Here is a 144,179-nt window from a genome sequence, read left to right on the forward strand (position 1 = left end):
TATCAGCATGGGGTTGGATTTGTTGGTGTTTTCCCTCTTTTCCTAGCTTTCCTTCACTTTAAATAGCTTGTAAGTGCCAGTGCACAGTTTACTTTCACTTTCAAATTAGCAGTAATACGGCATCAATTGCTTGAATGGACAACAACAAAATGGTACAACAACAAACTCCCATATATTAAACATAGAACTTTTATTAAAACCAAATAAATATACACCATGCTATAGGCCTTATATAAAATAAATAACTTAAATAACTCAGTTTAAATAAAGTAAAAATCTGCAAACATGGTGGAATCAAATAAGAAATGAATAAAAAAAAATAAAGGCACCTTAGATAAATGGTAAAAGCCAGCAGGCTTTTCAAAAACACACACTTTTGCATTTTGTTTCAAAACTAAATCTTCCGCTGTCATCTTGTCTTTCTCACCTCACTCTTCTTGTCAGTCAGCTCGACTCACTTGTGATAAGTGAAATCTGACTCCAGCTGCTGATCTGTGATCCTTCGGCAAGCTGCATTGAGCAGCCGTGTTCAGTCTTTAATTGTAGTGTCTGTTCTCTAACTCAAATGATTTTCTTAATATTTTTTTTAAACAAGGTTGGGGGTGATGCCACGGTGGGCAAGTGACGTAACCAGTGTTGTGGCTTAACACCGGTAACACCATCAGCACAGAGTATGGAAGCAAGCTTACTTAGTGGCAACACTTGTAGCTATTGCTTTTGTTGTTGCAAATTGTGTACTGGTGAATACAATTTGGTATAATAATACAATAATGGTATACTAATAATAAATTATTATTATACTATTCCGTTTAAATGACTTACAATTAAACCACCCCCCCAAAAAAATTAAAGGGGTGATAGGATGGCCATTTTTCACAAGTCTGGAACATAGTTTGGTTAAAATTTCTCAATGGTAGTGTAATAAACACCTTTTTACCGTCAAAAACATCTCAGGATTTTCCTTTAAATGTTAATGAGCTATGATGCTCCGCCTCTCTCTTCCTTAAAATTTCTCTAAGGGACTGTTTACTTTAGCCACATTCATTGTGAAACTTCTTTAATTGGCACATTATTAGGAATGGCGATTTGCAAAGATTAATAAAAAACACAAATCCTTACACTGACTTCTTCTGTAGGTGAATCTGGATCATGAATGTTTAACACGAAAATGGATGCATTTATTTAGATTGGGGCGCATTCTCTAATCCGCAGTGTCTTCAGCAGCTCCGATGTTGTGAGTAAATGATGACTGCTGTGTTCATAGTTCTAGGGAAGGGTTCATAGTTCATAGTTCTATGTTCATTGCTAGGGAAGTCGTGGCCTAATGGTTATAGAGTCGGACTGGCAATCGAATGGTTTTGAGTTCGAGTCTCGGGCCGGCAGGAATTGTAGTTGGGGTGGAGTGCATGTACAGTTCTCTCTCCACCTTCAATACCACGACTTATGTGCCCTTGAGCAAGGCACCGAACCCCCAACTGCTCCCCGGGCGCCGCAGCATAAATGGCTGCCCTCTGCTCTGGGTGTGTATTCACAGTGTGTGTGTGTTCACTGCTCTGTGTGTGTGTGTGTGTGCACTTCGGATGGGTTAAATGCAGAGCACGAATTCTGAGTATGGGTCACCATACTTGGCTGAATGTCACGTCACTTTCACTTTCATTATTACTTCCAACTACAGAACACCTCAATCTGTTAGGAGACATTCTTGTCTGCATCTGCTCCGGCGATGAAACAATGGTGGACTGATGACAGCTCAGGGCAGGTCTTTGGTAAGACACCAGTCCAGTCTGTGCTGAAACGCGACAGTCAATCAAACTATTGTAGGAAGGGCCTGTTTTTGTGATGTCACACAGACTGAAATCAGCTTAATTTAAGAAAGTGGTAAAGATTTAAGCAGATAAATAAAATAAAAACACTAGTGGTTGTGTACACGCTGCCAACACACATATCAGTTCAAACAACTTGTAAATGTGCATGTTGCATCATATGACCCCTTTAAATGCTAAATGCTGATGTTTATAATGTTCTTCTGATGTTTGCTACTGTAATGTGTATATGCATGTAACTTTTTGATATATTGGTTTGGTCTTTTATAGCATCTAGTCCATTTAGATGGACACTCTCTAATTAACTTGTTACATCAGCGTGAGGTGAGGGATGAATGTTTCGTCACTTCCTGGCTCAAGCTGCCTGTTGCGTTGTTAGCCCGCATATCTCCCTCGGTTACCCATAAACCATTTCTTCTGGGACTCTGAACTTTTTTTTTTTTTATCTTCTCTCTGTCTCATCCATGTGAGCTCAACGTCTCTGTTGAAAAATGCATCAGGATGGGAGTAACCATGTTGCCAGTCAGACAGGGTGGCTCGAGAGTGTATGGCCCAGTAGGAAAGCGCATTAAAAATTAAACCTCTGCCATCAGTCGTAATGTACAGCTGTGATCAGCTTCAGTGAGCCTCATAGAAGAACGCAGCTCAAAATAACTCAAGGAATATATATATATATAATTTATTTTTTTCGAGGACCCTCACTTGTTTTGATTGTAATGACTGGATTGAAAGCTGTATGAATTCTTAAAAGTCACTTGCTGCCAATGATTTATGTAATTGCATTGCTCCTGTGGATTCAGTTACTGTTATTGACCGCAGGTTAACAATAGCAACCCTGTCATAGTAAGGTGGCTCTTTAGGTCACAGTACTGGCGAAATAAACGCTGAACTGTCACGCAGAAATGTCAGTTAGACAATAAATATGAGAAATAGATTGCTGTCATTAGGCCAAACTGTGTTCAGTCAATCATCTGCCACTTAGAAAAGACATGACTGAGAAGAGTTGATCATATATTATAATTTAGAAGGGAATGAGTTCAGTCTTCTCAATTTGCTAAACTGAAAGGTGATATACCTCTTTTCTGTTATGTTGGATGCATGTACAATGAAATATGTGTCATTAGCTTGAACCAAAATATCAAAACAAACCTGGAACGCATAGAACAAAGTTCAAAAGATAGCCATTTATTTGAAGTAGAAATGTTATAAATGTCTTTACACTTTTAAACAATGTAATGTGTACTTGTTAAATAAGTGTTTATTTAAAAAGGGGGGAAAATCTCATTGATGCTAAACTTTGAACAGTTCTAGCCTATATGCTTCAAATGCCCTGATCAGGTGTGATGCAGTAAAGCAACTAAAACAATTAAATAAAAACATACAAATCTGAGTCATAACTTTTTTTTTTTTTTTGGTTAATTTGTTTATATTTTCAGTGAGTCCAAAATCTCCACAAAACCACTACTATATAATAATAAACATCAAGTCAGTTTATCTGCATGGTTGTTTTTGCTGCATTTTTGCTTTCTGCGTGGACAGACCACGATTTTTGTTGTCAGGCTGCATTATCATCATGCAAGATTACATATTTAGGACCATATGAGATATATATATATATATATATATATATATATATATATATATATATATATATATATATATATATATATATATATATATATATATATATATATATATATATATATATATATATATATATATATATATATATATATAATATACAGTTTTATTTTTTACCAAATTCCATTTTTTTTTTTCATTTAAATTTCTCTTGACTCCTTTTTAATAGTTAAATTAAATTGTATTAATCAAAAAGCTTGTCTAAATGATTACAATCATGAAACGTATAAATTTCACATCAATTTATTAAGTTTATAAAAAAATTACATAATTAGGGCCTTATGAAATGTTTTATTTTTTTCTCAATATTTTTTGGGTTGCTGTGAATACTTTTACTGTCCTGTGTATGTGATGTGACGCTAGTTTTACTAAAATCAAACGGTCAAATGCTCATGAAATGATTCTCAGAGCAGTTCTGGAGATGTTGTTCATGTGTTTACGTCCTCATTTAGTGATTCAGCAGATGCTGAAATAACTGTGAGTGTCACGCACGCTTCAGTATGTGTGTAGTAAATGAAACCATGCATCTGTGTCATTCTTTAACAAAAGGCGTGTTTCCATTACCCTTCAAATAATGCAAAAATGAAATTGAAAATTGAAAATACGGCTAATGGAAATGCGTCAATTTCACAAAAACGCCCAACGCTCGCATGAGGTGGTTTTTCAGGCAATACAAAAAAGGAATAATTAGCAAAACTGCAATGGAAACTCTAGTCAATGCCTGTGTTTATTCCAGCTAAACCACGCGCGTTTCTGAAGCAGCTCTCTGTGCTGCTTCCGTGAAGATACACGTATACGCCTCCTTTGAGTAAATCTAGCCAAAATCTGTTTCCATGACATTTTAGTCGAATAACATTGGATAATGGAAATGCCATCATTTTGCAATATTTTTTTTTAAATTGACATTTATAAAATACGCGCCTATTGACATGCAGAATATGCAGGATTTTTAAAAATAATTTATTGACTTTTGCGGCTTAATAGTTACAGATACAAGTCCATATCGCAATTTGATTTGAGTGTAATGATCTAATGTAATGACGATTAATTAGTTCAGAATTTGACAAATTCCGAGACATTCCGCTTTAAGCTGTGAGTTCCAATTCCAATCCAGTTTTTATGACTGGATTCCACCATTCTCTCTGTGGTTTCTGCATCGCGGAAATCATAGGGCCCTGCATATTTAATGGTGAGTGAAACAGATTTTTGTTTTAATGTATAACTGTTTTTCTCATATGCATGTGTGTGCACATACAGTGGAGAAACATTACCCAAAGGCCTCATTCAGGTCCTTCTCCCCATCTTTCTGTCTGTGTTGCACACTCTTTGTTCACGTGCATCTGTAGTTCAATCATTGTAGCTCATTGATAGCTTTTCTGTTACCCCGTTTACACCACAAATGACCATCCATCTCTTATCCCCAGCGGATAGTGCCGGTGTAAATGGGGTACAAAATGTTTGGCGATCCAATCAATGAAACCACATTCAGAGGTAGTCTAAAACACATTAAGACTAAAAGCTTCCTCTGTTGATATGTACGATCTAAAAATAAATATGTAAATATTTTGTGTGCATGTACGCAAGCATGATTTGGAACAGCCCTGTTTCTCTCTGTTTGACGGGCAGCTCTGTTGATGTGAAGAGAGCGTGAGGTAATGAGTAGTGTTCTATAAATAGTCCCCACGCCCCCATCCTAAAGCCCTCTGTTTCACCCATCTGATGTGCTGCCACACAGCAAATGGTGCTAATATGCAGTTTATAGCATCATTGAGGATTTTAGGTTATAGAGATTTTATTTTAGATGATTTTAACCATTGTTTTATGATTAAATGACTTAATGCTTTTATGAAACCACACAACAGCAATATTATAAAAGACTTGACATATCAAAGTGTGTATATATAAATTAATAAATAAATAAATAATAATCCAAACACCTTTAGGCTGGTTTTATATATATTTTTTATTATTTTAGTAAACAATTGTGCGGCTGTCTATGTATTTTGCAGACAATGGTCAGCTTATTAATAACGTTATTAATTTTTCTTTAAAAATTGTTTTAATTCTGTAGTTCATTGTCGATTTGTTTGATTTGAATTTCACCATATTGCTATATTATTAAAATCAGTAATAATGGTTTTATTATAAATGTATTTTATAATATAAAAATATAATAAACATTTCTATATAATTTTATATTGCTTATTATATTCTACATAAATATTTGACAAAGTATTTGACACTTTATGTAATCTATTTATTTATGTACACACACGCGCACACACACAGTTACAGGGTATGTACATTCTTACAAGTTTAGTATTCAAAATGAAATCGTTTTATAAACCTCTTAACAATTGCTCTTTTCAGACATGCAGGATTAGGGCTGCATGATTAATTGAAATGGAATCGAACTCGTGATTCGACAGAAGCAGCGATTTTCTTGCGTATCTTTCAGCGAAGCGCGCTTCTGTGATCAGCAGTAAATCTCCATCCGTAGACCAGAGGGGGCTCTTGCGCTGAAAATCCAAATATGCCCTGAATAAGAAATCCAGGAAATGCCTATAGCGTTAGCTGAACAAAAATAAGTTTTAACTGCATTCATTTATTCAACGTGACCGATAAACCATATTGTTGATGTTGTGTGTTTTAACTGCATTCATTTATTCAACGTGACCGATAAACCATATTGTTGATGTTGTGTGTTTATTCAAGTTTTTCTTATTCTTCTTATTTTATAATAAAATAAAGTATATTTATAATGCAATGCCATTATTACCGCTTGGACTACTATGAAATATGTTGCGTGCCTTATTCTTTGTAAAAAGCCACTCTTCTTACAAAACTCTCAACATTCGACTGACGTTATGAAGTGAGTTTGGAGTAAAAACGTGTTAATAAATGTGGTATTTCCATGTGCTCTCAGATGGGGTAGCATTTTGCTACACAGAACCGTAGTTCACCCAGAAGCTATGCAAACAGCTGTCATTATCGCTAACGATTTCTTCGATTTCATAATCATTCAGTAAAATTGTCTAAAGAAATGTGCGTAGGTTGTCGGTGAACTACAGCTCTGTGTAGTAAATGCTGCTCCATCTGAAAGCACATGATAATGATATACTGCTGATTACAGAACCGGCTTTACTAACAAAATGTGCATGAAAATCGCATTCGATTAATCGTGCAGCCCTATGCAGGATATTGAGTTTATAAATCTCTAACTTGATTTTGGTCCTTTTTGCAATTACTCTCTCGAGGTTGTGAATTGCTGTTTTGCATCATTGTAGGTCTGTTGAAGTTCAGCTCCGTTTAGCAGACACATGTTCCCATGGGGATGTGATGTGATGTAGTCCAGGCCAGCTTTCTCACTGGGTCACTGACGGCTCTCACCATCTTAAATGATCATATCCCATAATGCCTTATCTGTGCGTTTTCCAGTGTCATGCTCTGCCCTGTTCACATCACTGCGATCTGATGCTTTTGTGTGACTGACACTCGTAAGGAGGAGGTCTTTCTCTCTTTTTCACATTTACATTTTCCAGTTTACTCATTGTCAGGGGAATGTCTCTCTCTCTCTCTCTCTCTCTCTCTCCTCTCTCTATCTCTCAGCATCTGAAATTCCTCCCCTCATGTGTCATTCATCTCTCTTGCATAAAAGACCTCAAACTCAACACATAAATGGAGCTTTAACCCTTTTCAGTTAAGAAGACGGAGTACTGCTAACTCAGTTTTTCAGTACTTCTTTTTGTCGACCAAGACGTTTGATTAATCTCTTCTCCCTGTACATTTGACACACAATCTCGCCCTTGTTTCTAGTAACATTTGACACTGAACAAATCCAGCTAGAGATGAAGCATTTAAAAAAATGATACTGGCTGGTTTTAAGACATTTTCATTGAATTTTAATGATCATGTCATGTGATTTTGACGTGGAGCTGCATCAGTCTAGTTAAAACCTTGTGGACACTGGAGACAGATTACTGAATTTACAAGGTGCCCCTGAATACATCGTGAAGGTGCTCGCACCTTTAGGATATAATACCACGCAATACCACGTCTTTTAGATTTTTCTCATCTGATATAGTAAGGGTTTTTTTTTGTTTTTTTTCAAATATCAATACCCCTAAAGCTGTCAAAGTACCAGCACAAAAACATGCATTGATTAATCTATTTTTTTAGCAAATCCAATGATGGTTTCTTTAGAAGTTATTTTACCAATCTGGTAACTTGTAAGCACCATTTTGTTTCCAGGCAGAATGGTAGAAACCATTCACACCCTGACTCTATCCAGTTGCATCAGATTCGCCAACCAGATTACAGTTTGCCAGATCAAGAAAGTGATTGCCATTTAAATATGCAGTTTGCATCAGACAGTCCGTGAATGAACTGTGGGCGGCCCATGGTGGTTCCTTTTGAGACTAGCCTGCTGAACAGGAAGGGGATATTTTAAAGGTGAAAAGATAAATGATGGTTTGAATTTTTTTTTTCTATGCTGTGAAAGTAAATGGGGATCAGTGTTTTTTGGATGCCCACATTCTTTAAATATCTTCTTTGGTGTTCCACAGAACAAAGTTATACAGTTAAACAGGATTAGGCATAAGGATGAGCACGTTGATACATCAGACTCTTTATGTCACATCTGTCTATTTTGGATTTATTGGGGGCTCTGATGTCCCCTGTGCAGTGAGGTCCTGTTAACACGCACTGCAGCACACTCTCAGGGGAACGATGAGTCAGGAACAGTGGATGACAGCACTGCCTGGTCCAGACCATAATTGCCATTGCATGCTGGGCCTAAAGGGCTCTTCTAGATGCAGCAAGGACTTGTGGGAATGACATTCCACTTACCTTTGCAAATGTTAACAGAACCTGACAAAGAGTGCTGGAGGAGAGACGGAGGTTATTTTAATTTCTTTTAATTTTTTACATTTCCTTGTATTGATGACATTGGTTTGACCAGGGGTTTTTGAACCAGGGTCTGGGAACCACCGGTATTTTTCTAAAGGGGTAAAAATAAATGCATGAAAATACAATAAAAGATAAATACATTTTCAATAAGATCATCATATTTGACGGTCTGTGGCATCAAAAGTTGAAGCCTCCCCAGTTTCTTTTGTTTTAAAAAAGAATTGCCTTTTGTGTCTGCTGGAAGAAAACAAGTATTCCCAAAGAAGTTTTGTTTTTCTATCTTTTGTTGGATGCCTTGGGTCTTTGATATCGGTTTGTATACCTGTGAACTTTCTCTACTCTTACTTTGATTTTAGGATATGGAAGTCTGTTACAGAGATGCAGGAAGTCACTAAATGTGAGCAGTTCATTAGTTTCATAGATGTTCTAATCCAGAATGTAGCATTCATTGTATTATGTCTGGTCACTGCTCATGATGCTTCCTACCCTGAAGCAAATAAATAAGAAACTGGCAAGTCCCAACAAAATAATTTAACTTAAAGTGTACTTGATTAAACACAGGATTAGTCAGACTTTTTCTTGTATAGTTTATTCATTTATTTTCAAATGAAAGATTTGGCTCCATGCACTCTGGGAAATGAATAGATTGACAGCGGGTGTAAGAAATCAAAAAAGATCCGAAGAATGCAATTTCATTCCCAAATTAATTCCATCCTTGGATAAAAGAGAAAGTTAAACTTTGAGCATTTTTCTGTGACTATGTACATAATTCATACTGTCAGTGTGTGTTTTGTGAAAACAAACCCAAAACACAAGTGATGAATCAGTGGCCTAGATGTGCGTTGTTACCCTTCTAAGCTTTTACTTTTTAACTTTTACTTCAATTTGCAATCTACTTCATGAACAGTTTAATGTGCCCCACTTATGCAATAAAAATTTGCAACATCCTTATTTGTTACCCCTCCATCCTAGTACATCCCTGCATCTTACTCAATCCTATTCCATTATCATTTTTAGCAAAATTGTTTATACACCTATTTATTTGCGAGGTGTGTGTGTGTTGTCTCTGTGTACTGGAAGCTTATGTCACTAAAACAAATTCGTTGTATGCGAAAGCATACTTGGCAATAAAGCTCTTTCTGATTGTGTGCGCAGCAGTGCTGACGCACACCTGATAAACACAGCTCATTTGAGCAGCTCAAGAAAGATCGAAAGGATGGCGACGTGTGAAGTGATTATTTAAAGCGCACTTACTGTCCAGTAATCACAAAAAAACCTTTATTTTCGTTATGAATTTTGAATAATTTTAAAGCTGATACTTTATTAAAAAGTTACAAACAATAAATGCAGTTTTTTCTGTGCTCTTTAATGCGGCAATGCCTCAGTTCAAGCGGCAGGTGAACCCATTATATCTTTCTCTTTACTACTGTAGTACATAATGAACATCAAAAGGTAGGCTGTTTTAAAAGAGAGCATACAGTATAACTTAAATGTCTTGTGTAAAAGCTCATTCAGTGTTTCAAACTGCGGAAAACATGTAAAGCTTGTAAACATTGCAACAATGTACATTTTCCTAAGAATAACCATTCAGTGTCCATAAGCTCATCAGTCAGCTAGAAAAATAACTATAGAGGTGCATTTTGCTATATGCGCTATTGCATTTTAATATTTTTACTTAACAATGGCCAATGGCTCCTTACTCAGTTTTTGTTTTTGTTTGGAGCCCTGTTCTCTTTGCCTGAACAGTTGAATTTCGTTCATAATCACCATCGGCAGGTGCTCTCTGCAATATTGCCAACATCAAAAGAAGCATTTCATGCTACATTTACTACATGACTTGAACAGAAAGGTTTTTAAGGCCACTATGGCCTCTTTATATCATAATTATGAGGCCGACTGTGAGTGTGCGACAAGTTATTAAAAAGTCTTATATGGGTGGTGTGTGTGAGTGAATATAGTAGCCCTATTTTAGGTCAGCTACTCTTAAAGGCTTGTGTGCAAATTTATGCATATGAGTCCCAAATCCCCAGAGACTTCCAGATCCTGATGACATCATCATCCCCAGCTGATGAGACGCCAGATAGCCGACTCTGCTCCTACAGTCCCTCGCCTATTATACATGCACGCACACACAAGATAATACTCATTTGTAAGTTTTATAGTGTGTGTTTGTGTGTGTGTGTGTGTGTGTGAATGGGGAAAATGAAGACCGTGGAACTCATAAAAGGACATTAAAGGATCGCTAATGTTTTTAGCTTTATGACTGTGTGGTCCCTCGGAGCGCTCGCTCTGTGCAGCTTTAATTCAGATTCTTTAGGGTCTAAATATTTGATGGTGTAAAAAGCCGGTGGTTTGAGTTTTGTGCCAGGGAAGCGGCAGCACGTGTGTGTGTGTGTGTGTGAGACTTTAGCATTAATCTCTCTGCTCTCTCTGATTGGAAAATCCTGTTGGGTTTAGAGCAGCTCTTCTTTGAATCTAGAGCATCGCTGGCTGTGTGTGTGTGTGTGTGTGTGTGTGCGCACATATGTGCATATGTTTCCAGAGGGTTTGTGTGTGTGTGTGTGTGTGTTTAAAAGTATAGAGTTATAATATTAGTATTTTGAGGTGTGTGGTTAAAGGGTGAGGGGCAGGGAGGGAAGTGAGCATTATTCTAGCTGATTTCCTGTTTGAGCTTGAAATACAGAAACCGTTGTGCTCATATGTAGGTGGAGGAGTGTATTGGGGTAAATTCCTGTCTGTGTGTGTGTGTGTGTGAGAACAGATGCATTTGGCTTCACAGAACAGAGTTGATTCACCTCCTGTGGTGATCAAATCACTCAAATCCACACGCAGAAGTACAGTATGTGACCGGGTGCTTGTCTCAAATCATACTTTACTCTGTCATCAGCTGTTTCGACTAAAACAGAAGTATAAATAAAGCCTTAGTATCAGGTCAGTGTCAGGAAACAATTCAATTATTTGACATTACTTATAGTGTACTGTAGTGCTAGATAGTTAGGCTAGTTAGTTCCCTTCTGAGAAATCGTGGTGCACATTTATTTTTTTATTTTATTGTTGGGGACATTATGTAGCTACAGTAGTGCCTGTCTCTAAAATGTATAGTTGGTTAATTGTGTCCTTGCGTGGAATTGTTGGTTGGTTGTAGTTTAGTTTGTTAGTTTTGTCATTGTAGTCTTCCTGTTGAAATGTTTGTTGTCGTCTTGTAGGAAGTTACTCTGCTGATGTTACTTAATTGGTTAGTTGCTCCATTGTTGGAAATTGAGGTGCTTATTTAGTTGGAAAGTTAAGGGATTAATTGTGATGCCACTGTAGTCCTGATGTTAAAATGTTTGGTTAGTTCTTGTTATTCAGTTATACTGTCTTATAGGGTTGGGTGTTATGGCAGAAATAAAATCTCTTTTTTTCGTAATGTTTGACATTCTCGATTCCTTTTTCTTTATCTTCTTTTTTTTTTTTGCATTTGCATTGAATTAGTCAACTTAAAAAATACTACATGAAGTGGTCAACGTGATGTAAATGTAAACAAATCACTTAAATATCTTTGCGGAATAGAGGCATGAAATATCAGACGTACAGTAGTAGTTCTTAACAGGGTTTTTATTTCCGCTGTGATGCATTTCCATAGTTTTGTCTATTCAAACGTGCTTGACGGACACGTTTGACTGTTGCGTTCTTGTTTCTTGCAGCGTCTTGTGCACAAAATGGAGTTCTAAAAATGCAGTGCTCAATTTAAAAGTTCAACTCTTGTCTCCTTATGTTTTTTCCTATTCCACTGCCTGTATCACACATTTAATGCAAAAGTGCATTCAAGCACGTAGTATTTCATTTAAAAATTGTGATTAATTGATTTATTTACAATGATATCATGGCAAAATCTAGAGCCTGTGCATGAATTACATGTCAAGAGACCCGTCTCATGCTCTGTCCTGCCTAACAGGTTCTTGCAGGCCGCTGTGAGTGACACATTGTAGTTTGCACTCAATGCCAGTCGTGATGTGTGTGTTTGAGTAAGCATGAGCTGTGTTCGGGTGAGCGTGTATGACTGAAATCAATGTGCTGTGAAATTGATAACTCTGTAGCTGCAGGGCGATAGAACCATCAGAGAAAATAAAGATCAGTCCCGAGATGAACTGAGATTACAGTGAACGTCAATGTTATAAAAAAGATTCTCTCCTGTCCCTAAACCAATAATAAATGCAATGTTTATTGAAGCAGCACGCAACCATACAAAACACTTTTTCCTGAAAACATCATGTACTTATTATAGTAATTACAATAACTATGTAATAATTAGGTACTAACCCTGAACCTACCCCTAAACCTAACCCTACCCCATGTAGTTACCTTGTATTACCAGAACTTTTTTAAATAAATACACTAGTAAACTAGAAGTACATGTTAGTAGACGTACTGTAAAATAAAGTGCAACCATAATCTTTTTATTATTATTATTATTATTATTTTTTTTTTTTTTATATATATATATATTTTCATGCCACAATAGACATTTTCAGCTTTACAGGCCATGTGAGTTTTTTTTTATTTAGCAGTGTAGTTGTGATTGTAGCCTGGCTGTACTGGGTTCAAGCACACACATGTGTGACTTTAAGTGTTACAGAGATCTTCTTTCGTGTCATTTAATTCCATAATGCTTCATGCTTGCTGTCCCTTCCCGTTGAAAGTATTATATGCTTTCGGTGATGGGCTAAAGGACATGTAGCCAAGTAACAAACTATGTCCTAATACACATTCAAAGGTTTTATGTGTCAGACAAATGGGCTTTGGTGATTCACTATTTTATTGTCTATGTGCTATTTTAACAACCATTTGCAAGGTCACACAATAAATGCAGTGCAATAAACGCAGGAGAACTCTTTGTGCTTTACTAATGAAATTTGCAATGTATGTAACGCATACACACCTTAACAGTTTAAGAGTTTCCTTGAAGTTTCTCTCCAAATTGTAAGTGAAAATCGTTTTCCATTTTTAAGATGTAATGGATTCTTCAAGGTATTTAAAAGGGGAAGTTTGGTTGATTTGAAACTGATTGGGGTTAAGGTCTGGTTCCAGTTTTTCAAATGTTTTTAATGTTTGGATTTGTTAACAGTCCTTAAAAGTCTGCATTCTTCCACCGATGCATTCAGAACTAAATGCTAAACTCTGACAGAGTTGCTATAAGAAATGTAAAATTAATTCAGAATTGTTTATTCCTTTAAATTACCATCCATAGTTGTTATGCTTTACTGTTTTGTGTTCTTCTTTTATAAAAGCAAAGTTGTATAAAGTGTACAGGGCATTCCTGTGATTTGGTTGAATGAAGTTTTAATGTCCAACCATTGCTGTTGACACTGGAATTTCACTGCAGATATAAAAATTATTTAATCTTCCTCGGTCTACTCTTTCTGACACCCTTGCCGAAAGTGTTTAACAGGAACGTGAACCACCAGAATATCAGATTTGATATCAGCTGACACCTTAAGGAAGGCCAGAGGCAGAGCGAGGTGGCTGTGTTTTGGGCTTGTTAGCTCTAGTGTGCAGGAACAGAGCTACAAAAATGCTCTTATTTACGGCAGACAGATCGCGCGCTGGCCGTTTCTACACGGTCAATGTCACGACTGTGAGTGTAATATGAAATTTGAAAAAGGGCTTGTCCTTATCTTTTATAATTTCTCACTCATTTGTCTCTCCTTGATGCTTGTCTACTATTTTTATTTATTTTTTTCAAGTGTAAACATGCTTCTGATTGGAATATTATGCGATCCGTATGTCCTGCTGCAGAGGTAGTCGAGGATGCATTGTGATTGGATCTCAGTGTAATGTAAACGAATCCAGCCATCATGTCTGCATTCGCAGGTCGACATCACCAAACCGCTTTGGGGTGTTTTCTGCTAAGGGCAAAGGAAGACTTTGAGGGGCAAATAAACGGAGCCATGTACTGTAAAATTTTGGACGAGAATCTCCTTACCTCAGCCAAATCACTGAAGATGGGTCATGAATGGGTCCAGCATGAAAATGACCCGAGACATACTGCCAAGGCAACAATTGAATGGCTCAGGAGTAGCACATTAAGGTCATAGAGTGGCCTAGCCAGTCTCAGAATCTGCTCTCATTGGTTTTTTTTTTTTTTTTTTTTTTTTTCTATTTATCTTAGTTTTTTTAATCACTTTTTTTCAAATATTTGTTATTTCCATATTTTAACTTTTTAAGGTTAAGCTGTTTTTTTTTTCATGTATTGTGTATTTTTATTTTAGCTTTTTTCACAAAAATGATTTTTTTTATGGTTTAACAATAACCAATCCAGTGGAGATTATATTGAATAAGACTAAATTTAGCAATCAATTAAGACATTATGTATACACGCTTATTATAGTACTTTTTGGTTTTGATCATGCCAGTAAAAAGTCCCATACAACATTTAATGAGGAAAAAAATGATAACACAGGGACAACATGAGGGTGTGCAAATAATAACATTTTTAATTTCTGGGTGAATGATTGTCTTGGAGTTCACACACATCAGAAATGTCATACTGGAGTGAAAATAGATACTAAAACTTGTTAATCTGATCCACACAAAAGTCATTACAGCCAGCTAACTTGTAATGACTTTAGCACAGGTGAGTGAAGGGACACTGTAAACTCATCTCTTTTCTGTTTTGGCATATGCAGATTACGAGTCTGTGTTGATCAGGAGTGGAAATCTGGGCTAGCGTTAGCCTCAGGCTAAGTTTCCCCCCTCATGAGGCGAGTGTAGTCATGCTGTTTAACAAAAACAGAAACCTTAAATACTATCCATCAAATCAGCTCTCGCTCACTGGTCTTGCTGAGATGGGACATCCAAATTTTCAGGCACTCTTTTTGTTTTCATTAGAACTAAATGCTGAGCTTTAAATGGCTGGGGAAGGAATGTTTGATTGAATGCTTTTGATTTTGTAACCCCCAGTCCACTAAAAAAACTCCTGTTTGGCCTCTATTAGCCACAGCAACACTATTGGCACTGCTCTTCCTTACCCATGTTCCTCATCAGCTCAAGCGTACTGAATGACTGGCAGGCACCTCATTCTGCTGCGGCCCAGTGCCTTTGACCTATATTACATTAAGGGAATTAATTCTCTCTCTCCTCATCTGTTTGGGTTTGTGCGGTTGTGTTATGCAGATGCTGCTCAGCCTTTTTTCAGTGTGACTCTAAATGAAAAGGCTGCTTTTGGCAGCATTAAATGCTGTTTAATGATGGCTTTCTGGTGAAACGAGATGAAAGTGGGGCAGGAAGGAAGAGCATGTGCACTTGGTGTTTGTGCAGTTTTTGTGTGTGGGAGCAGTGTAGTAGACTGGCAAGGAAATCGTAAAATCCGTTGTCGAATTCCCTTCGCTGGGAATTCCTAACTGGTTCATTCTGAAGCCGCTGGGGTAATGGAAACTGAAACTCTATCAGCTATCTGCTCTGTCATGTACAGGCCCAGCTCAGTTCTCCAAGACCCATTCCCACTGCTTCTGTAGGTTTACTTCATTTAGCTTTCAGTTCCCATGGTCATGGAAAAAATTTATAAATGTTGGTTTTATATATTTGCTTAATAAATAAGCTTTACATTGATGTACGGTTTCTTAGGATCTAACAATATTTGACCGAGATACAACTATTTGAAAATCTGGAATCTGAGGGTGCAAAAAAAAAAAAAAAAAAAAGATGAGAAAATCGCCTTTGAAATTGTCCAAATGAATTATTAGCAGTGAATATTATTAATAAAAAATTACGTTTTTATACATTTACGGTAGGAAATGTACAAAATATATTAATGGAACATGATGTTTACTTTATATCATAATGATTATTCTAATAAAAGGAAAATCCATAAAACCATACAGTGTTTTTTTTTTTTTTTTTGGGGCTATTGCTAAAAATATACCTTAATAATATATTATTATAGTTTAAACAACTGTTTTGTTTTGTTACTATATTTTTAAATGTTATTTAATCCAGTGCTGCAAAACTGAATTTTCAACGGCTGTTACTTCATTCTTCAGTGTCAAAAGATGATTCAGAAATCATTCTAAAATACTGATTTGGTTTCAAAGGAACATCAAGTCTTATTAAAAAAGAAAAGAAAAAGTATACTACTATGTGGAAATCATGATGCCATGATCCATTCTTTTTTTCAGCATTCTTTGATAAATAAAGTTCCATAGAACAGTGTTTATTTTAAATATAAATATTTTGTTACATTTTTAAATGTCTTTACTGTCTCTTTTGATCAATTTAATTCATCCTTGTTTAATATCGTATTAATTTCTTAAAAGAAACCGTTAATTGAAATTACTTTAATTGTACAAGATCTGTGTTTAACATTCTAACATCCCATTTTGTGTTCAACTGAAGAAATTAGTACAAGTTTGATGCTTGATGATTTTTAATTAAATTTTTTATTATAATTTAGGACTATTAATAAAAGCTTGATCCTGTCTCAATCATTTATTTACATTTATTAATGTTGTACATGGTCATTGGTTTACTTTAAAGGAACTGCAACCCATGCCTATTATATGTATTTTCAATTAAAAAATGAAAGGATTCTCCTCTGGTTAGTCGAGCATAACTCCCTTTATTTTCTCTTGCATTTTGCTGAAATGATTTTATCTCTCAGGGCATGAAGCAGTGACCCGGGGGCCCAAACTACAGCTGTAAACAGACTCACAGATGCCCGTTTAAACCAGAGGAGATAACCATAGTACATCTTAATACAGATACACTGGCTGCCTGCACGCACATAATTACTCGTGATCATGACTTTTGGGTCAAAATAAATTGAGCTTTATTATTATTATTATTATTGTTATTATTATTATTATTATTAGCAGTACAAGTCAGTTTTATAGTATGACATGTTTAAACTGGTGTTATTGTAGTCTCGTATGATGTAAATAATATAGTAATTGCAGAGGAGAACACTAAAGTTTTAAATCGTATCATAGGAATTGGCCTGTGTGATGCATCCTGGGAACTCAGCCAGACTCTTATCCTCAGGTTCCTCCAGAGACCAATCCTTTCCAATTATTGGTCACCTGGAATTTGACACATGCTTTTATTTAAAGTGATTTACAGTACACTTATCGCAGGAAGACTTGTGTGTGTGTGTGTGTGTGTGTGTGTGTGTGTGTGTGTGTGTGTGTGTGTGTGAAGGCCACAATCTTGGATTTTTTTTATTTTTTTATAGGGTTAGATCCCAAAATACTACTGTTTTGAACTATTTAAAGAGGTCATAAAATGGGGAATAAAAATGTTTTTGATATTTCCACGTGTAAGAAGTTACTCTACAATGACATTGTACTGCAAGTTTCAGAACTCAAACCAACTCTCCAGTTTAAAATATGAAGAAGTCTCTTATGCAAAATGTAATAAAGTATAAAATAATTGTTTCTATTTTAATATCCTTTAAAATACAATTTATTTTTGTGATGCAAAGCTGAATTTCCATCAGCCATTACTCCGGCAGAAAGTGTCATATGATCCTTCAGAAATCATTCTAATATTAATCACTATTAATCACTCTATTATTTCCCGTTTCCCGTTTAGAACACTGTATCGGTCTGAAGGGAAATATTCTAAAATGGTTTATATCTTATTTGACTAATTGTTCTTTTTCAGTTAACATTGATAATTTTGCTTCTTCCATGGCGCATCTTGCTTGCGGAGTTCCACAGGGATCCATTTTAGCTCCAACTTTATTCTCTTTATATATGATACCTTTATGCGATATTCTTGCGAAACATGGAATAGCGATTAATTGCTGCACTGATGACACACACAATATACATGCCAATTAGAAAAAGGTCCTGTCTTCAAAACTTCACAAAGTGGATGTCCTCAAATTTTCTTCATCTTAATGAATCGAAGATGGATTTGGGTCAGCATCTGCTATGGCAGTCCTTCAAACAGAATTAAAAAAAGTTTAAACCAAATATAAGATTGTGTTAAAAGTCTGGGCATCCAAAATGACAATGAGCTTAAAATGGATAGATTAGTTCTGTGGTTCGGTCTGCCTTTTATGTCAAATTGCAAAAATTAAGCTGTTTTTAAATTTTTCAGATGCTCAGTTATTCACGCGCTGATATTTTTCCTGCCTAGACTATTGCAAGTGGCTTTTTTGGGGTATTAAGTCCTCTCTAGATCAGCTGCAACTAGCCAAGAACACTGCCCACCCCACACTTTTGAACTGTAGTGTATTTTTTTTAGAACAAATTTTTATTTTAAATAAATGCTCTTCTTTTTCTCTTTATTCATCAAAGAATCCTGAAAAAAAGTATCACAGGTTCCAAAAAAATATTAAGCAGCACAACCGTTTCCAGCATTTATAAAAAATCAGCATAGAATTTCTGAAGGATCATGTGACACTTAAGACTGGAGTGATACAGCTTTGCATCACAGGAATAAATTATGTTTTAATGTATTAAAATAGAAAAACGTTATTTTGCATCATAAAATTTAATATTGTGAAAAAAAAAAGTTTGTATTTTTGATTGAATAAATGCTGCCTTGATGAGTATAAGAATCTCCTGTAAAAAAAAAAAACAACAACAACAAAAAAACGCATAAATTACTCAAACTTTTACCCGGTAGTTTTGAGTGTGTGTGTGTAGTATGGAGTCAGATTTATTTATTTATTTTCCAAAGAAACTAATACTTTTTGTGTGCAAACCATTGCTCTTCACCATTAAGTGTCCTCTGCGCATACGAGGCGCTTAAGATCATTGCTGTGCCATGCTTTCAAGTCTGTTTAGTGCAAGACAGTTTACAGTTTGCTCTGCATTCGTTGCTCTTAGCAATAAATGCTGGTTATTATTACATGAGTATACAAAGTTATTAACATTCCACACTAATCACAGTGACTGTGTTGTATGAAGTCTGTGAACACAACATTCACACACTTAAACAGCGGTGTTCAGTAGGGTCACACCTCTAGATCTGTTGTTCAACGTTTGTATTAAACATTGATTAAAAGTTTGCAGACCGCTGCTCTAATACCATAGTGTATTGTACTGTTCATTTTTTTTTTTTTTACATAATACATCTGTACTTCAAGTCTCTTTGGACAAAAATCTTGCTTTAAATGTTAAGTAACTCTCCGGCTCATGTTTAGACCCTCTGTAACATCTCTCCCTGGAGTTTTAGTTGGACTCTGCTGCTGTCTTTGACCTTAAATACTTTCCCAGGTACAGTCTGTACGGTGCTTGAATTCTGCGCTGCAAACAGCCTCCTACATAGAGACTCCTTTTTATGATTATTCTTTAAAGCTTTTCATAGTAAAGAGGGAATCATTCTGTGAGCTTTCAAACATTCCTCCACATGTAGTAACCTAAGGATAAATGAACTAATTCACACCAGCGGTATCAACATTTATGAGAGGAAAAAGAAGAGTGAAGTGTTTGATGGTGACGAGATGAAAAGGATTATGGGCAGGGCTGGGTGAATGTTGAATATTTATGATATGCTCCCTTATTTTGTTGGCAATATATTGAAGATTTATAATATGCATTATTATTTTGTTGGAAAGATAAATTTAACAAGTATCATGAATATCACAATGATTTGATGTGCTTTTGATTTGTGCTCCTTTTGTATTTAATTTTTTTTTTATTAATCACCGTAACATTTCATTGTGTGTGTGTTTATTTAAATCCCTCTGCATGAATCTCACCGTGACATTCAAATTTAGCTTGTCTTTGATTTATTCATTCTTTCACCGTGTATTTATTCATGCTGTCCAGTATTTTTGTTATTGTGATCTGGAGGACTAAGCAGCAGAGGACGAACTTTTGGCCCAGACCAGCTACATCTGCCGCTTTGTTTAAAGGTCTCTCTCTTTTTTTTCTCCATCTTTCATCCTCTCGCAGTTTCTGCAAATGTGCGTTTGGAATGAACGGCCCGGCCCGGCCCTGTGTGCTACATGAAGGAGAAATGTTACAGCGTTTGGGGATGTTACTCTAAATAGAGTCGTCTATGTGGAGAAGCAGCGATCATACTGAATTAAAGCCGTCAGGCAGGAGAAGCCAGCTTTTTCTAGTCTTGGCCTGCCCCACATCTCTCACTCTCTTTCTCCCCTTGGCCCTTTTCTCTCTCTTTCTTTCTCTTCATCTCTCTCATTCTATCTCTTCCCCCCCACCCTTGGTCAGCTATGAGCAACACTGTCTGCTGAGTCACACAAACAGAGAGAAAAAGCAGCAGAGAGAGAGAGGGCGAGTGAGGATGTGAACATGAGGGGTGCCCTGGGAAATGTAGAGGAGGTTGTTTTTGACCCTCTTTTTTTCTTTCTCTCTGTCTCTCTCTCTCTCTCTCTCTCCCTCCACTTCCTCTTTTCCTCCTCTCAGCTCATGTTTTGCACCTCTGTTGGTATGTTTTCTTGTTTCCTAATTATGAGCTGCCCGAGGAGCCAAACTGCACTGTTGGTAATCAATTGAACATTTTCTACGTCTTATTTCATTTACGTTTAAAAAAAACATAATTATGGTCTAGCATTTTATTTTACCCCCCAGAAGTCCTCTTATAATGTACAAAATCTGTAATGTAGTTAATTTTACATCCTTTCTCTAATTTCTTACAATAAATTTACATTTAGTCATTTAGTCTCTTTTATCCAAAGTGACTTACAAATGAGGACAATGATAAATATAAATGATAGTTTTCTGAGTAAACAATTACATTTTATTTCATCATTTCAGCCTCTAGATTAGTGGATTAAAAAAAAAAATGTAATAATAGTTTGCACATCCCTGCAGTTAATTGGGGGATTTTGTTTTGCTGAATACTAAAAATGTGGACCATGGACCACAAAACCAGTCTTGAGTGTACACTTTTCAAAATTGAGATTTATTCATTTTCTGAAAACTTAATAAATAAGCTTTCCATTGATGTATGGTTTATTCAGACAATATTTGGCCGAGATACAACTATTTGAAAATCTGGAATCTGAGGGGGCAAAAAAATAAAATACTGAGACAATCTCCTTTTGAAGTTGTCCAAATGAATTCTTAGCAAACCATATTACTAACCAGAAATTAATTGTTGATATATTTATGGTAGGACTTCATTGATGAAGTACTACTCTGTTTTGAATTTAGCACATAGGTTATTCTTTTATCGATGTTTGTAGCATTAGGAAATGTTGATTTCTGGCACTAATGATGTGACTGTGTCATTTATTCATCTGTGGTGATGAATGGGCGACACTAATGACTGCACAGCTCATGTTAGTGCTGATTAGAGACTTTGACTTAAGAACTGATCTGTGTGCTGCTTACAACTCATATCAAAGACCTCCGTCTCCTGACACGCAGTCAGCAGAGAAATGAATAAAACATTGTCCTCGCTCTCATACGCCATATACATGCAGTGCCACACACACACACACACACACACACACACACATATACACAGCATCACAACTTTTGACTTTTCGTGTCACTGTTCTATCATTATATTGCATCAGCTTTTCATTATTTTGTTTGTTTATTTCTGAATTGGTGATCAAATTCCTCTACCCGCTATGAAGTGTTCTACTTTCAGTCCAGATGTGGTCAATTTGTAGAAGCTTGATTGAGTTTTTCCATTGGCCATACAAGTTGTATTACTTGTTTAAAGGACATCCCTGTTCATGTATCTGGAGTAAATTGCTTAAATTATTTGTGTATATAATACAGTTTAGGTTTTTGTTTGTTTTTATTAGTTATAACCAATGACTTGAATATTATGCTTATTTTGTACCTTAAATACATTGGAGTGCTTCATCACCTTGCTTCAAATCAAAGTTTGTAACGTAATTAATTTTAATGTTGATGTTATGGCCTTTGCAATCTTGAGACTTTAATTCATAATATGCATGTTTATTACTAACTAATTTTACACTGACAACAATTGTCATGGGAGAAAAAAACATTTGTTTGATGTTGTAGTAGTAGTAGTAGTAGTAGCTTCTGAATATTTGTAACTAGTCTTTGTGACTATCAAGTTATAAATGCAAAGAGAAAATATTTAAATATTTAATTCGATTGAATATTTTAAATGGGCAGTACCACACATCTTATGTAATATATAAACCATTCCCCCTATATTTTCCAATTTCCTACAAAAACAACTAGCGTCATATATACAGTTTTACTCCATACTCCAATGTAAAATTTGACTCCCACCACCCACCCCTAGTGCCTGGGTGTCCTGGCGTGTGTGCACGTGTGGTGGTGTGATTTCACATGTTCGTGGAGGTTCTTCCATATGTGGGAGGCCTGTGGTTTAGAAGCACAGGACGTATGTGGACACTTGGGTCTAGAGTGCTTCTCTCACCCACATGTCAAACATATGTTTTATTCAGAGGTTTGATGCACACACATGCGCGTACACATTCACAGATAAATTAGTAATGCAGATAGCTTTCCACTGGGACCTGACAGCACATGAAGGAGCATTATATAGAGGAAAAGTCAGTCTAATGAAGTCTCTCTCTCTCCCCGTTTCACCCCTCCACTAATCTGGCTCAGCCTGCTCACTAATCTCTAAACCTCAGCACAATGCAGCCATAGATTTACAGTTATTCCTACAAACGTTCTAAATGGATGCTGTTATTAGACTGACTCTCGCTATTGGGCTCTTACAACCAGTTGGTTATACGTTGCATCATTTCACCTCCTCGGCCCCCCTCCGGTGTCGTCCTGAAGCGGGACTCTGGCTCTGGTTGCTGGAATCTCATTGGAAGCAGATTATCTGGATCTCGGCCTATGAGGGGCGAGGGAAATGCTGTCGTATTGGGAGTCACCGTTTGAAGCACAGGTAGAAGGCGGCAACTCGATGCGTGAGTTGAAAAGTGACAGAAACCGAAAAGGGAGAGAGACAGACAGATAGGCAGACAGACATGATGCAACTAGAAGACATTGTTCTGCCTGTTGCTGGTTGAACAGGTCAACCAATCACTTTTGGCCTTGGCTAGATGAGAGATGTTCATGTGGGGAATGTTTTGCGCAAGTGAAGCTTTATAAACAACATCTAAAACATGCTGCCTTTTACCTCTGGAAATAAGTTAGAATCATCCCTCGGTTTATAAAATATGTTTACTATCATGAGATGAGGGTTCTGGAGGGTTTAAAACAGAAGCTTGTATTTTTTTTAAATCACTTACATCAGTACACATTTGTTATTTGAGCTGTCTATATCTTTCCTTTATAGACAAGGCTACTTATTTTGGTGGATGAACTTGTACGTGTACTTTATGCATAGTTGCGTCATGTCACTACCTGGCAGTCTTGTGTGTATGTGCAAAGAATTACAAGGATTGCCAGCATTACATGGTATATAAGAGGATATAATTTTGCACAGGCAATGTTTAAGCCATTCTGTCACATTTATGTCATGTCTTATGTTAAAGTCACAACTTGGTTTGTTTGGTGGATGTTTGAATTTTGAGAAGCGAGTTGCACATGAAAATGAATGCGAGCTTGCAGTTGAGGGGCAGTGTTTGAGTCCAGCTTAAGTCAACAGAAAGAAGTCATTTTCACAGTTCTCACATGTTCATTAAGCATTGTGAAATCAAAAAAAAAAAAAAGAAAGAAACCGGCGTTCAAACTATGGGTTGAGTCAGAGTCAGAGTTGAGTATGGGTTTTTTTTGGTTATTGACAGCATGTCACCAATGTTTTTCTTGAACCCAGCACAGGTATAGTTCACCCCGAATTGACCATACTGTCATAATTTACTTACCTCCACATTTTTCCAAACCTGTGGGACTGTTTATTATGTGGAACACAAAATCTATTTTAAAGAATGTTGGGAACCAAGCAACATTAGAGCTCACTGACTAATATTATATGGACAAAAAACATTGAGGCATTTCCCAAATCTTATTTAATAACACAAGGGTGAGTACGACAGGTAATGACAGAATTTTTATTTTCCAACCATCCCTTTAAATGTTGCTTTAAATGTCCATTATGCAAGTGTTCAATGAAGCCACATCCACTGTAGCTAAACTGTAATCTCTTGTACTGGTCATGAAAGAAGACCGAATGACTTGTGTGGCACAGTGGTGGTTTTCTCCTTTATGCAACTTTAAGCTGTCTCACGTCAACTCCTGTTACTGTAAAACCTAAACAACCTCTGTACAGTAACGTCTTCACTCAGTAACTCTAAACGAGCAGCTAGAAAAGACTTTGAGTCGAAACACTGGTTCATCTTAGGCTCTTTAAAAAAAAAACTATTAATAAATAAACGTATACCTTGTTCTTTTGAACCGGATCTTGAGGAAAATTCACAATATTGAAAATCATTAACTCACCAGTGATAAACAAACTAAACCATAGCAGGCGTTAAGCAATAGTGGACACAGGAAGAGTGCAGTGTGGGTAAAAGCCTGCAAGATGATTGTCTTTCCTCCATTCAACGGAGTATGAAATGTCATGTCCTTTTGTAGTTTAAGTCTTTTTCTCCATAAGCCAATTAATGATCCGGAACAAATGAGTTTTGTGATTGCATTGTGCAGAAATATGTATATTTTTGTTCAATGCCTGTGAACTCGGATTAACCCTTATGCCATTTGAAAGCTTTAACCATCGCAATCAGAAGTAGGTTTACATGTCCAGTTGAGTCTTGAATCTAACTGATTTCTGCAGTATTCATTCAGTAATTGGATAGTTCAGGGCATGAATTAGTAAGATTTCACACACTTGGTCAGTGGACTAAAAGGACATCACTTTTGGTTATGAAATTGAATTGTGGGTAAGACTATTCTTCTGTTATTTTAGGGTCCAGTGTTTTTGTGGTTTTAGATCCGAGCTAATAACAAAAAGGTTGTAGGTTTGAAGCTTAGAATTGCACACTGGACATGTTTTCAATCTCATTTTGATTTGCATGGTGTGAACCAGAGTTTCATTTAAAGTATACTCCCCTCCCAGGCCTGAGGAAGGCTGAGGAAAAGAGGACACTAAAAACCAAAAGCGTTGTGTAACAATTTATAAACTTCATAATCACGGAAAGAAGGATGCGGGAACCTGCAGACATTTAAATCAAAACTTTAATGATAAAATAAACGCATAGCAGCGCGACAACCCCTCACAGACGACTGCTGCGCACAAATAAAACCAAACACAAAATAAAACCCAGGCCTGGTTGTACCTCCTTTTTTTTTTTATTTCTTTCAATCTCCTCCGTGGGACTCGAGACCGGTGAGTGGAGTAGTTGTCGCTCATTTTACAAATCACTCCACCTGCCCATTCCCACAGCTCTTGGCCCCGCCCCACTCATCAAACGTTGCAGTTTAAAGCGTGTTAAATCAAAAATTAACTTTATAAATTTTTATAAAAATGCTTCTAGACCCATTACCAGTGCACCTTATTCTTAAAGAAAGAAAAAAGTGTTCGTTTCATAATCTTTCTTCAGTCGTCATTTTATCTTGATTTGTCCCTCAAATATCTTTTCTTTTCACCTGATTTCACCTGTGTGTTTATTTATTTATTGGGATGCACAAGACAAAAAGAACAAGACAAAAATAACTTCCAACCACCTGACACTGTTTTATTAATTGTGTAGTTACAGCATTGTGGGGTTATTTATTTATATGTTTGTTAGTTTACTTTCTACTAAATGACTTTAGGGGCACTACTATACTTTTAGAGGCAATTATAGGGTTGTTTTTTGGTAATAGTAGATGTGCTGGCCTGGGTAATAATGCTGATCATATTCATAATGAATGTACAGATGGATATGTATTCAGCCTCCCTGTATTGGATACACGCTACTTTCAGCACCTTTTGTTCCTGGGTCAATGGCCGCGTGTGTGTCAGATGTCTGATGACTCAGTAGGCAGTGTTACATGCAGGTGGCCGCTGTGTGTGTGTTTTGTGTGTGTTTACATGCTAGCATGATGAGCAATGCTGCCAGACGTTGAGCTGTCTTCCCATGATGCCTAACCAAGCTACCCCCAGTGCTAACACATTTGTGTCACATTAGTTTACCATCGCAAACACGTGTGCATGTTCAAGCATGCAGGGAACAGCATACAGTATAGCCTAAGTGGATGGGAAAGGCCTATATTTAGCATAACAGTATATAATCATTTTACACTCACTAGCATCTGTTGGTATGTGATCCAATATAAGCATGAGAAAATGTATGATTACTGGAGTAACAACATTGCGGGGTTATTTTTGTGTTTGTGTGTTTTTGAAATGTTTGTTTATTTTTATATTTTGTTTTTATTATTATTTATTTATTTTACGTGCATTTATTTTTGTATTTGGTTATTATTTATATATATTTTTTATTTTATATTTACTACTTTTTGCTCAAATTAATTAATTTATTTATTTTGCATTTTGAGTAGTGTTTTTTTTTTTTTATTTGTTGAGCTTGCTTTGTTATTAAAATTCTTTGTTATATCCAAGTTTTGATATTCAACAACAACTTAATTTTGATCCCACTGGTTGGTAAATGGATCATGGAGGTGAGAGGCTGTGTTTTTTATAGCCTAATAGTTGAAGATTGAGTCAGATTAGTTAAAGATTGTGGGTTCAAACTGTAAGGATAGATGGGATCACAATATGTAGTTTCGTTGTCATTTACAAAAGGAAAATTCTAATGAATAAGCTGGTCAGTGGTCACTCAATATTCTGCCAGTAGATGAGGGCAGCTCCATCATGAATAAAACAACACACACTATAAAAGCATCAAAACTAGTCCGCTAGAATTTAGAAGACTTGGGATGTGGTTCGTTAAGTCATTACATATGATTAAACATCTATTCAAAAATGTCGTATTTTTTCTTCCAAATAAGAAAAGTTGTGTTCGTTTGAATGACATGAGACTGAGTAAATGATGAAAGAATTTGCACTTTTGGTTTGACTAAACTTTAAAGTCACTTTTGTCTGCTGATGACCCTCACTTGACCTGGACAAGCGGTCAGTCTTTAACCCACTCCTTTCTGTCCACAGGCAAAGCAGGTAAATGCCGGGCCTGCTGAATGAAGGCGAGCAGAAGCACGTGGACATCAGAGGTTCTGTCTAACTCATGATGCCGTCGTCCACGCGGAAAGGAGGTCTGAAAGACCCGGAGTCGACCAACCTCTTTTTCAAAGATGACCCGGAAGAAGTCTTCTGTGACCTTCACGAGATCGGCCATGGGAGTTTCGGAGCAGTGTACTTTGTGAGTATTGAAATGTTGAGGAAATTGTGGTGATGTCACTGATGATGTCATTGTGCTATTTGCATCTCGATCAACCTCTGTTCATCTATACTTTTCAAGCTTTCATTTTTATCAACTATTTTTAAATACTGAATTCTTTGTTCTAAGCTCGAGTAATATTTTTTTTTTCCTTTCAAGTTCTATAGAGGACGAAAGGCGCATAGTTTGAGACGTCAGAGACCAGAATAGTTTTTAATACCTAAGCTCGATGAAGCTTCCCCTCCCCCCCCATTCTCTCCGTCAGTCAGTTTTTAACTGTAGTTAAACTTGGAGCTTGTCATTTCATTTTTGAAAAGGCACTACAGTGCAACGGTTCTGTCAAATGCAAGAACTGCAGCCTCATGACATGTTCTTGTGCATTTCTTAATCTGAGAACTAATAGCATAAAGCCTTTGATTCCAAATCTGTGGCAAGACTGGAATCCGCTGTGCAAATCCCTCGTTTTCTCTCTTCTTTTTCTCAAATACACGCGCATGCACACACGCGCACTTACTCACATACAGACTGCCCATCCAGATGTAGGGCTCGTCTCAAGGGGAAAGAATAACTAGGAGACGCTGCTCTTAAGACAGCTGTTCACTCCGTTTAAATGCGTGGGCCAACTGGCCCCTTGATGCAGAACAACTGACATTACTGATGTCTGCAACACACACTTCTGTCAAGGAATACAGTCACAACTGTTTTCAACACTATAAATACTAATAAATGCTTCTTGAGCAGCAAATCAGCATATTGGAATGATTTCTGAATGATCATGTGTAGTGATCGACCGATATTGATTTTTTATAACCGATACCGATACCGATTATTTGCATGTTTATGTACCCGATAACCGATATGCAGAACCGATATTTATTTACTGTTATACTTCTGTTTCTGACAATTATTACAACACAAATGAGCTGAAAAAAAACATTTTATTTATAACAATCACTCCTTCCTTGCATACAAAAAAAACTTTATATTTATACACAAATAAATAGAGGGGTCTGAGTCCAAAAAATTTAAGTGCACTGTGCAAGTGCAAGTGTCTTTGTTTTAAAATAAAAGCTTTGATGAGGTAAAAAAATAAAGCACAAAAATGATTCTAACATATTGGTGGGGGCGGGAGGGCTATTTAGGAGTGCATAGCTATTTAGTAGTGTAACTTAATACTCCCAGTTAAGCAGAACTAGGTTTTAGTGAAGAAAACAGAGTCTTTCAGCATTCTGCCCTGTAAGCCTGCTTCCTTCAAACATTTCATGCAGTGGCCGTGCTTGAGGCTTCCTGATCATCAACCCAGCCAGGTGCTGAGCAATATGAACGAACTTTTATCCCGAGACTATATAAAATTAAACAGCACTTGTCAGTTGGCATTTTATGATCTAGATTCAATCTAACGTTAGATCATGAAATGCCAACTGACAAAGTGCTGTTTGACTATAATTTAATCAACCGCGATCGCGCATGGAGATAATAAATAATTAATTTCCACAAAGCGGTATATGTATATGTATATGTGTATTAGCGAAATAATTGTTATGTAGTAAATGATAATATAATCTAGTGTGTTTAAACAAGATAATCTTGTCAAAAGTTTCATTCAGTGGCATTGCTTGAGGCTTCCTGATCATCCACACATTCAGGTGCTGAGCAATATGAACGAACTTTTATCCCGAGACTATATAAAATTAAACAGCACTTGTCAGTTGGCATTTTATGATCTAAATTTAATCTAATGTTTAATCATGAAATGCCAACTGACAAAGTGCTGTTTGATTATAACTTAATCAACCGCGATCGCGCATGGAGATAATAAATAATTAATTTCCACAAAGCGGTAGGCTATATTTATATGTGTATTAGCGAAATAATTGTTATGTAGTAAATTAAAATATAATCTAGGGTGTTTAAACAAGATAATCTTGTCAAAAGTTTCATTCAGTGGCCGTGCTTAAGCCTCCAGATCATCCGTCAGTTGCTAAGCAATATGAACGAACTTTCTCTTCTAGACTAATGGTGAGCAAATACAACAGATAGAGAATTAAATTCAACGCTTTTCAGAATCAGAATCAGAATGAGCTTTATTGCCAGGTATGTTTACACATAGCGTACGAGGAATTTGTTTTCGTGACAGAAGCTCCGCAGTGTTAAATAAAGTTGATTAATTAAAGCAAACCAAGTAGAACATATACTTTACCTGTGCACTGAGTTGTTGACTGATCACCTCAGACGCCCGGGCTGCAATGGCGGAAATCTCAAAACGGCCACAAGATGGCGCCGTAAATCGGCGAATCCGATATTACAAAACCGATACCCGATTATGGAAAAATGCTTAAATATCGGGAAAAATATCGGTAAACCGATACATCGGTCGATCACTAATCATGTGACACTGAAGCCTAGAGGAATGATGCTGAAAATTCAGCTTTTCCATCACAGGAATAAATTACTTTTAAAAAATTGTTTTATTTTTTTACTTATTTTAATTTGTGGTTACATTCCACAATATATATATATATATATATATATATATATATATATATATATTTTTTTTTTTTTACGGTCATTTTTTTAAAGATGCACAATATGTATGTGAACATATCAGTAATGACAATATTGTCTTTAAGTATTAGTGTAATTACAGGCAATAATGGAAATCGATGAGGCTTATTTTTATGAAGTACCTTTTGAATACAAAAGCCAGAAATAGTATAAATTAAATCGGTTTTGCTTCCCTCCAGGCCCGAAACTCCTATTCCAACGAGGTGGTGGCCATTAAGAAGATGTCCTACAATGGCAAGCAGACCACTGAGGTGAGTGATAAACTTTGTTGTCTTTAAACTCTAATAGTTTGAGTAAGTATTTGAGTGTGTTAATATTTTTGTCTCCATATAAAGCACTTTTGTATTAAGTAGTGGTCAACCGATATATTGCCAAGGCCGGTATATTGACCGATATTTGTCATTTTTAACCCCTTTGCGTGCAAACATCGCTGACGGCCCCAGTTTATTATTGTTTCACTTTCACAGCACATTAAACATCACTGTCTTACTTGATCTGGACAAACTGTGCATCAATGGAAAGTTTAAAGACTCAAGCTTCGATATTTGACCAATATTTTGATAAAACATTGTTGCAGTGACAGATATTTAGTGATTTATGTCAGGAGTGCAAAATAATAAATCCGTATTATGCCACATTTTGAATAGAAATTCACAACTCACTCATATTCAGTCACGTCAAGAGCGGTTTATTTGTGTTCACATAGACTCACTGAACAGCGTCAATAAGGATTTACAGACCAAAGATGCATATCTGCGGAGATATATGGATATATTTACTGATGTTTACTTCATATTTCTTCAGACAGAATCGTCATTTCTATTCATTTTCCACGGATTTACGCGATCAGATGATAAACAGCCTCTCCCAGCGATCTCTGTGTGCGTGCAGTAGTCACAGCTCGTGCGGTGTGTGACTCAGACTCTGATTGGGTCTTTCAAACGTCAGTCTTAGAGTTTCATATCTGGACACCGCCCCATCGTGTCACATGCTTCCTGCAAACTTCCTGGTAGTTATCTGGCCAAAACAACACTGAAACACCTCTGTACACACAAAATATCCGAATAATAAACCCGCGATTATGATAGTAAAGCTTGGTATGAGAATTTCTTGAGATCTGGGGCGTTTTTATAAAAAAAATCGAAAATGTACATCGGAAATGCTAACTTGTGCAGCGATGAAAAAGGCTACAAATAACATATTTTTACAACAGTAAACGACCAAATTCCACCCCTGATCGCTAAAGGAAGTTATTATAAACACTCGATCGGGGTTTAAAGTGAGTTTTGAGTAAAAGTGTACTAATAATTTCATAAATTGTCAGATGTAGCTTGATGCTAACGTTAGCACCAATGCTACTAATAGCAGGTGCTTTTCTTCTTCATAATGCATTTTTGTCTCAATAATTCACGTAAGGTCGTAAGAAAATGTTTTGTTGTATTTTTATAGTAAGACTTTTGATAAATAAGGGCTAAATGCAAAGAGAGACTGAAGTGAGATCGCTGCTTTGTTGCTTTGTAAAGCCTGAAAAACCACAATCAAGGCTAATAAAGGTGGAATAAAAACAAAAGAATAATGATAAAAGAATAATGCGGATAATGTGTCATACCTGGCGGAGGTGTGAAAGACTCGTTTGGTGAGAACAATACAATCATGAAACGGGCAGTTTTCACAGCCAAACACACATATAAAACACACATCAGTGTTTACATGTGAGATCTTACAGAGATGACAAGGGCCATAAATCAATCTGATTAGCCTTCTCTAAAAACACACATGACATGGCCTTAGAAAATATTTCATAAAATTCACAGTTTTACAGATTCGATTATGAAATTTTTTATGAAGTCTTGGAAGACTTGTGTCCTTAGCTACACTGTGTTTTCAAACTCATTTCCTACATCAACATTTTTTTAAATACATTTAAAACATATGTTTTTAATATTTTTATTTTTGTTTTTATGTTTGAGCTTATATATCTCTATTATCATAACAGTCTGAGTGATTCTGATTCCTGAACAGTAAACTTTAAAGTGTCAGCTTTGTGAACAAAGGTTGATTATGTATCTAGTCAGAAAGAATCATGAGCAGAAACCTTTTTATTTTGGGTATGTAATTTCGGTCTCCATGCCAAAAAAGGGGGGTTACTAGTAAGGGGTTAAAATATCTGCATTGGCTGATGGGTTTTTTTGCTTGGCTGATGTGGTCGAGCTGGGACTTTTATTTTGACTGCCGTTGAGCGTGGCAGTGCCTGAGCGCGCACAGTCCTCACACTCGTTCGTCATCATTGTTAACAGTTCTGTCTAATATGGATGGAAGTCATTCATGTATACAGAAAGTATTATAAGTATTGCTTTTATATTAGGCTTTTAGTAATAGAAAGGCAAACATTATAATACTTTCTTGTTTGCCATCTAAGCAAATACGCATTTATATAATTTAAACAAATCTTTGAATGACTAATGAACATTTAATTTCACAAACATTACAATCTTAGTCGAATCCAGCTGTGAGATCTTGTGAAGTGTGTTTGTGTATCCAGCATGATCACGTGTTCTCTGCATGATGGTCAGGCTGTGTGAAGTGAATGCTTTAAACATTTAAATCCTAATTTCAAATTATGCTGCGGTTTATGCATTTGTCCACTGTCATATTCATGTCATTTTCTCTGTGTGCTGTGTGTAAAATGAGTGTTAGCCTGGCTTTATTTGAAAAATATGATTCCCAGTGCACACAAACTTGCCAGAATACACTGTTGATTACAGTGTTTACTTCCTTTTTATTATGTTTTTATTAAATATTTATTTATTTGTGATTTAAAAACCTTGTCATCTAAAGTATAAGTATGTTTAGTTTACACTTATTTTTTAATCCATTGTCAAATAATTTCAAATTTCTTAATAATAATAATAATAATAATAATAATAATCATCATCATATCAGCTTTATATTGGCTATCTGCCCCCCTGCTTTTCAAGATATAGGCATCGGCTGTCAAAAAACGCATGTCGGGCGACCACTAGTATTAAGCAAACCTTCTTCTAATACATATATGTATATATGTAAATCTCTATGTTATAAACTGTGTATGTTTTTTCAGAAATGGCAGGACATCATTAAAGAGGTGAAATTTTTGGAACAGCTACGACATCCAAACACCATTGAATACAAAGGCTGCTACTTGAAGGACAACACAGCATGGGTTAGTGCTGCCATTAAGAGGAATATAAATACAGTAATGTATTTGTGAACCGTGGAAACTGCTGTAAGAACTACCTGGTTTAGGCTGAGTTCATTCCCAGAATTCCCTGGGGCAACTATGCCTCATTTTCACAATATTCTCGTCTGCCTTTTGTCATTCAGCTTGTGATGGAGTATTGTCTCGGCTCTGCTTCAGACTTATTAGAGGGTGAGTTCACACTTGAAGTGCACACACGGGCACACTACGCAAACTCTCAAGTATGCAAGTACATTGCAGACACACACCCACTGTAAGCACTGTATGCATTCACATAGAGGAACAGTAATTGTTGGATCCGTCATGTCAGCACTGAAGGCTTTTATTAGCCCCATCTTAGATGCATTATAAAGCCCATTGTGTTTTATTCCAGTGTCACTACCAAACTGCCATTGCGTTCATGTTTTTGTTTCCTTCAGATGTTGTCATGGCAACATGCACCGCTTTAATGATAGACTGTTGGTTTCAGTTATTGCTCCTTGTATGGGTGTGTGTGTGTGTGTGTGTGTGTGTGTGTAAAAGAGGAATTTAGACATTCTGGTTTAACTTTGCCATAATGTCATTGTATGAGTAATTTAGTCTGCATTTGTTTAATTCAAGGCCATGTTCTAATCCAGTTCTCTATCTTTGTTGTCTGTGAAAGGATCCGGTATCTAAAAGGAGTAGCGTCAGTCTGCTAAGCATCGAATTACTCTTTTTGACCGTTTTTTTTTTTTTTTAGCACCATTATAACAACAACATCAAATGTCGCAGTTCTGTTTTACTCAATAAGATGTCATCAAGCGTGCTGTATTTAGTTTTTTTGTTTGTTTTTTTGGTCCAGTTCACAAGAAACCCCTCCAAGAGGTTGAAATTGCTGCCATTACCCATGGTGCCTTGCTAGGACTGGCTTACCTACATTCCCATAACATGATCCACAGGTTAGTCACCCTCTGACTGATATCCGTTCATACATTATCGGTTTCCTCAATGTGCATAAATGACAGATAAACCTTATCTGATGATTGTTTAAGCAAATTGCTTTACAACTTGGGTTTTTATGTTTACAGCATATGCTTACCATAAAGCAATGCTATTTTTGTGTCTATAAAAAATGTTGGAATGTACTGCTTTAGGTCCACTAAGAGATGTTTTTATTCAGAAATTAAAAATAAAAAGATTTTTCAAATCATTTTGGTCAAGTGCCGTTACATACTGTGCATACATACATATATAAATTATTTTTATTGTTGGTCAGTTTTAAGCAAAATCTTATTTGTTAGAACTAATAAATGTTATTTTTATTTTTTTAATGAGAATACATTGAAAGCTTTGTAATTAACTGTTATAAAATCAGTCTTTTTAATGGGGGGTTTTTTGACATGCAGATGAAACTTTAACACTTTTATTTGGATTTAACATTAATAGATGGTCTAAAAGCAGACGAGCTGTACAATTCCTAAAACTCTTTTAAAGCTCCTCATATTTTTTTTTTTTTATAATCCATTTGGGAAAAAATTGCTTATTAATGAATAAATATATATATATATATATATATATATATATATATATATATATATATATATATATATATATATATATATATATATATATATATATATATATATATATATATATATATATATATATATATATATATTCAATTGTTTAATTTACAAGTGGCACGTTTTTTTTTTTTTTTAATTCATTTAAACTATAGCTTCTGACCTTTTAAATCAAAACAGACTCATGATTTTAGAACATCAATTACTATTTATTTAATTTATTTAAATAGAAACACAAGTATCTTAATGTAATTTGTGTATTCTCCTTGTCATTTTATTACAAGTAAGCCAACAGAACCCCTTAGATAAGTAAAACGCCTTACCAGATGGGCATCAGGACCCAGAAGCCTGCTTTAATTTTTTTTATATTATTTTCAGATTCAGAGTATGCACTCTTTGGTTTCAGTGTTCGAAGTACTAAACAATTATAATTAGAGTACCAGTCCATGACATACTGTATATATCAGCAAGATAGCATATGTCATCATACCATTTATTGTCCATATGTTATTTAACTTTTTTACAACATGTGAGGTCATGTGTTTTATTAGCTTCCAGTAACACTGTACAATTTTTTTACTGTCATTTTCACTCTGCGACGTTATTTCATTTTATTTTCATACTCTGAATGAGCTTTATTTGCTAAGTGTATGCAAACACAAGAAATATATATATATATATATATATATATATTAGTAGTTCTTGATTACATAAATACAGATATGACATGAGAACATTTAAATAAGACTAAGAAAAAAAAGAAATGAGTAATGTGTATAAGTCTGGAACAAATGTTCAAATGTCATGATCATTTCTCATTTTATGTAATTTTATTTTTATTTCATTAAATTTTCACCCTGCCATTGCATAATGTGGAATTGTGATGCTTCTGTCTGACTTCAACTTTCTCTGTATCTGTGATTGTGTTTAGAGACGTGAAGGCTGGTAATATCCTCCTGACTGAGCCTGGTCAGGTCAAACTGGCTGATTTTGGCTCCGCTTCCATTGCCTCTCCTGCCAACTCCTTCGTGGGAACCCCATACTGGTCAGTACCACAGATACTGATGTTCAGGAAGATAATGTGTCCTGATACACCGATGTTAATTAGACAATTGTGTGTGTGTTTTTAACACAGGATGGCTCCAGAAGTGATTTTAGCCATGGATGAGGGTCAGTATGAGGGGAAGGTGGACGTCTGGTCTCTGGGGATCACATGCATAGAGCTGGGTGAGTGTCTACATATTGTTGAACTTAATATTTCATCCGTGTTCCTTTTTATTATTTTTTTCTAGTGTTCTGAGGCATTGTGTCCACTCCAATAAGCCATTATTTTGTCTACACTTTACTCATTCTATATGACTGCTGTCTTTATCATTTGTATCTTGTATTTATTGCAACATTAATTAAACATAGTGGAGGAAAGTGGTGTAATAATTATCATTATCTACTATTGTAGTAGATAGATGTTATCACTCTTCTATTATTTTATTGTTTTGATGTGGAAAAAAATAATAATTTCAAGTGTGCACTGCATTGGAAAAGTGTGCACATTGCAGCAAACTAACATCCCAGTACTGAAACATCACAGTTTTAAAAATAAAGGTTACAATAGGGAGTTTGCATGGAGAAGAACCATTTTTAGTTACCCAATGAATGTTTCAGTGAACTGTTCTTGAAAGAACCATTTTTCTTATTTATTTTTATTTTAATTATCTGTGAAATCTTTTTTTTTTTTCATTATAAAGACCCTTTGGTGCAATACAAATGTTCCATGGATGTTAAAGTTTGCTCACAGAACCATCAGTCAATAAAGTATCTTTATTTTTAAGCGCTGCTCCTTATATTGCATGCTGCGATTTACTGCGATTTACTCTATACTGTATATTGACATGTTTGAAATAACTCTGCTGCTGATTTGCATATGTTCTTATGCATGTATTTACAATCTATGTAATATGTCACAAATTTTCGGTTTGAAAATTTCGGCACATTTGATGATTTATTTATTTTTTAACACCTCTGCTGTTTTCTAGCTGAACGCAAGCCTCCTCTCTTCAACATGAATGCTATGAGTGCCTTATACCACATCGCCCAAAACGACTCTCCCTCCTTACAGTCCAATGATTGGTGAGTGTCCTTCTACACAATCATAAAACAGAAGTTGACTCACTTGTATAGATGTGTATATATATATACTCCTACTTGTCAAACATATGTACTCTCTCAACCACGCACTCTTCTCACACTTTAAATGTGTAATGCTATTAACTCGGACCCCAAATGCCAGTTCTTTACAATTCCTGATCCTTGTGCATTATTGCACAAGCAAACTTTCAGTGCCCCTCAACTCTTTGACCTGCAGCAAAATGAAAGTCTGCTGGTCTTTCAAACAGTATAACCTTTAGTCAATAGATCTGGAAATTGAAAGGCTGTCTGAATGGGCCAGCATATGGTTGAGGGCGTCTCACATTTACTCACAGATTTTATATGGAGGAAGTATGTTCACATTTACACATGCAATACTTTTGCAGTGTACTTCATAGTGCAAGGACTCTTTTCTGAAATTGAGAAAGATAAAGACTTCTAATGTTTTTCAAATAAGTCTCTTAGGTTGATTTAAGGCTGTTTTTTAGTTATTAAAATACAGGAAAACAGTAATATTGTGATAATTTATTCAAATTAAAAATAACCGTTTTCTATTTTAATAGATTTTAAAATGCAATTTATTGCTGTGACGCAAAACTGAATTTTATATATATATATGCATTAAATTGATCAAAGTGACAGTAAAATAATTAATATATAATTTTTTTGTAACCTTATAAATGTCTTTTACTGTCACTTTGATCAATTTAATGCACCATTACTCAGTAAAAGTATTAATTTCTTTAACAACAACAACAGCAAAAAATCTTTACTTGCCAAACCTTTTTAATGGTAGTGTGTAAGAATGGTTTATGCTTTGTTTTAAAAGCATTTATTTACATGTAACACACTCAGTGTTTACTGTAAATATTGCTTCAAGCGTGTTTGTAATTTATTTGAACATTACAGAAGTGCCTAATACTGTAACTGTTGTTTGTATTTTGTGAAGGTCGGATGCATTCCGGAGTTTCGTTGACTACTGCCTACTAAAAATTCCTCAGGATAGACCCTCCTCAGCAGAACTCCTGCGGGTGAGTAATCCCATGCACACAGTGTTGACACATACAGTATAAAGTCACTCAGAAGAATTGCTCATCGAAGTTGAAGCACGACTTCTGAGTGCCCACACAATACTGTTAATTCATTCCCACTCTGAGTCACGTTCTCAAACACACTCTGTAAACACACTTGCTGGGGGAAGGTGAAATACTCATGTGATACTCACACATGGATCGTTACCTTTAGGTTCAGAAATCTAAACTTCTTATGCAGCTTGATCTCACATATGGCATAGGGTCAGGTCTGCATTTGAGCTGATTGTGACAAAGAATAACAGAATTACACAGGAAGAGACTGTCTGCAAAGTGTTAAACCAGAGTTTGTGTTTATGTGTCATTTATGAGCAGGTTTATCAGAAATGGATACAGTCACAATAATAGACCGACTTAGCAGTCTTCAAGAGTTGTTTTTTTGTAAAGCATAAATTAGCGGTGTGTGTAAGCTAAACAAGCTTCATTTCATTTCAACATTCAAGTGTTGTATTTCTGGAATTTGTCATTCGTAAATTGTGCATTTCATTACATAATTTTTAAAGAAATTATTAGTTTAAATCCGAAAGGAGACATTAAAATCAAAGACGAGAGTTTTACTTTAAATTACCAATAAATAAAATAAATTAAAATACATTTAAATGCTGTTCTTTTGATCTTTCTTTCTATTAATCAAAGAAAAATATTATTCATTGTTTCCACAAAAATAATAAGCAGCACAACATTGTTTTCAACATCGTAATAATAATAAAAGTTTGAGCATTAAATCCACATATAAATGTGACCCTTGTCCACAAAACCAGTCTTAAGTCGCTGGGGTATATTTTTAGCAATAAACAACAACAACAACAAAAAACATTGTATGGGTCAAAATTATTGATTTATCTTTTATGCCAAAAATCACTAGGATATTAAGTAAAGATCATATTCCATGACGTTATTTTGTAAATTTCCTACACTAAATATATCACAACTTAATTTTCCATTAGTAATATGTATTGCTAAGAACCTCATTTGGACAACTTCAAAGGTGATTTTCTCCGTATTTAGAATTTTTTTTTTTTTTTTTTACCCTCAGATTCCACATATTAAAATAGTTGTATCTTGGCCAAATATTGTCCTATCTTAATTAACCATAAATCAATCGAAAGCTTATTTATTCAGCTTTCAGATGTATAAATCTCAATATCGAAATTGACACTTAAGACTGGTTTTGTGGTCCAGGCTCACAAATCAACTTTGCCACCACAAGAATAAATGACATTTTAAAATATTAAAAAATAAAAATTATTTAACATAGTTATGATTTAACAATATTGCTGCTTTTACTGTGTTTTTATCAAATGTATGCAGCCTCAAAAACATTTCAAAAATCTTACCGACTCCATGCTTTTGACCTGTAGTGTACATTCTCAGTGTTTCTGTAACTGGCTGTATAGCAGTCATTAGTGTATATTGCTCTGTTTTATTTGTTGTTGTTTTTTTAAGTTAGTTAAACTGTAGTGATATGTTTGTAGCACAGGAAACTCTGCTGTCCATTTGATTACAGAGTAACCGCCTTAGTAACGTTTGCCCACACATTCCCAAACCCATGTGTAATTTGTAAAAACGTCAATATCTGCACTTTCGCAGAGATAAAGACGCCCCTGTGCAGTTGGTTAGTGCACTTCCTCTTCACCATATCTGTCAATACTTCCTGCCCTCATTGCTTCCTTACTCATCCATGCCTGCTGACTCACACACATACACGTTTTCTTGTGCACAGCCAAGCGCTCAACCCACAGACTATGTCATTCTGCTTTTTGTTTTTTCATTTGCTCACTTCCTGTGCCAACTACATCCTTGGAGGGTTAATAAAAGCAGGAGGAATTTTTGATTGTGTGTGTCTAACGTAACTAATATAACCATGACTTTCTCTCAACCGAATCACTGTGGCTGTAGGTGGACATATTGCTGCGCGGTGACTAATGTTCGTGATATCGTGCTGTGGTGGGAGGCTTATGGATTTAAATCATCACCAAAATAAATGTGTGAGAGAATGTAGCAGTGCAGTTGGGATATGGTTGATTATTGGCTTCAGGGAAGCTCTGGATACATGATCATTAAGGGATAGTGCTACCAATGTGATTTGTTTGTTTGTTTGTTTGTTTGTTTGTGCATTGTTTGTGTTTGTTTGTGTGGGTGCATGTTACAGGTTATGGTTGATCTGAATGGTGGTCAAAGGTAATCCCATTTAGCCCTGAGAGCTTAGTGTCGATTCTAGACATGCACTTCAGGCACAACCTCACAATGGGGGGCGGCCAGGGGTGGAATGGGATCCTGCCGTCTTTTCCATGGGTGCCTTGAGGATTTCATCTGATTTTTTTTGGAACGACACACAAAAAATAAAATGCCACTTTTTTTATTCCATATATGCTTATGTTAAAAAATCAATGTTAAAATTCAGAAGTTGTAGTATAATAGCTCAAAAATGAAAATTTGCCGAAAATGTACAGTACTCGCCCTTAGGCCGTCCAAGATGTAGATGAGATGGTTCTTAATGGGAACCGATTTGGAGAAATTTAGCATATCATCACTTGCTCACCAATGGATCCTCTGTGGTGAATGGGTGCCGTCAGAATGAGAGTCCAAACAGCTGATAAAAACATCACAATAATCCACTATGACACTTCAGTCCATTAATTAACATCTTGTGAAGTGAAAATCTGTGTTTGTATGAAACGCATCCATCAGTAAGACATTTTTGGCCAAAATACAAGTCCATAAATCATAAAAGCTTTAAATCATAAAAGCTGTTTGATGAAGAAACACACTCATGTATATCACAGACAGCCAGAGATCGAGTACATTTTCATCAAATTTACATTTTGGGTTGAAAAATTCTTCTAATTTTCTTGAGTATTTCTAGTATTCATGTATCTATTGTGCACTTATATAAGATTTGAGACTGTACATTTGTAAACATTTTTAAACCGAGAGCATCAAAATGCTACAAAATGACCACAGACATCCATCTAATGCATGTTCAACATGAAAACAACTGAAAAACAGCATAGATGGACCCACATTCGACATGAATGGCTGCTTATTCACATGACATAGCAGTGGCTGAATTTTCTCAAAAATACCTCTCAAAAACTAGCCTTTTGTTTCAGTTTTGTAGGTGAATATCCACTTCTTCCAGTGACATTAGCTCTCTGTGTATCTCAAAATTGTTTTACTGACTGAAAAACCACTTCAGATGATTCAGTGAGCGAGTGGTCTGAACGAATGTGAATTGTTTTGCAAACTCGTTTTGGCAATTCGCCTAAAAAGAAAAAACTGAATCAAACTAATAATTACTGAATCGGTCATCCAAAATTTGGGTCATGCATGATCACTGATAATTTCACGGAAAACCTTTTTCAGATCAGTCTGAGAGCTCATGGTTCATACAGCTGCAGGCGCCATTGGTCTTTTCTGCAGCCTAGTCCATGCAGAGGTTGAAACTGGGGGAAAGAAATTAATTTTGACCCAGTTTTGGTCTAATACCCCAAGACTGTCCTTCCAAGCTCCTTAAAACCATAAAGAGGTCATTAATCTAAGTCTAGCATTCATTTATTCTGTTCCCACCATTTGCTGCGTCCCAACTGCTGTCTTAATCTCATATGGGGTCTAAATCCACCTCAATTCTTGACCTATAGAGGTCTCCTCGATTGAGAACGAGCAGTGGATATCACTCACGATCTGACAGTTAGAGCTGGCTCTCTGCAAGACTTCAGATTATGTAATTTCCTCCATTTAAATGGGATAATCCTGTAGATTAGTTTCCTCCCATGCTGGTCAGTCACAGATGCCCGTTTAGAGTGGTGAATGCTTATCTATGTTATCATCGGGAAGCCTAACTGTTAGCCGTTACTGTCTTTGCCGAGCTTAACGGTTGAGCCGTTTGCTTTGCAGTGTTTTACCCGCTCGCAGCACAGCCGTGATCTGCTTAAACTAAATGTGTTGTCAACTAAATTAGTGATTCCATTTCAAATCACTCTCCATGGATGTTGACCGAGTGGTTAACATTTATCAACATTGTTCAAACCCTTTGATTGCTTTCAATGTTGATTAGGCTTCCAAGATGGGTTTATTTGATCAAAAATACAGCAAAAACAGGAATATTTTGAAATATTATTACAATTTAAAAGAACCGATTTCTATTTTGATTATGTTTTAAAATATTATTTATTCTTGTGATGCCAAGAAATAATTTTGTCAGTGTTTTTTGATGAATAGAAAAATAAAATGAATAGCATTTTTAAAGTGGAATTTAGATCAGTCGGTTTTATTTTTACAGTTAATGCATGTTAAGAATGAACTAGTCCACCTCAAACAGTCCAATAACAAAGCTTTATTCTTTAGAGTAAAAGAGATATGGTCAAATTAATAACATTTATTAACTTAACAAAACCAAGCAAAAACAGGGAACCAGTCTACTTTAAACTAATTTATGAGAATAGTTTATGACTGGAAATACAAAAAATGACCAAGAGGGAGTGTTTTAGAGTAGGTGCATAAAAGAAGATCTTCATGATGCATGTTTTAGAGGAAAAGTTGCTGTCAAAGGGTCTCAGAACGAGGATTTACCGTAAATATTCAAGAGTGGCTGTTTGGAGGAATCGGACGGGGATTGATTTGGATTTTGGTCCTTCTAACAGTTTTCTTCCAAATGAATAAATGGTTCCCAGTTGGCCCAGTTGAGTAATGGAAAGAACCGCAGCATGACCAATTAGTTTTTCAAACACTCTTGGTTTGTGGTTTACAGAGCACGGTTTTGTGAACCCAGTTAACATATGCAGCCACTTGAACCCGAGTCCGTTGTCTTTTTATTTCCATTGAGGAGGTGAGATCAAGTCCCCATTTAGCCAGCCATGTCAGAAACCCTCCTCCATATGGCATATGTCCACTCAAGGCCACATTACACATGAGCACCCTCTAGTGAGCAGAGGACAAACACGAAATGACGTAATTCAGGAGTAATCTGGCATGCTGAGAGGATTGAGACTGTGGGTTTATTTCATGCCAGTTGAATAACCCCCTTAATTTTACTCCTGAAGTATTTGCTTTTATGAAATTAATGCAATTTGTGCGGTTTTCAGGTGAACACAGGGCCAAATAAAAACACATTTTCCTCTTAGCGAGCCATAAATTGCTATAAAAAAACAGAATCTGAGGGTGAATTGTCAGTTCGTTTACACACAGAAGCTGTGTTTGTACATTTGATCACTACATATTCCACTTTTCATTTGCCTTAGCATGGTTAAAAATTGCAAAAACTATTAATTTCACAAATGCACCCTCTGTCCTCTTTGTCCGTTCCAGCATGAGTTTGTGAGGAGAGAGCGTCCTTTACGGGTCCTCATCGATCTGATCCAGAGGACGAAGGATGCGGTCAGAGAGCTGGACAACCTGCAGTACCGTAAAATGAAAAAAATCCTCTACCAAGAGAAACACAACGGCCCAATGGGGGAGTCTCAGGAAGAGGAGGAGGTGGGTACAGGAAATACTCTGAGAAATGAAAGGCCCCCTTGAGTGTCATACACACATGTTGACTTCATACTTGCCCGTGTGAGTTTCATAGTGGTCAAAGTGCTTCCTGTTGTTGCATCAGGCTACATGTTCTACACAACAGGTTTGCAATTGAGGCAGCCACTGGTTTCTCATGCTCAAAAATGTCCTTTACATGTTTGCCGCATGGTAACATCAGTTTTGAGTCATCATAGAAATAATTGTGATTACAGATGGATTTAGAGTCAGTCTGTTCATTATAATGGATGGATAGACAAAAAAGGGCCACAACTAGACTGAAGAGATAATTAAACTCGACTACATTTTAAATAATTAATGTAAAAATATATTGTCAAATACAGTACTAGACTTCAATTTTAACTAAACTGAAGGTACTTTATAGTTCAGTAAGGATGCATTACATTTATCAGAAGTGAAAGTAAAGATGCTTGCATTTCTAAATAATAATCATAATAATCATAATAAATACATTAAAATCTATCTCAAATTTTAGATTCCTGGAACAACATGTATATTGGTTTCCAGTGACTGGAGTAAAGGCTGCTGAAAATTAAACTTTGCCTTCACAGGAATAAATTACATTTTAAAATTTACTAAAATCCAACCAAAACATTATTTTAAATTGTTACAATATTTCATAAAATGCAGCCTTGGGTGGAGAATAAGAGAAAAAATTAATGGTAAAAATAAAAATCTTACAGACCCCAAATTGAAATAAACTTGAGATATAACAATATATACTATAATAAACTGTCTTAGCTGCTTAGGATTAAAAAACATCTGCTAAATGCAGAAATGTAGTAACTTAATGAACTATAGTGAAGATATAATAAACTTAAGTGTAGATATGCAAAATTTGATTTTATACTGAACTATATACTATACAGAACAATTTTACGAAAGATGTAATGCAGACTACTGAATTACAACGAAAGTACATGGAACTATGTTTTCTTTTAAACTATTAAAGGTACAATTTGTAAGATATTTGAAGTAAAATATCCAAAAACCACTAGGCTAGTGTTATATATTTTGTCCAGCTGATTACTAACAATATCTCTAATGTTTTCAACTACTTGTAAATCATGAGAAAATTCCCATTCTGAACTGTGACACTGGGCAGTGCAGTCGCCTGTCAATGACATCAGGTACCCTTTGTTACCTCCTTTACTGACGTAGAAACCACTCGACAATAGTGTCGTGGACAAATGCGGAAGTAGCGTTGCGACAAACTTCAACTAGAAAGAGATGCCGATCTCACTTGTTTTACTACACAGGTGAGTTGTTTTGATTCATATCGTTACAGAAAAAGAATGCTATTATAACGATCAACAAGCATACACGCCAAACACGGGGCATCGCATCTCTTGACCCGTGCGTGGACACGTTTGATCCATAGTCTGTTCGCTCCTTTGTATTGACTTTGTAAGTGATCTACTCGCGCATATTGTTGAACTCGCGTTAAATCCATGATTTATCTTTCCGTCTGATCGATGGCCGTCAGCGGTTGGGTAGAAGACAACAAATCCCATCATTCCACGCTCCTCCTTAGCGTCATCAAACCACGCGATTATTTTGTTATTGTTTTGGTAGTGCGCCCTCTAGTGGCAGTCCTACAACCTGTACCTTTAAGGCAGGAGGGCTTTCAGTAATGATGTGAATGTGTTTCTGATTAACAAATAAATTGCTATTAAAGGCCTGTTGTAAAGTGTTCTTAGTAATTGAAATAAATCTGGGTTTTTTTGTGTCTTTTAAACAGGATGGAGATCAGGCAGGCTGTAAGATGAACAGTTTGGGCAGTAATCATTCCATCCCCAGCACCTCTGTTAGCACCGGCAGTCAGAGCAGCAGCGTCAACAGCCTGCAGGAGGTGCCAGATGACTCCTGCTCCGAGCTGCACCACGACTACGACAGCACCCTCGAGTCTTCCACGCACCACAAAAAGGTCCCAGACATGCACACTGTCCAGAACTTTTAAAATGCAGTGCAGTCCTTTTTTATTTTTAGGTTTTAAATACTTACTTACCATACTTTCATGGATGCTGACAAACAAAAATAGAACATATGCTTTCCAGACCGTTCCTGGAAATCATTTCCTATGTTTTTCTCTCTCAGTCAAGCTATTTAATTCTCCAGAAGACTGGCTTGTTACAATTTTAATTGTACACACAGTCTTTCAGGGCACAGGGAAGTTATACTTAAAGTTAATATTAGATTTAATGTTCTCTTAAAATATAAAGTTCACCAAATGTGCTTGAGACCGCAATATACTGTATAGTAAGTAAGTGTTATAGGAACTAAAATAGTTGTTTCTTGTGGTTAAATTGTCTAACAAGACTCGGGGCGAATTATTTTAGCAGTTGTTGCAAGTATTTCATAGTCAAAGAACATAAGGGTCAAAAGTCAATGACAACATGTTTTTACTATGGCTTCACAATTAATAAAAAAAAAAAAAAACGAAACCGTTATAGATAGAGAAGCGCAAATAGCAAATCACAGAGGCTGCAATTTAATTAAATAAATATATGAAAATCCATGAACATTAATATTATAATTTTACAGTTATACTTTAAAATATGATTTTTCTTATTTTTCAATGAAATATTACATTATTTGATTTTATTATATTAAATATTTTATTTGGCAACATTAATAATAATAATTGTTGTTGTTGTTTTTTATAGTCATATTGACATAAAAAATAATTGCTTTTAAAATAGATACGACACATTTTGTTTTGCTTTTTTTCCTCTAGCACTTTCTCTGAAAGTGTGTGATTTTGGAAGTTCACATTCACTTGCACACACATGATGGACTGATTGGCACTTCCTGTCCTCAAGGAAATTACATCAGCATGCAGGAAAAAAATGTATTGACTTTAGGGGAACTGAGCAGCTCTTCAACATGTTGTACTTCATTGTATTCACTGAGAGAAGACAAAGTCCTCAGGAATATGAATGCTTTAGTTGGACTAAACTTGTGGGTCAATTAATGAAGATATTTTAGGGTAGTGAGTCTGTTGGTATTGAATATCCTCATGCTGAAACGTCTCCGCTGATCCTACAGCAACAGCAAATAAAACTCCTGCTGCGGCTCTGATAGGGAAGATGCATAGCTTGAATGGACCGCAAGTCGCTTCGGATAAATCCTCAAGAGATTATGTTGTGACACCAAATCCTTGACTGGTTTTATGTGCTTTTTGTCCTCAGGATCATCAGTATATCCCTGATGACCTTCCTCACCGGGACCACCGGTCGGACCTGCACCCGTCCTCATCGGAAAGAGCTCCGGCTCATAACTATAAAAACCGTGAGCGCTTCGCCACCATCAAGTCAGCCTCACTGGTGAGGAAAAAGAATGACATCATCCTTACTGTCATCCTCTCATCCCCCCTCCTGTCCTGCTTTACTCTTTCTTTCATGCTTTTGCTTTAATACACTGCGGTCATTTCTGTCTCTCGGAGGTCTTTGCCTCTTTCTTTTCCTGTTTAACCCTCTCTTTATTTGACACAACGGTTCAAGACAAAAACGGTCCTACTTTTCTCCTTCACTCTCACGTCTGTTGTCAAGGCAACGTGATTCAGTCAATAGCCAGCTGCACTCCTCGCACGAGTCATTAGTGTTGTTGTCTACTATTAGTTAATACGTTATGATCCAACACAAAAGGATATTCTCATTCCTGAAGGGTTTTGGGGAATAAAATCGACCCTTTTTTGTCAATGTCAGACGTTTACGACAAATAAAGAATTCATTATGCTATTAAGCATGCAAAATAATCTATTGTGATACAACCACTTCCACCCTAATTGATGAATAAATGGAGATCACGGGCAGGCAGTGTAGTTGATCGCAGTATGCTTGGTTTAAAGGATGATGTCACCTGTTTCGGCCCCGTTTCTCTGGAGCGTGAGCACCCTCTAGGGGCAGACAACCGCTGTGGACTTTGTCTGATACTACAGACACTCATCTATCATTTCAGATGATCACAAAGGAGTGTGGCTTTAGTGGGTTTATGGGCATGGTGCACAGTTTTATGTATTTTTTTTTCCATCGACTTGGTGGTGGAATCAAGTGTGCACTTTTTATTTACTGATACGGGTTTAACTGTTGTGTGTAGTATGAGACTCAAGAATCTGGGCTATGCAGGGAAAGAGAATCTCTTTGTGTTTCATATTGAAAGCCGTAGAGGAGGGGTTGAGATGTAGAAAGAAAGTGAGAAAGGAGGGAAGACAAAAGGCAGAAGGTGAGGCTGAAGACATATTGAATAAATGAATTAAATTGATATATGGATGTATTGGCTAAACTATAGAGATGAAAAAGGCAACTTGAGAATGTCTTGGATGCATCAGAAAAGAGGTTTGTTACCAGTTGAAAATTTAGTATTTCGTGATATCCAACGTTTTGTTTCTTTAGTTTTTTGCTTTCAAGCAGTTTTCATTTTGTTGTTTTCCGCTCACAGTTTACATTGGATCCTTGGCTTTCTTTTAAAGCCTAGTGAACTACCATACGGTCTGCTCCCTACATAAACTGTCACGTTCACGTCCTAACAGTCATGTAATCTCATTAAACTCTCAGATAAGTCATATTTCTGCAGAATAGGTACGATCATCATTCACAAAGTTCCACGGGTATGCTTTTGTGACTGATTTCATAATGACTGTTACTAATAAGAATGTAGTACTCTAAGTCAAATTGTAATTTTTTTTTAAACCTGTGACAAAGCCATTATTTGTACCCAGCAAATGTGATTTTCTGTCAGGGCCAGCACATAAGTGGCAGATTTACTCTAGTGTTCACATTAGGAGAATTGTTTGTGTGGTCCTCATCATTGATTCCAATAGAGTTATACATTAGCTGTTGCCAAACTGAATCATGTTTCCCTAATAAATGTATAGTTATGCAACAGTTCAGTAGTTTGGGATAATTTTTTTAAGTTTTTTTTTTTTTCAGGCTGCATTTATTTGATCTTTTAGAAAAACGTTAATATTGTTAAATGTTTTCAGCAGACATTACTCTAGTCTTCAGTGCCACATAATCTTTCAGAAATCATTTAAATACGCTGATTTGTTGCTCAAGAATAACAACATAACAGTCTTTACTCTTTTGCACAGTGTAATGCGTCCTTGCTGAATGATAGTATCAGTTTCTTAAAAAGAAAAAAAGCCTAACCTTAAATTACATAGTACCTAAATTATTTTATTATTAAAATATAGTTCATTTATATGATTTCTCTTAACTCATCTGCAACCTTAGGTTATGTATTTTTCCCTTTGTTGCAGTGCACTCTTTGTGTGAGGGATGTAGCCGATGCTGCTTTAGAAGGCAGCTTCTACATATTGTAGAAGGATTTTTTTGCATAATTATCCTTAAAACAAAATCAAGTCACACTGATGCAGTTATGCTGATTATACATACTACATAGTACTATTAGTAAATAGTACCAAAAAGTACCAAAACATATCAATAAAAAAAAGCCTTCTAAAGTCTTGTTTCCATCAAACTTTTATTAAAAAAAAAAAAGAAAAAATGTAAGCATGTATTTAGATTTGACTTGGTCAGAAGTTAAATGTGAACCCAGTTAAGGTGCCCATCTGTGTCACCTTTAACCTGAAAGTGTTTGTCACTGCATCCCATTCTTCCTGTGCCACCAGGGCTTAGTGTTATCACATGTCCCTTTGGTGTGGCCGATAGGGACATTTGGGCTGCGAGCGATTGGATTGGTGACTGCGGTTACAGTGGGGCTACTGATTCAGGGTGATTAGGAAATCTACAGGCGTCTCATGTGACTGGCCTACTAAACGCTGCTTAGCCCGTGCGCAGGGCCAGGCCTCTCTGAGAACCTCATTCATTCCCGGCGCACCTGCGAGGAGAGAGGAGAAGCAGTGTTCACCCTCTCTCTTTATCCCCATCCCTCTCTTGCTCTCCCTTTCTCTCCCGGTGGGTTTTGAGCGAGTGCTTTTGGGGGGATGTAATGCAGGCGACTCTCAATGTTCTCACGGGTGGTTTATTTCGCCAACATGTTTGGCTTGAGGAATTCAGGTGGGAGTTACGAGAAACTCAACGAACAGTTTGATCTGGACACGCCCTTTTTCCAGGTTTGTCTTCCGGGGATTTGCAGAAATCAAGGGAACGGTGGGGTTTTTCTGATTTAATTTCTATATTTAGTGGATTCGATGACCTTCTAGATATAGAAAATGCACATAGGCAATGTTTAGATGCGTAACATTCACAATTGCAACTTTTTTCTCTTATTTAATTATCCTTTGTTTTGATGGACTAGATGGTCAATTTTCCAACATGCTCTATTTTAATTGGTCAGTATAATTATATAGTACCGGTACTTGCTATTTTCATGTTACTTTGATATCACAAGAACTTTAAGTCTTATCAGTTGCTTTGCTGTAGATTTCACGGCTTTTTCTGGTTATTCTGCTCTCATAAAGTGAGAAGATGACACTGATCATCTTATGATCTGGTTACACAGTTCAATGGACATTACCTAATGAATTATTCCACTGGACTATTTCTTGTTTTTCTTTCCAGTTATTCACAATCCTGAGATATTTTCATGGGCATGCTTTAGAAACATTCCCACAGGTTACAATTTAAAAGGTGCTAATAGGGATTCAAAGTTTTCAAGTAGGGAAATGCATGTGACCTGATATCTAATTTTGAATGATTTGACAATGTCTTAAGATTTCCGCCATTTACCAAATTTGAGTTAATGCAACCTTTGATCACCATCATTCAAATGTCAGTTCTTCCCAAGATCTGAAATGACAGAATCTCATCATAATCATCTCAAAAGTTCACCTTCACTGACCAAATTCTTTTCCATCTAGGTAACGCGACAGATCCACGAACATGAGCAGGAAAATGAGCTCCGAGAGCAGATGTCAGGGTACAAACGCATGCGACGGCAGCACCAGAAGCAGCTGATTGCTCTGGAGAACAAGCTGAAGGCAGAGATGGATGAGCACAGGCTGAAGCTCCAAAAAGAACTGGAAACCCACGCCAACAATGCCTTCATTGAGCTGGAGAAACTTGCCAAGAAGCACGCCATCCAAACTGACAAAGAAGTGGGTGATCGTTCTTTATTCTTATGCTGAGACCCAAAGAGTTTATAGTTTCTAGCCAATCAAATATTGGTCAATTAAAATCGACATTATGTTTGCTGAAAACAATGATTGACCAAAATATCCTCTATAATGGTTATTTTGAGACTTGCATTACAATAACCTCTTAAACGATAAATACTGTACAATTAGTTCAAAAGTTCATGTAGATCATGTGAAATATGCCCCAGTTTATATTATTATTTTCCATATTGCATGTTAAACATGTAAATAGCCAAGAGATGCATGCTAATTATTCATGTAGCAAATGTTGATTAGTATGTTAATGAAGCCAGAGAAGAAAAAGGAACTGTGTGGTTTTAGTTCATTTTCAGTTGCTTTAACATTTAATAAAAATCTGTCACATACTGAAGTTGCAATGAAATTTACAATGATATTAATGATAAATCTGTTTTATGTCCCTCAGATGAAAACACTGGGAGCTGATGAGAAGAAGTTCCAGCAGCAAATCATGGCCCAGCAGAAGAAAGAGCTCACCAACTTCCTTGATAACCAGAAGAAACAGTATAAGCTGTGCAAGGAGAAGATCAAAGAGGTTCTTGTTTAGTTCCTACAAATTGAGACTAAAATTAACCCCATTTTCTAGAAAATTCATATTTCAAAGAAAATTTTCAAAATGACTTTCCTATTCTATTCTTAACTTATCAAACTATTTTTTTTTATTATTCCTAAATGCGTCATATAGAAAAAGCTTTGATCCAATTAATTAAATAAAGTCCTGCCATACATTTGACTTTTTTACTAAATATTTGGCATAGAAAAACCACATTACTGGAGTAAAATGGGTTGCAATTGCCTTTTCATATTTATTAAATATGATTGTTCTTTGGCAATAAAAATAAGTTTTAGTCTAAAATCCCCCCTTTTAATTCCTGTGTCTCTTTTCATGGTGCTTATGATTCTGTGTTCAGGAAATGAGTGAAGACCATAGCACGCCTAAGAAAGAGAAGCAGGAGAGGCTCTCCAAGCACAAGGAGAACATTCAGCACTCTCAGGCTGAAGAAGAGGCTCAGCTGTTGGGTCAGCAGAGGGCTTTCTACGATAGAAACTGCAGGGCCTTCAAACGCAAGATCATGGTCAAGAGACACGAGTTTGAGCAGGAGCAGTTACGAGAGGTGGGGATGAAATGCTTCACAAGTCAGAAAAAGAGACAAAAGACTGCTTAGCACTCTGAAATTTGTTTTGGGGTCAGTAAGATTGTTGAAAACTTAATAGAATATTTCTCTTATTTCAAGATGGATAATACTAAATGTATCTTGAGCACCAAATTTCACAATATTACGATTTTTACTGCGTTTAAAATAAATGCAGCCTTGGTGGGAAAATGTACAAAAATTAGAAAAAAAAAACATCTTACTGATCCTACACTTTTGAATAGTAGTGTGTATGTATATGTACAAGATAATGAAGGCTTTTTTCAGGGTTCCTGTACATTTTGAACCGTTTCTCTGGGTTGGTGACTGTTTTCAATTAATCTGATTTAAAAATAAGTAATGCAGCAATGTGCAAATCTCTTAATCTAGTGGTTTAATCTGCTGGAAACCTTGGACAATTTTACAGTGTCTATAAAACAACAAATATGATGCATAATGGTCCAGTGGTTTGCAAACCTAGTCCAAATATTCGATGTCTTCACTTTTTTTTTTTTATGGTTTCATTCGTGTGATCATTCCTTTAACTGTTGTAACATTTGCTTACTAAGGCAAACTATTAGTATTATTGTTGTTGTGCTTACTTTTGATTAGGGGTTTGTTTTAAACCACAAACCTTGTTCTGTAACTCGTCCCACAGAAGAATCACTTGATGAAGAGGTGTTGCTATTACTTGGATTAAAAAAAAAAAAAAACAAACAAAAAAAAACATTATATTTATATTGAAGGAGGTTTCCCTGCAATATCTAGTGACCAGAATATCATCATTTAAGAAACTACATAGAGACCAGCCCTTTTGGGCAACTAAACGATCACCTGTTGACCAAAATGAACACCCTAATTACCTAGTTGTGCCACAGCAAGTGTCCACATAGGATTTGGCTAGAAAACATCAGAATACCTCAACAATCACAGCAGATACCCTGGCATTTTGTACAGAAAACACCACTTATTTTCTTAAGGATATGTAAAGATCCAGTTATTAACATTAGTAGATTTAAAAGAGACCTTATTATTTAATTAACTTGATCTTGTCATATTAATTTATGTCTTTCTGTCTGTCAGGAGTTGAATAAGAAGAAGACCCAGAAGGAAATGGAGCATGCTATGTTGATCAGACAAGACGAGTCGACTCAAGAACTTGAGCACAGACAGCTGAAGACGCTACAGAAACTTCGCATGGATCTGATCCGCCTGCAGCACCAAACAGAGCTGGAGAACCAGATCGAATACAACAACCGGAGAGAGAGAGAACTGCACAGGAAACATGTGCTCGAACTACGGCAGCAGCCCAAGAACCTCAAGGTACCACCAACTGTGGCAAAAAAAGCATTTCTTATTACTTAGCTATATATAGTGAGAATTTAACCTACAAAATCTATGTAGGTCTCATTGTTTCTATGAGTGTGATTGCAAAATTAACCTTGTTTTTTAGAAACTGGGTAGATATTATGAACATAAGCAGGTCAGTCAAGACTGATGATTCTTTGATGTCTTTATCTGAGAAACATTTAACATTTAATATAAACAAAAGCACTTTACACTAAGGTTCCATTCGTTAACATTAGTAAAAAAAATCAAAACAATGAGCATTAATTAACCTGTGATTTTGGGTTTATTCAACTTTGAGTCTTGTCTCTTGCAGGCTATGGAGCTTCAGATAAAGAAACAGTTCCAGGATACTTGTAAAGTCCAGACAAAACAGTACAAGGCCCTGCGGCACCATCAGCTAGAGGTGACCCCCAAAAGCGAGCACAAGACGGTGTTGAAAGCCCTGAAGGATGAGCAAACGCGCAAACTGGCCATCCTGGCCGAGCAGTACGAGCAGAGCATCAACGAGATGATGGCAACACAGGCAGTGAGTGAAGAAATAACTCCATTAACAGGCCAATGAGTTCACATCAACCATGTATTCTAATATCTATGTGATATAATTATAGGAGTAGAGCATTTAAGCATTTAATGTCCATAATGTGAATTTTTTTTAAGAGACAACGAATAAGTAGTGGATAATAATTTGTAATATTTGTAATGGTGTTTATAGAGTATATAGAGTGCAGCAGTTGGGTTCTAGAAGTAAAAACTCAGTTTATTTTCTCCATAGGGATTTGATTTTTAATGACTACTTGTAAATCTGTAAAGAAATACTGTTCCAAGTTTGTTCATCAATGGTGTATGCTTTTCTAGAAGCCATCCATTTGCACTAATGCAACTTGTTTAATTTATTTTTTTTAACAGCTGAATTTTTGGTGGAAAACTACATTACCCATAATGCTACTTTATAGAAAATTCCACCAATCAGATTTGTTGAGGGCAAATTGCACCAAAAGAGCTCTTTGAGGAAAGACCTCTCCTATGATTTGATACTACATTTTTTTGCTTCAGATAAACATTTGTAATGTTATAATACACCTTAATAGTTGGTTGGCTTGGTTCATAGCTTACAACACTTTAATAAAGACTTTTTTTTTCAAATCCTTTTGGAAAATGGATGGAGAAAAATACTTTGTGTAGATTTAAATTTAACATAAAAAAACAGAGGCCTGCTGTTTGAAATTCCAGTCTCGGACTGTTGCCCCTACAAGAAGGCCATTGATGGTGGACCCATGCAAACCTTCTGAAGCTCACATGCGCGCACGTGTGTGTTTTTGTGTAGCTCCGTCTGGATGAGGCTCAGGAGGCGGAGTGCCAGGCACTGAGGCAGCAGCTGCAGCAGGAGATGGAGTTACTCAGTGCGTACCAGAGCAAGATCAAGATTCAGACCGAGGCTCAGCACGAGCGCGAGCAACAGAAACTGGAGCAGAAAGTCTCACTGCGCCGAGCGCACCTTGAACAGAAGGTCTAGTTCTGTTATTAACCTCTAATGCACCCACACTCTCTCAGCATCAATAGTGCTCTGCCAATATAGCTTTTTCAATGGCCAAACTAGACAGGATATTTAGCATTTAATGTCACATTTAATAAAATGCACTTCTTCTTTCTTTGCGCATCTAATATAAAATCTGCATTTTATTAAGTATTGTATATTCACATATTCAATGCTAACATCTAGGGTCAGTAAGAAATGAATACTTTTATTCAGCAAGGACACATGAAATCTAAACTGATAGTAAAGACTTTGTTACGAAATATTTTTATTTCAAATATATGAACTTTCTATTGTTCCGTGTCCAAAAAATATAATACCAGTTTAATCTCATAAAATGTAGAATAATAAAATAGTATCAGTTTCCACAAAAAATATTAAGCAGCACAACTGTTTTCAGTATTGATAAATGTTTATTGGGCTGCAAATCATTATATTAGAATGATTTCTGAAGGATCAATCCACACTGAAGACACCTTTTTTTTTTTTTTTTTTTTGAATATTTAAGTATTGCTGTTTTTACTGAAACTTTAAATATTTAATAAAGTAATAGATTTTATGCAGTATGTTATTAATATAATATACTCAATCTTTAATTGTATACATTGTATTTAGTATTTGTTTTACAGCCTATTTGAATTGTATTCACTCAAATATATTAGATGCTAATTGAAATATATAGAATTGTAAATATATATGATATACAAATTTTGGTTTGATAACCTCCAGCCATTATTATATTACGGCACAAAAACAGTTGTACCCTTGTGATATTACTTCCATACAACAATTAGGTTAAGAAGGTAATATCCAATTTTTTTTTGACTATATCCAGTGATATTAGACTGTTCAAAATCCTTAGACATTAACATAAGTGGCATCGGTCCATCAAAGTCCTTGATTTCAGTAAAGATTATAGCTCCTTCTTCACCTCTGTTGGGATTCTGTTTTGTTTGAGCTTCTGTCCTGTGTTTTCAGATTGAGGAGGAGCTGGCTTCTCTTCAGAAAGAGCGCACTGACCGAATCAAACACCTGCTGGACCGTCAGGAGAGAGAAATCGACGCCTTCGATATGGAGAGCCTTCGTATGGGTTTCAATAACTTGGGTGCTTTGGACTACCCTAAAGATGACTACAGATGAGACTATAACACTCCGCCCCATCCTCCCTCTTTCCTGCTCGTCCACTTATCCTTTTTTTTTTGTTTGTTTTTTGGAACAAATCTGTTGTTTTTGCTACTGACCGTCCTATCAATCCTCTGGGCTGGTGCCTGCACAGGCCTTACACATTTCTAGACACATCATGGGAGAACATGCTGGATAACATCCTTTAGTTGTCTCTTTTTATATATAAATATTCTATACGAGACGATTAAATCTGTCAGTGTTGATGTCAATGTTTTCTCGTGCAATGGTAACACTTTCAGTGTAATTACAATTAAATAGAGATTTCAAGACAAAAGCAATATGAACGGGGTTTGTATTGCCAATTTTAATCCAGATGCACTTTTTTTTTTTTTTTTGACAGGTTGTGATTTAAGAATTTTTTTAAAGCTTTTTTTTTTTTTTTTTTGCTGCAGCCTTTGCCTCTTGCTGCTTGAATCTCTATTTGGTATTTATTCACCCAGAGAAAATGACAAACACCTTTTAAGTATTGGCGAAATTTGATAAAGTTTGCATATTAAACCAGTGTACATATTTGATAGTTGCATCTGTGACTCTGAGATTCTTATGGTAATTGAATATTTTATTTTTTTGAGAACCCACTGCATTCATATGTACGTTACCATAATTCACCTCAGCTGAGGTGCACAATGTGATTAATACATATGTGAATCTTAACTCATGGTACCCGCACAAAGGGCTGAAGGGGAAGGGACATGTATTTTGTGTATAGAAGGCTTTATGGAGAACTTTTACTTATTTTCCTATTACATTTTAACTGAATTGCAATTTCTTTTTATATATATATACACATATATACACACACACATCTATATATAATAAATGTTTCACCACCCTTTCCCTCCTGCAGTCACTGGTGAAATTTTCAAAAGCCTCTCGTTTCATGATCTTCTCCAGCTGTGTATTTTCGACAAAGTCCCATTAGTGAATAAAAACGCTTTACTGTCGCATGCACTTTACATTTGTTTTCAAGGTGAGGAGGCATGATTCTGTCAGAGCTTTTAATTATATTTGTAAATAAAGTGCTCATCACACAAGCGACGTCTTTCCATAGTCTGGTTTCATTTTCCAGGAATTTTATTCCAACTGTTAATTTCCAGTATATAGCAATGAAAGTTGAGAAATTAAAGGTGCAGCCATAAATACAACACACATTCGCCTTGAATTGTATTCAATGGTGCAAAGTGTTTTTTGTTTTTTTTTAAACCGAAAGCGAAGTGACATAAATGAAGGCATTGACTGAAATTGCTTGAATAGTTCCCTTTCAATTCAACTTGAACAAAATAAATTCATCATTCCTACAAGGCTTTTAAAGCAAAGGACATTTTAGTTTAATTGTTTCTTTTTTTTTTTTTTTTTATAGCTGAAGTGAAAATGTACTGAGTCGAGCTCTGTTCAACAATGAGAGAAATTCGCAATTATTTCCTTATTTGCCAGCAAGCTGTTCGTAAAGTTTGGGCACATAGTTGTCCCACTCTGCCTGGAAGCAAGACCCTGCGATTGGAGCCCCGAGGCCGTATTTCTTCCGGAAACCCTGGATCTTGAATTTGCCACGATTATCTCCAGAACGATTGGAGAGCACACGTTCGGTGCAGCTGATGCTGCCTGGTTGTTCATAAACCAGCCACACGTAACGATGGAGACCTGAAGAGATTCATACACAAGTGTTACATTCAAATTCTGTAATCATTTACTCAGAGTCATATAACAGAAGGCTGGTTAAAAAAAAATCTTCAAAATATAATCTTTTGTCTTCCACAGATCAAAGTTATGCAGGTGGACTAGCCATTTAATTGCGTAATTTTATGCCAGTCAGTCTAAAAACTCTCGCCTGTTCCCTTGGGGGGTCCTGCACCAACATAGTCCGACATGACACATCCACTGGAGATGTCATTTCCTTTCATGTTGACGACAAGGAAGTGGTGCCATTCCCTAAGATAAAACGGATAGATTAAGTTGCCTTCTAACCAGTTCAAACATGTTCACACTCACTAGGGAATCCCTTTGTTTACTACTGCAGTTTGTGCTCATCTTTATTTCAGTTCTGATATGATGAATATGGTTGAATTATCTGAAACCATACCGAAATTTGGGGTCTTTTCGGCTGGGTGCGTCTGGATCGGTCATGGCCAATGTGTACAGCTTACCAGGGTCACATCCCTCCCACTCAATGGATGTGGGCGGATTTTGCACCTACAAAATGAAAAAAAAAAAACTTAAAGATACAAATTTTGAATAAAATTTTATATATATATATATATATATATATATATATATATATATATATATATATATGTGGATATATATATTATTTAGTATACATTTTTGAACATAACTGTGTACAAGGCAAACCTTTTGTTCCCCACAGTTTTTACATGCACTTAAACTGTAATTACGATTTTTAAATAAGATTTTTATGTGGTCTTTCAATTAATATCGGGTAAAAACTGCATGCAGCATAATTAGAAAAATGCTGTTTAAAACACCTTTGGTAATAGATGTCCTATTTGACCATGAATTCACTTCTTAACATGGCAAAACCAATTTATTTGTAGAATATGTATTTATATATTTAAATAACGCAACTTATAATATAAATTACAATGCAAGACGATTAAAATAATTATTATTACTAGCACAACAGCTAACAGTTAAAATTGTATCTATAGTATATCTATATTTATAATACAATATGACTTGTCAGTTCAGAAGACCTGCATTCATTTGACCTAATTTCTGTATTGCTATGAAGGCCTTTATTCTAATTAAGGTGGTGGCCAATTCATTTGTAGCTCACAATTTTTGCAGTGATGCAGTGTCCACATTACATCACTTGATCGTGAAATGTCAAGGGAGATGCAACTTTAGCGGAGTACAAACCTTGTGTTATTACATAACAAACAGACCAAATGCGTTCACTTTTAACCCTCTTAAGTAAATGCAAATGCAAATGAAAGCTAATTTCTACTCATTCTGGCAACCTTCATTAAAAACGCATATCAGCAAGTCAGAAGTGCTGCAGAACCGTTAGCTACAGGCACTGGCCTAAATTCCTGCATGCGCGTGCTCTGGACTCTGACCTGAGTAGGAGTGAACACTTTCCCCAGCGAGTCAATTTCCAAAGATCCATATTTGACAGTTAGAGGCTTGGCTGGTTGTTCCTCCACCTCTGTAAGCGCTAGAGAACCTGTCCATTCAGTAATATCCACAGGCATGATGACTCAATGCTCTCTCTTGCGAGATATCACTGACCGCAGTAGAAAAGCAGAGCTTCTGTCTCCCCCTACAGATATTATATTGTGATTGTTCATTGGACTGTGTGGCCAGCGGCATAGCCAATCAAATTGCCGCAGCTGACCAAGCTTTTCATTTTGATTGGTCTGACGGTCTGTCGATATTCTTTGGCCCGCCTTCTATTCTGAGTGTGATGGAAAGAAAGTTCTATTCGTTTCCACCATAGACGAATCGGTTGTTTCAAACACTCTAAAGAACTTGGTTTATTTTCGTTTTAATGAAGAACATTAGTTACTACCCTTTAAATAACAACCAAGAAAAAAGGGAGAACTAAGGAAAAAGAACAAACATATTCAAATAGGTTATTTGGAAATTCTTTGAAGCTCGCGAATATTTAATAAGCCTTGATGGCTTTTTAAATCTAAGTGTCTATACTGTTGCAATGTAAATATGATTAGCATTTTAAAAAATATGTAGAAGTAAATAATCATTTGCATAATTCTTTTGATGATTCTATTATTATTATTATTCGTGTTAAAAATAATCGATAAGTACGATTCGTATACGTTTGATTCCTTTACAAGATTCGACTCAAATTAATCAGACGTACAGTAAACTGAAAGCGATCAAGTTAATAAGTAAAAGTAAAATAAATAAATAAATTATGGCAAAAATTCAACCAGGCATCTTTTAAGGCACCTATAACGACTGACAGGGGTCTTGCCTGCTGACAGTATGGCTGCCTTCAGCAGAGGCAGGCAGAGGATAAAAGTTCTCTGCCGCTTTAGGACTTTAATATTTACAAGAAACTTTACAGGTAATGCTTATTTAATAATAAAACATATTGTCGTTAAAATATTTTGACAAATTATTTTACAAAATATGTCAATATCGGTAATTAACCTTCAGCAAATTCACTGTTTTTAGCTTGCTTGTACCGTTATAGTTTGTTTGCACTTTTTATTATTGTTGTTATTATTAATATCAGCAAACTATTGAAGTCTCTGTCGTTAAATGACCTAGAGATGTCCTTCTGATTGCAGCATGTACATTTGATTATGATCTGGTGGTGATTGGTGGAGGCTCTGGAGGTTTGGCATGTTCAAAAGAAGGTAATGTAGGTGTCATCCAGAGCTGGGTAGTCATCTATTACGTATAATCTGGATTACGTAATCAGATTCCAAAAACTTAATTCTTGTAATTAGATTAAATTACATTTTTTAAATACTTGTAATCTGACCATAGTTATTTTTTTTATTTATTACATGATTACACATTACTCACACAATAGCAATACATTTACATTTATTTACATTTATTCATTTAGCTGATGCTTTTATCCAAAGCGACTTACAATTGCTATATATGTCAGAGGTCGCACGCCTCTGGAGCAACTAGAGGAACTAGAGGTCCCCTGCTCAGGGACACATTGGTGTCAACCAGTGGATTCGAACCCAGGTCTCTCCGACCAATGGCATGCGTCTTATCCACTGCGCCATCACCACCTCAATAAATTATTCAGAACTGATTGATTCTCCCTAATTCCTCTTTTTCATATTTTAAATGTACCTTAGTTTCTAAAATAGTCTACCACTTATCTACATTCGGAAAGTCTTCCAGTTTTGTGGATTTTTACTCAAAGACCAGTCACGGTATCTGGTCAGGGGGCTTACTACAGACATTTGAAAGACCATATGATCACTGGATTTATAAAATTATTTTGTGTTTTCTCAACGTACTCAACATATCAACCACTGATGAACACATTCATTTTTATTAGAATTTTCACTCATTATGTTATTAAACCATATATTAACTGATGTTTCTGGAAGGATTTATTTTTTTTACTAGTAAGAAAAAGTAGGCTAATCAAAAAGTAATATGATTACATAAAGTGTGTAATTTAATGCATTACGTTATTTACTGCATTTTATTGTCATGTAATTTAGAATCAGTAATGGATTATAATTTAAGTAATCTACCCAGTCTTCCATACTATAGTTTTGAACTGTTTTTCCTCTTCTTTTACAGTTATTAGCAATGACATTTCAGTGCATCTCATTAAATTATTTCTAAGCTAAGATGTCATTTAGTGTTTTTGATGCTTGACCATATTGTTTTATTTTGTTTCTTACAGCTGCCCAATTAGGGCAGAGAGTTGCCGTCTTGGACTACGTCGAACCTTCACTGAAAGGTACATACCAACTCATTTATAGTTGTCATCATCTATCTTTTTGTTGGTAATGTGTTTTTATTTAGATAAAAACCTAATCAGCTTATGCTGCATTTAGGCACAAAGTGGGGTCTTGGTGGCACGTGTGTGAATGTCGGCTGTATTCCAAAGAAGCTTATGCATCAGGCGGCACTGCTTGGCACTGCTGTCAAAGATGCTAGGAAGTATGGCTGGCAAATCCCAGAATCCCTGTCACATGACTGGTGAGTTTCATGAATCTGTATCAGAGACGCATGGCCTGACTGTATGTAGAGACATTGCTTATAGACAGAGCTGTTTTATTGCGGTAATCATCCTGAACAGTGCATGTTATAGTATGAATTTAATATTGAGTGGTAAAGTAGGTTTTGGTTCAAATACTACTTTTACTAGTACTTTATGAGGCACAGCACCATCTTGTGGTAAAAACAGATGTCTGACTGGTCAAATGCAAAGCACAACAGTCTTTGCACTAGAGGGCACTCCAGGTTTGATTAAGAGGGTTAGGCTTTTTCATGTGTTTTACAAATAATGGCCTTAAATACAACTTTCCATACATTTGCAGTAACATTGTTGAGCTTAATTAGGTGTCTTCCCTGAAAATATTAAAATAATCTCTTTTTGAAAATGGATAAGATAACACTTTCTACATTGTTAGGTAGACAACTTCAGTGGGTGTCTGACCTCGGATTTTCCCTCAAACTTGAAAAAAGTGTCTGTGTGTACACACACATATTATAAAAACCCTATACCTCCATGTATAGATACAGTAATGGTCTCTTTAATTGTTTACTCTCTCAGTCATATTTTATAGTTATAATTAGAGTATTGCTCGAAACCACATCTTGAGATGTTTATTTATTTTCACCAAAAGGCATTAGTATGAAGAAAAAAAAAATAATAATCATGTGCATGTATGTATTTCAGTGTAGCAGTTGATAGATAAAAAAATTAAATGTTAAATGCATGTGAGGTATCTATAGTGATTTGCATTATTGTGGCCAGGTAAGTTCCAGTAGAACTGTAGTTTTGTGAAATATGTTTCAGGTCTACAATGGCTGAGGCTGTCCAGAACCATGTGAAGTCTCTAAACTGGGGTCACAGAGTTCAACTACAAGACAAGTAAGTTATACTATTAAAGTGTCATTACCTGTAAGTACTTTTTTCATTTGTGACCCTGGACCATAAACCCATTCATAAGGGTCAGTTTTTTTTCGAAATTGAGTTTTATACATCATCTGAAAGCAGAATAAATAAGCTTTTTTGGGATATGACATTATTTGGCTGAGGTACAGTACAACTATTGAAAATCTGGAAGCTGAAGTTGCAAAAAAAATCTAAATATTGAGAAAATCGCCTTTAAAGTGCAAATGAAGTTCTTAGCAATGCATATTACTAATCAAAAACTAAGTTCTAATATATTTACAGTAGGAAATTTACAAATAATCGCCATGGAACTTGATCTTTACGTAACATCCTGATGATTTTTGGCATAAAAGAAAAATCTATAATTTTGACCTGTACAAGGTATTTTTGCCTATTGCTACAAACATACCCCAGCGACTTAAGACTGGTTTTGTGGTCCAGGGACACATTTGTCAGTCAAGAGAAACTTAAAGGTTAATGATAACTATTTCTGTGCAGGTCAAAGCAAGCTTTCTAAAATTATCCATATGATGCTGAATTTGGCTGTTGGAAATATGTCAATTATGTCAGTAGACTAATCTATCAGAATATTGGTTGTAGTACTACAAGCTGAGGGTTCAAAAAAACGTATTCACCATTTTACTGTTGACTATGACCGATGGAGAACCAGTGTATTCCAGAAGGGCTTCTTTCAGGGTACAAATGATCTATTCACTAATTACTAAAAAAAGAAAAATAAAAAATATAGAGATGTTTTAGAGCGGAGTCTTTATTTCCCAGTAGATCTCATTAGCTGTCCATCTCTTTCACCATTTCATCAGGTAATTACAGTCTGAGGCTATATGAATGAACACAGAGAATGTGCCATCATGATAAATTGTACTAAATTTCAGCCGTCTTGCTGTATGGCTGTGAGGCAAACAGGTGTGGTGATATCATTTCCCAGAATGCACAAAAAATATGTCTCCACATTACAAGAGAAGTGTCAGGTTGGGTTTGAACATCAAAATTGTTAATGATCAAATTTTGTTATTGCTGTTGAGTTTTCCTACATCACCGTGAATTTGTAGAAACTATGTGGGTGGACACGGACAATTATGATGATCTTCGGTTCATGTGTTGGTATTTTAATATGATATAACAATCTCTCTGTCCGATGTAAAAGGAAGGTGAAATATTTGAATATGAAGGGCAGTCTGGTGGATAAACACACTATCAGAGCTGTAAATGCCAAAGGGAAAGAGGTATGCTTTTGAGTTTAAAACCACTTAATTCTCTGAAATATTAATTTACTAGCAATATGATGTGCTGTATTCTTGTTTACCTGCATCTTTGTATTCACAGATGACAGTGACCGCTAAAAACATTGTGTTAGCTACTGGTGGACGGCCGAAGTACCCTACACATGTAAGTGTGCTTGCCAGTGCCGGCAGGCATGTGTGGGTGTTGTCTTTCCACTCTGTGACCTTGTTCTGCTGATAAGCGAGCAGCAGAGATCATTTTGTCTTGTCTAACTTGCCAGATATGGGACATTTGGTATTATTCTTCCTCAGACTTGTCAGCCTGCTATTTTTCTTTGCTTTCATTTAGATACTGGTAAAAGTAAACCATATTCTAAATGATCAAGAGACCAGTAAAGATGGAACGAACATTTTTATTTTCCTAGCTCTGGGTTAAATGGGTTAATTATTGTGCAGTTAAAGAAATAGATGCCTCTTCTTAGAATGATTTCTGTTTTTTCATTGTGACATAGTTTTCATAAAAAATATTATTTTTTTTGGAAGCAATTATTTTTTTCATTATTAGTATTATTATTTACAACAGTATTTGTTAATAATAATAAAAATATATACATATAAAGAAAGTGGTGTCTCAGGGCAATTAATGTTTTGAGGAGTTTTCATGAAAAATAATAATTGAGGGATTATTTTACATTCATATTAGAGTAATCAAATTAACCTAATCAAAATTTGTATTTAATATAACATTGTTTACTATACATATATACATATATAGTTAGAAATATGTTAAATTTGGATAATGTTATAGAAGAATATTGGAAGCATTTTATTTTAATTGTTATTTTTTAATTTTAAGTAATTTTAAAATAATATCAATATTTTTGTACATGGAATTGTACATTTAGTATTAGTGTTGATAATATTAATGGTTTTATTTAGATTTGAAAGTTTCTATAGCTTTTAAATTATATATATATATATTATTATTATTATTATTTTATATATATATATATATATATATATATATATATATATATATATATATATATATATATATATATATATATATATATATATATATATATATATATATTTTTTTTTTTTTTTTTTTTTTTTTTTATTATTATTATTATTATTTTAATTATCTATTAAATTGATTGCTGCTTGTGCTGAAAATGTCCTCTTTAAAATGACTCTGATCTGTGTGGTTCATCCTTCAGGTCCCAGGAGCCATGGAGTTCGGTATCACAAGTGATGATGTCTTCTGGCTCAAAGAGTCTCCCAAAAAAACGTAAGTGACTTTTATATTGTGGACCAGACCACAGAGCAAACATGTGAGAAAACATTTTCACCCATCAAGTCTGATTAAAGGAAGTTTACTTCCAGATTTGAGAGGTCAAGAAACTTGCTTCACCTGTTGCTTTGCTCTTTGCTCTGGTCACTTTCAGCCAGCTGCATTTGTTTGCAAGTTCGTTATTATTATATTACTCATTAATTATATTATTTTTTCAGAAGACACTGAGCAAAATACAGATTTTATTTAGAGATGAACTTGCATTTTTAGTTCCTTACCCTCAATTCAAGTCACGCTAGGTACTGTCACGGCCACATCCTCTCAGACAGGTGATGTTGTTTTGCTGTTGAGCTGTCAGCTGTGCAGGTGTGATTTCAGACTGTTGCCAGTAACACGGCTCATCCTGTGGAAGTGGCAAGTCCTTGGTGACTGACGGGCATGAGCAACACCACTGGCACGCATGCCCGAGAGGGCGAAGGAAAAGCTTTTACATTGACTTGTGGAGTCATATTCACCAAAACAGCAGAGCATCTGTCAGGACTGATGATATACTGGACGCTTTGCATTCTCAAGACTACCAAATGATGCATTCGGCATGATATCAACCCTTGGGCTCATTACACAAACGTCAGTGTTGAAAATAACTTGTTTTGAAGGAACCAGGTAACTATTTTGCCTGTGCTTCAGGTGTCCAATAGGCCTCAGGACCCACAGATGCTCATGCAGTAAATAGTCCTGTTATCTCTCTCTGCTCTGCTGGAATGAAAGGAGGCTCAGTCTGGGCAGATGTAAGGGAGGGCACAGCATGAACTTGCTGATCGTATCATGGTCAGGGTTATTATAGACGTGCTGCTCAAGGTTGACTGAGTCTACAGTAACCACAGTTCCCACACACTGCCCAGGATGATCTCTCCCTCCTGCTTTTCAGGCATGGATGTAGAAAATAGTGGGGCTTTGACCGAAGCTAATGTTATGCTAGGCCTAACAGTAAATGGATGAGGTTATTTAACGACATGTTCAAATATGATCTGTTCTTTCCCCTCCTGTTATATTGGGGCTTTTGAGTGAAAATACATTTATGTTAATGTGATTGGGAAACATGATAGTGGATTCAAACTTGGGTGAGAATCAGCAGAGACATGGTGATGTGATATTATATCTGGGTCTTAAGATGATTATGATGATTATGCAATTATTTTTGTTTTATGTGTAGTTATTTTAAATTGTGATATTGCATACTTTCATGCACTTTTTCATTCATCTGAATTGGATTATCCATAGCTATGTTCTCTTGCTCACTCTAAGATTGTATTATGATTAAATAGAACAAATAATGTTATTACAAAAAGTAATTGTTTAAACTGTGAAAGACCATATGACATTATACACCATACTTCTATATAACATATATATATATATATATATATATATATATATATATATATATATATATATATATATATATATATATATATATATATAAATTATTATTATTATTCTCTAATAGAGTTTTAAGTCACTTATGCTCACCAATGCTGCATTTATTCAAATATTGTTAAATGTTATTGCAATTTTTCTTTTTTTATATATTTCAAGGGGTATTTATTATTTAAAAAATTGTTTGTTTTTCATGTGATGGTAAAGCTGAATCTTCATTTTAATGAAGGAATCAGAATCATTAATTTCTTTAAACGAATAATATTTCGCAATTTTGCTGTTTTTACTTAGTTTTGATCAAATCATTGCAGCATCAGTGACCATAAATGACTTCAAATACATTACAAATATCTATTAACTTAAAAAATAAGAATTAATAAATAAAAAATAATTAAACATTAAAAAATAATTAATGAACAGTAGTTTATATAAAATCCATTACAATTTTATAAGAATGTGTGTGAGCATGCAGATTGGCTCAACATTTGAAGATGTTAATTTTAAGGTTTTACATTTTTAAATGTGTTATTATTAAATGTATTTAATTAAGTAATAAATTACTAATTTCAGTAATGGAAATGAATTCCGCTGAATTACCCTAAGGCATTGGTTGTCAATAGATCACATGTGAAGGGAGAAGAAGTGTTACGTGTTATACAAATGCAAATCAATGCAATTCATTTAGGTTTCATTTATCCTGTATTAGTCATTCTATTTTAACTGAAATTTCCCTTATACTAATCCAGGTTTTTAAAGGTTTTCAGCCCAGGTCATTCCTGATCATCAGACTTTTTGCACTGTGGCAGGTAGGAGCTCAGGGATGTGTTTTGTTGATAAAACAGCAGAAAAGAGGTCTGAGATTTTGCTCCTAATCCTTCCCTAAGCTGCCTCACAAAAGAGCAGTAAGTGCAGATGTGCATTAGCAGTGTTGTACACCGAATGCGTGTGATGTTACATTGGCATAAGTGGCTATCACTCAGCAGTGACGTGTAGGAACATCCTCGAGGATTAGACCTTGTGTTAACAATTAGCCTTCACCATGACCATGAATCTCCGGGTGGATTAAAGCTGATATTGGACGTCGACCACACACACAGTCATCTTTCTACAATCGCACACACATACAGTCGCTTTATTGTGTTAAAGTGGTGTGCAACATTTTACTCTCATTTATTTTTACATAATGTTCCAACGACTGATTTACTGACTCTTTGTCATTGTAATGTGACATCATTGCTCATGTTGCTCATCTGTGATCTCATAATTGCTGTTTTCTGTGTGTTTCAGGTTGGTTGTTGGTGCCAGTTGTATCCTTCAAAGCCCACTTATTGTAAAGGCAGAATGTCTACTTACCAAGATGACTCCATTAGAAACACAATGATTAATCATGGAGTGCATTTACATGTTCAGCCAATTGCTGATAAATCGGCTGAAGATGAAAACCTTAAGATGAGATTTAGTTTTTAGCCTGTTTTTCTTTACCATAATGCGTGTGAAGGTTTATATGCAGAGCAAACTGGTGCAGTGAGCAACAGTCTTTATGTTGGTCTTTCTAAAAAGTTTTTTGTCTTCAGAGATTTACAATAAGGCGTTTACATGTTCTTTCATGTTGTCAGGTTATTAGTGTATGATTGTGCATGTAAACACACTTAAGTTTTTCCTCATAGGCTCATTTTGAAAAGTGAATAAATTAGCAATGCAATCATAAAAAGCTTCAGTAAGACTATTTAAACTGTATTTTCTCTTTTATTTAATTATTCTACTATAAAGTTAGTAAATCATTACTGTTTTCCTTTACTGTGTGTGTGTAAAGATGTAGCATTGGAATGTGCCGGCTTTCTTACAGGCATTGGACTGGACACCACAGTGATGGTGCGCAGTATCGCCCTCCGGGGGTTTGATCAGGTACTGCATCTCGGTTTTAGTCCCGTGACAACATGTCCTCTCTGATGTATTTATCAACAACAACAACAAATCTCTCCTCTTTTTTTTTATTAACCTGATTTAATTTGTTTTAGAGTTGTGAAATATGCTCGTAAGAATAGTTATTATCAGTCTCAATGAAATTGCTTTTGGTTTGGGCTTTCTTTAATGTGACTCACTCTGGTAGAACCGTCAGGCTGTATGGCAAAAACAGGATGAGAGACCTGGCCAGACTTGTTTTATGACCCTGTTTTTTCAGCATTCATCTTTAATTAATGGTTCTAGTGTTCTGACAGGAGGTTTGTCATGTTGTTATTAAGCATTACACCCGCAGTATGGTCTGACGGGAGTCACAGAATGACAACAAAGAGCAAATTGCTCAGTTGAAGTAAAATCTGTGTTTAAGAAAACAAACGATAAGGAAAAGCTCTTAAGTCTATTTGAAAGCATAATTTTATTTTTTGAAGTTACTCTTTGTACTCTTGTAGATAAAATCTGCTCTCCTTCGAATGTTATGCATCTGATTATATAATCGATAAATATCTGTTATTATTTGGGGTTATAGTGTTCTTATTTGATGTGTCTATATGATGCTTTAAAGTATTTTACATTTTTAGTTACGTTAGTTATTAAAAAGTTTTGTTATGAGGTGTTTAAAAATGTATTATGTGTTATTTTCTCTTGTTGATTGATTTGAAGGCGAATGACAGCATTTACAGATATCGATGTCTCTGAGATTAAGATCTAAAATATGCTTTCTGAAACTAACTCGCTTGCATGACTGTAAAGAATAGATATAGTATATGTTTTATTCTTTCTGCTTGTCTCCCAGCAAATGTCTGGTTTAGTGACAGACTACATGGAGGCCTATGGCACCAAGTTCTCCTGGAAGTGTACACCAAAAAGCATAGAAAAGCTCTCATCTGGGCTTCTGCGGGTGACATGGATGGATCTAAACACTAAAGAGGAACATCAAGACACCTTCAACTCAGTGCTTTGGGCTGTAGGTGAGGTCTCAATGAATCTCAAATACATATGGAGCATGATTTAATTTATTAGGCATTTTTCTTTTAGGAGAGTTCCACAAAATTTCATTTTAGCAAATTTAATATTATTAATATTTAAATATATATATATATATATATATATATATATATATATATATATATATATATATATTTTTTTTTTTTTTTTTTTGCTTATACAGTATTACTGTGGCCTATTTGTTGCAATGTTAGAAATTCATAACTCGCTGCACAGTCTCTTTTTCTCTCACATGATAAAATACCTCCTTTAGTTTCAAATCAATATTGCCCGTTTATCTATTTATTTTCTAAGGAGCCATGTAATAAGCAGGATACAGTCATTAAAAGTCATTTTATTAAAGTAAAAAAAACAACACCTTCCGATTCTTTGATCAAGCTGTCTGGGTTTATTTAGCGATAATTGACTGTCTCACTGTACATTATCTCTTATCGCTCTTAACGGAGATTAATGCTGCAGGAAAACATGCTGAACAGTTGAGTCATCTGCTGTGATCAGTTATGCTTTCAACGCATTTCAAAATCATAAATCCTCAATACATATATCTGTTGTTTGTGCTTATATTATACCACTGTGCTGCGTTATCAGCAAAAACTAGACTATCAGCCTGAAAACAGGGTAATAAAGAGAGAGGGATGGAATCATCTAGGGAAGAGTTAATCACTGAACCGAGGTCTGCTCTTTAGGACCAGGATGCACCAGGGGCCCTGGGGTCACCCCATTCCCTGCTTTGTTCTCTCGCTCTGGGTTTTCCTGCCAGAGTTGTGTGTCTCTCTGTACGGAAACCCACCCAGAGCTTCCACGGTTTTTCCCTTTTCTCGTCCCTCAGCATCTCCGTCCACAGATGCCATCCTCTTTTCTGAGTTTCTGTCTTTCACTCGTCTGGTTTCTCTCATTCCGGTTACAGGGACAATGAGAGGAATATAGGAATATCCGTCTGGCTGGTGCTGCTTGATTTATTGCTGGTGTGAAAAGAGGGTGTGTAGCAGTGCTGCTTTGTGTGTTTACAGTGAGGATGAGACTTCAGCTTCCTGTCTGGATGTGTGTGTGTGTGAGATGTAGTTATCTGAAGTGACTCCTATTGCAATGTATGGCAGCCTTGGCTTTGGGTGTTTGATGAGTTGAGTGGTTTTCTCGGGCCTTTCTGTTCCTGAGACTTCGGTCCAGACTGGTTTGCGGTCGAGGGATTCTAGTGGACTCAGGTTTGCAGTCCTAAAAGTGCGTTTTGACTTTTACCACAGATATGTGTATTTAGTCAAGGTATGAACTTGAGTGCATAAAAACCTAGTGCGTACAATGTAGTGGTCAGCTGATATCTAAGAAATAAGGGTGACACATGGCCGATACAGGTGATAATAGGCTGAATAACTATGTCTCTGGTTCACCCATACAAGTATTACATTTACTAATTGCAATATTGTACAAATGTGAACAGTTCTACCATCAAGTACTATCAACTGTAGGTGGTTCATGGCTGCCAGGCAAATTTGAGAATTAATAATCTGTTTTCATAGTCAAATAGTGTTAGTTTTGACTGTTGGCATAGTGGAAAGAGCTTTCAGAGGCTGATATTCTTTATCAGACCCCTGAGAGGATGCTGCGTTTCCCTGCTGTGGTCTGTCTGTTTCTCCGTCCTGCTCTCTTTCTCACAGTGAAAGCATAAAAATTGGCATTTTTTGATCTCCCTCGTGGCAGCTCATAGAGCAGCCCCATCCCTCCTCTTGTCCTTTACTCCCAGCGGAGCTCTTCCACCCTTCCGCTCCTCCATCCTTCCTCTGGCCTGCACCCTTCTGCAGGTGGCTGCACTAAACGCCAGGAAAGAGAACATTTCCTCCATACTGTACTGTAGCTTTACAATCCTCTTAAGAGGATTGTAGAAGGGAAGTAATATACTTACACGTAAATAGGCTTTCCGATTGGTTCACAATTGTGTCCTTCTGATGTATTTAGATGAATTCTCGCTTTATTTTTATACCCTTACAAAAAATTACAATGATTATTAAAGTAAAACCATGATAATTTAAGTAAAAATGTAATGCAAAATGCAAAACTGTTGTTAACAGGCTGTTATTGTCCCGAAAAAATATAAATAAATGTGACGTGTAATATTTGGATCCTAAAATTTGTGTTAGACTCTTGTGTGTTGGTCAATATATTGCCATTTTTTGATTATCTGCAAATTATCACACGCATTTAAATTATTAACATTTGATAGCTCCAGATTATGTCTTTCCACAATATCGTCATTTGTACTGTTTTTATTTTTATTTTTTTTAAGTTAAAATTGTGATCATTTTCAACAGTATTGTTTGCTACCATTAAAATGTATTATGTATATATTGGCGTTACAGAGCTTGGAGTGGGAAATCATTATTTTTCCCTGACCACTGGTAGAAGAAACCTGTTTGAAAACAACCATTATTTTTTACAGCTTTGTTTGGTTTTGTCTAGTTGCAAAGAAATTATACATTTCATCTTTAAAGAAAATTGAAATACAATTTAAAATTCCTTCTAAATATATATGTATGTGTATATATATATATATATATATATATATATATATATATATATATATATATATATATATATATATATATATATATTATATTATATTATATTATATTCTTTCAGTTTAATTTAAGGGCATATGTTTTAGTCATATTATATTTGCAAGGAGCTGTTCTTCTGCTACTGTGCAGTAACATTTAATTAAATCACTGTGAAGGATTACAGATCTCACACTGATGTGTGACTGGAATGGAAGGCAGCTTAATCCTCTCTTATTGTTTCATCAATTTTTCTCTCCGGCCTGTTGAGTCGATAAGGCTCATTTAAAGTCCTGCCGGGCAGATTGTTGTGGCTAATTAACATGTTGGCCTTGAGATTTCGGTCTTGTATAACTCCAGGCTTTGTTCTTGTGCATTATCAGAGCCAGCTGTTTGTCTGTGTGTGTGTGTGTGTGTGTGTGTGTGTGTGTGTGTGAGGAGGTGTGGGTTTGAATTCTCAGGCGTAGTCCTTATCAGTGGTCCTGTGTTGTTGTGTCCAGCCTTCACAATGCCCAGCAAGGTTCCAGGAGTCCAAATCAGACAGAAAAAGAGACAGGAAGTGCAGTGCAGGAATTGCTCACTCCAGTTTGACGCAGATACTGGTACTTTTCCCACTTTACTGTAATCATCGTTTCGGGTCCTTTTTTCAGACAAACCAATAAAATCTGCATTCTTACTGTTATCGAGCTGGCTTTGCCCACACAAAGTCAAGGACGTTTTTTTTCCACAGGCCGTGAAGGATATCTTGAGGGTTTTGTTGCTGGTGGAATGTGGTGTAAAACAAAGGATGTCTTTCATGTAAATTGCACCGGCAGAGCTTGTAGTTTGTGGACGTGTGTCAGCAACATTCTTTAACGCAGTCATAGAAATAAGTGTAAAATCTCTTCAGTATTATTTTATCGCCAAAATAAAATCATACAACCCCCTTATAATGGGTGATTTATACTGCATTTTATTTTACCTTGTAGTTTTCTCAGTGCCAGTTGCTCTGTATTCATATATACACAGTACAGACCAAAAGTTTGGACACACTTTCTCATTCAAAGAGTTTTCTTTATTTTCATGACTATGAACACTGTCACACTGAAGGCATCAAGGGCTATTTGAGCAAGAAGGAGAGTGATGGGGTGCTGTGCCAGATGACCTGGCCTCCACAGTCACCGGACCTGAACCCAATTAAGATGGTTTAGGGGTGAGCTGGACCGCAGACAGAAGGCAAAAGGGCCAACAAGTGCTAAGCATCTCTCGGGGAACTCTTTCAAGACTGTTGGAAGACCATTTCAGGTGACTAGCTCTTGAAGCTCATCAAGAGAATGCCAAGAGTGTGCAAAGCAGTAATCAAAGCAAAAGGTGGATACTTTGAAGAACCTACAATATGACATTTTCAGTTGTTTCACACTTTTTTTGTTATGTGTTTAATTCCATATATAATTCCACATGTTTTAATTCATAGTTTTGATGCCTTCAGTGTGAATCTACAATTTTCATAGTCATGAAAATAAAGAAAACTCTTTGAATGAGAAGGTGTCCAAACTTTTGGTCTGTACTGTGTATATATATATATATATATATACACACACATAACATGTCATTATATATATATATATATATATATATATATATATATATATATATATATATATATATATATATATATATATATATATATATATATATATATATATATATACATATATACATAACATGTCATTTTATATATATATATATATATATATATATATATATATATATATATAAATGTTTTTTTTTTTAATTTATTTATGTGATGTCTTTTATTTAACATGTTGAATCTAATTTTATTGCGTTTTTGCATTTTTTTGTTGCGTTTTATTGCGTGTATGCAACAAAGTAGTCATAAGTACCGTTTTACTTAGCCAATAAATAGCAGCTTTAAACTTATAATAAGAAACAAAAATGTGATTTATTGACATTTTGTGCATTTGTCTATATAACGCTTCAACATCTCTACCTCTTTCTTTGAGTAATCGATGAATACATACTCAGGCCGTATCTGTGGCTCAGGTCTCATTGTAGTGGAGCAGAAGGAAGTTGTTTCTGAGCTTGAGACAGGAAAAGGGGGCTTAAGGTTTGTTGTTCTTGCTGGCTGATAGCATCTACATTGGTACATCTGGCTTCTGCTGCAAACATTGTTTATTGTGATACCTAAGAAGGCATTGGGACATGAGTCTTGTGTGTGCATCTAAGACGTCCTAAATGGGGGAAGGGGGATATAGATGGACAAGTGTCGACAGCCTCTCTCAGCCCTCAGATAGGAAGTGACAGAAATGACACTGCAGGCCCCAGGTGGCTGATGGGATATTTTTTCTAGATCTCCTCAATACGCCCCTCTGTCAGACCACCACACAGAAACCTTCTACCCCAGCTGTGCTTGTGTTTTCTTTTCTAATCACTGGATAAGATTTTGCCCTTTAATCTGAGCGTAAATCCACCCCTAAATTCTCCCAGCAGGCCAAGCGGTTGACTCCAACCTCAAGCCTCCAAAAGCAGTCTGATATGTCCCTCTGCCTGTCATTACTTTCTTCTCTTTTACCTCAGGGAGAGCTTCTGAAACCAAGACCCTAAATTTGGAGAAGGTTGGCGTGGAGATCAACAAAGAAACGGGGAAGATAATCGTAGCCGCTGACGAAGCCACATCCATGCCGAACATTTTCGCTATCGGAGACATCGCTGAGGTAGGCGTTGTGAATGAATGCCATCAAAAATGCACTTACATGGTAATCGAACTCAACTGAAAAGGCACAGCTTGAAAGCAACAGCATTTTCTTGTCTGTCAGCTCAGTCGCTCTTCTGGAAGGTCGTTGCCCTGTAACATCTCCGACACAACTGGCTGTCGGGATCAAATATCGCAGCTGCCCGTCATCCGCAGCAGCTGTGTGATTATTGGCGCACACACACACCACCGCAAAACTAGTCACAGAAGAAGCACCTTTTACTCTTTACGCCCCTTTCAAAGTGCATCGCTTCTCATTTTTTAATGAAAGAAAACAAGATGTTGAGCCGCACCTGGTTACTGCCAAGAAATGCATTTACTATACAGCTGCTTGGGCGGTGTCCACACACACACACACACACACACACACACACACACACACTATGAGCCAAACACCCGAGGCAGTTTCTTGGACAGCAGGATGTACAGAAGTTATCAGACTGGTTGCTGATGCCATTAGTCAGTGAATGAGAATTCGCCCCATGGTGCTGCAGGTTCCTGTGTTGTTACTGTAGGCATGTTTTTCACAGCGCTGATTGGCAGCCGTCCACTTCTGCGCTGTAATCATCATCGTGACTGACAGCCATGTAATGTTGAGATGATAGTAATCTCTGAAATGCCTGATCAGACTAATCGCAATTAGATTTACACTTAACGCCACAGCATTAAAACATAATGCAGAGGAAATAATTGTTTAGAACTTTTCCGTTGTATTGTCGTGCGCTACTTTCAGACTGGATTTGCTGTTGAATGTATCCATGCATGTGTGTCAGTGTTATTTTAATATTATTATACAGTTTACTTTAATAGTATTAATTAATATTTTGAATTGTTGTTTATTTGTTTAGGTTGTTTTTATTTACATTTTTTCTATTTTCCTGTAATTAATTGTAATTTTAGATTAATAATTGTAGATACTTTAACTTAACATTATATATTTCAGTTAGTTGCCAAGGTAACTTTTTTGATTTTCACAAGAAAATATTTTTTTTATGTAATGTGTGTGTGTGTGTGTGTGTGTGTGTGTGTGTGTGTGTCAACTTCTTCTTCTTCTGTTTCAGGGTCGTCCTGAGTTGACCCCGACAGCCATTAAGGCTGGAAAGCTCCTGGCCCGCAGACTGGTGGGCCATTCCACTGAGCTCATGAACTATGACAATGTGAGTTTGCTGTTACATGCATATGCTTTCATTCTCACTTGCTCTTTGTTTCTTCATTGGTTTCTAAGCAAATATTCTGAGAATGTCTTTAATACTTTTTTGAGCCTTGACAGTGTAATTTATTACAAGCCTCCCGGTTTTCATTCAAAATCTCTTAAATTGTGTTCCGAAGACGAATTAAGCTTTTACAGGTTTGGGACAACATGGGGGTAAGTGATTAACCCTCTGAGGTCTAGGGGGTTTTGGGGGGCCTGGAGAGGTTTTGACATGCCCTGACTTTTGTGCTTTTTTTTCAGATGCTTCTAAACATATTACAAAATTTTCATTTTGGGGTGGAGTAACCCTTTTTAGATTATGTGTATTGTGATTTTCAGGAAAATGTTTTGTTTTGTATGCTGATTAGTTTGCTTGAGCCTTTTGTATAGTGTATGTGTTTTCTCTGGTTGTGTGTGTATAGGTGGCCACTACAGTGTTCACTCCACTAGAATATGGCTGTGTAGGTCTGTCTGAAGAAGAGGCTGAAAGACGACATGGAAAAGACCAGATTGAGGTAAAAGCAATTTCGCCATGGGTGCTGTTAGACACAAAATTAAGTTCAGTTATAAAATGCCAAAAGCAGCATTATAAATTAATGTCCAATACATGATTAATAATAGCAGTAAACTTTTCTTGCACCAAGTAATATAGTTTATTATCAAAACTGTGGGCTTTGTGCAACTGGCGAGCAAACATATTCATTTTTTTAGTACTGCGGCAGGTTTGTTTATCAGCTGTTTTACAATTCCTTTGAACATGCAGTCTGTCCTTTTAGCGATTGATTGTAACCTAACCATAATTTAAATGTAATATCATCATAATATGTATTTATGTGTATGTGAGTGCTGTTGTGAATATCCTACTGAATACATGCATGTAGGTTATAGCGGGCCCTCGCACACCTGCATTGCTCTAAAGCCTAAAGCATTCAGAAAGGGGTGTGCCTCAGGTTTGATTGACCGGTGTGCAGGAGGGCTGACTGATGCTTGCAGAGGTTGATGAGAGATGATCAAAAACGCAGCATCACATTGGCCCTCACAGCTGTGAGCAGCGTGTGTCAGCTCGCCAGAGCGCTCGCTCTTTAAGCATGTTCAGTATTTATGATTTCAGCACCCCAAAAATGTTTAGAGCAGCAACACAGACACAAACCATAACAGTAGCAGCACTTGTTTCCAAGTGCTTGTCTAAAATGACGAGCTCAAGTGGTTGATGATGCAGGAAATGGGATGTTGTTGTTGGTGCATCATAGTTTTTGTGTTGACTGGTGTAACAGGTGTACCATGCCTTCTACAAACCGCTGGAGTTCACCGTGGCTGAGAGAGATGCATCGCAGTGCTATATCAAGGTATATTACGTGTGTGTGCGTGTGCGTGTGTGTGTGTGTGTGTGTGCATGTGCGTGTGTGTGTAGGTAACAAAAAAAAGGGGAACAGACACAAAATCAAACTTCAAATTAAAAACAAACACCCTATCAACAACAAATTATAGAAGCAGACTAAAAACCACTCAGCAGCCAAAACAGCCCAGTATCAAGGCTCTGACTTTTTCATGAACAAACACCAGTCATAATTTTATCTAATATTTAAACAAAGTTGAATTTTTACATATTAATTTTTCGATGGTTTGAAGTTTGCAGCTTAGTCACTACCTTGGGTCTCTGTTGGATTCTGATGTAGGTTTTACACTACTATTCAAAGACATTTTCACATTTTTAAAAGAAACAGATGCCTCTGTTCTCTAAAATAGCATTAATTGATCAAAGTACAGTAAAAATAGTCATGCTGTAAAATATTACTGTATGAAATAAATTTTGATTCTTAGCTCTGATTTTTACTTTATAATTTCCTTTTTTTCAGAAGCCATTACTCCAGTCTACAAAGAAAATCATTCTAATATGCTCTTTTAGTTCTTGAGAAACCTTTCTTATTATTAACACACCTGCATTACATTATGAAGTCTGGAAATTACAATCCAATGGCTTTTATGAATGTTATTACTTTTTTATAAATTCTCTGCATCCAAGATTTTAATTTGAATAGATTTTAATTGAATGTAAATGTAGATCTTAATTATCAGCTAATAACTGCATCCATGTTCTCTCCCCCTCAGGTGGTTTGTCTACGGGAGGGGGATCAGCGCGTGCTGGGTATGCATTTTACCGGACCGAACGCTGGTGAGGTCACCCAGGGCTTTTCTGTGGGCTTCCAGTAAGTTCCACACGTCCGTCTTTTAACCTGCTCATGCTGTTGAACTGGAATCAGATTACATTGATTTGTTCTGTTATCGCCCAGGTGTCTGTTTCGTTGCACTTGCATTTGCGTGTAAATTCAAATCTGTGAATAACAACAGCTGCGGACGAATGAATACAGAGTCTGTGTGTTTTTATCTGCAGGTGTGGGCTTACCTATGAACACCTCAGGAACACGGTCGGGATTCACCCCACCTGCGCCGAGGAGCTCATCAAGCTCAACATCACTAAACGCTCCGGTCTTGATGCCACAGTAACAGGCTGCTGAGGTTAAGCATCCCCTCCCTGATCACACGAGCACACGGGAACCATTAAATAGATTGTGATAATGTGGGTTAACAGCTGCAGGACTTTTAAACCACCAAACCAGATCGATTTCAGTTTAGTAAATGATATTTAAAATAATAATTCTGGAGGTCGGTACTAACAAGTATGTTCCTCCTTTGCCACCGTGATGTATTGTTTTTAAACCAAGTCCAGGAGAGTTCAGCTAGCTTTTTACCACAGGTCAAGATAATCCAATAAAGTCCTCATGATTGCTCTCCAGAATAAGAACGGAGATCTAGGTTAGAGCAACACGAACCGCAAGCGCCTCTGCGAACAGATAAACACGGCCATAAATCAGGATTAAGGCCCCATTACCGTTGGCTGAAATGAGAAACGTTGGAGAAAGCGGCCTAATGTTTCTGAAATATATTCTGCAAATATTGTTGTTTCTCTGGCTGTACTTCCTGTCCATTAGTCATGCGCCGCTCCTGACACTGATGGATGGGATAGGCCCGTCACTATGCTGACACCACCCCATTTCCCAGGGAAGTAGACAAACACTCGGTGAGCGGCGCGTCACTCAAACGCAGAACCCGGTCGTGGACAGAGTGAGCGCTTGTTTAGTCCTGGACTTCAGGAGGTTCCCCAGTGCACAGCAGGAGCAGAGAGTACACCGTACAATAACATACTCTCCTGCCCCTGAAGTCTCTGGGTAAAACCTGCAAGTCCAAAGGAGGCATCAGTACGGCTGGCTACCTGAAGGTGGCAGTGTTAGCTTCCTTTTCCCCTGTTCTTCACTCACACGTGAGGATAAAAATCTCTGAGCTGTATAGTCATTACGAATTCAAGTCACAGTTAATCACTGGTGGAACGTTAAGATTAATTGAACACTTACTGGGCATTTGTCGCTCCATAGGTTTAGCTTATCTGTTGTTTGTGTACTTGGCTAATAGCTTTGCTGCCGCCCGCTTTGAGGGAAGTTAAACTGCAACTATTCCCAAAAGTTCAATTCATTTTGTGACAGGAAATCTGTGACATCTGTGTACTTTCAAACCAGATAACGTACGAAAAGCATATGTGCATTTTGAAATGCATTGATATGTAATGTCAGTAGATGCAAGTGCAATTTAATGAAACATTTTTCAGAGCCCTTAAAGGGCTAGTTCAACTAATAATGATTATTTTATTATTTATTCATTCTTATATCAGTCTAATCCTGTATATCTTTCTTTATTCATCAGAAAACTGATGAAGGCATTTTGAACTGTATTGGTTGCTCTTTTGTCCATTTAATTAAAATCGAGACTGCTTAAAAAGCATGCCGAAACATCATAAAAGTGATCCACATGACTTGTGCTCTGTATTCCTTGCATTATGAAGTCATATGATTGGTTTGTGTTAGGAACAGAATTAAATTTAGTTGTTTTTGACTGCAAATATTCCATTTTAGCTCTCTTTGTTGCATTCATGAGAAAAGTATAGTTGCGGTGCCCATTTCTTAAACGAATCGAGTCTTATTGAGGTGTTTTTTTTTTTTTCGTAATCATATTTTTTCATCACATAATTAAGTTCATAATCAATAACCAATAAGTGAATAACAGCTTAAGTTCTCTGTTCCACACACAAAGCTATCATATGAATCAAGTCAAAAGACTTGGAATAAAGCGCATGAGTCGTATGAGCTACATTTATGATTCTGTAATGGTTATTTTATGTGCTATTTTACAGCTTGAATGTTTCAGTCCAGTTCACTGTAGCATGGAAAAGAGCAACCAGAATAATTGTTTCATGCATGCCTTTACACAGAAGAAATACAGGTTTAGAATAATGTGAGGGGTGACTAAATGATGGCAGATTTTTCATTTTCGGATAAACGAGCCCTTTAACATTCACCAAGCTATTTATCTTTAATTATTCAAATGCCTTCATGCGTATGGTTTCCCACAAATACTTGCAACATTTCAATCGGAGAATGCCATCGAAGTAGAAGTGTCCTGCTGGAGTTTGTTTTTGTTTGAAGTCTAATCTGCCCTGGCTCTGATTAATGAGCCTGAGAGTGGAGTGACAGCCTGCTGTGGAGAGGAGCACTGCGCTACCAGGTTTATTTGTACCCAGGGCTGATGGGAAGAGGGGGGTACCGTGTGCTCTACTCAGGGACGGGGTGCTGACTGAAGAACCCTGACCCCAACAGCTTGGCTCTATCAACCCACACATACACAACACACACAGCCAGTGGGTGGAGCTGCACCACAACACACAAATATGCGGGCGTATGTTTTTCTGAAGTGTACAGATATTCATGTTATGACCGGCATAATTGTCATGTAGCCACTATGATTATCAAACGTTGACACTTTGGTACATTTTTGAATGTTACATTTAAATGTCGACACAAAAGCAGTTCTCAGAATTGGTCGTCTCGCTCAAATGCTGATCAAATGCGCTTTAGACACATTCCCCCGCAGGCCAGCTTGAGACAGCAGCTCCGATCCCCACATTCACACACGGTGAGGGGTCAGGGTTCAACTTTCAAGGGCCCAGCTAATGATGACTTGCACTAAAAGCCAAAACTGGAGAGGGCGAGTCTGATGATACTTGGCGCCATATTTATTTCTGAAAATAGAGCCTGATTTGGCATTAAGCCATGCACTTGATTTAGTAAGATATGCAAATTGCACCATTAAAATAATGATGGATTCAATTATGTCTTCTGTTTCTTTCAGATGGTGTGAATTTAACTTGTTCCAAATCTTAGTAAGCTGCCTCATATACTGCTATCTCCGTAGGTAGATCACACTGATCTACAGGTTTTTTTTTTTTTGTTTTTTTTTTGTGCATATACCACATGCATTGCACATTTCAGCCATTGTGTCATGTCTTTCTTTCTTTTTCTTTTTTTTTAAGCCATATGTATTGCATTTCTAGGTTGTACTCCTGCTGTTTTTCAACTTGTTCTATTAGTGCAAAAGGATACACAGGGCAGTCGAATGACTAAAGGAATGCCAGGTTTTTATAAAGTTTCACTTTAGTTTGAGCGCCACGTTTTTACATTGCAAAGCACTGCAAAAGATGCAAGATGTGCGCAACTGTCAACACATGTCCATAGGGCATGTTTACATAGAAAAACATTGAAAAAACTGTGCAGTGGAATGCAGAAACAGCCTCAAAAGCAACATCCTAACTGTCATGGATTCTTGTAAGTGTGAAAACTTCAAGTGCAAACTAAATTATGAGAGCAAAACATTAAAGACTGAAGTTATGATTAATCTGAATATAATATGATCCTGACATATCAACACAATAAGACAAAGATACAAATGCGTAACACAAATATTAGGTACAACAAAAAGACAGAAATCAATTCAAATGTTTTTATGACCATTTTCATCATTGAATAAAATGTTTATTTATTTTTTAGCATTTTTCTCGACAGATTTGGTTAAAATGGGATCTTAGCATAATGTTGCAAACTAACTTTGTGACTGTAGTTCACCTTTCCTGCGTTAAAAATGCTATACGTTAGGAATCTTTATTTTATTTTTTATTATTAACACTTTTGTTCAACAAAGATGCATTGATTTGATCCAAAGTGACCGTAAAACATTGATAATGTCACAAAAGATTTCTATTTCAATAAATTCCGTTCTGCTTTTATTTCAATAAAAGTTTCTGTTGATCAAAGAATATCACATAAAATATAAAGCAGCATAACTGTTTTCAACACTGATATAGCATGTAGTAAATTACATTATCAAATATATTCAAATAGAAAAGGGTTATTTAAAACGGTATAATATTACACAATATTACCATTTTTCTATCATTTTATTCATATAAATGTAGCCTTGTTGAGAATAAGAGACTTCTTTAAAAAAAAAAAAATCTTACTGACCCCAAACTTTTAAACAGTAGTGTGTGTTTGGTTGTATATTATATGACGCCTGTGTGTGTGTGTGTGTGTGTGTGTGTGTGTGTGTGTGTGTGTGTGTGTGAGGCCAGCTCCTCCGAGGAGCTCTCTCTCTCAGCAGGGGTGGTCACGGTATGACCTCTCGCTGTCTTTGCTGACAGGTTCCTCAGCGATGCCGACCTGTCAGTCAAAGCTGCACAACAACAATGGCAGAAATTCCTCTGTTTGTTTGCTTAAGGACGGGGCTCTCACAAACCCTGCAACTCTTAACGTTGTCACCCCTAAAACTCAGAGCCCTCTTTTCAGCCATTAAGGCAAAAGTCATCCTCATCGCCCTCTGAGAGAAAAGACCAGAGCCCCCTTTTGCTTTCAGCATTTCTTTCTCTTTCGAAATAGAACAAATGTACGTAAATCCACCTTGAAACACACTTAGCAGAACATGTCAACATGTCAGGTTGGGTAGGTTGGGTGGATATTTAACGTCTTAATCCACTGCTATTGTGGGTTGACAGTCAGAGTCAGCGTGTATGAGCTCGGAGTCTATTATGGATGTGAGTCAGACGGCCCTCATCATACTTCTGCGGGGGGTTTACACTCATGCTGGATACACAGCCCTGCGTTTGTGGCCAAAGCCCTGGGAGGAGAAACAAAACTCTGCCTTGTGTAAACATATGCAAAAAGTTTGGCATAGAAAAGGGGGATTATGGGTAAAATGAATAGGAGCCAATTATAGTCCAGTTTTTCTTATGTGTTTCGGATAGAGACACCTTTGGGGTGAGGGGGTGGATTAAGTGTTATGGATATAAATAGCTTCAAAACTGTGTTATTTCATACTGTTCTATTTGTTTATGCAGAGTACTGCATAAGACACTCCATGTACATCACCATTAAAAAAGTTTAGAGTCTGTAAGATTTGTTTTAGTTTGTAAACAAGTCTTTATTTATTTGATCGAAATTAAAGTGAAATATTATACTATTTATAATAACTGTTTTTTTATTTTCTTTTAATATTTTTTTTAAGTAATTTATTTCTGTGAGCCATTACTCCATTCTTTAGTGTCACGTGATCCTTCAGAAATCATTCTGATATATTGAATTGGTGCTGTGATGTATTATTTTTAATAGTTCTTGTCAGTGCATGTTGAAAAGACCAATACATAATTCAGTACATACTAATTTTTTTTTTTTTAAATGCATATTAATAAAAAAATCTGACCTGTAGTGTATATGTCTGAAGTTGTTTATTTTTATTTAAAAAAAAACTTAATCACTAATTAAATTATATTTAAATGTATTTAATTTTCAGTATGCACCAGAGAATAATGTGGTTAAGAGGTTGCATAATGCAGACAGTATTACATGTACATTTAGCAGACGCTTTTATCCAAGCGACTTACAGTGCATTCAGGCTTTACAATTTTTTACCAGTTATGTGTTCCCGATTTGAACCCACAACCTTGCTAACACAATGCTCTACCACTGAGCCACAGTAACAGATTATTGCTATAATATTTTATAATTATATAATATATATATAATTTTTTTTTTTTTTTTTTTTTGTAAACTGACCCACACACAGTCAAACATGAAGGGTTCTTGTACTTGACTCTTGATGATGTCAGATGCTTCAGGGTGAGGTTCGAGGAAAGACTCTCCTCTCTGATTACAGGCCAGATGTGTGCCACAGATTTATGTTTGCTGCATGTCCCCAGTTTTATCGTAGTCTTTGTTCAGCAGTTTTTCTCCGTTATGTAGATGCATGAAGAGCATGTTTCTGACTGATTTATATTTTGTCTTGATTTCAAGCATCGTCCCTGGTGAAGTTTGAACCCCACAACCTTTTGGTAACCAGCCAGATGTTTACCCTCTAATCCACACCACCAAGCCCCACTCATTTCTGTGATTTGTTTATAATTCTGACTCAAATTTTAACTTTTTTAAGTGAACACATTTTTTATGTTATGAAAGACATACTAATAAAATGTGTAAACAGAGGCACTTTATATTTATGATCTGATTTGGTCAGATGAAACCAAACAAGATTTCAAGCAAATTTTCTGTAAGTTTTACAGTAATTAAGTGAGTTCGTGTGCTAGTAGATTATTGTTCATAATGGAATAAAACAATAAATATAGCGCTGAGATAATGAGGCATTTCATTTGTTACATCATACCTGAGAGGGTTGTTTCTGTTGTTGTCTGCTTTCGTTCCTGTGGGACGGTATGAGACTTGCCTCGATCAAAACCAAAACCTCCATTGTGCTGTGTACAGTAAACACTCAGAGTTATGCAGCGCACAGTAATTTCACTTCACAGGAAAATCACTTTTGGCTTATTTGTGTTATTAAGCAATCCACAATCTTCCATCTGTGGTAGCTGGGATCCGGTGCTTGTCATTAAAGAATAGTTCACCTAAAAATGAATATGTACTCACCCTCAGGTCATCCAAGATGTGAAGCAGATGAGTTTGTTTCTGTATCAGAGCAGATTTGGAGACATTTAGCACATCCATAGTGCGTCTTCAATCTGTAATATTGCTTACTGTATTGAAAAAGTAGGCTCGTCTGAATCAGGAGAGAAATATGCGTGAATACACTTTGTACTATAGCCGTCTATTGACAGAAAATCTTCGAATGACATTTTACTGACTGGAAGTAACACATGGATTTTAATCCTTTTTGTGCTTTTGTCTTTTTTGAGCTGGAAATCCCTGGTTTCATGGAAAAAGCAACATCTCCATTTGTGTTCCCATATAAAACCATAGAAATTCAAGCAACATGAAGGTGAGGAAATGATGATGAATTCTCATGTTTTGTGTGAATTCTCCCTTTCAGTTTGAGGGCTGCAGATTCATCTCCCCACCGTGTGTCTCTTACTTCAGTCTTCATTCAGGTGATTAAAGCCTCATTGATTCTGGCTCTGTGTTCTTTCACTCAAGTCTTCAGGTCTGCAGTGGTGAGAAATGCCTGCCAAAACATCTCTCCTACACTCCTCCTCTCCATCCTCTCTCCCTGCCCTGTGGCACTGTGATTATTTTCCTCACACTCTCTGTCATAAATCACCTTATCTTTACAGGCTGTGACAATACTTCCCACTTCACAGCCACAACATTAACCCTGGGCTGTTAGGCTGAGGCAGACACACTCTCAGTGAACGTGCCACATTCTCTCTCTCTCTCTCAATCTCTGTCTCTCTCACTGTAGATCGGGGATATACACTGCCAGTCCAAACTTTTAACACACCTACTCATTCATTGTAGGATTATTTTCCAGGGACTTTGTATGTGGGCTGGAGACTTGTTGTAGCATCATTTTTGTGTGCTATTCAGTACTCTTTCATTCAATTCATCCATCCACTAATAAACTCAAACATTATTTATGCTGCTGCATTGTTGTTCCATTTTGTGTATGTGTCCAGAGTGTCCATAGACTGTGTTTTGGTACAGCTCTGAGGCTGAGGGCATCAGTGAGAGCTGAAGGGAGGTTCAAACCGCTGAGATAAGGCTGTAAGACTCTAATGTACCATCCTCTCTCATCCCCTTCAGCAGCTCCAGGGAGGATCTTACCCTTGCGCTGAGAGGAGCAGGATATCTGCCTTAAGAGTGTTGTTAGATTCTGCTTTTCACAGACACCAGCAGTCCATCCACACCCACAGAAAGACACGTCCAAGACAAACACGCGACTGGGAGATGCATCTGAACTGTGGTGGTGTCAAAAAAATTCAGCATAACATACCTAAAATATCTAAATCTGAAATAAACATCTGTTTCCATTCATTTTTTCCTAGTTCTGAGCCAATTAGAACCTTCTGAAGTTTTGATTGAATGGGCATTTGAATAGGCTTTTAAATTTGAGTAAATAACTATATCAATAAATGTCAATAACATGTATGTGTGTGTGTGTGTGTGTGTTATTAGATATTATTTCTTATGAATTTTCAGCAACCATTACTCCAGTCTCCAGTGTTACGCGATCCTTCAGAAATCATTCTAATATGCTTTAAAAATTGGAAATAGAAATATTTTGTAACATTATTACTAGGGACCTGAGATGCAAATTAGCTTGTGGTGCAATATCTATTTACCTTCATGCACAGTTTTGTCTTTCAGAGCTTTTAAAGATGTTTTTGTACTCTCCTTAAACAAACTCATGAAGAAATGACTTTTTTTATTACAAAAAAATATTTTTTAAATAATTTATGCGTATGAAAATGTTGCTGGAATTTCCCCAACATGCCCAGTTCTGTTTTCTCTTCATTCCTATTGAGGCATTAAAGTTAACCTTTAGTAACATTGTTTCTAAAATAAACTTTTTAATTTTACATATTTGACCTGCAATGCTGATCTCTTCAGCGTGGACATCACTAAATAATGTAATAGTAAATAGATGCACCGATGTTAATTTGTAAAATGGTAGAGAAAAATGATTTCCATTAGATCTGTAGTGTGTAGTATTCACTTTAGGGTTTTTTTTTAATGATCAGCAATATCAAGTTCATGCCTGACCGGTCTAAAAGAGAGGCTTGTTTGACTAAAAGCTTATCTAATTTAGTGATGAACTGTAAACTGACCTACACGCCCTTGTGGCGAGAGAGAGCCAAGGGATTTCCTTTCCTCCTCCACCGTCAAGATGGACAATGTCAGGCCCAGGGAGACCACAGCACTCCCTTATTGGCATTGTGCTATATTGCAGGTAATCTGAGATGGCACCAATAATTCATGGTTACGTGGGGCATGGAATGAAACCAGTCCGAGCAGAAGATGTGCTTCTGCCCCCTCTGCAGGGTCAGCAGCCTGCCGCCTGCCATTTACATGAACTGCATCTCATCACTTCATGACCGATGGCATGGAATACTAGCTTACTCACAGTACGCTATATACTAATGAGTTAAACACTATGCATTATGAATTTTAATTTATAATTTGTGTGAGCTCATATGTTGTTCCCATGCTGTTTGAGACTCATCATGATCGCTTTCACAAGCTCCTTTGAAATATTTTTTTTATTGCTTTAAATTTCCTTATCTATAGAGCACCTCACATTCCTTCAACATTCTGTGCAGCACCTGTGTCCTTGTGGATCTTATTGTCTCATTTAAGAAAGATGGAGAGATGCATGGAGAGATGGAGTAACCCTCAGCTGAGCTAATCCAGGGCCTCTAAAGAGGTTTAAAATACTCTGGTTACATCTAATCTTTTTGCTCAGACCCAGTTGAGCCTGAAACCTCTTCTACGTGATCGAAACGTACAAATAAAGGTCTCTCTCAACCGGTGCAGGTATGAAAGGCTGCTATGTGCTCTGTGGATTAGAGTAGACTTTCCCCCTCCCGTTTTCTCAATTAGAGAAAGGATGAAATAGAGGAGGGAACCAAAAAAGGACTTAGCTTGTTTACAGAGTCTCTGCTCTGTACCCAGCAGGGGGACTTTTCACATTGCATATTTTAGCTGTGTTTCATTTTCAGACATGGTCTAATTTTTAGGCAGCACCCAGATATACTAATAGTGTCAGATGTAGTATAACATATTAACATGGAACCATAATAATAAAAATATTAGAAAGATTCAAAAAGCTTCATTTATGGTTTCAGACTAGATGCTTTTATCCAAAGCGACTTACAAATGAGAGAAGCAATTGCTGTAACGAGTCTCAGTTAGTCTAGCACAGTACATATTCTATTCATATATATACCCGTACAGAAAAAGAGACGAATGAGAAAATGTAAGCATTGGTCAAGAGTTTAGGTACTTTGCTGCAGAGCCAGTGGTTGTCTTTTGGGCAAACATCAGTGCCTTGATGTTTGCCTATACGGTTATGCTATAAAATAAATAAAATATCATATAATAAAATGTAATAAATAATAAAAATTAGCAAAACTATTAACAGATAAAAATAATTATCTTTAATTAATCATTGAATAGGCATATGAATAGGCAATCAATAACTTGGTATCAGCCACAACTGAAATGAAAAATAAAATAAAATAAAAAACTTGCCAGGGTAAAAAAAGAAAAAAAAAAAGAAACTTATCTTGAAAAATATTGATTCAGGAATTTATAAATAGGCAATTGCTAACTTATGCAGCCACCACTGTAATGTTACTAAATAAATAGATTTAAAATAGATTTATTGTGATTTTTTTCCAGTCAATAAACAATTGATATTGGTTATTTTGTTGGAGACTATAGTTACCATTGCCAATTTTCTTTCACAATTTTAAACGTATTTCTACTTTTAAAAAAGAAAGAGAGAAAGAACTGTTCGCCTTGTTAGTAAATTAAGCAACTTGTTTTTAAAAATTCAGGCAATGCTGAAGACAGCTCTCCTCCGCTGCGGGTCTTATCAGTTTCCCCGTCGCATGTTCTGATTTCATCCGTCGCACGCGGGATTTGCAGTTCATACAGGTACCGCGATTACATTCCTATAGCTAGCGGATTGCGCAATGTCTGTTTTAGCTTTGCTAACGATTCCACTTTAAACACTGGCGTATGGTTCTGTGTTGTTGTGTCGGGGCTGTTTCGGGGTTCTTTGTGCTTTAGTTGCTCGTGCAGTGAGGGTTTTGTGTCTGTAATGAAGCTGCTGTCAGCACTGAATCTATCACTCATCGTGCTGTCAACCTCATCATCACAGACCTGTTCTGTCTGGACTGCAGTGCTCGGACAGTTACAAGCTATAATCCGTGCTGAATCTACACTAATATGGGTTATTGACGTCTGATTAATGGTAAATGATGAGTCACAAGGTGGCCAATCTCTGTATTTGTGTATAATGTTGCCCCACGTACAACATACGTGTTTGAATACCTGTATGTGGAACATTGAGTACAATGTTAAGGATAAGGGAGTAACATATTGTGATTGTATTAGCTCGAGCCTCATCAGTTGCTTGACTGTAAGCAGAAAATAGTAACAGGAAAAAAAATGCTCTCTTTTAAATAATAATTGAAAAAAACATCTTAATGTATGAATAGGCAATCAATAACTTGGGATCAGCCACCAAAAAAAAAAAAGATTTCTATTTTAAATGAATGCTATTCTTTTGCACTTTTGTCCATCAAATAATCCACTGCTTCCACAAAGATATTAAGCAGCACAGCTGTTTTCAACATTGATAATAATAAATGTTTCTTGAGGATCAAATTGATGTATTAGAATAATTTCAGATGGATCATGTGACACCTTGAAAACTGGAGTAATATATTCAAATAGAAAACAGTCATTTAAAATTGTAACAATATTTCAAATATATTACTGTTTTTCCTGTATTTGAGCATATAAATGCAGCCTTGGCTATCAAGAGACTTCATTTAGAAACTTATAAGAATATCTTACAGACCCCAAAATTTAGAATTTTACTGTTTTTAGAACCTATATAACATATTACTAAATATTTAGTTACTAAAATATTTATTTTAATAATAGAAATGCTCCTTTCCATCTGACATTCTTATGTCCAATGCCAAACCACACACAGTATTATGGGATATCATAGTCAATGAAGTATACGAATGGAATTGACCAGTGATATGTTGGATTCAACTTGTTAGTTGTTAAAAAAAATAAAACTGGGTTCAACTTTAGTGTAAGGATTCAAATTGAATCTTTTTGCTTTCCATGCAATTTGTCTAAAATAATGAGTAAACTGTGAGTTTGTCATGCATTTGCATATTTTAGTGCTTGACAAGCTACAATAACTTTTTTTTTTTTTTTCTATCTGAGTCTTCTGGTTTTTTAAGTGTTGATTTTTAGGCAAATTTCATGGAAAGCATTGTGGGGGTCAGTATGACAAAAAGTTGTAACAAAATTTGTACATCCTTTACAAAGACTGGTTAAAGTTTTTTTTTTTTTTTTTTTTTTTTGGGGGGGGGGGGGGTATTTATCATTTAGTGTTATGAATTGTGCATGTAAAGCTTCAACACCGTGTTTGTATCAATCAGTTTGAAAATGGAAGGAAACCTCAAGCCAACAGGAGGGTGCGAGTGCACATGAACCTGTCTACATCAGTCCAGTAAACCTGAATCGCTCAATACATCATTGCAAGGAAGCGGGTGATAATGTCCACAGATAAACACGTGTTACCTGCAGGTCTCTTTGGTAATCAGCACTAAAGCCCCTTAAGTCCGGGTGCAATGACAAAGTGGCCACCATCACTTCCCTCACACGCATACTAAGAGCAGCTATGCATTCAGCCCTTATCTCTGTCAGCCTCAGTGTGGCATTCACGCCATGGACAGGAACAATGGGGCCTGTCGCTCACCTCCGTCCGCCTGAGTGACAGTGGGTGTGAATGCACTTGTGTCTGACTTCAGCTCTCTATCTTCCACAGAGCTGTTTTTCCAGTCCAGATACTCCCCCCTTCCCTCCATTTTCCTTTACCGACGCATGGCAGCACAATAAAGGGTGTGTGTGTGTCCCGCACTTCCTCCTCTGTTTGTTTAACTGAGCTTTAGAATGGACCTGCAGGTCTGTCTGCCACGTTTGTTTCCTCCACGGGAGAATTGGCCTTTTTTTGGCACACAGGGGGTCAACATTGGGAATAGAAACGCTGACTAATGATTATCTGAGCATTGGGCTCGGTGAGGTGGAAATGTCAATGAAGTAACAGAAAGAGAGTGAGAAGAGAGGAACCAAGATAAGAATAAAGAAAAGAGTGAGTAATATCCGAGGTATGATATCATCCAAGCCGGGGAGTTTTGGACACTACACCAAAGTTCAAAGTCATTCTACTCCCTTTATGTTCTGAAAACATTTGGATTACATTCAGACATCCAATAATATTCCCAAACAACTTTTTTTTTTAATTTTGACTAGTCATGTGTAGAACTCGCCGTCACGATTGTAGAATGTTGGTGGTGGTTGCCAGGGAATTTGTGTGTGGTTGCTAAGGTGGTTGTGAGCATGTTGCTATTTGTGGCTATGCTTTCTTTAAGAATTTTGTTAATAGTCCCTAGATTTGTCAGAGGTCCCTCCTTCATTATGGGATTTTTCGCTTGTCAGTCAAAAATCATAAGTCTGATTAGACGTGAACATCTCTTTTTGACCATTTATGTTCACGCTAGAATTTAACTCTTGCACATAGTAATAAGCCACCATTTATTTGTAAGATTTCTTGTCAGTTTCCCATAATGCGTTGTCACAGCAGTGCTTTAAAGATGGCGTCCACCTGCTCTGCGAAGGCAGCAGTAATCACATTCCCACAATCTCCAGGATCTTAGTTGGGTTTATTTATGAATGGCAGCGTATGGTTTGTGCAGAAGTGTGTGGCTGCCCATCACTAGATCCACTGATTCCAAAGCGTGGAGGGGGGGAGGAATGCAGACGGGCTATCCTCGATCTTTGAAGCCCATGTTAAAATGACTGGCGCTCCCCCTCCTCCAGTATAAGTCGCAGTGCAGGGGCCACAGATAGAGCCTGTGTTTGATCTGAAGGTCGCCAGCCCTTCGCCCGTGTTGAGAGATACCTGGCTGACGTGGCTGCTTCTTATTTAATAACATGAAGGGGAAGCAAACTCTCTCTCATAATTAGGCCTAATTACCAAGCAGGTGTTGACAGATGACCCACGAAGAGACAAACTGCCTTTATCCAGAGTCTTAGAGTCAGATTACTGGAGCTGTCTTATCTGTTACACCAAGAGAGCTCTCTTTCTCTCTCTCTTTCTCTTCATCCTCCCATCAGAAACAGGCATTCTCATTTCATACCTGCCTTTGCCTTTACATTTAATTACAGTTCTTAATTTAGCACAATATTGAATATATGAATTATGGGCCATAATAATTACATTTCCGAGACTGAATTGGGGTGTGCTGGTAAAAGAATGCGTACTGAACTGTTCACAGGGCATATTCCAAATGGAAGTGATCATCCCTAGCTCCTTGGAGTGGGGTCTTTGGAGTGAGCAGGGCACGTGCATGCCATTATTTAGTCGTTTGGAATGCACTTGGCAAAGGGAGCGACTTAATTTCCTCATTGCCTTCAGCTGGGATGTTCCCATGATAATGCAGCACGGTGCACATCGGAATAAAAAAAAAAAAAATGACATTTTATATTTTAATGTAATTTTTTTTTATTTTTTTTTATATAGCATATTTTTTAAACTTTTTAAAATATAAATTAGGGATGAAAAAATTCACTCAAGTCATGATTTGATTCACGATTTTGATTATTCGATTCAGGTTTTTTGTTTGTTTTTGTTTTTTACAAAATGAGATTTAAGACTAATTATAAATTAAATGTGTTCTTTTATTATTGCTTGGACAAAATGCTGCATGTTTCTTTGTGAAATCTAAATATAACACTATAGTGTAATAATATATAGCACTTGCATATTATTGCTATATTTTTTATTTTTTTTTATTGCTTTATTGTCCTCATTTGGAAGTTGCTTTGGGTAAAAGCGTCTGCTGAATAACACAATTTATAGGGGTGCTCTGATCAGGATTTTTGAGGCCAATCACAGAAAGCAGTATCTGCCAATTCGATCACCGATACTGATCTTTTTAAAGCCTCCTTTTTATCATGTAGAATTATTTATAGTGATGATCCAGTCAAGATTTTTGAAAATGTATTCATGGCCTGAATTTCATCTTTGAAAATGAATTCCTCTCTTAGGTGACTCTTGTGAGAGGATTTATTATTTTATTTTATTTTTTCATTTAAGGAACTTATCATTGACAGAAACAGTCAGCTCTAATGCCTTTTCCTTTGCATTTAAATCTTTATTAAAAAGTAATCCTGTGGTTCATAAAGAACTTTAAAATGATTGCCTTGTTTATCTAAAATGATTTCTTTGATCAATTTTGCGATTTTGATTTTTAGCACGATTTTTACACACACAAACATGCTTTACAGTCATAAATGCATTCAGTATGAATTTGAATCATATTTCCAAAAGAAAACCAATTAGAGCTTTATCAGAAATTTGTCAAAATAATCACTAAGGTGTGACAAAATGTCTAGACATATGGCAAAAAAAAAAAAAATCCAGTGTCCAGTCATTTTTTTTTTTTTTTCATGCATTGGTCATAGAGCTCATTGTAGCGGTGCCTTAGTTGTTGAAATAGATTTTTTTACATTATACAGGTTCACAAGTACTCCGTTTGCCGTGCGTATACAGTACGTGTATGCGGTGCAAAAGCAGCAGGAGCGCATTATTGTAACACAAAAGCACATTAAAATAAAGCGTGAGCGCGAATCTCTCTACTCGCACGCAGATTTCCTTTGCTCTGTCGCAAAACCAGACGCACTTGCCCAGACACACGCTGCTCGCGCCCGGAAAGAGTGCGCGCACTTAAAACGTGTCTCCTTTCGCTCAAACTGTCCTATGCACTCACAACTTTCTCTATGCTCATGCGCTAGGCTAGATATTAATTATTTTTGCACCTTTCTATTTCTAACCTTTTCTGTTAACATATTTCGCATCCATTACCACGAGCAGTGTGAATGCTTTGATCCATTAACATGGGCTCGGAAAAAAATATGCATCACAGACAGAGTGTGTGAAGTGTGAACCTGGCGTTACGTAGGCATATGCCCAGTCTGTTCTGTTCTTGCGCTCCATTTAGGCGCGCTGCATTCTGATTGGATCAGATAGCATAATGTGGGAGGTCAGGGATCGCGGAAAATCATGCTATAAAAGTGATTTAGAAATCACGCACGCTCATCGCGATTTTTATGACGATTTCGTTTAATCGCATTGCCCTATCTAAAAGTGCTATCTAATAAATAACAGCCTATGTGTTGACTGTGAAACACAGTAGAATTAAATTATATGCATTTATGGTGTAGTTAAAAATTTTCTGTCAACGCATGGTCAGATTTACCACAAACAATTCGCAGGTTACTTTAATTCAGCGCGTGAAGCGCAGCAAAATAGACTCAATCTCTGTCCTGCTGCAGATGCACCGCTCCTGCCAGACCGCAACCGTGTGTGCAGTGTGAATGCACCACATACACATTGCAAACAAAGGAATGTGAACCTGCATTATGTGCATGCGCTGTGAGTGTGCATGCGTACGGTCTTCAGGAAAGTGTGCAAGCGTTGAATGGTTTAAACACTGGCAAGAATTAAAAAGAAAAAATGCAATTTATATACTTTAGTGACAATACGACACTGCCTCAATAGTGCAAGTGACAGTTCCTGTGAAAACTGTGCAGCGTGCAGTTCACTTCATAGTGCAGACGCGATGTGATTTGAAGCCATTTGATAGAGCGCGTGCGTGGTGATTCACTCCCGCTGTTTGTGAAATTGTCTCACAGAAACTTTTTCTAATTAATTTATTTTAATGAAGAAATAGTTGTACCTCCCCTAAAGCATTATAATTAGTTCACCCACGCCAGACAGAGACATGTAGACATGTCGTGTCAAACCTCTCACGGCAGGCGTGTTAGGGATGCATCAGTCTGATACTCAGGATCGGTATCGGCTCCTATACTGGTTCAGTGATTTGGTGTGTGTAAATGTCTTGAGTGTTCCTAAAACTTAAGTGTAATTGTCGTGAAGCAGTGAAACTCAACTATGGTAAAAGAAGCCCTGCATTTGTGCTGGTGTTTGGTAGACCGATGTGGGGATTTTAAGGGCTGAATCTGAGATCTAGAGAGTGTGCTCATTTGTTAATGGATGATGTAATGCCAATTAATATAACAGATAAAATCCACAAATTTAACAGAGCTTTCACTGTTTGTATGACTCCACCTGTTTATTTGCTAACTAGAAATTAAACCGAGCAAAAAAAAAAAAAAAAAGTCAGATGATAGTAAAATGTTGTAGAAAAGCTAAATCACACTCTCACTCTTTTATGTACTTTTTTACCTAAAGGGATATTTCACCCAAAGATGAATTTTACCCATCATTTATTCACCCTTATGTCATTCCAGATCTGTGTGAATTTCTTTCTTCAGTAGAACACGAAGAACTTCTTCTACAATGAAAGTCAATGGGTCAAAGGTCTATCATATACATGTTTGGAATGACACGAGGGTGAGTAAATGAAGGCAGTCGTCATTTTGGACATATCACCTCAAATATAAATTTTTCATTTAATAATATGATTAAATGTACTGCACTGTGACCCATAACATATTAAGTTTTTCTCCTGTTGTCTCTATCAATAAAGTAAAAAATAAAAGTCCCCAATAAGCTTTCCATACCAATGCAGTCTTGACTCTTTGGCCTAGTTTCTCAGCCTGTTTTTCTACTCCATCCCTTTCTTCATTTCTCTTCGTCTCATGACTGACAGCACCATATTGGCAGAGGTGTGTTTTGATGCGTCGTGTTTGCACAACGAGAATGTGTGTTTCTAGACTCGTGTGTCAAACAGCCCTGGTGCAGCAAACTTCACAATACGGGCATGTTAATCCTCTTTAAAGCTATGAAAACCTCACTGTCACACAGACAATTGTCCTCCAACTTTGCTAAAAAATACAAGTTTAAAGAAAACAACAAGTAGGCCATTCCTAAGTGCACTAGAAATGTAAATAGCATCCGTTTGAGATAGAATTCAGCTGGACAGACAGTTGCCCCAACCAGAGGTTTAATTTCAGCCCCTATATGTGGAGTAGACGGGGTCTGGCTCCTATAAAGGCCTGATGGCGACTGATAGTCACGGGTTCTAATCCCACTGCCTCCCTTCCAGCTCTCCTGTAAGCAACTAGAGGGGCATTTAGTGACTGTCCCCTTTGTGAGGGGTTCATATGGGGCGGCTGGGGGCTCGACTCTTAATTAGGAAGGTAGGGCAGTGAAGAATCTCCGCTTGACAGAGTAACATGCACAATTTAACCACTAACCTTCCGAAATGAGCTCCCCCAAAATACCTGTGGGTCCAGTTTCAGTGCGAGGGCAGAGGTGACCAGAGATGACACTGAGCAGGAGGGTGTTCATTAACCGGGCGGCTTCATATCTAAAATCAGCAATATCAGTCGCCACTCAAAGCAGAAAAATGGCTCTGTTTTTGATGCTATCTAGTTATTTTGGTTTAATTGACTTAATTTTGTTTCATTTTAATTGGTGTAATTTTTGCTTCCTTTTTTTAAATGGGTAATGATTAATGAAACTTTTCTTTTCAGTGTCAATCATCATAAGCATTTCTAAGAAGAGTTGAAAGTTGAAACGGACTTCCACGTCTTACAGGTTCAAAACCACATCAGTGTGTGTAAAGTTTTTAATGTTTTCTTTTATGACCGCATAAACGGATTTAGCTACTCGCTACCGTTTGTACAGGATCTTTTTGCTCACGTCTAATCGTCTAATTTCCGTCTTGATTTTTGTGGTCCGTTGCATCTCCACTGTGGCCCTCAGAGCTGTTTGTGCTTGTGTGTGCTTTGAAACCCTTTTTTTTTTTGTTAGATGTTGATGAAAATAAAAATGAAAACGGACAGATTCCAATCTGTTTATAGTGATTAAGTTCTCTCGCTCATAATTTATGACGTATTGAGAGAGGTTTTACAAAGACGGAAGACGAGGAAAAAATAACATGATCACATCTTCCTTTTGCCCGAAGGCTTTTAGTTTTTATGGTGTTAACTAAGTGATATCATATTTATATAAATGATCGAGTGATTTTAACCAGGAATTTCTTTCTTTTTTTACACAATACATCAATGACCATGTCAGACTGGCACTATTTAATTCATTCATTTATATTTCCTAGGGTACAGATCATTGATGATGTTAACTGAGCAGTTGCTGCAGTGATGTCCCGTCCTCCTCCAGACCCACTGTTCATCCTGAGGGGTTCAGGGGCCACAGTGAACAGCCTGCACTTCTGCTGTGGTGGGGATGGGCCACCATATCTCTACTCTGGGTTGGTGCAATCTTATTAAATGAACCTTCAACCTTTTGATTGCTTTAATACTGTCTTGTGTACGATAATCTTGATGTTTGTGTGATTTTTAGGTCAGGTAAAGGTGCAATCCATATGTGGAACCTGACAACCAGGAGAGCAGATCACATTCTAGAGAGCCATGCTGGGAACTCTGTTATCTGGCTCCACACTTTCAAAGACAGCAGAAGCAGATTTGTCAGGTATAGGAGAGGGGAGAGGGGGGTACTTTGTATGTCACACATTAGTTTGTCAAATAAAGCCACGCTCACACTAGACTTTTCGTTCCATTGACTTCCATTCATACGCATGCGAATGCGTCAGACTGGAAATGCTTGGTGAACTCTGGCCTGCGAATTCGCATCACATGACACCTTCTGACCAATGGCAGATCGATACATCACAGCATGACCTACTATATGAATTTAAAGAACATCGATTTAAAACTGCAGTGATGCAGGAAAGTGGAGTAGATTGTTTGTTTTTGCATTTTAGATGTATTATTAAACGTGCTGATTCCAAGTTTTTTTTTTAAACTCAACATACAGCGTGACGTCATCTCACGACTGATGCAGCATGAGAAACAATTTTGCTTTATCAAAGGCTAGTGTGACCGCAGCTTTAGTCTGTCATGGGGCCCTACGGTGTTAATGGTTAAATTAAATTTGAGTAATCAAAAAGCATTTCTAATTAATTGAAATGAAATGTGGCAAAAAAAAGATACATTTTTATTGTCTTATAAAAGCTGTTTAAATTCAAAATTCTGTGTTTTCTGTTTTAATTTTTCTGGATTTATAATTCAAAATCCAAACATATGAATACTTCAGATGCCGAAACCTATAAATCCATTTGAGATTTTTCTGAGATTTTTTGTATTTTTATTTTAAATGTTTAAGTTTAGTAATTTTATTTTAAAATATAACTAATCAGTTATTGAATGCCTTATTTAAAAAAATTTCCAATTATATTTTCATAGGAGCCTGATTTAGAAAAAAGCCCTGCTTTTGATCTATTCATCCAAAATCTGCCAAATTCTCGGACAGTTCTTTGTCAGTTTTTGTTCTGTTGTGCATGTGTTTATGTGTCTGTGGCTGTCAGTCAGGGCCGGGACTCGCGGGTGTGTGTGTGGGATCTGTCTGAAGGCCGCAGCACAGTGACGGACTCTCTCCTCACGGGCAGTGTGGGGTTCTGTCAGTGTTCTCTGCTGGAGAGCCGACCCGGGACCGCTCTACTGGCCCACCCCACAGAAAACACGGAGGAGGTGAGTGACTGCTTCATCACACACATCTCAGGACAGTTCATGACAACACTGCAGTTCCCACTCTGAGGATTAATTTGTTTTAGATGCTGATGTCAGTATTCAGAAATTACCATGGCCAATGAAAAGATGATGTAATTAAATGTGTTTGGTCTTTGTTTTTTTGAGTAGCGGCCATTTTAGGTGAGATTCATTGAGACTGTGCTGCATGTGTGATTATGTGCGGTCGAGCAGGCAACAGAGAGCAGAGAGTGTGAGTTCTGCTCTGTCCTGGCTTTTATTGCATCCAGATTCATGTTTCACCTTCCAATCTGCCAGTTCTTCACTTGAAAGAGCCTGAGCTGTCACTCGATCTACATTTACCATGCTTCAGCTACCAGCAGCCCTGCAGCCAGACCAAACACAGAGCTTCAATATTGCTGTTATCCTCATCCTTTTTCCTACAACACTCCACATGCATCTCGCTTCCTCTTCATTTCATCACTTCATGCATCCTGCCACTGTCATTGACACAAAACTTACTTAATCACTCCTGTTACAATCAAAGCTGATGTGATTGGAAGTTATTTTAAAATTCATAATAAATGAATAAAAATGATAAAATCATCAAATAGAAATTATTTAATAAAAATAATACAATATTACATTTTAATTAATTGTATGCATTTAGCAAATGCTTTTATCCAAAAGGACTTAAAATGCATTCATGCTAACATTGTTTACTTAATGTGTGTGTGTATACTGGAGCATGTTAAGTTACACACACACTATTTAAGTATATATTTAACGTTTTAACACTGAGATACATCTGCCCATTCTATGCAGTTTTTATGCTTGTAGAAATCATAACAAATTTAAAATATTAAATAAAATCATGAAATAATGTAATGAATAGAATTTTAATGTTTAATAACTACATATTTGCCATTTAGTCGAAAAAGGGGTTATAGAAGCATCTGTCACTTAGTATTCAATATAGTGTGCACTACCTAGTGTACTCATTTGCCCATAGTATTCAAGCACATGGAAAAGTTAGGCCTTGATTTTACAGCACTCTTACAGCTGCCTCCCACCTTGTACTCACTAATGAAAGCCTTGTCAAAAGACCATCAATGTAATAACCGTCACAAGATAACTACAGGCTAACTGCACCACTATATGTCAAATAACGAATAACAGTGCTGCAAGGCATGCTGGGAGTCCGGAACTCAAACATTGACCTCATCTATGTCTTCCGGTGTTTTTGGAGGCTTTCATGTTTAGCATTCCAGTGAGGCTGACAGTGCAAGGCTTTAATTAATAGACTCGCTGTTATTTATTGACTGTTTAACTCGCGTCAAGATTTCTCTCTCTCTCTCTCTCTCTCTCTCTCTAACCTGGGGGGATGAGAGCTGCCCTTCTCTGCTGTTTATAGTTACTGTGGTAAACACATGTAGAACCCGCAGATGTGTCTTGGTGTTAAAATATGAAATGGTCTGAAGTCAGAGATGTTAAATTGAACTTGATTAGGAAGATTCTTAATCACGGCTGCCTATGCAATCAGGCCAGACATATTGGCCCCAACCCGTTCCTCAAGAGTTATTATAGTGATATAAGATGCATGTTATTTACAGTGTCCCAAAATGTATTTAGACACATATTAAAAACAAAATGTCATTGCATTAGATAAAATATTACACTAAGTTGAAGTTATTAAAAAAAAAGTATAAAAAAAAAACAATGGGTGAAATTGAGAAAATGTTTGGAAACATTCTGGTTAATGTGATGAACTGCATGTGTGGTTAGTTTTGTATGAACTTGAGGAAAACCTGACTTCATGCATCCATTAAAAATCACCTTGAGACCAATTATACATCATCGTTTGTTAGCAAATGTCTCTGGGTTTTTTTTTTTTTTTTTTTGTCTAATGTAGTGGCTTGGAGTGTCCAGATACTTTTGACGCTGTTGTAGTTGCCAGGGAAATCTGCATGCATGTTCACAAGTGGTCACACTATTTTTAATGTTGTTAGACAGAAACATTAGTCTGTCAGTTCCTTATTATTAATTCTCATGGCCCTTCTGTGTTGGAAACTGTTGTTTTTTAAAACATTTTATCATTTGCCTCTTTTTGGAGTCAGACGAGTCAAGACTTGATGAGGCAGAGTGCATGAAAACGGGAAGCTGCTGGAAATCAGCCCAATGTTGGCTGCACACGCTTACCACCTGTGAACATGCATCATGGCAAACTAACAGGACCGTTGACTAATGCACATCTGTGCAGAGCTTTTGTACATTTTGTAAAAACTGTGAATCTAGATTATTTGGAGGATATCACTCATTTTCGCATTGATGTGAGGATACCATCTGGTAAAGATTGAAGAGAAGTAATAACCAACTGTGAATCATTGACAGAGTGCCTGTATCATCTAGGCGTGCATTCAACTTGCAGTACTTCAGCATTAATAGTGGTGACTCCTAATGACTCCCTTGAATGTTTAATGATTTTCTCTGAAACTGCTCTTAGGAAAAATTCTGCAGTGAAAACAATGTGTGTGATGTTTTTCAGGTGAGTGTGGTGGAGATGAGGAGCTGGACTCCAGTTTGCACTCTGAAACCAGATTCAAAGCTGGGGATGCTCATGTGTGTGAAGATGTGGCAGGTAAGAGGCACAGCAGTTTGCTACATTAGTGTGGATGTATGCTTGAAATAATATGTACTTAAAAACAATCCTCATATATTCTGGAGAACGGAAGTGGTTGTTTTATGTAATGCTGGAATGGTCAATCTATAAGAATTTGATTTATGTTGCAGTTTTTTTTAGTTGGAAATATAGAATATTTATGTATGTATAGAATTTTGTTTTGCTTTGCTGTGTTTTGCTTATTTATTTATTTTTTTAACACCTTTCTAATGTTAAATGTAGTTACGATGGTTAGTAAAGACCCTAAATTGACATTTACAGAAAAATGTTTAGACTTCTCAACACACGTGAACCTGTTCATGCTCCCACTTTGTTTCCAGTTTATGAATATCAGGTATGAATATCATTCTAGTTTGCACTGGAAAGACTCTGTTTGCAAATTAGTTTTAACACACACACTTTCTGAGACCTGTCTGATTTTCCAAGATGTTGTTGTGCTAAATTTTGACATTGTCAGGCATTGCCTTTTGAAATTCTGGAACTGTGGAAGCAGTTGGCAAGTGTGTAAAGCGACAGAACTAATCTGATTTATAGATGCGACCTGTCCGGGCTGCCCCCCCCCCCCCCCCTTCACTGTAATCATAGTGTTTGGAACAACTTCACTTCAGTGCCGTTTATCAACTGTCCGTGTGTGTTTCGTAAACACAGCTGAAAATTTTATTTTGCCTCCATTAAAGGAAACCTATAATTATTTTCACAGATAATTAATATGTCTTTTTGTCGTATTTACGAGTTTTCCATCTGTAACCTTGAACTTAAAAGTGAATCTCAGGGCAGTTGACAGCGGGGCGGAGTTTTCTCGCAGTTAATTGGCAGAGCTAATCAAAGCAGTCTGGCTGCAGGCGCTTTCGCTGGTTGTATCGGCGGTGGCCAATGAAAAGACTGGTGTTGTAATTCAGTTTGTTTTTCACCAGCATTCCCTCATCCTTTCCCCCCGTCTTGTGTAGACAGTGGGGCTCTAAGTGCTGCCTGCCTGAATTAGAATCGATAATTATGAAGTATTAATGGGGGGCCCCACAGGTAGGTGCTGACATCTAACAGCAGGACCCTGGGTGGCAGTGAATCGCTTCTAGCTGTTGTCTTTCATTTGCTCCGACGAGGAGATCTGTTACTGTCAAGCTCAAGCCCGGCAGGCTGAGTTCAGAGGTACCGGTCTACCAAGATGAGGAACCCAGTGTGAACGTGTTAAGCAGTCTTCGCTCAGTGTGGGCACACTTGGCCCGGTCACTTCCCCAGCGGCTGTAACACACTGCTCGCTCTCTGTGTCAATCAATCATGAAGCGGTTGTCTAGTTATCCTCACGATCCCTGCTGGTGCAGACTGCCATTTCCTCAACCTCACACACACACACACAGACGGTCGCTATCCTCCTCGCTCTCTTCTCTTTGAACACGTCTCTTCCATCATGCTGCCAGTAGAACTGACAACAGATTTATTTTCTTTCTTTAAGCGCTTTGTGTTGGACTATTGAAAAAGATTAAATGCCATATTAAGTAATGCTTTCTTTTGGGTTTGGCTTGAGCCTCGTTTGGCACTTTTTAACTTTTTCCCCAATCTTGGTTGTAATAGAGCACTGTGGCTTCTGATTGGTTGGAACATTGTAAAGAGCGTCTCAGTTTAGATTAGAGATACACATGATATATTGTACTGTTATTGGCTGATACTGATATTGGCGGGCGTTTTTTTGTGTGTGTGTGTCTGTGTGTGTTATTGGTCATTCGGTGTTGTTTTTGTAATCTAAAACTATTAAAAATAATTTTCGTTAATTGAGAAAAAAATTAGTTAAAATTGAACTTAAATGAAAAACTTTTTTCAAAGTATTGTCATACTGAAATAAAAATAAGTCTAAATAATTAAATATTTTTTTTAAATAATTAAAATGATTAATAAATATGACAAACACACAGAACTGCTAAAAGTAAAATAGAATTAAAATGAATACTGAAAATAGAGAAGCTAATTAAAGATATATTTTTTTAAAGACTGTAATAGTATATTATTAATACTAAAATTATACTGCCGTCAGTGTTGGATATTTAATTTACATTATTTTCCCCTTTTCTTTTTAATTGTAGTATGCTGACAATTGTAATATTTAATACATGAATAATTTATTAACACCTTTTGATAATCTCATAAAATCTCAAACTTAATTTCATTTTTACAAATTTATTTCATTTCAATTTCAAAATTCATTCATTGATTGTTCACAGAATAGTATAGAATTTATAATTTATCGACCATAACATGAACATAGCATAAACTTATCTTTATTGGTAATTTTGTTGCTTATTTGTGTAATAAATAAAAAATTAAGTGTAATTAAAATGGTTCAATCATACTGAAGTTGCACCAGTGTATTGCAAAGTTGAACAAATAGAAAATGTTGTAGTTCAGCTTCATCCAGCTTGTCTGTATACAAGCCTGCTGTAGCTTGATTATAAATGCACATGAAAACGTACTGGACAATGCCTGGTGTTGGCAAGAAGGAAATGTTCCTATACAGATATCCATCAAACTCCGCTCATCACCATAACATCACCTCCACCAGCTCTGCTCCCCACGTCCTCACCGTAAGTGTTCACGTTTCAGAGCCTGGCCTCTTTGTGTTCCTCATTATAGCCCCGTAAACTGCTTTTGCTTTCATCAGCGTGTTGCATATTCTAGTAACCCTGTCGCACATCTGTTCACTCTTGTTCAAGGTGTGGCTTACATACACGCCACCCACAGTCCTTCACACGACTTGACCTAGAGGAGCTCCTCTCTCCTGATCTTCCTTTGAAGGCCCCTGGAGATGCGAGGAGGGTCTGTGCCGGGATCAACTCTGTGGTTTCCCTCTCAGCAGGGGCTTCGCTGGTGCATGGCGACTTGTTGCCATCCAGTGGAACGCCGCTGCTCTCCTCCCCTCCGTTCAGTTGTGGCTTCAGTCTGGAGCATCCATCTGAAGCAGCTGTTGGGATGATGAATCTTTCCCCGAAGCCCAAGTCCTAATCCGGCTAAAGCGCCCTCTTGTAGTCCAGCCATGGAGGATATAATGAATTAGGTGTCTACCCAGGGTTCCATGACCCTTGACCTGTGACATCATCAATCAGGGAGCACCTACTCTTAACTGAAGTGCAAGGGCCAGAGGGCAACAGACGGTAATGCTTAACAACTGTCTATGAGGTTTGGGGATTGATTTCCAGTTGTTTTATTTTTTATTTCATCCTGATATTCTCTGGTGATGTGTTTACATGACATTGGCGATTCAAGGGAAATTTGGTTTAAGCGTAGCAGGAAAAAGAAATATACCGTGCGTAGAGAGGACAACATTTGCAAAAAAAAAAAAAAAAAGCAGAGGTGGAGAATAAGAGGGTTGGCGGTGGGGGGTGGAGTAGTCCCAACTTTTTGGACCTTACACATATGGAAAGAATTTTTCCCTCGCCAGATTTGCCTGTACCCGGTACACTAGCATTGCCCAAGGGCAGAAGATTTGTAATTTCTCATCCTTCTCTATGTAAAACTCAAAGCGAGAACTAAACAAACCCACCATGCGTGTTTTTATTAATTAATTTAATTTTGAGTGTGTTTGTTTTCATCATTGGTTGTTGTTTGTCATTGAACATACAGTATTATTAAAAAATGTGGGGTTAGTAAGATTTAAGAATGATTTTTGAAGATATCCCTTATGTTCACTAAGGCTATATTTATATGTTAAAAAATACAGGAAAAATGGTAATATTGTGAATTTTTATCATCATCATCATTTAACTCTTTCCCCGCCATTGATAAGTTATCTCGTCATTTAGAAGACAACGCTTCCCCGCCATAGATTTTACAGCCTTTCGTGTTTTCACAGTTATACGCCCGGGGCACTATTACACATCTTCTGAACGAGTACAAAATCTACCGAACAAAAACAAACATGAACAGGATGGAGGAATGAGTGATCTCTTTTGTAAACAGATGCATATTAAAAATAATGCAATAGACAGCATATAAATGAAACCACATTATGTAAAATGTTAATGAATTGGTATATGTCTGTGAAAGCTTTGGAGGTATTGATGGAAGTGATTTACTGGATTTATGATTTGATAATCGTACTGAATATTATTTAGATGTAGTTTTTGACAAAAATGTGATTTTCTCAGCTTTTTGCTCAAAATTATGCATTTTTATGAAACCTACCTATATACAAGTGTTGATTAATAAAAAAGAATGCTTTAATTCGGAATAAAACTGATTTTTTTGTTTAAAAGAATAGGCTCTGATCATATCATATTAAAATATTCATACAGCAAAATATACTGGAGTCCATCAGATTTGAATGAAAATCATCAAAATCGCTGGCAACTTTTTTAGAGAATGCTGGATAAAAGATTTAAAATAACTGGTTTAAGAATTTTTTTTAATTTTTTTTTTTTTTTGTGTAGTGTTATTATAGTAAAGTAAAAATGCATTACAAATCTAAGAAATTCATTCCTTGAAATAAAATAAACTTTTTTTTTATTTAATAGAAAGTTCAAAATAACATCATTTATTTGACAGAACTTTTTTGTAACATTATAAATGTATTTACTCTCACTTTCCAGTAAATTTAATGCATCCTTGCTAAATATTAATTTCTAAAAAAAAAAAAAAAAAGAATTTATAAAGGGGACTTACTGACCCTAAACATTTAAAGAGCTGTGAATGTCTTACAGTATTGCTTGTTTGTAAGTGAGAAAACCCAATAAATATATATTGTAAATAAAGCCGTTTTATTGTATTTGCATACACATCATAGTGTAAATAAAGGCTGATAAATGGCAACACTGTGTTGTCACTTGCACAAGAAGATGAATGATCTTCTGGATAAGGGCTGTGTGGGTGCGTTGTGTGTTTGAGAAGGAGAGGGGTGAGGAAGGAGGGGAAGGACACCTCCGTTGTAAATCTTGTTGTGTAGACAGCATGCCTGCAGCTCTGTTCTGAGTTATGAGACTGTAGGCTTTTATCAGCTCTTTCATTCTGCTTTTATCCGCTAAACTGATTTATGAGACAACCTACTGCATGTAGCCGTGTAGCTCAAGCGCTTCTCCTTGCAGATAATGAGTGGGGAACCTCGAAGGTGCTGTAAATCTGAGTGAACAAACAAGCACCGCACCTGTACTGTCGCCTTTTTTTTTTTTTTTTTTTTTGTGATTAAGTGAAAAAGGTCGTAGAAGGTAAACAAAGTCAGAGGTTACACTGATTGTGGCAGTATAAAATGACCGCAGGCTCTGGTTTAAAAATTGTAGTGACATGTTAAAGCAGTAATGGGTGTTATATGCAAATATGGGACTTTTGGTTTTGTGGTTTACAAATATTTGTCCACTTATTTATTTAGATTCATATTAGTACATATTAGTGCACGCTTATATTTTGTAAACAAAAACTTTTATTTTGGATCTGATTAATCATTTGACAGTACATATTCACATGCATACATACATGCAATGATTATACACGCTATTTTAACTTGACACAATGATTTTTTTTTTTATGCAAGTGATAATTTATATAAAATTATTAAATTATGATTTTATTAAATATATTAAAGCTGAATTTATTAGTAACAAATATATTTTTCACAATAGCCAAAATATCTGCCAGCCCTGCTGTAGTGAAGTTTGCAGTATCATGTGCTGTGATTGGCCGAAGGCAGCATCAGATGATTAATGTTGTGGTTCAGAGCATGAGTAGTCTGATAACCTCTGATAAACACTGCTGCCATATGCTTCTGTTTGTCTGTTCTTTTCCTCCTCCTCTTTTCCTCGCTATGTCTGCATTCCTTTTTTCCCTCTCCGTTATTCTCCGATTATCTTTGTCTTTCATCTGTTTGTTTGTCTCTGTAGGCTGATTCTGGTCCGGTTCTGTGTGCTGGTTATGAGGACGGCTCTGTGGTGTTATGGGATGTTTCCCATCGCCGTCCTTTCAGCTGTCTGAAGGCACATCCTGAGCCAGTCATGTGTCTAGACATTGATGTATGCAAGCAGAAAGGCATCTCAGGGTCTTCAGAGAAGATCCTCCAATCCTGGACCCTTGACAACCAGCAAAACCTTCAGGTGAGATCCCATGTGAAAGTGACAACCAAATTTAAATTCTACATGAATTCAAAGTTGACCCCATTTACTATCGTAATGCATTTGCATTATTGAAAACCTTTTTTTATTATTTTTTTATTTTTTTATTCAGTGAACTTCTGCTTGATCCTGTGGGTTAATGGGTAATAATATTAATCAATACCCCAAAATCTTTTTCTGGATGGGAAACTATTATAGCCTTTCTAATGCCTTGCCAGTAGTAAATTAAAGGGCTTCTCGATTAATCAGTAAAACTGAAATCGCAATAAGGTCGAGTGTGATTATCAAATCAAGCAAGCTGTGATTTTATTAAATGATTAAACTGTGATTTAGAGTGAAGTTTATGCACATGAGCGGCTCATTATCTGCCAGTGTTTGCAGCACCTCAGAGCAGCTTGTTTCACAGTAAATGCTGGTCCGAACAAACTACATCTCTGCATCTGATCTGAGTTTTGGTAGCTTTAATATAAACATTTATTTATAAATGTATTTCTTTATTATTATTTACATATTAATTATATAATTACAAAAATTTGGCTAAATTATTTAGCCTTACAAACTAGCACAGCAAAATTGGATTTTATTTTTATTTGTATTTTTTTCAAATTGAAGTTTTAATTACAATTATCAGGAAATTGCTTATTATTATTATTATTATCATTAATAATAATAATAATTATATATATATATATATATATATATATATATATATATATATATATATATATATATATATATATATATATATATATTTATTTATATATTTATATATATTATATATATATTATATATATATATACATATATATATATATATATATATATATATATATATATATATATATATATATAAATTTCTTTTCTTTTTTTCAAAAATCATTCAGCCCTAATACATGCAATGATTTAGTTCTAGTCATTTTCATTAAGGAGAGCAATAATTAGCAAATTGTTAAATTTGAAAAAAGAAGCATTATTTCTGGGTATACAGCATTGAAGTCTTCTCAAAATTAGCTGCCATCGATATTTTTTTAAGTGGATATTTTAGATTTTTAACTGCAAAGTCACATTCTGATATAGAGCACCCACTTTTCACAATTCAGTCATTTTCAGTTCCATGTTCTTGTTTTTATATACATATAGTGACTGTAAGTCACATTATGGAAGTACAATGGCTTTTTAAAGCCTTTTTGATTGGCATAGTTTTGTAGTGTTTTTGCCAACAGTTTTATTTATTTTTGATCAAAGTTGCTATTACATGATAAGTTGCTATTACATGTTTGTTCTCTTTTAAATTAGTAGCTGGTTGTTCTGTTTGGTTCTCTAAAATACTGAATTAAAACTCCGCTGTCACTCCTCTAAATAATCAAACAATTTGTGTGTAGAAGTTTTTGGCATTTAGAAGTGGAGTAACCGTATTGAGGAGCGTATTTAGCAGCAGTGTGTACGTAGCCATGTAGACACACACCACCTCATACACTTGGAAAGTATTTGGCTAGAATATAAAGTTTCCTCTGGTCTGTTGGATAATAAATCAGTCTCTTTTACTTTAGATTGGCAACTCTCAGCTACACCGTGATGTCATACTGTAGTTCTAGGCCAGATTTAGCCTCTAGACAAAAACATATCTTCTCCCACAACACTGTGCACATACAAATGCTTTTATATTTATATTTATACAGCGTTCTTAAAAAATGAGCACACACACAAAAGCCATGTTTTATCTTGCATAACGCTTTACTCATCTGAAAGGTAATGCCTCATTAGCAGCCATATTCTCCGCTGATTTCAGGTCTTACAGTTTCAATATTTCATATTCTGCGAGAAATCTGTGTGAAAAGGCTCTGATATACAACACTGCAGCCCTGCGCTTGGATTGTTATTCTTTCCAGCACCTTTTACACATGAATGGATGAATTAGAAATATTCCCAAACCTTCCTCCCTATTTTGTCTAGCATGCAAAATGTATCTGCAGTAATAAGCGTTTATTCACAAAATAGGAGCTGTATCGACATTTTGGTTTATTTTGCATGTAAAAAAAATTGATTTAAAATGTAATTCTTGGCGGAGAGGGCCTAAAAAAAGAGAACAGCTTGGAAAAGGAGTCAGCCGGGGCTTTTAAATTACCCTGAAGTGCAGCGCAGTGTGACGTCCAGACAGCCGCTGCGAGCTCTTCCCACAGACGTATTTTTGTGTGGCGGTAGCGCTGGGGGTGTCTGCAGGGTGGCTGCTCCTCTCGCGCGCCCCGCTTGACGAACGACCCGTGAGAGGTAATAAAAACATCAAAACCTCGCAGGCTGCTAACCAAACAAAAAACACATCTGCAATAAAAGGAACAGTAGTTCACAGTGGGAGGCTCTACGAAAGGCTGAGAGGAGAGATGAAGCAACATGGCCCAGGTCTCTACCATCCGACCTTAACCTGCTGCAGAAATGCACACTCTGTGGAGAGAGAACGGTACTCTCTCAGCACTGTTATTTTATTATTATTAGATTTATTTATTTTTTTCAAGAAATATTAGAATTTAGTCAAGTTTGTCATGCAGTTTTACTCTGACTTAAAATAGTCTCTAAATTGAGTTGATGCAAGAAAAATTATATTAAACCAGATATTCAAAATAAATTAAACATTCACCCAAAAGTAACTTATAATAACTCATTTACTCACCCTCATGTCATTCCAAACAGGTATGACTTGTCTCTCTCTTTTTTTGACTACACATTGAAAGTCAGTGGGGTCTGATGTAGGACCCAAGCAGGTCTTCAGCATACCTTTTGTGTTACACAGAAGAAAGTGAGTCATACAGGCTTGGAATGATATGTATGTAAACTATTGGGTGAACGATCTCTTTAACAAAAAAACATATTCTAAATAAATATATATGTATGTATATGTATATGTATATACATACATACATATATATTCTGTACGGATATATTAAATATTTAAGTTTATATTGTGAAAAAATTTCTGCTTTTATTCTGTATGGATGTATTAAATATCAAATAAGTTTATAATGTGACAAAATGTCTAATTTAACAAAAATTTTGCATGTGACACTGAAGACTGGAGTAATGATTTGTCAGCACAGGAATAAATTACATTTAAAAGATATATTAAAATAGAAAAAAGTTTATTTTTTTTATTTTTTAAACAGAACTACAGTTTTGACATTTTTTATCAAATAAATGCTGCCTTGGTGAGCATAAGAGACTTCTTTCCAAAATATTTAAATGTGCATTCAGCTCCAGCTCATGCTAACATTGTTGATATCTTATAGTGTTATTTTTGTGACCTCTTATTTCACGCAGCAGTAAAAATCTAAATATTGTCATGATGCAAAAAAAAAAAAATGTTGTCTCACCTTCGTTATCATTATGAAATGGAAAAATTCTTCTTTAACTTTTTTTTATTTTATTTCGTCAGCAGATTTAATGACACGATTAACTGCCTCTTATCTTCACCTTTTTGCTGAAAAACTGTCAGTAGTCCGTAAGCTTGTGTGTATGTGAGCTGAAGAAAGGGAAGCGGTTCTTATCAAGCACAGATAAACAGTGATTTGCCTGGGGCGGCCTGCCGTTCCACACTCGCTCATGGATATGATAGCCGTGGTGGTTGAATTTAGCAGCCGCATCTGTCACAAGCTTGACTAAGAGTGATTATGCTTGGGTATCGCTTTGCATGTGTGATCGCAGCAGTTTGTGCTCTGGTAAAAAGGCAAGACGTTTGTTGATCAAGATTTGGCTATGGGTGGTTAGCCTCGCTCCTGACTATTGACAGATGTAGACGGACAAGATTTTAGAGGGTGAGGCAGAGATGGTTTTTTTATGTGTGTAAAGATTAGTGTAAATCAAGCATGGCTGTCTTTGCATGCTGTTGGAGACGTGCTGACAGCACTCACAGGTGGATCTCCACATCTCTTCACTTTCAGTCCCTACATTCCTGCCGCCCTTCTCAATTAAACTACCCATCCTGCACCACACCAGACTCTGTACTTCAGGTATCCACCATCTGTCAGCACCAGACTGGAGGGATCAGACAGCCCTATCGAGGGGTGTTCTGGAATGAGGAAGCAGGATGCTTTGTGAATTCCTTTGCTGTCATCAATAATATTTGGCATCGATTTCAATTTTTCAATGCTGTTGTGCTGAGATGTTTTTGGTTCAGGTGTCCGTTAGGTGTAATGCTCAAAATTGAGAGCTTCAAGGTTGAGAAAAATCTTAATTTGAAGCGCAATCAAAAGCGAAAGAGATGTGAGGTAAAACATGGTTGCCAGAAAATGCAAGCACACCCTTCATCTGTACTGGATTGTCAGGCTCAAGTGGACAAGTGATGATAACTGGTTTCAGTGGATCAGTATGAAGTCAGTTGAGCCTTCCAAGTCCATGTCGGAGAGAGCAACATATTGCGCTTTGAACATCCCGTTGGTTGCTGCCAAAAATCGATCACACTTAGCTTTTTAATTGGCCACCATGTAGCGCAACCAACTGTGCTGCAAGTCATTATGCACTTGTCTCAGTGCATTGCTTTCAAAAAATGATCAAGGGTAACTTTTTAATAGAACAAAAGCCAGTAGGGGTTTCCTTTGAATTTAATAGAAATAATAAAACAATCTCTGTGACCCACAAAAGTTTGTGCTGTTCATGTTTTTATGAACACCACTTAATGCAATCAAAACAAGTGAAAAGCTAAACATAGGCTATCAATGCTTCCGCCATTAAACTTCCAACAACTCTTTTCTTTTCTTTTCTACAAGTTGAATAGTTTGCAAGAATGTGATTATAAACACAATGAGACTGGAGGTGGACTAGAGTTAATGTGTTTTCCTGCTCAACGTGATGACGTCTATTGGCCATGACAACCTCTGTGGTCTCATTCAGCCACCTGTTAGCAACAGCCTTTTGCAAGACATGCAAAACATCATGAATGAGGCATTACTGCTGTATTTGATATAGAATAAAATGTAACAAATATTTTGAGCTCGTATTAACCACAGATATTATTTCAAACAAAAACCCACTGAAGAAAAACTGTTGACTTCGGACAAAAGACTCTACTGTAACCAAGTAAACCTATTAGCCTCCAGTCCACCATTGGGCCCAAGGCTAATTTTGAGGTTTGTTTTTGGTTAATCGTCGACAGGACAAGCATATGTGTGTACGTTGCGTGCATAGATCACCATTTGCTATGTATGCCCCATCAGGAATCAATAGTCCAATGGAGAAATGAAGGATAGTTCATAAAGACTGACCTCTTTGATGTTCTAAGTTCATTGTAGAAGATGTGAACCCATGGAGAATGGATTCCATAAATGAAAGCTAAAAACCATTCTCAATCTCCAAAGGCTGTGTTTGATATGAATGCTTCCATATTGCTTTTGAACGCGATTGAGTATGGGATAGACACCGTTTAAGTGAAGCATGGAAAAGCGATAGCCAGATGTGCTAATTTAGCAAGACTTTTGGATTAAACAGAGCCAGTAATGTATAATCTCTGAACTTCTGTTTTAAAACACCCTGAAATAGTGAAAGCTGTTGGAAAATTTAGTTCATTTGATTATTTTTAAAAAAAAACGAAAGTGTGGCAATCTGTAAATCATGGCTTTCTAATGGTTATTTCACGATACAGGCCTCGCGGCTCACTTTATAAACACCCATTTACCTTTTTTATCGCTTTGCTGTGACCTCTTAATTAAATTAATGTATTTTCCTGACACAAACTATGGGAAGCATAACAAACACAGATAGACACATTAACCCATCATTATCAGCTCTGTAATATGGACCAGATGGGCGTTTAGTTCAGGCATACCAACCTCAGCTCGGAGCGATTCATCTTTCTCCCCCATCCCTCTTGGCCGCAGCACGCAAACTGTCTCTCCCTTTCTCTTTGTGGGAAAGTTTCTGCTCACAGGTGACCTCATTACTGTGCACCAGAATTTCTTATTTGGACTATGATGCGAGTTGATTTCAGATACGAACAAAAGTAATGCTAGAGTCTTGTTTTTTTTTTCTTCTCTGTTAAAGAATAATGTTAGGGATGGTTTTCCCGGTGCATTCTTCTATCCGCTTGGGTCAGGAATACCTGACTGGCTTATATCTTCCACATGCAGGAGTGACTGGCTCTGATTTTCCAGGCAGAAACAGGAGCACGCCGACAAATTCTTCACTGTCTTCTCCCGCATGAGAGCCATTAGTCTCTCTGGACACCGCTTATGAAGTCAATTTTACGCTGTCCAGTTCGATTCCAGCTTCAGGACCAGATGCCTCCCGTGGAGAGACGGCACAGACGCTTGCGCGCACACACTTAGCCCACATTTGCGCTTTTCTCCAGGAAATACCTCAAGAATGTCCTCAAAGGAGAGAGGCCACAGATAATGAGCTCTCAGTAATACTTTATAATACATCACATTGTTGCCCATTAGTGAGATTTATCTGGTCTCCTGGCCACCGTAGATCACGGAGAGCAAGGGAAGGTAATCTTTAGCCAGCGTTTGCTTCCCTTGTGCTGTTGACCAGACCTTTCAATGAAAATGTAATTCACTAGAGACCGTAAAAACAACAAGGCCTTCACAAACAAAGCCGTCCTTGCTCGGTTACAAAGGTAACTCACCCCACCTCTTATGTCTAATGCTCCAATCCAAATAGCGTTTTGCTCATGCTTGAACGTTTTATGGCCGATGATTGAGGCGCTGGAGACGCTCACGGATTTCCTCTGCCAGGTTCAACAGCTATTTAGCCGTTCATTTGCGGCTCAATCATCAGATCGGCCGAAGGTGGCTGGTGGGGAATTGCTCTCGCTCTGTGCCCTGTTCTTTATATGGATTTAAATTTGCTCTTGCTCAGGTCATTAAGCAACAAGCTCATTTGTTCTTGGTAAATAGTTTATGCGTTGTGCATTTAAACGGTAATCCTTTCTAGCCATCTGAGACGAATAAACGCGTATGGTGACAATTAGCGTGATTCGTTTCGCATCTGATATTCAGTTTATGCCCTGCTGTCGTGATGAAATATCTTTTTAGTGAGTTTGTTAATTAAAGTCCTACATTTGTCTGCCCCGGCTCATTCGGATTGATGTCTGATTTGTGTTTCCTTACAGATGCACGACTCCGTTCAGATGACCAATCCTGGGGTCTCCCAGCTACGTATCCGTGCAGACGGAAAGATCCTCGCGACTGCGGGATGGGACAACAACATCAGAGTGTTTGGCTGGAAGAAACTGAAGCCATTGGCTGTTCTGCAACATCATACTGACATGGTGAATACTGTGGCTTTCTCAGACCATCAGGACCCCCCACAGAGACTTCTGGCCGCAGGGTCCAAGGACCAGCGGATCAGTGTGTGGTCTATATATAGCGAAAGTTGAGTTTGAAAGACGGAGGCCCACTTTACCATTTCCTTCAAACTGATTGTTGCAAATTACTCTGACTTTATTTACATACTTGAACATGGTGCTAATATATTTTCTTTGAATGAAAGCGCCTAAATTAGTGGCTGACTGCCATTCAGAGGCGGAGCTACAACATAGTCATTTAGAAAGACGTGTAGCAGTGTTGCCGTTACTTGTTTGTCTAAATGAATGAGTTCTTATTGGTAAAATGCTTCAAAATCAAACAAAAAAGCAGCTAATATAAACACAATCCAAGTGTTTTGTAGTAGTTTACCACAATCGCGATAGTTATTTAGACATGTTTTATTGTCAAAGGCAGAGCTTAAACCGTCCTCTCTGATCTGTTTGCTTTACTCCAAGCTGATGTGCTTCAGTAGGTGTGTATTTGCTCTTGTAGTCGCACCTGAGTGGCAAAGTAATCCAGCGCTGTTTTTCCAAATTTGCCTCCAAGTTTAAGATTGCCCTCTGGACTGACCTGCATACATCACACAGGGTTAATCACAAGGGCTCGGGCTTCACAGACAGGCCTGTTTGTTAGAAAGATTCATTGAGCAAGTTTTGTTTCGTTCTTCCCTTTAAGCACAGGAGCTGATGAAGGCAGCTTTATTTTCAGCCTAAAGACAAGGTTGACCTCTGTGTTCGGATGTGGCTAAAAGACAAACTAGTTATTTTTGCATTTATTGCTTTTTCTCTGTTAATACAGCGCGGCTCACTCACCAGAGCATTTTTCTTTTTGTTTACTTTTTTGTACTTTTCTGTTTTTTTTTGTTGTTGTTTTTTTACACACACATTAAGAAAAGTGATATGTAGTATTGTTTTCACTATTTCTAAATAAGATTCTTAAGAATGAATTGGAACCAACCAAGTCTTATTTAAAACCAGCTCCGATTTAGATGTTTTGGTTCAGGTTTGGTTCTTTTAATGATTTGAGAATGAACGACTTATGAACTGATTCTTTTTGGTTAATCAATCAATACGTAATAATCAGTGTAGTGTTATTTTCTAATGGCTTTTATGAACTGATTATTTTGGTGTATCATACAATAAACCATGACCCAGTGTGCTTTGATTCACTAATGAATGACTCTTTAATGATGATCAAAATTGTTAAAGTATATTTAACTGATTTCTGATTTATGTCTGATTAGTTGAAATCTAAAATAATTAAATCATTTAGAAACTTCGGCAGCTGAAGAGATTTCTTTCTTCCAAATATTTATTTCTCAAACGGATTAAAATAATTGTTAGTGGAACTGTTAAGCAACTGGAATCGTGAATCGGAACGAGTATCATTACAATCCTTTTGATCCCTATTCTTAAACTTTAGCATAAATTTAAAAACGTATGTTTTTTTTGTTTGTTTTTTTATTCAGGCAGTAAACATATTTTTTGAAAACTCAACATGATTATTTAAAACAGACATGAATATTAGTTGACTAACATCCAAAGAGTTTGAAAGTGGATATTTTTGTCAGCATATTCGGTAATAATAGCCATCCTTTGGACCAAGCTCAATGGTATTTCATGCGTCTCAGAGCGATGGCGGTGGAACTTCAAACGGCCCACAGCCGCTCAGCCCCATAAAGCACGTATCTCTGGGGACGTACCCAGACTGGAATATCTCATCAGACGGTACAGGAAGCTCAGGGAACTTGGAGGCCATCCTTTTAAAGGAAAAACAACAGCGGGCGAGTCGCCGGCCAGAGAGGAAGACAAAACAGTTCATTTCACAGTCCGCCTGGTCATTAGCCTTCTCCTTGTCATCTGGGGACCCTCACGTATCTTTGTCCATGACCTCTGTGGAGCTCGTCCGATTGGTAATCACTTCCTACTTTTGTAGACTTGTGGGAGGGGGGAGGGGGTACACAACAAAGCCAAGCCAGTGGACCATTCTGTGAATAAGCACATAAGCATCTATTGATGGAGATTTAGGGTTATACCTCCCATGTCAATAATAGATCACTTTAGCAGTCAGTATAAGCAGAACCTTGACACGGGCCACTGACAAAAACCTGCGGCTTACTGAACAACAGACACATGCCTGACTATTGCACGATGGGTCAGAGGTCACCTGACCATTCTACACCAGCTTAAACAAACCCGTAGTCACCCACAATACGCTCTGTGCGGCATGTGTTACTGGTTCAAATAAACTCTGGACAAGACTGGATGAATAGATGTTAGTTTTTGGAAACAAATAATAATCCGTAATCATAGTCTGAGGAAATGGCCCTTTGAATGAAAGAAACTGAACACTGGCTGTGTTGTAGTCAATTATTTTGTATGTTGGAAGGCTCAGTCAGAATAAAATGATTTCTGTTGTCCGAGATAAGCATGCCGGTGATTTGTTTTCAATATGTGTCGCTGACAAATAGAACACAAATTCGTTGAAAACGTGAAACGTTCATGGCTGTAAAGGTAAGCATCTTTGCTTGGCTGGTCCACCTTAAGTTACAATACACACACAACTTTTTTTTATTTTTTTATTTTGAAGAGCTGTCTTTAGACATGCCAAGCTAGAGAAATGTACACAAAAGATAGGCTTGTCACAACAGATGTTCCAGATGCGACCCTGTGTCAGATGATTACCAGTTCTTTTTTTTCTTTTCATTTTCTTTAACCATACAGTGTGCTGTTTTACTGAGCCTTTAGTTAACTGTCTGAATAGAAATGTCCATGTGCTGTGAGTTACACCCTTACAGGCTTTCAACATGGGCTGATATATAAATAAATATTTGTACAATAAAATTTACTTAAAATATGTTTACTTTTTTTTTTTTTTTACTTATGTATCTAATCAGTTGATTCATTGTCCTACTTTGTCAACAAAAGAGAGTTGGACATGGCAGGAGACCTAAAGATACAGTTAACTGGAAAAACTGGGTCAACATTAGCTTGGCATAAAGCAATGTTGTTCATAAAATAAAATAGAATGTAGTGTATTTTTTGCGCTGGTGGCTGGGAGTCCTTGATAGAAAGGGTTAAAAACAAGAAGATTCAAAGGTGGATTTTTTTTCATATTCATGTTTTCTTAACTTCAGATATATTGTTTAATATTCAGTGCCTATAGTATCGATTTTATCTCCCCGCGTCATTATTAAATCATTACAAGATCATTATTAAAATATATAAAAAGATATAAAGAGATTAAAAAATATAAATAAAATTTGCTCATTTTGTCTAGTTAATTAAAAAATTGCATTTCAATTTGACACTTTTTTTTAACAAAAGCCTATTTTGTATTTGTTTATGGTTATTTCTATTTATGGTAAATTCTAACACGTTTATTAAGCGTTGTTTAATTATTTACTGCGTACAATTTAACAAGTTTCTTTTAAAATGAATTATATTAGGATCTAATTTATCTTGAATCATACACTTTTATTATTTATATATTATTTATTTAATTTTGATAGCAAGTGTTGACTTTGACATTGTAGCCTAATGTCGAACTCGTGTGTTTTACACATAATTACCCAAATGTGTCAGTGTGTGTGTGTGTGTGTGTGTGCGTGTGTGTGTGTGTGTGTGTGTGTGTGTGTGTGTGTGTGTGTGTGTGTGTGTGTGTGTGTGTGTGTGTGTGTTTCGAAGCGCAGGTATTTCCTCTGGGATCAAACAGTGTTTTCATGCTGAACTTCTCACGCATCATGTTTGACTTCAAAGACGGGCACAGATTTCGGTGTATTCAGCGCATAAATGATGATCATTTTTAGAAGCGGTCATTGTTGGAAACAGCCGTCAGTCATCATTCATGGACGCAGGTACACAGGCTGCGCGACCGCGGGCCCCAGTCGGCCCCTCTCATCAAGGCGAAGCGCTACCAGAGAAAACACAGATGGGTAGACCCCTGACGGAAGAGCCATGGGTCCGGGTGTCCCGGCCTTCCTGATGGGCCAAACTCATTACCTCTAGCCGGGAATAGGCTCACGCGAAGGGAGGCCCAATCCTCCAAACGGGTTCTTCCGGCCCCAAATGTACTAAAGTAGGGAAATAACATGTGCACTTGACAATGGACGGATTGTTAAAAGATTTAATTACAAGGATGAATATACACAGTCTTTATGAAAAACTATCTTTTTGATTAGGAGTTTGAAGCCAGTTTTATGAATTATTTGGATAGTAGGCTATGGTATGCTAAATATTTTATTTTAAATATATAAACAATTACAATCTATTTTGTATGTTATTAGATTTGTAATTTATTCGTTTTGAAAAGGGTAGGGTGAAGTCAGCTAAAATGGGCCACGTTTTGGTAAATTACTTCAATCAAATAAGCTATCCATGAGATCTGTGTTAATAATATTTTTAGATATAAATAAATTAGCATGGGTCTCTTAAATATTAAGCATGCATACGTAAAAGCAATGAAAATCTCGTTTGGGTTTTTATTTATTTTATTATTTTAATCTCAGTTCAGTTTTTCAGTTTTAATCCGGTATTAAAGCAGAGCGGTTTAAACGGCGTTGCTGGTCCCAGTGCATCGAGTTGTTACCACAAACAAAAAATTATACGACCAATTAGTCGTCGCTCAAATGGCTGGAAACATTGTTTAACCTTTGATACTTCAGAAAGTCGTTAGCTGTCAGAGGTCAAATGGCGTGCAGGCGTTTCTTTCCTCTACCATGGGATTACCCAAATCACGCCGCAGAGAAACAGCAGAGTAGACGCTGCCTCACGCGCGTTTCTGTAGTAGGCCTACGCTAATCCATTTCAATAACGGCTCACTTTCATTTAAAGTCTTTATGTAAGTGAGAATTACATCTATAACCTATCTACTTTGTGCATTTCGTTAATTTTTTTAATAACATTTAAATTTCTCTCCGGTACTTTTTTTTATAAGTATTCATTTATTCTGAGTCGAAGTAAAATATAAACTAAGTAGGCTAAAAAAAAAAAAAAAAAAAAGTAAACCATATATATCCGTTTGTGTGTAATTTAGCAATATTCATACATTTCTAAAATGTTAAAATAGGTATTTTACTTTCTCTTTTCCCCAGGTTAAAATAGGCCCAGGCTGACAATATCACAATTCTCTATTCCATAATACATCAATAATTTCTTTCCAAATCAAACATATTTGGAGTTCTGAGGAGAATGGGAGTTGGGTTTCCTCCAAGTAAGGATAGAATTAGATAAAGCTTGTGGTAAAACTGGACAAGAATTGCAAAGGGTAATGGAACATGTTTAAAGGTAAAATATTTAATGTTTATTTTACAAGTTCAGCACAGTCATTCTGTTCATTTATTTATTTGAATTGCTGTAGGTCAGTGCCATGTTACAAGCTTCAGGGACCTGCTTAAGGTGGTCTAGCATAAAAAAAAAAATCATTCTCAACCAGAAAAAAAACAAAACATTTCAGGGTATTTCAGCACCTTCAAAACAGCGCAGCATGCAAATATGCCATCTATCTAGAAGCTCAATGGCTCAAGGGTAATATATAAGTTATGGCTTTTTAAAAGCAAAAACAAAAAGTGCATCCAACACAAAAGTTAATTTCCAGTCCGTGATAATGCATTATTTGTCTAAAGAAGTCTTTGTCCTCCTCGTTCCTCCAAACACTAGTTATACTGCAGTTTCCAGGTGCCCTTCCACTGAGTTCACAGGACGTCCAGAGCTCATGTTAGATCCACAGGGCTCATCCTAAAGATCCACAAGGACATTTGTGACATTTCTCCCTTCAATAAATATGACGGCTTCTCTTTCCAAAGGTTAGAAGCCACTGCAAAAGATGTGCCCGACCCAAAACTCAACATGTTTCATGAGTCTGGGACACAAAGGTTTGTGTTTTTCTCAGTATGTTTTGTCCTGTGAGGCTCTTGCCCGATTTGGGGTGCCGATTGAGTCATTATCTGGGTGCGTAGTCATAATTAGTCGGCGCACTTGTTGCAGAGTACATGTTGGCTGTGGCTGGGTTCATGTGAGGGTGGTAACCGTGGCCTCTAATGCTCGGTGAGGGATATGGGGATGGCCTGGTTTTGGCTCCCAGGTAGTGTTCATAGCTGGTTGGGTACTTGTATGGATGATGGTGCAAGGTGTCTGGGGGTTGTGGGTGTCCGTCAAGGCGTAGTTCATGTGGTGGGCTGCGATGGCCGGCTGTGAGGGGCACAGTGTGTAGGCCGCCAAGGACCGGAAGGGCTGGGCTGAGGACTCGGGACATCAGTTGATGAGTGGGGTCGGAATGGAGGGAGGTGCCGCTGGGGTCACGCTCATATTCTCGCCTGCTGTCTTCTGTGTTCAGGGCAAAAAAGAAAGAGCGTAAGCTTGTAAGGCAATACACTACAGGCAAAAACATATATATATATTTTTTTCATGCATTGTTCAATTTTGAGGCTATTTGGCTTTTCGTAACATGTTGTTTCAGACTAGTGCAAAGAAAACTCTAAAATTAATCTGGGGGGGGAGGAACTCTTATCTATTTGTGTCAATAGATTTCAATGTCATTATGTATATTTAAAGGACTTTTCTAAAATTATGTACTTTTTTCTGAAACAGGAGTCTCTACTTCAGTAGCACCAAAACAGTTTTCCAGTCTACATTGTACAAAATGACATTTTGAAGTTATAAATAAAACAAAGATTATCAAAGTATTATTTACAAAAATATACTGTTTCAGTTTTTCTACTTCAAAATGTCATTTTAGTTCAATTTTACTTCCATTTTCTTTGTCATTGTGAAATTTACTAGCAATTTCTGAGTGAAAATAGTTTCGAGACCAAATTATTTGGTGATTTGCTGATTATTTTATGATTGTTCATGTCTGTTGACAGTATTTTCTGATTTGTGGGATGATAAAAAGAGATATATTCAAAACCCCTTTTGTAAAAACCTTTAACTCTATTATGTGAACAAAATTAGACCGTATACAAAGTTCTGTTCTGGACATGTATCAAATTACATCACATTTTATGAGATCAAAAAACAAAATGCGCATGTAAGCAATTTCTTAAACTTTGTTTGTAATTCTTTTTGTAATCTGTCAACCGTGATATCTATTAGTAAATTTTTCACCCTATTCACCTGCGGTATCTTGCCTTAAAATATGATGTGGTGCAAGATATAACCAAGTGTGAGTCATAGTGGATATGTTATTTTTAGGATTATTTTGCACAATCCAACTGTTGATTAGAGGCTTGTTTGTGTACAGTTTTGAATGGCTCTTTACCAAATGTAGGTAGCCCTGAAAATGAGCTTAGGGACCTGAACTTTAAAGATAAAGTGGTGTAATTTAGTTAGTTTGTGAAATGAGATGTACTGTGGTTGATTGGCAGGATAAGTCATAAATGTCCTTCAGACAAAGAGGCGAATTCTCACAGGAAATCGTTTTACGCAGAGCGCAGGACTGAAAAATCTGAGTCTGAGCATGTCCTCCGGGCATGCAGCTGTTCAAACCTTTGTGTATTGAAATTTGCAGCGCTCAACTAGACAAATGTAACTGTTTTGGCCAGTGGAACATAGATGTTGAGAAACCAAACAGACTGGAGCCATTACTGGACTGAAAATCCTAACTGCCTTTATTTGTGCCTGTTGCTCATTTCTAGTGAATTGGCTTTTACATGGTAATCACAGCTGAATACAGTTTAGTGTTTATGAGTGTGAATGTGCATTCCTGTACAGACTGTTTGATCCATAATAGATTTAGATGTGTAATAGGCACACAATATTATCCATACACCAAACCATTTGTCTTGTCATTTTGAAGAAATGTTCATTTGTAAACAAAGAATATTGTTTTAAAACACTTTTTTTGGTTGCTAAATGAGATTGTGTTAGCTGTGTTTTATACAGACCCTTCTCTGTGCCGTTCTGCTGTGGGGGAGAGGACATGGGGTTTCTGGTTCGAGCAAATGCACTCATGATTTGCAGCGAGCCCGGCCTGTGATTCCTGGGCCTGAAAAGCAGGCAAGATAAAATCAGTGACATGCACTGGAATGCATTGTTTTAGTCTGTCTGAATGAGTGCTATGTCTGATAGAATTCTAGCAAAAATAAAAATCTTTCATCTGAATTATTTTGGCATTTTATACACATGCAAAAATATATATATACATTTATATATATATATATATATATATATATATATATATATATATATATATATATATATATATATATATATATATATTCACTTATAAATAAATATATATACATGAAAAGAAAATAAAGTTATTTTTACTGTATAATTTATTCCATAAAAATGTCCATTGTATTTAACAAGGCAATAACATACACACACACACATACATTCTTCACTATTTTTATGATAAAGTTAGCGAAAACATACACATAAACTTACTTAAAATAACATTTTGCTACACATTTTTAATTCAATACCTGTCTGTATGTTTGCTATTTAGTAATGTATGTGCATTTGAGTGTTACCCTTATAATATTTCCAGTACATTTGTTTTATCTTAGTTAAACATAAGCAGAAAAAATGAAAAACTTACCAGTCCTCCGGATCACAGTCTCTGAATCCCTTGGCAAACGGGTTGCTGGCGATTTTCAGTTGTGTTATCTGAGAGGAAGAGAGTGAAAATGTGAAAAAAATGAACATATTCGGGTATTGACCTCCAATATTGTTCATTTATTTTTATTCAGACAATGAAATTTGTTTATACAGGTAATCATTTCTCAAAGTCCTTTCCAGAGCTTGTGTTAGTATAAGGCGTTTTTTAAATTGTAAACTCATTTTTCTGCCATGTAACGCTTCAATTAATCGCGTAAACAACAATGTTAACGAATGTGCAGTGTTCCTGAAAGGGCGTAGACACTCGAAGATTGTATTTATATTAACAATAACACATTTCAACATTTATTTGGACACAGGTTGGAAACTATTTATGTTAAATATGAACACGCGAGCTCGATGGAAAAGCGCTCGATGAAGATGTGTGCGTGATTTTCCGGAATGAGTTGAAAAACAAATGTAAAGCCCGCGGTGAGAGTTTGAGATCAAGAGGTCAAACTGATAGAAGACAGAGCAGGAAAGACTGATAAAAAAAAAAGAAGAAAAACACTGGACAGCTGCGCGAGAGCATCACTGACACTCCAATCTTTTTTTTTTTTTCAGCGTTCAACTATAGTCAAGTGTATCGTTTTAATTTTGATTTTGATTTTTATATACAAAAATATATATATGTTGAAGTTATTTATGTGTTCAATGTAATTAGAATTGTGTGTTTATTGTAAAAAACAAATAGGCTAGTCATTTGTAAAGGTAATTTGAGATGGCATGGAAATAATAATTAGTATTAAATTTAAAAGTCAATTTTAAAATATTTGAATGAAACTCTAATTTAATTATATTAGGATTGTGGTTTTAGTGTTTAATGCCACATTCGGATATAAAGTGGCATGATTAAAAACAATAGATAAATATAGAAAATAAGTAGGCTAGCCTATATTTAATTTCCACGTAAAAATAGACTACTGGTGGGTCTATAACTGTGTGATTATAAACAGTGGGCAAATGTGACAACAGGAAGGTCTTACTAAACAGCAGTAATTAGTGTCAGAGATGAGCACTTACTCTGTGGTTCTGATACGCAGTGACGGCGGTAAATCTGGTCTCCTCGAAAACAAATGTCTTGTAATTTTCCTCGGCGTATTTCTCACTGTCTTTCCTAGGATCCACGTAGACCACGTGGAATCTGGGCTGGTATCTGTGCATGGAGTTCAGTATGATCTGCAAACGCAATAAATAATTTAACATGATTAAAAATTTTGAAAAAATAAAATAAAAATCAGGCACCAGAGCAACCAGAAGCAGCGCTACGTTTGGGGGCCGCGCTTCACGCATAGATATACACTTCTTATTTACCATATTTGGGTTAGCCTACTTCACATAAATGCATAAAATGTAAATAAAAATATTAAAACTGCTTTGTTAAATATTGAAAAAATAAGAAGCAATCAATCATAGGCTATAAATAAGCATAAAAATTAATGAGGACATACACGTTTCCCCTGCTCAGTTGTGATACAATGATATAATTATATGTTCAATTAACGTCCTAAATGTGTATGGTGGATTGATAAATACATTAATTATTTCCACTGCAATATTAGTGTACAAAAATAGTGATGTTAAATAGGTCTGCAGTCTTTAAATGTGCAGATTTGCCACATGCGTAATATTTGGAATATTTGCTCGTTCTTCCACTGGTCTGTGCTGTTTTCAAATAAATATGAAACGTGACAAAAGACAAATATCTAAAAAAAAAAATTCTTTAATTGTGTTCAGTTTAAAAATAAACCAACACTTACATGTCCGTTGTCGTCCAGTAGATTGTTGGTTAGTTTTAGTTTATCGAAGGAAACGATCTGTTTCATCCACTGCGCTCCTTTGGCAGGTGAGTCCGGGTGATAGTGCACTCTTCCTGGAGTCGCTGGATCAGCTTTCCCGGCCACCAGCCACGATGAACTGTGGAAGGCATACCTTCAGTGTAGGGAAAAGAGAATTAGTGCTCCATTTGGGACAATTGTGCTCTATTGCAAACACTAAACACTTATAATATTTACTATAAATATGAGTAACTGATTATAATTAAAATTACATTATGCAAAGCAACGTTTATTCGTTCTGATGCAGAAATTTAGTGGCGTATATGCATAATGTACAGCAGGCGCATATGTGCCCTTAGCACTTAGGTTTATGGCATACCTGTATCGTTTATCATCCACTGGTAGGAAATCCATCAGGAGCATGTAATCTGCCATTGGGTCCATTCCAAATATTTTGACTTGAAATGTAGGAAACATTCGTCTGAAAAGGAGAATGCAGAAGTAATCCGTTGGTTATATTTTCATGAGTAAATTTTATATTCATGGAATATTTTTATGTAAAACCTTCTCTAACTAGACTCTTTTAATTGTGATGCAGAACTATTTTTGTGCCAAAATGTTGGACAATTGGAATGTAGCCTACAAATCATGCGTTCATTTTATATTGACTCAAAACCTTATTTACAGTGTTAGGCCTGCGTTACGCGCGAGATTTATTTCCTGCACACAGCAGTGTTTCCCCTTTCTCTCTCTCTCTCACTCACAAACACACATACACACACAGGCCTGCGCTCAAGGATGCAATAATCGATTGTGCAGAATAAACACATAAGGACGCACGTTGTGTTCAAATATAGGTCCACAAATACATTATTCTGAACCCGTGTAAGCCCTGTATGCAACCTTCTGAAGGCACACCGCATGCTGCATACCAGCGAAAGTGATACTGGGATCATTGTTCATTGGACGTGAGTGTCTTTTCTCTTTTCAGGGCCCTAGTTGTGGATAGATGAAGCTAAAGTAGCTTTTAAAGTGGCTTTCCTCAGATCCAATGTAGTACCTTTGGAATGACCGATGACCTTGCACACACATATAAGCGCACAACCAGTTCAAAATATTTGCTATTAACCATTAGCTGTTAAAATGTTTGCTGCTGCTGCTTTTTTAAATGACAGTTTTCCCTTAAGCTTAATTTCCCTTAAATCTTTTCCCCTTAATTCCCTCCCCTCTTTTAGCCGCATCTGTCGCCTTTTATTAGCATATATGCAGATGATCATTGAATATAGGCCGCAACTTTATAAAGATCATCTAGCTAAATAGAACTCACTGTTATATCCATAAGTAAATATGTAAAATGATTAAAATGTCCATATAGGCCACCTTGCAAATAAATGTATAATGTTTAGCCTGCATTTAAATTAGGATCAATATTAATACGCCTTTATAACCCTTAAAAAACACATTGATTTTGAAGATTGATATGGTACTATTCTTAACATTTACTTTGAAATAAAATTAAGGTTTATAGGTATAAAGGTATATAGATCCCTAAAATTGTGACAATTATACATGGATATTTGGGCATATTTGGATATTTACCTTCTAATTTTGTTTTTCCTCATACTTGGCCCAGATTTCCTTTTTCTTTTCTTTTCTTTTCAATAACAGCTTGCTTGTCTGTTTTGCTAAATATACACAATATAAAAATATTCCACTGAAATTGTATTAATTTATTAAAAAGAAATTGGTTCTAAAGTTACAGAGATAAGTTAGCTGAAGTGGTAAATCCAATGCATTTTCAACCACTTTTAGTTGATTCTGGCCTACTGCTTAAACAAATAATTGATACCTCATTAAGTCACAAAATATCGTGTAAAATATGGCAGAAATTGTGAAAAACTAAATGAATGTAATCAGAATGTTATTGTCGTAAAAAAATAACACTAAATATTTTAAAATATATAGCTACTTCTCTGGTTGGAAAGGATAGTGACGAAAGAAAGAAAGAAAGAAAGAAAGAAAGAAAGAAAGAAAGAAAGAAAGAAAGAAAGAAAAAGAAGGAAAGATAAAAAAACAAAGAAAAAAAGAAACAAATATATATATACAAATGTTTGAGCCATAGAACAAATTTGACTTAAATATTATTAGAACCTTTCGGGCTTTGGGATAAAAAAAAATCTATTTTTATGTGCAAAATATATCTAGTGTCTGTGTAGCTAATATGAACAGATTTATGGTGATGTTCGACAGCCTATCAGAATCTGAAAAGTCTGATTTGCTTGTGAAGTCTAAGTTTGTTTACGATGCATGCAATATTATTCCCCATTGAACAGATCCGACTTTTAGTAGGCCACAGCAGCTGCAAGAAATAAAATAAAAACAAGATGAACGGTGCTTCTATTGGTTTAGTGACCTCATTGTCATTAATATGCAGTTGCATTGCTTCTAAAATAACAGTGTAGTTCAGCTCACTTTTGCTTTCCCCACATGATATTTTTATTTAAAATATCCTTTGCTGATAGAAACGGACATTAGAACATCAAATTATAATACTCCTTAGTTAAGGCCTGGCTATATCAGAATACATGTGTGAATTTGTATCTCTCTGTGTGTGTGTGTGTGTGTGTGTGTGTGTACACGTTCTCGCGCATTTATCTTTGTCTGCTAGTGTGTTTATATTCATTTATTTTGCATTCATTTGATCACGGTCTGCTTTCCAAGTAAACTAAAGCTCGACGTTGACCTGAATAAACAGGCCTGACTATAAAAATAAGACACTATGCATATGCTAGTGAATTAATGGTGAAAGCCAAGCAGGGACCCTTTAGCACACAGGTGAGCTAAAAAAGTACTTTATCTCATGCTATCTGTCTTATCACTCTGTAAATACACACAATAGACTGTTTACACTTCATTGTAAATGGCAATGATTGTGCTAAGCTAATGCACTGTTAAGGGTTTTTATTCAGAATCGGACCTATTGAACTTTCTGACAATAAAATGATAATCTTTCCCGTGCACAAAGTAGATTTTAAGATGTTTTGAATTGCTCCAAAAAAAGTGTTCAAAAGTATTATTCTTTAACGTACACTATATAATGCTTACCACATCAGTAGGTCAAGTACATTGATGATTAAGTTTAGCATTTCTATTAACTACTGAAAAGTGCATGTAATTGTATGTTAAGCATTATACAACCTTTGTTATTGTTTAATTAAAATTAATCAAGTAGTTTCGTATGCATAGCCTACATGTCGAGAAACTGTAGGTCTATTAAAAAAAAAACTAGGGGTCATAGATTATCTCGAAATATAATGCATAACGCATCAGTAGTTCAAGTCCATTGATAATGAAGTTTAATTAACATATAAAAACAACTACAATATGCATTTAATTGTATGTTAACTATCATGCGACGCATCGGTGCTAAATTAAAAATTACGTTAGTCTCTTGTATTTTTCTGTGCAGAAAAGTCGAGGAATTGTATTAAAAACAACAAATATACGTAAGATTTCCTCAAAAGTTCAGTATAGAAACTCATTGTCAACTCACCTCCCAGCTTTAGTGACAATCATTTCAGTCCCAAGTTGATTAAATTCATCCCAGAGCGCCTTCATTTCCAACTGTACATTAATATTGGCTACTTTAGGGTTCTTTTTCACCAGCGTTTTGTTCGGCGTTGAGCTTGACGACGACGTGGAGCAGTTGGACGTCCCGGAGTCTCCCTGTGCCGGGGCCTGGGCTGGGTTGGATCCGGAATAGTTGTAGCCGTGCTGGGCAGCCTGGCACTGCTCAAACTGGCTTTCATGATGGCTGTAAGGATCCCCAGGGGAAGGAGAGAGATGGTAACTCCCGGGCGTATTGAGACTGCTCAGGCTGCTGGTCGTGAAGGCTGCAACATCGCAAAAATGGGACAGCTGCGTCAGCCACGGGCTTGATATTGCTGAAATCATTCCAAAAACTGGATTTACAATTTGCGCAGAACTCGAGTTCAAAAGCAACAATATGCAAGTGAATGCAATGTGTTCGCCTATGAATTTCAAAGAGTAATTTCACGATGTCCCAAGTGATAGTGTGTCTCGTATCGTATGAGTGAATCCAAGAACTTTAAGAACGATGGTCTCCTTCTAGGTTAACGCATAGTGCCTAGATAAATGAGTTGACGTGAAAAGCCGCGTTAGAAATGTCTTCTTTTTCGCTGAACCTGTAAAAGCGCCTTCCTAAGTAGCTTGGTATTGATTAGCGATGATCTAAACCTCTGAGTGTTCGCGCTCCGTTGTTTTCAAAGGCTTGCGCGCTGTGAACTGTTCCAAGCGGCCTCTGTCCTGCCCCTCTGCTAAACTGAAATCCAGACTTCTCTCTTATCTCTCGCATAGGGCCTCCCCTTTGCGATAAAACCGGTTCTTATTTCTATTTAGATAAGGAACTGCAGGTAATGTGCCTTTCCTCGCCTTGGGACGAGACTGATTGACAGAGAAGTGCGCCCCTTATAATGGGCTTTCCGGCACCCATTTACTTTTGGATAAGTGTATCGCCCACACCGCCCTCCTCTAACAATAGAATGGTTAGCTGGCACGACAGAGAGTAAACTTTTTTTTTTCTGCGCAAAGCGAACAATCAACCGCGCAACACGGACAAACAACTATTGTCGCGAATGAACGACTACCCGGTCCATTTCAAGAATGCTATTTCCTTTTGTTCATAATTTTGCCATTAGTTACATCCGTGCCACCGCTCGACTGACAGGCTCGTCTTTGCGTTGGAAGTGGAATCTGAATTTCCTAGATTTCTATTACAGTTTGCAAGCATCGGTTTGCAATGCACGCGCTTAATGAATGGTTTGTCATTTGAGGATCATGCAATGACTAGCCTGTTTTACAAGTTGTATGTGTAACTTATTATTTGCATTTCTGGCTATTGCACAAATTAGTGCGCGGAGAGGAACGCGCGGCGTTTTATTTGTTCAGTGCGTGGGGCGTAAATAGCCAACATGCTGTGTGGTTGTGTATGTTTGCAGTATTGAAATTCACGTGTCTTTGGCATTAACTGAAAGTTTCTCGCGCGCCCTGGGCGACGCGAAAGTGTTACACAAACCGCGCGAGCCCGACAAATCACAAGGTTATTGTCAAGATCGTGCCCGTACCTTCCATCTCCCGCGTGACAGTGCTGTAATGCATTTTAATGGATCTGGAGCAGTTTTGCACCACTTGCTTGTCCAGGCTAGTGGCGTGTTTGTCAAACGTTGTGTTTCCTGCTTGATCCCTCGCTGAAATCAGACAGGCAATACTGAAAGCATTTGCCTTTGGAGAAAGGAGACTACTGTCGTCCATAAGCGAGAAACCGAGTCAAGGAATACCGCTTCCACCCCCTTCCGAGCTACTCCATGTCGAGAACACAGAAAGTACACGCAATAACTCGAAGTACACGAAGCTGCATTCTTTGAGAAGGGGCCTGTTGGCGATGTTGGTGCTCTCCACTGTTTTCAAAACAAACTATTCCCACGGAATTTGCCCTGCTTTATATGCTCCAATTAAAAGATCTGCTCGAACACGTTCGGCTGTATTAAAACATCGCTCTTCCACACACACTCGAGAAAAAGAAAAAAGAAAAAAAACTGTTTTCTTCAACCGTGGTGTCTGGGTGATGTCATTAGGGCTCGCTGGAGAAGAGCTACTGCGGGAGAGAATGTCAGAAGCGCGAGCTCCACGCCTCCCGTGCACGGTTGAAAAAACGTGTGCACGCTCTCCACGGGATGTTTTATTTGAATAGGACCTTGTCAATCACTGTACCAAATTTGAATTCACTGGCAAGAAAAAAGGAAAAGAAAAAGAAAACGTCACGCGGATGTCCTGCTGTACTTAAATTATATGTTGTGCTATTTCCCACTGGTAGTGGAGAGAACATTGCACGCACAGACGCTCTGAACTGTAGCTATGCACCAAAGAAATGCACACAGACACTCTGAACTGCTTGGTAAATGAATCCAGTTTAAAGCGGTTGACCTATCAGTGCATTCAACAAAGGTTCTTCAGTGGTTCTTTGCAACATCTTAGAATCAGTCTATATTATTCTTGAGTTGCAGGGTGCTTTTTGTTCCTTTAACGATTCTTGATGTTACATTATAGGCTCTTCATCATCATTCTGGGATTTTTTTATATATATATATAAGGGAGTACTGCGATGTAGCATCAGGCTCCAAACTTGTTTTGTTTGTTTGTTTTCACATTCATTTTTAAAAATGGCTGTTTTAATAATTTAATCAAACTTTTTTTGTTTTAGGGCAATGTCCTTGTACACCAATGATACTTTTATATTGTCTTAGATTTTTCATTTATTTAAAATGACAGCTTTTATTTTTCGAGGGTGTTAGTTAAAGGCGTGCAAAATCATCACAATAGTCCAATACAGGCTATATATATATAAAATAAAAATTATTTATATAATATATTTCATTAATTCATTTAAAAATTCATCTAGTACTAATCGGCCAATGCAACATGTAAGTGAAATATCTAATTTTTTTTTTTTTTAGATTTTTTTTTTTTTTTTGCAAATCATTTAGTCACCATCCAAGTCTATGCGTCTAGACCCAAGTGCAAGTGGAGTGTATCTCGTGGCTTAGGCACTTGACCCATCTCTCTGATGCTATACAATATCTAACTGGTTATCAGCTTATCAAGGTTCATAATTAATGAATAGAAACAAAAGTTATGTTTTGTTGACCCGCAGCGATAGCAACCGGATTGAATCTAATTTACACTCGGGCGATTGAATAACAGTCAAAAGCAGCGGGGCACTAATGAGATAACCTAGTTAACGACACCACTGTTTTCACTTCAGCTTAACACTATTTGTTTTTGGATTTTTATCTTACGCCTAGCATGCTATCGGCCGTAAATAAACAAATGTTACCTTTTTCCCAAAAGAAAGAATTGAGGTGTGGGCATTTCATTCAAAGAATTATTAACAATTACAGTATTGAAAAAAAAGCCTGTTAATGGTTACACATTCTGGTCGTAGCCTAATTCCAAACGTGCATTGACCTCCACTTTAAATGTCCCTTAGGCTATTATATTCTTTTGATTATTTACTACTAATTTGGACCATTTAGATGATTGGATGAATTATAATTGACTTAAAAATCTAATCGCTAAAGTCTGAAAGATTAAGTGTAATATTTCTGCATCATTTGAAGGCTTTATATAAAGCAACAAACCCGAAAACGAAATTGTTGCATTGGTGACTCATCCCTCAATTTGACGTAAGTCTTTATTTCTCTTTTTTATTTGTATTTGTAGAAACGGTGTGGTTTTGTGCAAGATCAAGCAGCAGACGCGCGTAAGTATTTCCTTCTTTTATCAGTTGCGTCTTTTGATTCCAGGTCACTTCATCACTGTCAAGTCGGAAGCATCCTTTGTAAATACTCAGGTGATAACAGACACAATTCAGAGCTTGATAAAAGCTGGACAGACCGCAATGTTGCCCAACGGAAAATACATTTTGCTCAAGGAAAATGCATGAGTTGCATATTTAAATAAAGATTAAAATGTGTCGCATGATTAAACCAAACACCCAGAACCCCCCCCCCCCCCCCGTAAATAGCAGTTGATTTTTTTTTCCACAGCAACATCATCTGTAAGTACAAGTTAAAGCGGATCCATTAACAGCGGATTCAGATTTTGTGACAAAAATGTATTTATATTTGTCTTAACCCAATCTGCCTTTCAGCTTCGGAAGTACTGTGCACCCTTTGTCCTTTTTATCCGTCTTTTTTAGCACTCGTAGTTTTACAAATCATATTTTAGAAACACAATATTAAAAAATAACAGGCCATTTACTGTGCAAATTTTAAAGGAGGCTTGGATGATTATTTGGTGTTATGATTATTCTTGTGTCTGGACAAGCTCTTCTTTATCATTTTGCTTTAAATTAATATCTGATGTTTTTCTGAAACTTTGTAGTGAATAAGTAAAGTCTTTCGGGAATGCTGGACATTCAAAGTTTAATAGTGTTACAAGTAGGCTATAACTTATTTAGTAGATTAGGTATACGTCATTAATTTGAGGTTTGGATGCAGTTTTCAAGTGAGACACATTTCCTGTTTTGTCTCTCAGCGGCGCCTTTCAGAATCTACCAGGTGTGTGTATTTTCTGTCTGCATATATACCGTATTACATCTAAAGTAGAAGCCATTTCACCTCAAGACAGAATAAAAGATGATGCAAAGCAAAGTCTTTACATTTACCTGAGTGTAACTTTTCGTAATGTCCAGTTTACATGATATGAAGCTTCACAGGCCAACAGTCAAATTCAAATACGAATAGCCTGCTTGATTAAATCTGATTAGTGTAGTATTTGAATGTACGTGACTAATCACATGTAACGATGAATGCCAGAGATTTGTTTGTTTTGTGCAATTTTTAATCTATGCTTGATTTTTTTGCCAAGTTCACGTTCAGTCCACAAGAGACTAGACCGTAGACATGGTCAAAATGTGTGCTCCCTTTTCATTTACGCAGCTGGATAAATTTATCTTTTCATATATCATATATAACAGTAGGCCTATATCGTTTGGAGATGCTTAAATAAACATTCAATAATTTGAGGAAGATTTTCCACCTGAATATTAAAGTAAATATTTAAGTAAAAAAATAATAAGAAGAAAAAAAAAGTGAAAACCACTGCTAACGTTGAATATTTCGATTGATAAAAAAAAAAGTTTTAGTTTTTTTGTTTCTCATTGTGGTATCATTTATTCAGAGATTAATTAATGGCATTTATTTTTACGGATCTTCTGTTGGAACACTACTTAAGCATTTGCATTAATTTACTACACAATAATATTAATGTTATATTAGTCATTTAATGCTGGATGCAACTTCTGGACCATAAGAAAATGAAGTTTTAAGACCAATGTAAATCTTAATTATTTTCAGACAAGCCGTGAATTGCCTTAATTTATTTGCATCCAGCATTTTAAAACACCATCATTTTGATATTACAATTAATTAAATGATTTATAATCTCGCCTGTCAAAGTATATGAAAAAAGAATCGTTCATGATTTAGTGGGGATTTTCACATTTGGTTGTCGAATTACTTTAATGTCATTATTCGAGGAAAACGGTGCTGAAATAACCTTTTGGAAACATTTTCGTATCCGGACTACATGTACATTTAAACGGGAGTAATTTTAAGTTTTTTACGTTTTATTTCGTTCTTTATTTGGTAGCCCTAATTGTATTTTGGGAAACGACTGTCCTGAGAGGGGGAAATACATGTTGAAGTAATCTACTTATTGTTTTTTGATGTGGCATTTTAGATTATTTTTGGTTGTGCTTTTTGTTATTACTATTAATATTATAGTAGCGAACATACTAATCATAATAAAGAAAACTACTAGATATACTGGATGTTGTTGACATTTTTATATGAATATTTATGGAGAAACATAAGTCTTTCAGTTTTTCGTGCATTAAAGAGAGAGTGGTGTGGTCCTGCACGCGGGGTTTGGGTTCTGCTATGGTAACACAAGACTCGATGCCTCATTAGAAACTTTCATAAGTTAAGACATGTTCTGCATGCTTTCATAGGTGCGAGGATGATGAACCTGCAGGGAAAGTCATTGCAAACGCCTGCACAAAAAATATCGTATAATTTCAGGCCCGTTTCTGCTTGTGATATTTGCGTCTATCAGCATCCAATATTAATGAATGGAATCATTCCACACTGCATGTATCTCGCAGTACCTCCAGGCGTTTTTTAGGTATCTCTCCAATCTTTATAAAACCCTTGAGAAAAAAAAACGGTCAGATGTTAATTAGAACCCGATATCAATTAGCAGATAATAAATCATGGCGTGTCAGACGAGCGCGCGGCGCTGATTTTCGAGCATTCGTGTATGGGGACGGTATATTAAATCCTACCCTATCTAAATATTAGCCCAAATCCCTGAATAAGACCCGCAGGAAGTGAGCAGTTGACCGCTGACAGTTGGGTTACTGAGTGGATGTCCCCGGATTCCCAGACTGGTTTCACATAGCAGTCTTGTGCAAATACAACACAAAATGCTCAAAAATACACCTCAAATATTGCATGTGTAAAGTTGCTCTGAATGCAGTATTATTTTAGACGATTTATAGGTATGGTAGTTTTTGTAATTCTCATTTTGTTTACATAATAATGATTTGCACCACAGGCTTTTCTTATGTACAATAGGATAATTATAACTATTGCTGCTGTTGTTAGTACTAGTTTTGGTGTAACTGTTATTGGAGATATTTTGTTGTTGTTTTAAATAGCAGTATTAAACAAAGTCTTTAAAGAATCTTTGTAAGAAAACATCGTACTCAAAAATATCGATTTTTGTTATGAATATTTCTGAATTTCTACCATTGTTGTTAATTCATGGTGATAGGCTTTTATTTTAAAATTAAATGATCGTTTTAAATATTTTATTGTTATTTTTAGAACCGTAATATTACTAAAAAAACAACAATTTTGATTAATGATAATATTAGTTCGTAGGTTAATATATGTAAAAATGAATCAACATGTCTAATAAGATAAAATGTCTCCGTGTTTTACGTGGAGTTTCAAAACGAAATCATCGCGTCTGAACACAATGTGAACACATTTTTGTTTGTTTTTTCGTATCTTTGGAGATTTTATAATTTTGTTCAGCATCCCTGTCATGGGATCTGTCTGTCAGAACGGGAAATGTGACAATAACTGTGGATATGAACTGGGCATGGTTAAAGAGCATTTACTGTAACCACGCTTCCTTTTTGGCTCAGAAATTCATGTTTCCTGTTAAACTTTTCGTTTTTTATTTTTGCCATTTGAGTATGGGGACGTAAAAAACACAATGGTCATGGATACAATGAAACTTTTATCCTCGTGTGTCCAAACAAACACTAACCTTGGAGGAACTGTTTGTCACGCACGTTATCCCCACAAGGCAGGACAGAATTAAAATATCACGTTGACCCTTGAATTTATACCCGTTAGTAGATAGCAGTATACATATCCTTGTTTGGCATTTATTATTTATAACGACGTTGTCACAGATTTAATTTAACGTAATTAGTTGTCAGGTTTCAGGTGATGCATTTATTATTAGTAGTAGTATTGGTTTCTTCACCCCACATAACAGTTTTATATAATGTTAAGAAGTTTCATAGACCACTGAACTGACTAATCACTAAACTACTTAACACATTGAGGACATTTACCTTTATTTAAAAAAAATCAATTTTAGACATGATTAAATGCATCAGATATTTTAATTATTATCATTTTGTAAGAGCTCCACATTTTGATATGGGATGGACCCTGCAATATATAATATAATAATAAAAATCTAATTATTATATAATATAAATATAATAATATTTTTTTTTTCCTCTTTGTAAAATCCTAAAACATAATATGTACTGTATGTCACATTTGTGACATCCTTCCTGTACTTTGCACTGAGTATATAGGAATGTTTGAGAACATGGTAATGATTTTATAGGTGCCTGTTATTAATGTGAAATATGCAGATATCGGCAATTTATGATGGATGATTTCATCTTTTTTTATATATTTTAAACTTGGCGTGTTTTTTTTTCCACTGTGTATCTACTGATAAATGTGGCCACAGTTGTCTTCCACAGGTTCTCGATGCACATAAATCCAGGCAGTCTTGAAAGGGTCATGAAAACATATTTTGTCGAGCAGATTTCTCAGAGAGACCCTGGAATGTCCCACAAATTAGGTTTTTCAAAAAAAAAAAAAAAAAAAAAAAAAAAAATCAACCCCCCTCCTTTGTTTTAAAATGGGAAAGCTTTTAGCTTTTGAAAAGTATCCTTTTCCTATCTGAGCAGAGGCGCAAGCCCATCATCACCTAGCCCCTCTCCAGCTCTCCCATTGGCCAGCTGCTAAATAGCTGGCATTCCTGTTACAAAAAACCCATGATATGGAGTCAGGGCCACAGTGATCCTCCAGATTAATTAAGACCCTTTTCTCCATCTGAGAGGGATCTGGTGCATTTGTGTCTCTAATTGGTTTTAAGCTTGGAATGCAATATTTAGAAACTCTGAGGTTGTTATCACTGTAGACTTTGTATCTCCCTGTTTTCCTCTAGTTGACCTCTTCACCAACACAAGGCAGTGTTTATTTTAATATGCAAAGGTCTCATGTTGTTATTCTGGAGAGATCGCAAGCTCATCTCTCTCCCGTTCTTTCTCTCTTTCACCCTCCTGCTGCTACTGCTGACCGCAGCTGTCCTCTCTATTACCTCCACTCCATTTCGGAGAAGTGAAGCCTGTTTTCAGCTGGTCGTGCAGTGAATGAGTGTATGTTCTTGGAGTACAGTAAAGACAACCATAATTGACAGCAGAAGAGGACTCCATGTCTTACTGCTCTGTGCCCTTCATTTCTACTCTCAAACTCCCACTTTCCATCCGTTTTCTTCTGAATTTCATTCATTGTGGGACTGTAATCCGATGACACTGCCCCATTATGCAAAGGATTTGAGTTTTCGCCAATTTCATGTAGGGTTTATACTGATGATCTTCGCACATGGGCACAGGAAATGAGTAAAGTTTAGCAAAAGATGCTTTGAAATTTCAGAATGGTTAATTTATTCCCATCACAACCTATCACAATGTCCAAATTAAATAGATGGAAAAACCATATAAAACAAAGTTTTGTCCACAGAGGGCTTTGCCATTGCTCTTTCCTGTGCTCCTCATCTCTGCCATCTAGATAAAGAGCAGGAAGTCACATGGGCTTGTGAACAATATGGGGTATGAGGGAAACGCTAAATTTGGAAGAATTCTGTCCCTTCACCAAATGTAAATTGATAGAACATTGCCATATATATACTGTAAAAATATTTTTCTCAAAGATGTAATGTAACAAAGATAATTGAAGTATGTTTTACAAGTATATACTATTTCAGTCTTTCTATTTTAAACTCTCATGTTTATTTTCAAGGTGTTCTTGAAAATAATTTATTTATTTATTTTTTGCAATTATTTGTGAACTTTAGGTATTTCTATATATAAGTAAATCATTTATATAAGTAAATCACATGGGCTTGTGAACAATATGGGGTATGACTGAAACACCAAATTTGGAATTCTAATGCTAATTTACATATATCACATAAACAATGTGAAAAAAACAAAGTTGTAAATAAAACAAAGGTTATTGGAGTTCATTTTACAAGAAAATACTGTTTCAGTTTATCTACTTTAAAGCATCACATTTGTTTTCGTGCTGTTTGCCTTTTATTTGTAATAGTTTTTAAAATTTAGCAATTTCTGAATGATGATTGTTTTGACGATCTTTTTTTTTATGTAATGCATATGGTATTTCGTGCAATTTTATACATTTGGCAGATGCTTTTTTATTAATTGTCTTTCAGGGCATTTAAAGTATGCTTTTTATAATGCACTCCCTGGAAATCAAACTCGTGACCTTGGCATTGCTCTAATGTTTGAGCTAAAGGAATGTGAAATGGTAGTCAATTAATAACTTTTAATCAATGTTGTTGATTATAACCGCAGCCAATTAAAGTGCTCAAAGCTATGATCAAGTCAATTTTCTTTTTTTCTTTTCTTTTTTCAGTGGACGTGTTAACTGTCATTATGTGGCATGGCCTTGCCAGCAAAAAAAAAAAAAAACCCTGCCTCTCAGCCAATCAGCTTGCAGGGCAGGTCAGAAGATAAAGATTAGAGCGATTCATCATCTTGGTTTGTTTTGATCTCTTTGTGAAGTGTTTTCTGACACTGAAAGATGAGGTAGCATGTGGTCCAGTCGGGTAGCTGCGGTACTGTTCACTAAATGAGTAAGGAATGTAAAAGTGCATGTCTGCATGTGTTCGTCTCTATAGGTGTCATTAACAGCACTGTATGCATATGCAGGTGGATGTGTGTGAAAATGTCTGTATTTGTGCTCTTGTGTTTGGAGGCCACCATGATTGGACAGTTATAAAAATCCCTTGCACTCCGGTGAGCATTTACTAAAGTTGTTTACGGTGGCCAGAGTGTCATGGGAGAGGTAGAGGTTGACATCTGTGTCTCGCAAAGCACGTACAAGCCATATATTATGTTTGTCACGCACTTTCTCCATTTGCATCCATTAAGACGTTTTGTAAATGGCATGAACATCTGAGACTGAGAAAACTAGTACAGCAGATTACGTTTCCTGTTTATAATTTAAGGGTTCATTCAGTTGTGGCAGTTGCATTTTTTGAATTCCAAAGTTCTTCGACAAAACAGGGTATTGGTTCCTAATAGGGTCAAAGAAGGCTATGAAGAAAGAAATAAAGTATACAATAGTAGAAATCTGTCTTTGTTTCAGTTTATTTTAATATCTTCAAAATTGACAGTTAGTATTGTAGGTTGAAAAATTAGTAGAAAAATTAATGAATAATTTACTTATTATTTTACTACAAGATGCAGGAAACAATCAATTCAGAGATTTAGTTTTCTTCTTTTTCAGTTCTACTTTGAGAATTTGGTTCTAATGTTGATAGAGTGCTGAATTTAATGCAGAATCCATCTTAGAAGATATGAATGTTTTCATAATTTTTAATATAAAATGACAAATAAATCGTTATAGAAACTCTTAGGCTGCTGAAATAGAGCTAATATGTACTATATATTTTTATGCTAAACTGTTATTTTTTTATTATATATTTTTTTCTATAGTGTGATGATGCATATGTTTTACTTATTAGTCAAATTTTTATCTGGAGTGGAACATAAACATAGAGAAAGATCTTAAATAGTTTGATCATTAATGTTTCTTTCTCTGTTCATTTTGTTTTCATTCACAGCATAAATACCAAGTCTTTTTTAAAATACTAGATCATGCATTTATGGTAGCTAAAGTGGTACCTATCCTTCTTAATTATATATTTAATCATTTATACTTAAATAATTGTTCCATAAAATTAGTTTTCTGTTTCTGTTTTCTCTGTTGCATTGCTAAAGACAGCAGGGTTACTACTTGAGTTGCTACCTATAGTTACTACTTGTTTTCAAAACTAATATATATAATTTTTTGATAATAATAAAAAAATCTAATTCATTTATGAGCATTTGCACCTACTTAAACAGTTTGCGAATGTTTTTTGGTTTGTTAAAAGTAAAAACTTTCCAACATGGATACAGTTTATTTCAGGTTTTTTCAGATATTAAAAGCATATCTCTTTTGTCTCTGATCTGATTCTGAATCACCTGCCTCTCAGCACCTGAGAAAATGCCATCACACACCATCCGAAATGACTTCACTTAAATGCATCCCTAAAATCCTTCCTCCCATATCCAGCACATCAACACAAAAATGTTGGGATTTTCTCAGGATTTCTTCTATTTTCACTAGTCAAAAGATTTGTGATTTGTGTGAGCATATTATTTGTTTTTATGTCTCCTTTTCTACTCTGACTCTCACAAAATGCACGGCACAGACCTCGTTTTACACCCTCACCCAGATTGAAATATGGAGCCAATCTTGGGCGAGCGGAGAAAAGAAAAACAGACAACAGAGTGAAGCCTCTTGCTGCAGTGTGTTGTAGTAACCTCCCATGTGGATAAAACGAGAAGAGCGAAAACACAGTAATGAGACGAGGGTAAAAAAAGACAGAGTGTGTTTGGGTCCAATTTCTCCCTCCATTCATCTTCACAGTCCTGGTTGTGTGTGGGACTTAAACTGATTGCATATTTGGCACAGTCCGTGTGTGATGATATTTACTGAAGCATGTTTACGCCCTTGGATCGAATGGAAGTGTCGTTGTGCTAAAGACTTGTGCGTTTTATTTTGAAGGTCTTATTTAGCAGAGTTTCTTGGTTCTAAAGTTGCATGCAGACTTGATGAAAGTTCTTGTTGTTTTTAGTTTGTTGAATTGTCAGGGCTTTCTAGACTCAGAGAAATGTGTCTGTGGGTATTTTGTTTGTGTAGTGGTGTGTGTGTGTGTGTGTGTGTGTGTGTGCAGTTTTCCAAAAAGCTGCAGCTCCCCTTTGTGGTCCAGCAGTGATCTGCAGTGCAGTGGGACAGACACAGACAGATGGAAAGGGAAAAGGAATAATTTCAGGATAATTGCTTTTGTCACTTCATGTAATTTGTCCTCTCACAAGAATGCTTTTGAGCACATTGAAATTCTAAATTGTTATTTTCCTGTTGCATTTCGCATGGGATATTTTCACAATAGATCATTGAATTGCTTCCTGATGTTTCTTGTTTATGCGTATGTAAATTTGCAGATGGATGAAGAATTTTTTGATGGGATCATAAATGCAACGTTTATTGCTCGGTTTGCCGTCTTTATTGGTTGTTCACACTGCAAGCCTTAGTGCCCAGTTCTGATTTATTGCTCAGATCTGCATTCGTTTATTAGGTGATGTTCTGCAGAAGCCAGCAAATTCACGAACAAGAATAAATCAAGTTAAGTCAAGTCGCCTTTATTTTTATAGTGCTGCATACAATGGAGCTTTACAGTTTTAAACTGTAAAAGTACCGCAGTTGTACTTTTTTTTATTTTTTTTATGCATATTTAATAAGTGTGACACATTCTTCTATAAAGCAGATGTGGCAAGCTAATAGTGTGATTATTCGGCTCTAGTCACTTCAGTGTTAATTCAGTTCAATAACAATATCAGTGTTGTGAAATTCATTAATTATGAAGAAATTTGATTCAACTGTATAGAAGAATGGCATCATTATTATCATTATTAAGCTAATTTCAGCTCGTTTTTGTTTACCCAATATTGCTGAATATTGAGTGTGTTTTAAACCCTAAGCAAGTCAAAGGCAACAGTGGCAAACAATCTAAATTGATCGAGATACGTATGAGTTTAAACACCTCGCTAGTCCACTGACTACCATCACGGCTGTCTGTCATATTAACCGAGTGCCCGAAGAACTATCATTATGTAAAATCTTTGGAGAGAGTCCTGTCAACACAGAATTGTGATGGATGGTGATTTAGATTGACCTAAAAGTCACACTAATTCCAATATGACTGTTCAGACTGAGGTCACATTGGAGAACATAGGACCTGCATCTAATTTAATCCCACATATGGAAGTAGCTCAAATCATTTTTGCTCTTCAAAAAAATTTGTATAAAATGTTTTATAAAATCTGATTCGGCCCAAGACTTTTAACTGTAGACTGAGCATGAGGCAGACTGCACACACACAGACGCAGAAATGATAGGCACATACACTTTCAGTTGTTTGCCCGTGGCACTTCGGTTCAAGTTTGTGTTTGTGGTGTGTTGTGGTGCGGTGAGCATCAGAGGAGAGCTGCAGCTCTAATGCTGTATCAGGTGACCCATCTATATTAGGCGTGTTTGGACACACACACGTTCTCGGGTCGCAGGCCTGAGATGGCTCACTCTCTTTCGTGATGGACCACTTCACCTTTCACACACCTGTCGGTGCAACTTGGGTGGCAGGAGATCAGCAAGGGCATGTGTGCAAACACGCACTTAGAGTGCACAATTAAGCTTGCTTTCTTTCGATCGTGTGCAGTTGGACAAATACACACCCTTATACAAAAATACATACGGGAAACTTATGCAGAATTGTAAACACGAGATATTATTTACATTGGCGCAAGAATCAATAAATAAACACTCGCACAAGCACACACACACACACACACACACAAACACACTCATGCACACACACATGCACATTCCAGCATCATGGCTCATTGCCCGTAGTGCTTTGAAGGAGCTGCATGAATCTTTACTGATGCAAATTAGGCTGCAGAAGCAGAGCCTGTAGATTTTCAGTCAGTGTTAATGGAATGTTGAGCGAGGCAGTGGCCTCTGCTGCTTCCCGACTTTTTCTTCTCTTTTTATAGCCCTGCTCGCTCCTGAGAGTGCAGATAGAGAGAGAAATGCAGACATCTCTCAACGCTTAGCAATTTCTTTCTTTCTTTCTTTCTTTCTTTCTTTCTTTCTTTCTTTCTTTCTTTCTTTCTTTCTTTCTTTCTTTCCTATTGTCTATTAACTTATGGTAACTTGACTATGTTTTCATAGTCTAATGTAACAAATGAGCATTCATAGGTAGGCTACTATTCCACATAGGGGGAATATCATGACATAAAAACATCAAATATGATGATAATTAGAAACAAATCTAAATATTGCAAAATTAAGGCAAGACACTGCAGGTGATTAGGGTAAAAAAAAAAAAAAAACTAATAATTATAACATCACTTACTAAGTTGATTGTTTACATTGATAATTGCCCCAAAAAAATTTATTACAAGTTTTCTAAAATGTTATGTTTAAAAATGCAAATGAGGCATTATTTAGTGAAATATGCGCTAATTTGCATACATTTCTAGTACAAAAATCTGAACACTGGATGAAGTCAATTTCAAAATTCTTGTTTAATGTTTTTGACAAATTAGAGTCAAATGCTTTTACAGAGGGAATTCTGTGTATCTCTTTTTGTCACTCCATAATTCGGAAAACAAAATATTTTCACAATTTTTTTGAGGAATAAAATGTTGTACTTAATCAAGAAAATTATATATGAACACATCCCTGTCTAAAAACCTTCGGAATATAGAGAGGAATAAATATGTAAACCTTTGTGTGTGTACGTGCTACTGAAATGGAGATTTATGGCTTAGTGTTGGAGAAAAAATTAATTTTGAGAAAACGGCCTTTACAAATTTGTATTGTAATTGAAATCTATTGACACAAACAGATAAAGTGCTACAAAATAAATACTTAACAGTGTCTTTTGGATGTTTTCTTTCCATTAGTCAGAAAAAAAACACAAGCCAAAAAGACCAACATCTGAAAATTGACAGGTGCATGAAAAAACTGAATTCTTGCCTGCAGTGTCGCCCCTTAAATGAAGAATATAGTAAAAAATGATTTACAGAAATAAAATAGTTGTTAAATTAAATTAATAGTTTAATTAAAAAATAAATTAACAAATTAAAACTATTACATTCGATATAGATTGTATAACACTTTAAACTTCAATACATTAATTTCACTACTTTACATTAATAAACTAATACTACTAATAAACTATTTGTTATTTTTGTATGCAAAAATGGCCAAAAGTGTTTACAAAGGTAATAGGCTTAAATGTATAAGATGTATTTGTATATGTTTGTTCTTTTAAAAATACAGACCGTTTTCAGTAAGGTTTGGGTGTGGGTTAGTCTATTGTTTTAAGTAACTGTACACTAAAACAGTAGAATGTCCCCATTGTGTGTA

General features: G+C 36.4%; 5 protein-coding genes across 8 annotated transcripts; 3 read left to right on the plus strand and 2 right to left on the minus strand.

Moving 5' to 3' along the window:
• The first annotated feature begins 27,302 nt into the window (after window positions 1–27,302).
• Window positions 27,303–57,026, plus strand: taok3a (TAO kinase 3a). Its single transcript, XM_052596705.1, has 19 exons — window positions 27,303–27,540; window positions 30,303–30,374; window positions 33,224–33,325; window positions 33,487–33,532; window positions 34,185–34,281; window positions 35,837–35,950; window positions 36,041–36,132; window positions 36,939–37,032; window positions 38,000–38,081; window positions 43,449–43,616; window positions 45,415–45,600; window positions 46,865–46,999; window positions 50,497–50,733; window positions 51,197–51,325; window positions 51,702–51,905; window positions 53,007–53,246; window positions 53,587–53,799; window positions 54,598–54,780; window positions 55,786–57,026. Exons 1-19 carry the CDS (start codon window positions 27,406–27,408, stop codon window positions 55,945–55,947), a joined length of 2,691 nt encoding a protein of 896 aa, XP_052452665.1. The 5' UTR covers window positions 27,303–27,405; the 3' UTR covers window positions 55,948–57,026.
• A 5-nt stretch (window positions 57,027–57,031) lies between these two features.
• On the minus strand, window positions 57,032–59,278 carry pebp1 (phosphatidylethanolamine binding protein 1). The gene is made up of 4 exons (XM_052596716.1): window positions 59,070–59,278; window positions 58,073–58,182; window positions 57,821–57,921; window positions 57,032–57,633 (listed from the first exon to the last, which is right to left on the minus strand). Exons 1-4 carry the CDS (start codon window positions 59,202–59,204, stop codon window positions 57,416–57,418), a joined length of 564 nt encoding a protein of 187 aa, XP_052452676.1. The 5' UTR covers window positions 59,205–59,278; the 3' UTR covers window positions 57,032–57,415.
• A 193-nt stretch (window positions 59,279–59,471) lies between these two features.
• On the plus strand, window positions 59,472–81,226 carry txnrd2.2 (thioredoxin reductase 2, tandem duplicate 2). Its single transcript, XM_052596728.1, has 17 exons — window positions 59,472–60,040; window positions 60,267–60,335; window positions 61,361–61,417; window positions 61,515–61,659; window positions 62,483–62,557; window positions 63,747–63,825; window positions 63,926–63,988; window positions 65,043–65,113; window positions 67,841–67,860; window positions 68,367–68,458; window positions 69,309–69,483; window positions 74,644–74,780; window positions 75,880–75,975; window positions 76,433–76,525; window positions 77,285–77,356; window positions 78,120–78,217; window positions 78,403–81,226. Exons 1-17 carry the CDS (start codon window positions 59,959–59,961, stop codon window positions 78,524–78,526), a joined length of 1,548 nt encoding a protein of 515 aa, XP_052452688.1. The 5' UTR covers window positions 59,472–59,958; the 3' UTR covers window positions 78,527–81,226.
• A 7,463-nt stretch (window positions 81,227–88,689) lies between these two features.
• Window positions 88,690–115,726, plus strand: gnb1l (guanine nucleotide binding protein (G protein), beta polypeptide 1-like). 3 transcript variants are annotated; one of them, XM_052596740.1, is made up of 8 exons: window positions 88,791–88,831; window positions 95,300–95,402; window positions 97,072–97,224; window positions 97,317–97,445; window positions 98,341–98,503; window positions 101,046–101,138; window positions 107,036–107,245; window positions 114,359–115,726. In XM_052596740.1, exons 3-8 carry the CDS (start codon window positions 97,115–97,117, stop codon window positions 114,623–114,625), a joined length of 972 nt encoding a protein of 323 aa, XP_052452700.1. In that variant the 5' UTR covers window positions 88,791–88,831; window positions 95,300–95,402; window positions 97,072–97,114; the 3' UTR covers window positions 114,626–115,726. The 3 variants fall into 3 exon arrangements, with proteins under 3 accessions (XP_052452692.1, XP_052452700.1, XP_052452709.1); XM_052596732.1 differs by lacking the exon at window positions 95,300–95,402 and having other exon boundaries at window positions 88,690–88,831; XM_052596749.1 differs by lacking the exons at window positions 88,791–88,831; window positions 95,300–95,402 and adding an exon at window positions 88,879–89,150.
• A 4,106-nt stretch (window positions 115,727–119,832) lies between these two features.
• tbx1 (T-box transcription factor 1) lies at window positions 119,833–130,781 on the minus strand. Of its 2 annotated transcripts, none has more exons than XM_052596761.1 (8): window positions 130,077–130,781; window positions 128,486–128,876; window positions 125,312–125,413; window positions 124,915–125,086; window positions 124,178–124,333; window positions 123,096–123,163; window positions 122,437–122,537; window positions 119,833–120,877 (listed from the first exon to the last, which is right to left on the minus strand). In XM_052596761.1, exons 1-8 carry the CDS (start codon window positions 130,261–130,263, stop codon window positions 120,495–120,497), a joined length of 1,560 nt encoding a protein of 519 aa, XP_052452721.1. In that variant the 5' UTR covers window positions 130,264–130,781; the 3' UTR covers window positions 119,833–120,494. The 2 variants fall into 2 exon arrangements, with proteins under 2 accessions (XP_052452721.1, XP_052452730.1); XM_052596770.1 differs by having other exon boundaries at window positions 128,486–128,825; window positions 130,077–130,776.
• Between the last annotated feature and the right edge of the window lie 13,398 nt (window positions 130,782–144,179).

This window comes from Carassius gibelio, chromosome A5 (genome assembly GCF_023724105.1).
Source record: "Carassius gibelio isolate Cgi1373 ecotype wild population from Czech Republic chromosome A5, carGib1.2-hapl.c, whole genome shotgun sequence".
NCBI classification, from domain to species: Eukaryota; Metazoa; Chordata; class Actinopteri; order Cypriniformes; family Cyprinidae; genus Carassius; species Carassius gibelio.

Excerpts from the sequence above, each read along its gene's own strand:
- taok3a (XM_052596705.1), top strand. The coding sequence starts at position 27,406 with ATGATGCCGTCGTCCACGCGGAAAGGAGGTCTGAAAGACCCGGAGTCG. Across the intron at positions 35,951-36,040 it reads TTCGTGGGAACCCCATACTG|GATGGCTCCAGAAGTGATTT; the intron begins GTCAGTACCACA and ends TTTTTAACACAG. Across the intron at positions 53,800-54,597 it reads AGATGATGGCAACACAGGCA|CTCCGTCTGGATGAGGCTCA; the intron begins GTGAGTGAAGAA and ends GTTTTTGTGTAG.
- pebp1 (XM_052596716.1), bottom strand. The coding sequence starts at position 59,204 with ATGCCTGTGGATATTACTGAATGGACAGGTTCTCTAGCGCTTACAGAG. Across the intron at positions 58,183-59,069 it reads AAGTGTTCACTCCTACTCAG|GTGCAAAATCCGCCCACATC; the intron begins GTCAGAGTCCAG and ends TTCATTTTGTAG. Across the intron at positions 57,634-57,820 it reads AGGACCCCCCAAGGGAACAG|GTCTCCATCGTTACGTGTGG; the intron begins GCGAGAGTTTTT and ends GAATCTCTTCAG.
- txnrd2.2 (XM_052596728.1), top strand. The coding sequence starts at position 59,959 with ATGGCTGCCTTCAGCAGAGGCAGGCAGAGGATAAAAGTTCTCTGCCGC. Across the intron at positions 60,041-60,266 it reads ATTTACAAGAAACTTTACAG|CATGTACATTTGATTATGAT; the intron begins GTAATGCTTATT and ends TTCTGATTGCAG. Across the intron at positions 61,418-61,514 it reads CGTCGAACCTTCACTGAAAG|GCACAAAGTGGGGTCTTGGT; the intron begins GTACATACCAAC and ends TGCTGCATTTAG.
- gnb1l (XM_052596732.1), top strand. The coding sequence starts at position 97,115 with ATGTCCCGTCCTCCTCCAGACCCACTGTTCATCCTGAGGGGTTCAGGG. Across the intron at positions 97,225-97,316 it reads CCACCATATCTCTACTCTGG|GTCAGGTAAAGGTGCAATCC; the intron begins GTTGGTGCAATC and ends TGTGATTTTTAG. Across the intron at positions 107,246-114,358 it reads ACAACCAGCAAAACCTTCAG|ATGCACGACTCCGTTCAGAT; the intron begins GTGAGATCCCAT and ends GTTTCCTTACAG.
- tbx1 (XM_052596761.1), bottom strand. The coding sequence starts at position 130,263 with ATGGACGACAGTAGTCTCCTTTCTCCAAAGGCAAATGCTTTCAGTATT. Across the intron at positions 128,877-130,076 it reads TGTCACGCGGGAGATGGAAG|CAATATCAAGCCCGTGGCTG; the intron begins GTACGGGCACGA and ends GAATGATTTCAG. Across the intron at positions 125,414-128,485 it reads ATTGTCACTAAAGCTGGGAG|ACGAATGTTTCCTACATTTC; the intron begins GTGAGTTGACAA and ends TCTCCTTTTCAG.